At 39.2% G+C, this 144179-nt stretch overlaps 2 protein-coding genes across 3 annotated transcripts in view; one reads left to right on the top strand and one right to left on the bottom strand.

The window, feature by feature from the left end:
* The first annotated feature begins 13719 nt into the window (after positions 1-13719).
* LOC113143387 (roundabout homolog 2-like) lies at positions 13720-86404 on the top strand. 2 transcript variants are annotated; one of them, XM_026328976.1, is made up of 28 exons: positions 13720-14189; positions 17673-17999; positions 53972-54129; positions 54266-54386; positions 54536-54674; positions 57053-57189; positions 58530-58541; positions 59037-59161; positions 60206-60377; positions 63806-64011; positions 65949-66030; positions 66148-66313; positions 66652-66818; positions 66908-67029; positions 68588-68819; positions 73311-73435; positions 73543-73714; positions 74872-75048; positions 76004-76030; positions 76173-76212; positions 77799-77926; positions 78570-78842; positions 79524-79686; positions 80010-80267; positions 81028-81239; positions 83457-83618; positions 83713-83967; positions 84928-86404. In XM_026328976.1, coding segments are annotated over exons 1-28 (4215 nt in total). In that variant the 5' UTR covers positions 13720-14134; the 3' UTR covers positions 84930-86404. The 2 variants fall into 2 exon arrangements, with proteins under 2 accessions (XP_026184761.1, XP_026184762.1); XM_026328977.1 differs by lacking the exon at positions 58530-58541.
* Positions 86405-96048: 9644 nt separating this feature from the next.
* LOC113142849 (roundabout homolog 1-like) overlaps positions 96049-144179 on the bottom strand; it is a 49908-nt gene continuing 1777 nt past the window's right edge. The window contains exons 2-29 of the mRNA XM_026328170.1: positions 116051-116208; positions 112227-112347; positions 111335-111473; positions 111105-111232; positions 109084-109092; positions 108662-108786; positions 108389-108560; positions 105589-105794; positions 105418-105499; positions 105154-105322; positions 104882-105048; positions 104617-104738; positions 103400-103634; positions 103027-103148; positions 102687-102858; positions 102232-102429; positions 101460-101486; positions 100662-100701; positions 100326-100480; positions 99817-100170; positions 99617-99736; positions 99389-99524; positions 98531-98683; positions 97977-98422; positions 96878-97018; positions 96564-96785; positions 96310-96464; positions 96049-96208 (exon numbers count right to left, since the gene is read on the bottom strand). Coding sequence (XP_026183955.1) covers positions 96194-96208; positions 96310-96464; positions 96564-96785; positions 96878-97018; positions 97977-98422; positions 98531-98683; positions 99389-99524; positions 99617-99736; positions 99817-100170; positions 100326-100480; positions 100662-100701; positions 101460-101486; positions 102232-102429; positions 102687-102858; positions 103027-103148; positions 103400-103634; positions 104617-104738; positions 104882-105048; positions 105154-105322; positions 105418-105499; positions 105589-105794; positions 108389-108560; positions 108662-108786; positions 109084-109092; positions 111105-111232; positions 111335-111473; positions 112227-112347; positions 116051-116208 — 4289 coding nt within the window. The 3' untranslated portion in view covers positions 96049-96193. The remainder of the gene's footprint in view (positions 96209-96309; positions 96465-96563; positions 96786-96877; positions 97019-97976; positions 98423-98530; positions 98684-99388; positions 99525-99616; positions 99737-99816; positions 100171-100325; positions 100481-100661; positions 100702-101459; positions 101487-102231; positions 102430-102686; positions 102859-103026; positions 103149-103399; positions 103635-104616; positions 104739-104881; positions 105049-105153; positions 105323-105417; positions 105500-105588; positions 105795-108388; positions 108561-108661; positions 108787-109083; positions 109093-111104; positions 111233-111334; positions 111474-112226; positions 112348-116050; positions 116209-144179) is intronic.

Here is a 144179-nt window from a genome sequence, read left to right on the forward strand (position 1 = left end):
GAATCTATGCCCTGAAGATGTCAGGCTGTTCTAGGGTCAAAAGAGTGTCCAGTCTGGTGCAACATGAGGGTAATATAATGTAATTATGTACCTAGCACACTACCCAGTAAATGTTTTCAGCTGTTGACATCTCTAAGTGGGCTACCCATGGGCATTTTAAGGCCACCAACTTTTTCTTCTCATGGCTAAAGGTTGCTTCTTTTAACCATGTTCCAGTATTGTACCAAAATACATGGTATTTTAGTCAGTTATCAATTTTAAGATGATCATAAATAAGACTAGGGATGACAGATGAAGGTTATTTGACTTTTTGTTTTTGTCATCATGTCTTAATTTTATATTCACTGACTCCCTAACCCTACCTGATTTCACATTTGTCAAATTCAACTGCAAACAAACTTTTCTTAAGCTCTCTGTGTCAGCTTAAGTTAGGCTCTGTGGCTGTCATTCAGCGAGGAATGTGGTGAAGTTGTACAAGGTGTGTCAGCGAGATACAGCAGAGTCAAAAGCCTGGGGCACAGTGTGTATTAAGGTTAATTTGAACTGATTAGATTAAGCAGTGGGGCTGTTGCTGTGGGGAGCAAGTGCGTTGTGGTGTGTCCTGCCGTGAAGGGTGCGTTGTGAGCTTTATCTCGTGATTCTGAGTGAACTTGGAAGGGTGCTGCTTAATGCTTAGGGAGTGTAGGCAAAATAGGTTCAACCGTTTGATATCAGTTTTGCAGCAGCTTGTCACGCTTGATGGGAGAGTCAAATTGGTAGTGTCTGGAACAGGGGAAACACTCTGGAGGAGGTTAGTAAATGCTGTTTTCAATAATAGTACAACCCTCATCAGTATTGTCCTATTATTGTTGCACTTGATGTTAATTATATTGAGTTGTGCTTATTTTTCTCTGGTATATAGTGGTATATCCCAGCTGAGCTCAGGTCATTTCCCATTACCCCTCCTTTTCTTATTTGTAGTTTCCTGAGATGACACAGAGCTAAATGCTTTACCTACATCTAAATGTATATGTTTGTTTTTTTCTCCTATGGGATTTATGCTCATCAGAATGTTAAGAATGTGTTTCCCAAGTGAAGCCCTTTCAGTGTTCTTTGTTACATTCATAGCAAGTAGTAGCACCATAATGTGTCCAGAGTCCACAGACATGCTAGCTACTGTGAGACTGCACTTAGACACATGCTAACAGCTGTTGCTATTAGCACTAAGCACAACGAGTTGTTGCTGATTACCATTCTTAAAGCCATGTGACCGGAGTGAAACACCTGGGACAGACTCAGAGGGAAATTCTATGTACACTTGCCTAGGAGGCTAACAACTGGCAAAGACCATATTTCTCATATTGTAGTCATGACTCAGTGAACCAGCAAGTGAAATTTACATCCAGAGTATTAACCCCAAAAAAGTTTATTTCAATGCTGAAAAGACGAGAAGACGTGGAACAGTCTAACTCTGATGTGCACAGCTTATGATTGCTATACTTAGCTGTGATTTAGCTCATTATGAGATATAAATTGAACACCCTTACGTGCATACTGTAAGGTATCAGCACAGACAACAGGAATTGGAATAAAATAAATATAAGGAAATGGAGAATAAATTAAAACTGCACAGTGAAATCTGCAGGAAATTGAAGTGTCGGGGTAATGATATGTGAGCATCAGAAAAAAAAAAAGATGATAGATGGAAAAGTCTATCTGGTTTAGTCTGAGATACAGCACTTTAAGAAAAAAGATGAGCAGCTTGGTTAAGCTGACAGGACTTACTGTAAATCTGTGTGTGTTCTTGTTTAGATATGCAGAATCAGTGGCTATGAGGGAGTGGCAAAATGCAGGAAACGTGACTGACTGTAAGGATGGAAATAGCTGTCATTAACTCAAGGAGTAAAAATAAGGCACTTCTAGATAGGCTGCAATTATTAGAAACATGTCTAAAACTACCTGTAAACATCACATTTAGGGCACTGTGACTCATGACAACATAACTATCACTTCTCATGTTGGGATTGAAAATGTGAATTTTCTCCTCCAAAAATATGATGTACAATATGGGCTTTATTCCATTAAGGTTCTCAGTTGAAGGGCCCACTGTATAACAGAATGGGAATGCAATAGATACTATACAGTAGTTAAAAAAAGCAAGAATATAACATTAGAAATTTAAAATAATATAAACCCATTCTCAATCCAGCATCATTTCCAGTCACTATGATCTTTTTTTGGCACTTTGCTCATTTCCTGTGTTATTCAGAAACCTGAATTCAAATATACAGCATATCACCGACAGAAAATTAAATCTCATGAAGACAGGGCTGGATATAGATTGTACACTTGCATTAATGTTAACATTGTGTAAAACTACATCAGCCAGGAATGAAAATGTCTACATCTCCTTTCCAATTAAGCTCCCTTTACTACATATTAAGTGCTCAACTTAAGCTGCGGGTAGCTGAGGATGCATTTCAGCAGAGCTGGATTTCTTTTCATTCTGTCTGCTATACAGTATGGCTATGTGAAGAAACTACTAAGCCTCACAAGATTTTAGTTTGAGGTATTAAAAAAAAACTACTGCAGCCAAATTGAGACTCTCTTCATCTGTAAGCTGCTTTAAGCCTCACTAACAGCTTTGCTTTCCCTTATTAGTATTGGCTGCTGTGTACATTCAGCTGACTACCTCCTCTCTCTCTGTTTGCCACCCATCAATTTATCTTTGATGTAACCGTGTGCACCGATCACTTCAAGCAGACGCCTCCCCCCTGTCTTTGAGTTCCATGTGAAGACCAGAGCATGGTGATTATATACAAGTGGATCCTATTGATTGTTTGTCCAACATATCTGCTCTTCAAACACAGCTTTGCCACTCAAAGTTTACCTGTGAAGCCACTGACCCAAAATGTATTGTGCGAAAAAAATGAAAACTCTGTGAGCCCTCTGAAATAGTTGGTGGGTTTCATTCCATAGAATATTTTACCATTGGAGTATTTCTTGTTCCAGAAGACAACACCATATTTTATGTATGTGAAAGACACATCTTTTTGTGAATCTAAGAATAGCCTGATTTTCCAGCTGGATGTGCAGTGAGAAGCACCTCTCTTGGGAATGAATGCAAATGGGTTGAATATATTCCTTTGTATCTTTGCAGTCTTGAGAGTGCCATCTATTGTATATTATGTACTGGCTTTTCTCCTGTCTGTTTGACACCGAAAACAACAGCACTGAATGAACAAGTGTCTAGAGGCTGCTGGAGACACTGACAGTTCTGTCATTTTTACTTTTGTACATTGTTTGGAATAGAATGGATGATTTTTATGGAAATGGTAAGGTATGTCTGAAGTCTTGAATATTTAAACACTGCAAACAAAGTCTACAAACTATTTTGTCCAACTTAGTGAACGTCGGGGTGGTAGAAGCAGAAAATGTGTTGCTTTTAAGAAAAAGAACTCACACGCTGCATTCATAAAAGAGCTGTCATATTTCTCCAGTATGGTTTGTTTACCACAGCCCATAAGTAGGAGGCTGCAGTGCAGTGCAGACGGTTGTTAATTGCTAAATGGAAAAGAGACTATTAAAACAGCAGAGGCAGACAATGCCTGTGGCAAAGGTTGGATAAACATAGCCTGTGCTTTCACTGCAACTGAAAAATGCAAATAGTTCATAAATGTGCAGCCATCCTAAATGACTGTCATATTCAAAGCTAGCCTACGGTGGCGGGTTTGAGTTTTCATTATGGATCTCTGCCACTTTAGAAATCAAAATCCATATTAGTAGGAAAAGTGATTTGCTCAGAAAGCAAAGCTGTAAAAAAAGAATACAAGGACCAGTATGCCAGTGGTGACCACAAATATTTAAAATTATATTTAAAATTTGTGCTTCAGCAGATGTTCAGCATCCACAGCTGTGCCTCACTGTCTTTGATTACCTCCTATAATCTTCTGTGCATTGCACAATCATGTTTCCAGCCCTGTAGAGATGCAGTAGGCTGTAGAAACCCAAACACATTATAGCCTTAACTACATATTTCCACCACCGTCTGTACAATGTGGGTACAATTCTGTAAGATGGAACGGCAGAGTTCAGCAGTCAAATACTCCCTCAAAGGCTGCAACCTGCATAAACTATTTTCCTAACTCATACAGACATGCTTCAGAACATTGGAATCTAGCACAGCACGCCAACCGCTGGAAATTGGGAGCACTGCAGGGTGCACAGAGAGAAAGTCTGCATTCAAACATTTCCTTAAGTAAAAGTACATAAGTATTAGAGAAATATACTTGAAGTACAAAAAGTAAAGTAGTCAGTGGCACCTCCATCCATCCATTATGTGTACCCGCCTAATCCTATATGGGGTCACAGGGATCTGCTGGAGCCTATCCCAGCTCTCTTTGGGTGAAAGGCAGGGGTACACCCTGGACAGGTCACCAGTCCATCACAGGGCCAGATAGAGACAAACAACCTCACACACTCACACTCACTCCTATGGGCAATTTAGAGTCACCAATCAACCCGGAGAAAAACCATGCAGAACATGCAAACTCCACAGAAAAAGGCCCCTACCAGGTTTCAAACCAGGAACCCATGTGCTGTGAGGCAACAGTGCTAATCACCAAGCCATGGCACACCCCACATTAATATATTTTATATTATTGGATCATATTTATTGATGGATAATTGTATTCATCAGTTTAATGTTGCAGTTGGTAAGGGTGCAGCTAATGTTGCTAAAATAATATTTTACCTACTGCTGCAACTTTCATGATTATACTTTATTTTGATTTATATAGCTGATTGCCAAAAGTAACTTGCAACTAATATTATAAAATAAATGTAGTGAAGTCAAAGTATGATGTATCAGAAAATGGAAATACTCAAGTAAAGTGCAGATACCTCAAAATTAGTCTTAGTTACTTTCCACAAAATGTTGACGAAAAGCTACTGTAGATACAGAGTCATGTGCACTATTTTAACCTTGTTAGAAACTAACATTTTCAGTCACACAGTAAGAATATTAGTATAATATATTGCACACTAAAAATTCCATTGAGAGATTTAGTCTAAATAGCTAGACAGGCTTATCTACTAATCCAGAATCACCAGAGCTCATTAGCTCTCTGGCCTAAACAGATGGAATATATAAAAGGGGAAGCTACTCTTTGACAAATCTACTGTTTCTTTATGTTTATAGCCAATTAAAACAATAAAAGCACAGAAATTTGCAATACTTTCTCAACTTGCACCAAATATGAGACTTGTGCTGCCAGTATGTCTGAAAGTGTCAAGTAATGTAGGTTTGAAAAAAGCAAGTGAAGGTCATTTAGACTCATTCCGGAGATTGCTTTGTTTTTCAGGTGATGTGTTATCTGAATGTAACACAGCTATACAATATTGGGCCTAGTGACAGTAGTAGAAGTAGGCTTAATCCATCTACCTGCTCATATTATCATCGTCTTTCACAAACTTACACTACATCACTCATCCTACATGTCAATGGTCTTAAGGGGGAAGAGTGTATGGGCACTCTCATTTATTACAGGAATTCAGTCAGCCAATATTTAGCCTTGTGTACAGTATTAGAGATGACACGTAACATTAACACTATTTGACAGTGTTCTCTATCACCGTGGCCTGCCTCTGCCATTCACTGCTGGGACGTCACTACAGTTCAGTTTATTATCACTGACAAATTATAACATCCAAGTAAATTCAGGAGCAAAGACCAGAATTACAGATTCAGTTTGTCGTACCAGCAGAATCATGCCTAGGCTTTTTCTCTCCTGTTAACCATCTCATCCGGACAGCTTCACAACCTAATCACTCACTGGTCAATCACAGTTTATTACCTGATTTAGCCACAAATAATGAGCTTCTCCTTGGACACTGACCTCTTTATTGAAGATTTACCAAGAAATGTCGAATTCCCTCCGTCTGTCCACCACCTGCAAATTGTATCACAGCCTTCCTGATCATGCTCCTATATGCAGCTCACAAAGTAAAAAGCCCATGGCAGGTAGAGAACATTCAAAGACAACGTTTAATATGACGCCTTATCATCAGTTTAACCATCAATCAGAAGCGTTTAAAATGCTGTTTGCTAGCAGGTGTGATTTTGCTTTATAAACACCTTGCTTGGGAGAAAATAAATAAAAAATAAATAAAATAAATAACTGATATTTATTATAGTCATTCAGCAGGTGTAACTAATAAACAGTGTTTGAATGATCTCTGTAATACAGGAAACACGTATCACTGTCTGCATTCTTTCATCCACTCTAGTAACTGGAAATAAATGTCTGATGATGAATCTCATTGAGAAACACAAGAATATCTCAGGGAGAAGAAAGCTTCATGTTGTTCTTTTACGTTTCATTATAACAGCTATCCCTGCCCTTCTAACCACTCTGCATTTTGTGCAGTTTGCTAAGGTCATATTGATGTCAGGCACAAAGGACCAGCAGGCAGATTAACTTTTAAGTCCAGGAAAGTGTTTCAAGCTTTTCAGTATCTTCTAAAGGTTATGCAGTGTGGTGGGAGTCAAGATTCTTGTGTGGTAAGTACAATTGCACTTCTGTGAGAGTGTAAAATTACACTTCTGTAAAGCTTGCAGCTGTAGAATGATTTCAAGGCATTCAGAAGTTAACTCACACTGAGCACTCTTGCCTGTTTTGAATTTGAATTAAGACTGGAGATTCTATTAAGATGCACAGTAAATCCAACATTTTATCCGAAAAAAAAAACCAAAAAACTTTTAAACAAGCTTTCCCATTTAAAATAGTTCTAGCTTTTAAAATAATATGATGTATATAATATATAATGTGACTTCAGCATGTGCGTTGAGATTCTAGGTAAGGTCAGAGATAAAAGTCCTTATTTTTCTTGCATGGCCACAGAAATCTAAAGCTTTACAGAGTTAATGTCAAGGTGATATCGTCATCTTTGTCACATGTATCCACCATCCAAAACAACCTTGTGCATTAGTCATGGCAAGAACAGAACTCTTGTAAGTGACGCTGCCAATTACCTCCTATGGATGACTTTATTAACACACATGTGCCCTCTTTCAACACTTCTTTTCAATACTTCATAGAGTTGGAAATATTGAAGTGTGTGTCAACTGCAGATAAGCCCCATCTCATTTCTGTTCCTGTCATCGGTGAGGACAACACTGATCGTAATGTAACGCATGTCAGGGCTCAGTATATCTAATGCACCAAAATAATGTCTTTAAAATGCTTTTATGAACTCAAGATGTTGTAAAACAAAACATCTGGTGATGTAATTTCAGTTCAATATTGCAGGCCAAAGCCAGCCGTTACAAGAAGTAACTAAAACTTTGTCAGGGTGGAAAACAAAATATGGGCTGATTTTTTATTTTTTTATTTTTTTACAGAAGAGTGTGTGGGATTTCCCAGTATGTTGAATTATTCCTTTAAGGCAGTAATCACTTCAAATATGAACAACAAACAGACTAAGACATACCTTTTTAGTTAAAAAAAAGTATTTTCACTACATGACACACCTTAGCTTTTTTTTTTTTTTTTTTTTTTGATGGTGTGAAGGAGCAGCAACAATACTAAGGTCCTTGTGGGTCACTAAACTTCACACGCTGTCAAGCAGAGTGAGGCCATAAACCCGCGGTCACTTGTGCACAATCTTAGTTTTTCGGTCACTACCCAGAAACCTCATGGCCATCAGTCAGGGCCAGACAGAAGAGTGACCAAAAAAAAAAACACAGCTCCAACTGATGCACAAAATGCAGTCTGACTACTCCCACTCCCTGACACACCTGAACTCTGCTGCTTGGATCATATGACCCCATTAATGGAGCAGCCCACCATTCATCCAGGAGAGAAGCATGTCCTCAGAAATGGAGGTGCTGCCTGAGCCTGACAGTAGTCTAAAATTAATGTATTTTTTCCTCATAGAAATGCAAATTTATACAGCAAAAGTCCTCCAAAGTCTAATCAGATCATCTACTATAGAGGAGCGCATGTCAGGTTTCTAGGGGAAACCTGTGGTGTAAGTATTAGGTTTCTGGCATGTATTGTTCTTGAGTTATTATGTCCTCAAGACTCTGCCTACACAGACAGATGCCACAGTGATGCATGACGCCCCACACTTATTCTACTAAAATGAGACATAATGTGTTGAAATTATTTCTCAGATCATTACAACACATCAGATTTTGCTCTGCACTTGTCATGAACTGGGCTCAATGGGCTGTATTAGTTAACATGAGATATTAGTACAGCACTCTCAGTATTGAATGAAAAACACTTGAAATGGCTTACTTTACTTATAAGACTGTACAAATTATAAATGATACCACTTGCAGATAATATATTTTTGTCCAGCCTGGACAATAAAAATGGATAGTCTAATTAATTGCAATATATTTATTATTTCTGTGTGGGTTTTGTATGTTCTCCCTGTGTCTGTGTTGGGTTTTTCTGGGTCTTCTTGTTTCCTCCCACAGTCCAAACACATGCAGGTCAGGTTACTTCTTGACTCTAAATTGCCTGTAGGTGTGAACAATAGTGTGAATGTCTGTCTCTATGTGTCTGCCCTGTGATAGACTGGTGATCTGTCCAGCGTGTAACCTTTCCACAAGGCTGCCACCACCACCACCATACTCCCATCACTCTCTTGGTTCTCTACAGGATAGGTGGTATAGGTAATGATGGACAGATTTGAAGAAAATAATATCAAAACATTGTCATTTTAATGTTATTCCATAAACCTTGAGGATCATTTTCAGATTTAGGTTTGGTCTTTATAAAGTAACATTAAATTAACCAAATATCTGGGCTTAGATGAATTAAAATGAATCATATTTCATATTCTTCATCCAAAGGGAAGATAGGTCTTTAATTTATGTATAAAAACTCTGATTCTTTGATTTCAATGGACACTAACAGAAATCCCATATTCTGCTTGACATCTACTTAGAACACAAAAGAAATAATTTCTAAGAGAATCTGATGCAAAACAAAAGTAAAATTGTTATTAGACGAAATGCAATGGAAATATTTTAAATGTTAGATTCAAAGACTAATTATGAAGGTGTATGACGTTCGGCTCAAATTCATTACTATTCTTAGTAACTAAAATAAAATGAAATAATTACCATCATGTCTGTGGTATGTTGTCACATCTAATAAATTTATATCTATTAAAATAAATTATATCTGATCTAATTAAACTGCCCCGATGTTTGAAGCAGTATTCAAATGCAGATGCTCTTTTAATCCCAATTTTATTGCATTTTTCTCTCTCATTTTTTAAATCATAGAACCAGTACGATTTTAGAAACATCTAACAAGATTAAGAGGTGAGCGCCACATAACTCTCTCACCCATGACTCCCCGTTTGAGTCACCAAAAGAGGCCATTTCTTTGGAAATGCAATGTTTACACGCATGGGAGAAGTCTATTAAACTGCCATTTTGAAAATGTTAAGAGCATAGTGCTTCCTGTGGTTTCTCCCTCATATAGCTCTCAGCATTTCCTTTCTTGTTTTTCCACTTTTTTTCCCCTGTGCTCATCCAGAGGAAAAACAAATGGTGTAAATGTCCTTGCGCTTGATTAAACACAACCCTCTTCTTTTCCCTCCATGTCTATGTCACTAGAGCGATAACTCACTAGTGTCCAGCAGAGTACCTATTTTGGAAGCTGAATGGGGCCTTTTTCACCTTGAAAGCATTTACTGTAAATGGAGTTGGTAAGATTTTCTCTTCACTCTACTAAGGTGTGTCAAGAGTTCAGTGGTGTTTTGTGCAGCATGAGGGTATACAGCGGAAGCAATATGTCTAATGCAAGGGAATAAAGTGATACAGTAGTAATGCATTGACAGCACTCATCTCCAATACAGGTGACTATGTCTCTGGAGGAGAGACATCTTGTGAGGTCCAGCCCTGATTTTAAGTTCAGTACTTTGGACATTACCCCAGAATTGTCCCAAGAGGTTTGGTAGTGGAAAGAACCCATTCTGTAAAGGGAGTTATCAACACAGCTGTATTTTCTCCAGTCCTTCACAGTGGTAGAATATATAGCATGGTTGTTGTTTTGAAGTGCACATGCTTTTTGTTTTTGTGTCCATCCCCTATAGGGTTCAGATATTACTTCCTGCCTTCTCAAACTCAAAGGGGTATAGGGCAACATTTCAGGATGATGGGTAAAGCCCTCTGCCCTCAAGCAGGTGGTGGGGCATAGTATGACCTCTGCACATTGACCTGGCCTTTGTCAAACTGTAGGTACTTGTAAACAAATACTACCATGTCAAATTCACACCTACTGTGTACTTCATGGTAAACAATAGGTGTTGCTGACAGCCACAGAAACTCTTCCTCACAGTACAGGGCTGTATAAATTTTACATATCATATAAAGTTATTTGAAAGCCAGAGTGAGTTACTGACCTCCAATCCAAACTGATGAGCTGAAACCAGAAGTCTGAGTATTGACTCTCAAACTGGAAGTAAGGCACTATTAATCTTCTGTTTTATTGGTTTTAATGTTCATGTGTTGCTCTGTGGATGTTATAGCCACAACTGAACAAGCTTTTCAGTTTTTCCTCTGTCCTTTGTTGAAACAACATAATAGAGCAGTGGGGGAGCCATTATTATAATGTTAAATATTTTAATCAAAAATCAAAAGAAAGATTCTTTAAGAAGTATGTAATTATTTCATTAGATGTATTATATTGTATAACCTGGATAACTGGGCAGCAGACCCTTAATAAACACTTTTCTGGAGTCTGTTGTCTTATATCCATTGTATATTGATAAAACAGAGAGCTATCACTTGTTAACTGAAACCCCCAAAAAATAGTTTAATACGTTTTACAGCAAAAGGAAAGTTGCTGCATGTTTTATACCCTCCATTAGTAGCTTTGGAAATAAACCCAGCTGCAACAAAATACTTTGATGTAGTAATTTAAAACAATACCTGATATAGTAGGTGTCAAGATGTCCTTCTAAATTGCTGTAGTTGGGCATATTATTAAAAATACTCAGCTCACTGGTTTCAATTTCTAGGCAATGTATCAGGCATCCACTGGACTGAGCACCAAAAGCTGTGAGACAGAGGTTTGTCACTTGTATGCAGGTTTGTGCTTTGTGGTCAGGACACATGTCTACTCTCACTAAGGCTGAGCATGCCTGGTGTTGAACACACTGTCACACACACCATCTGTTACCCCTAACACTCCTGGCTTTGACAAACATGGTTATGAGTAGGTAATGGTGCAGACAAAACTTGTGACCTTGACAGTGTGTCCTGTGTATGATCAATGGCGAGAGAGGGAGAGAGAGAGGTAGATTGATGAGAGTCGGTAGCCCTTTTGGATTTGGTTTGTGTGAGGAAAAGCAGCAGAATCTCACGTTGCCTGGAAACATGTCTGTCTCAGTGTGTGATGAGAGATGGAGTCTTTCTCTGCCTGTCTTATCTTATTCAACTTCAAAGATAAACATCAAATCGCCTCACTCAATAAACGTATATTCCCTTTTTTGACCTTATGCTAGACGTCAAATGCCATTATGAAATTACTTATGTCACATGCCATTTTCTCCAGAATTTCTATATTGTAATGACATATTCTTCCATCCATACATATATAGATATTATAAAACGTACATGTTTTCAAAGACTGTTGAGTTATGGCTTCTTGCCTTAAATAAGGTGTCATTAAGTAAGAAAGGCTCATCTTTGAGTATAATTCAGTTCTGTATTGTTTAGCATTTATTCAAATTATTGTGTATTGCAAAAATACTAGTTACTGTAGTGATGTGTGTTTTTTGTTCAAGTTTTGCTGCAGCAAAAAGGCATATTATATTTAATTCACTTATTATAATATTTGACTTTTTAAGTAATATTTGGGGCTGGTGAATGGAAGTGTTTTCTAAGTGTTTTCTAAACTGAATTGGTGATTTAGCATTAAACATAACATGAAGGAAGTAGTGATCTCTGATCTGTCACGATACGAAGACGCTTTGGTTTGACTGATATAACCAAATCCCATGTTTATTATTATTGTGATGTACTACCATGTGTTGCCTCAGGAGTTCCAGTGGTTTCACATGGTTTTGCTATACTGTGTGTACTTACTGTTCACTGTGACAACATCACTGGATGATGCTCAGTGACGACCATGTTTTTTTCAGTGCCAATACTCACTGTATTAACTCTTGATTGCCTTTAAGCAGGAGTCAGTCCATTCATGCTGTAGCTTCTGTTTTTGTTTGTCTGTTGCTTACTTTCCCAATACTTTGTGGGAGAGATGTGAGATTAGCAGCAAATGCTAATGAATAGCTATATTACCCTCTCAAATCATTTGGGACAATTAGCACTAACTGTGTTCTTCCAGTTTTCTTCTCACGTCATTACAGTTCACCTTGAAGGATTTTGTGAGGTTATTATCGTGCTGAGAAGCCTCTTTATTATCTGCTTTTTGCACATCTGAAAGACAGGAACTGCAAAGAGTTAAGTTCACCCTCAGCATAAAATGTAGAAAAGAAACATCAAAACAGCTCAACAATCACAAGCATTACCAAATATAGTTATAACACCTCTACTGCATTATGTTTGTTAGGAGTGGAAATGCACATTTTGTCCCACAGTAGCATGTAACTATTGCTGCACTTCAGCTTTGTTATAGGTTTGAATACCCGCAACACTGTTGAGAGGAAGGAGGTCCTAACGACACCTCGTACTGAGCAACTGCTGCAATAAGAACAATCTGACAGGAAAGCTCTATTGAATCCATCATTCACTGATGGATGAGATCTATCCAGCTTAAATGATTGTGTTCACTTTACACCCTCTTTATACGAACTCGATTTAGCCATCGTCTACAATTATTATTCGATCTACTGCTGTGAACACAGTACCAAAAATGGTTTAATTTCACCCTCAGGATCAATAGCACTTGATACAGCCCATCTCATTCCCGTCTCGTGGTGAGGTGCTGCATTAATAATGCTATTGACAATATTGAGCAGTATTGACGACAAGGCAGAATAAGCACCTCAGGCAGTGGGCAGGAATGAAGTGCCATTTATTTATTTATTTTTTTATACTTCTGTAATAGCTTTTTCAACCATGAACATGGAAATAAAATGCCAGCTAGTAAAAAAAGAGAGGGTGTTGTTTAAATTACTTTACTTAACCCCTTGTGGTTTTGACAGGAAGGTGTACACCTAGCCACAGAATTGAAAGGACTATAGAAATATTACAGACATGATTCATCAACTTTGTGAGAGCAGATCTGCAAGATAGAAGAGGAATATTTGATTTCTGGACAAACAAAATGGCTCCAGTATCAAATCTAACGTATCTCTAGTTTACATGTGCAGTGCTGCATACAAGGGCATTATCTAGAGGATGCCTTTTTCATTGTGATGGCCCTGATGTACTCACATGTGTAGAGGTAAACCTGGAAGACTGTTCTCATAGGACACTGTCCTGATGCTGCCTGTTGATAAAGTGCTGGGAGCAGATCTCAACGACAACCTTCTTCCTTATGCAAACTGAAAGAAAAAGAAAATAGCTCCTTACTAACAAAATGAATGTCCAGCATGTCCAGAATGCACAGTGCTGCTGAGTTTCAGCCTTCAGATCTATTGTGCAGACTATATGTTATATTCGCCTGTTAGTTTGTCAGGGCTGTGGAGTGGAGAGGAGGGGCTGCGCTGCGTGCTGCACCGTGCTGCCATACTCACCTCTGACTCAATCCCATCTCCACCTTTCGTCTCTCAACTTGTCCCGCGCGAGGATGGACGCGTTTCCGTGCGGTCGGGCCCGGCGGTGAAGTGGCGGAAGAATGCGGTCGGACGGGGGGACCGTCAGTAGCTGGAGTGTCTTTGTGAGTCGGTGGTGTTTGCATTTGGTGACTGCAGAAATTCCAAACGTGTCGGCGAGTCGACAGACCGCCGCTCACTGATGCGCTCTTGGAGAGGAAGAATGGACATGTGAATGGGAATGATTCCCTTCAGCGGTTGAAATAATTGTTTTAGTTCACGAACTTAAAACAGTAAATTGCCACAAAGTCGCACAAGTAAAAAGAGGATTGGTTGTTTAATTGGTAGAGCTTTTTTTCGCCTGAGGAGGAATTCATGCGCCGATAGATTACGGGGCCAATATGCCAGAATGGCTCCTCTACAGTATTTATTTCTCTGTGGACTTCTGTACACCCAAACCAGCGGTAAGTTGATGAACACATAAATCACTAAATCTTAGGGCTGAAATTGTATCTTGTCGCACATTACGCTTCAGAAAATAAACACACTGGGCTGTGACCTGAAGCGTGCTCGAGCCAGGGTAATGCCACATGAAGTGCATGAAGAAGATACTGGCTTTGATATCTCACATTATTTACAGTGAATTTATGTCTCGTTCTTCTTGAATCTGAAATCACAAATGCACCATGTCCGTGCGCCACAGCATGTAGTGCTGTAAGATATTGTGACTGACCAGCTATTTAATGGCAGAGGCAGACGAAAGTTACTCATTTATTCATAACCGCTGCCCCTAATTGGAGACATTGTTTTTTTTTTTACTTGAATAAAACATTTGGCAGCTTTTAAATTTCTGCTATTTCCACTGGAGTTGTTGTTTGAACTGTGCAATGGCAAAAAAAGAAAGTCCAGGTGGACAAACTGAACTTTTTTCTGTTTCCTCAAAGGGGAAGAACTTTCAATTAATCATTTTTTAATCAGTTTGACTCCATAAATGTTTGTCCTGTGCTTGCATAGTCCTTCAAAAGAGGTGCTTCTATCTTGTGTCATAGTCTACGTGGCCTCTGCTCAGGTTGCTCAGTCAGACCATGGACCTATCTGTCCTGTAGCTGAACTGCCTGATGTGCCATTAGGAAGATGCTTACTCATATACTGTGGAAATTCACCTTTGGCTGTGTGTGTCCAAAGGTTACTTTAGACCCATTATGTATAAATGCAGCTGCGGTTAGAGACATATCTGAGATTCTTGACAGGAACTGTTCTTATCACAAAGTGTTTGGTACTACATTGTACTGCAACATAAATATGTGTCAGTGGAGTAAATGTGGTGCAGATGTCAGCAGCACAATAAAGGGGGTATAGATTTGGGTGGTTTCAGGACATTACACTTGCCATGTAGACAGTTTATTTGGTAAAGCACAATGACTCTGCTGTTCATCCAGTTTCTTTCTTCTTTTTTTTTTTTTTTTTTTTTTTGCTGATATAATGTCAGCGAGGTGTTGATTGATGCTGTTTTTAATGTTTTCCCAGTTTGGGCACAGGTCTGATTTCAGGGCTGCTTCATTAGTTTGTAGCAAATATTTGTAACAAACGAGTTACTTAGTGTACAGTTCAGCCATTTTGATCTAGTAGTTAAATACATTTAAGCAGCTGTGAAGGGAAGGCGGAAGTATTTCCACCTGAAGGCTTTTGACTGATGTGGCAAAGGTGCTGGTAGTCTGTGGTCTGTTAGAAAGGATAATGATGAGACATTGCAGGCTGTGTACAACACATTTAGCGCCCATCTTAACTATTAGTACCTATTGTGAATCTTACTGATTTTAATAGGGACTGACCTGACTGTGAGGCACTGACATCTAAAAACTGATTTTCAAGTGAGAGAAAAAGCTGAAAGACATTTGCCTTTTATCTGCCAATGAAATGAATCTTTTGGTTTAAGGCTTACATCGTATCCCTCTAAACTCTGTTGGAAGAGACGCCACCACAACGTGACTTTTATTCGAGTATCCTGCTCCAACATGTTCCTGACCAGATTCTTCTGCACCTAATCCTTTTCTAAAACATAGCCCTTGAGTTTCATCTTCAGCACCATGGATAGATCCCCATAAACAAAATAGACCTGGCTCTTTAAACCTTGAATGCTTAGAGTATTTCTACAAAAAGTAGCTTTTGCTCAGTTTATCGTTACCGAGCTGAATTATTATTATAACTTGAGGAGCTATTAACTCAAGACATTATAGTTGACTAAATGTCAGCATTTAAGTATTTAAATATATCCATGTATTCATTCATTATCTGCAGCACCTATTCATGTCCAGGGTCATGAAGTGCTGGAGCCTTCACTGAGCAGAAAACAGGCATAACCTCTGGAAGGGTTGCCAGTCCATCACAGGACTAACTGAGTGACTGGACCCCGTAGACTCTTCTTGTTGTTAGATGACAGTACCAACCACTGAGCCAGTGTGCTGCCCCTAACTTAAAATAATCTCATTTAAATTCAGTTGTCTGACAGCACAAATCACAAACTCTGCATTAGGCACAGTGTAGACTGGCTAATGGGACAACTAATTATAAGAACTCAGCATTCCATGTGCACTGTCCTATTTGTGCAATATTGTGGATTGGAACAAGTGTCATTTACCCAAGAGACATACGTATAAGGTTTTAAAAACATAATGTATCACCAGGGCTTGGTGTGTTGACATCAGCTAATGGAATGCATTTTGTCAACAAACCATCAATTTCACCCATATTTGTGGCTTTGTTTCAGTTGCTCTGTTTCAGCCAGTTGTTGCCCATACAATTTGTATTTGAAGCATCACAATCAGAGGCAAAAAACATGAGTCCACAAAACATAATTTTCATTTATCTTATGTATATCTTCACCCAATGACAGTCCACAGTCTATTTTAGTAACACAACGGCTTGTCCGCTTGCACACAATGGAAAAGATGACCTTTTAACTCACATAATGTGCCAGTACACCATGAAACAGATGGACATTGTGATGCTGACATGTCTGCAAACAAATACAGTGCCACTACATTTGGGTCATTTCTCTGTGGCATTTCTAGACAGAATCTAAGAAACAGCATTAAACTAAGTGAAGGTGTTCACATGGCCTAAGAAATTAAAAGACTGGGAAGACTAAGTATTGTCAACTGTGTTGTGGATCCACAAATTATATTGCAGTTTATCAGGAAAGTCAAGATTGGTCATTCTTATGGCATCTACTAAATAAAATGCTTGGATCCAAATGAAATATGTGTATTCTGATGTAGCTTTACATTGTACAGTACATCTTGCATTTAACACTATTGCATTACAAAGTGAAAACTACAGTGTAGCAGTTGCTGTTCTACACCCACTGAGACAACATGTTTGATGATGTCAGTGTTTGATGGAACGTGTTAATGAAAAAGCTAATGAGATATAATGACTCCTCAGCTCCTGCCTGTGAAAGTAAATATGGGAGCCAGAGACTCGTAGGAGCCAATAAGAACCTCACACTAATCAACTTTCCTTTCATGGACTGTAATGAAATTACACAGTTAATTTTATTCTACCAATCACATTTACAAATCTGTGCTCATATTTTCAAGTTTTGCTTATTTTCACAGACATGACTTGACATTTCTGTCATCTTATTTAATCAACAGGGCCGTGATAATCAACAGTCATTTATTGTTTTAATTTTGGTGATTTGTAGTGATAAGCGGGCATTGCTTTGCTGTTGTTGCACTTACTGTTTCAGTTTCTGGCAAAGTTTGGTTCTGCTTAGCCATACCTGCTAACGTTCTTCATTAACAAAATAGTTAACTGTGTTTACCTCAAACATACTGTTGTTGCAGCTGCACCAAAATTAAAAATGCATTATTTATGTGTATGCAAGTATCATAGCTCCTGTATTACTTTAAAGGGGTTTCTTTTATACTCTTGTTTCCCTCTAGGGTCTCGTCTTCGCCAGGAAGACTTCCCTCCCCGCATTGTGGAGCACCCCTCTGACCTCATTGTGTCCAAAGGGGAACCAGCCACTCTCAACTGTAAGGCAGAGGGCCGTCCAACGCCTACAGTGGAATGGTATAAAGATGGGGAGCGTGTTGAGACGGACCGTGACAACCCTCGCTCCCACCGTATGCTGCTGCCCAGTGGGTCCCTGTTCTTTCTACGTATCGTCCATGGACGACGGAGCAAGCCCGATGATGGCAGCTACGTGTGCGTAGCCAGAAACTATCTGGGAGAGGCCGTAAGCCGGAATGCATCTTTAGAAGTTGCATGTAAGTCTGAGTTTTCATCTCATTCCTTCTGAGTGCAAAGGTATTGCCCTGGTCAAAGGGATTTCAGCGTTGCATGGCAGAAGAATATAGAAATTGTCATGCAGTAGACTTGTGGTATAAGAAAATGTATTACTGTTGCATCTGAAAAAGGTGGTTTATGTTAAATTAAGCATAACATTTTGGGGCTTTTGTGGTGAGGAATCCATATATAAGATGTCATCTGTCATAATATGAGCAACATCACCTGTCCACTGAACCTACAAGTGCGTGTACGTTTAGCCGTGTGCATAGCATGTGTGCACATATGTGTGTGAATATGTTTTCAGACTGGAAGTGAGACCTGTTTGGATGACCTGTTTTGAGCATTGTATGGGCAGAGCTGTGAATTGCTCCAGGGAGGGTGATGTGGTGGTGATGGGGGGGGGGGTTTAACCTAGCTAACTCCTTTTCACTGTTTGGATTTGGAAAGATGCATCCTGCTCCCAGCCAGTTCTCTCCCTGTGTGGGAGAGAGGTGCTCTGGGCTATTCACATTTCCATTATGTGCTAAACTGAGCTGATTTCTTGCCATGAACAAGATTCACACATGCTCGGACGCGCACACAAATATACATGGATGCACACACAGACACCCACACTGTGTCTCCTGTTCTCTTTCTTAATCTCATACAGATGTAGAACACAACCAGGAAACACGGAATTCCGGGCAAGCAGAATATTGTGATTTGATTTTATATTTACAAAATATTTACCTGGCCAAGCATTTCTCTATACATACCCACTGATGAAATTTTTCTCCTCTCAGGGGTGATAAAATAGGTGAGTGTAGGAGATGCTGGCCCCAGTGATTTGAGCATGGTGCTTACTGTAGTTTGTAATAAGAATTGGAAGGAACTCTCAACAGAATCCTGGTCTTTATGGTGCTGTTGGAGCTTGTGCGGTTTTGTCACCCACTCTGGATTTGGCTTTTTGAGAAAATCATGTAATAGGAAGAAAAAAAAAGAGCCTTGATAAAAGCTCAGAATCTAATAGCAACTGAGTCAAGACATTATCTGAGATCTTTGTCTTTTTGTGCACCACATCCTCTGTCTGTCTTATTGCCTTTTCCACATTAGACCCTTGTATTTCTATTGTCTTATTTTACTGGTGTTGGTTCCTCTCATTTCTCTCAAATCAATAGTGAAGTACTGTCTTGGAAATACTAATGCTTAAGGAGATTCTGGGTGTGTGAGAGGCCATACATATCTGCCTTTAAACAGAAATGTGTACGTGTGCATGTGGTGTCATTGGATATAGCATTGGATTTTATACAGAAAGGGAGGCACTGCATTGTTTGTTAATCAGAAAATTACTATCTAGTGTTAAAGCAGCTATAACAGCGGTCCTGACTCGCTGTAATCAGAATTTACACGGTACTCTACATGAGGTTCACAATGCATATGTTGAGCAGTGCTGTTGTGTTTGAAGATAAAGAATAATTCTCTCTCATAAAGAAAACAGAGACCCAAAACTCGTTATAATGTCAAGAGACAAATGTTATAGCTGCTCCACTGATTCCGTTGACTGAATAGAAGCTGAGTTTATGAACACAATGACTGTGTCAGAGTGATTTTGTAGGGATTTTGTGGTTCTCCTTAAAATACAATAAAGCTCATTTGTATTTTGCAGCTCAAACAGCCATTCTGAATTCATTTTCTGAGTTAATTGTCACATCCATTGTCATTGTAGCTGCTGCAATTACTATTAACAAATCTTTTTTTTTCTTTTCTATTGTTGGAAGATATGTACTTATGTATCAGCAACATGTAGGTTAAAATATCCTATATTATCATAAAATCACAATATCAAAATTAAATGAAATATTCTGACATTTTTGCTCCAGAAATGCTGTTATATGAGCTTAGAGTGATGTATTGTAGCATATGGGCTCCTTCTTGATGTCTTAAGACATATTTACAAATTCATTTGTATTGTGCTATCTGTGTGCTATATAGTATGTTTTTATTTTTTGCAATATGTTGTATGTATGGAGGATCAGTCTTTGTAAAGCACAAGGCACCTCATACTTCAACATGTCTCTTATGCCTTGGCTGCTATATGACCATGCAGGACCTAAATACTCCCATTTCTAAGTGTACATTAAATTTCAAGTACCTATTTGTTCGACGACTGTGAAACCCTGTGGGATTTTTCAATTGCCTGATTGTCAGGTCTCTTTTACAGCTGGATGGTAACATAATGACTGTGTAGGCTTTGCAATTTCGTTCCTTCAAATTTAAATCCCCTTTGCAGTGTTTTAACATGTATTTTTGATGTTGACGCTACTTTCACGTTTTACCCACAAATGAATAGATTTCAGTGTTGCTATATTTTGTCTCCTCTTGCGCAGACCCTGTCAATAGGCTGCTTTCTTTGATAGTATGACCCAGGCAGTCTCTGGTCTTCTTTGTGTAATTCAGAATATCATGGCTATAGGGATACATAATCGCATGACTCCTTCAGGGGCTGCAGGATCCTGCCAGTATTGCTGCAGCCAAAGTTGTCATGCAATGCTGCGGGTGGAAGCAAATGGGTAGAAGAAAGTGCTGTGGGGATGTTCTGACAGTGAACCCAGCTGAAAATGGTTTGTTTCCTTAGGAGTCCACATACATCCTCAAATTTTCTGATGGGTTGTATCATTGTATCTCAACCAGTGGCTTAGAAACTGTAGCTGTAGAGGGTTGCTGCTCCATCCGGTACATTTGTGCTGTAAGAGCTCAGTTTTAGTGGTTCGCTGTGCATTTTATGAGCTTCAGTTTGACTGAAATTTGAAGGGGCATTATTCATTCCATGGGATGCAAAACACTTCAGCTGTTTAAGATGGTAGCAAAGCTTAAAATATGTAAATTATGCAGCTATGCCAGACAAATCTACAGCTGGCAGCCTTGCAAAAACAAATAATATACCTCATTTGTTTGTCATATAAATTAACCAAGCCTTTCTAACAAAAGACACTTATTTCTGCACAGTTCTTTTCCATTCAGGTTACACAGTAAAGCTCATGACAAAGAAACAATGGACACTAAACAGAATCACAGTGTGCCGTATATATAATTTAGCTTTTTTAAAATGAACTAACACGTTTGTATTTTAAGGCCTTTGCTTTTTAAATTTTCTTTCTTGCATTAACAGTTGTAACATCCATCCATCCATCCATTTTCTATACCTGCTTATTCCTTAACCAGGGTCACAGGGATCTGCTGGAGCCTATCCCAGCTCTCTTTGGGTGAAAGGCAGGGGTACACCCTGGACAGGTCACCAGTCCATCACAGGGCCAGATAGAGACAAACAACCTCACACACTCACACTCACTCCTATGGGCAATTTAGAGTCACCAATCAACCTGACATACATGTTTTTGGACTGTGGGAGGAAACCAGAGTACCTGGAGAAAACCCACACAAGCATAAGGAGAACATGCACACTCCACATAGAAAGGCCGGGTTGTTGTGAGGCAACAGTGCCAAACACTGAGCCACCATGCTGCCCTACAGTTGTAACAGTAACAGATATTTGTGTTTTTCTTATCATTTCAGTAGTTAGCCATTAAGAGGCTATTAATTTTATTTTGTTCAACAGTGTTGTCTCCAGGCAAGGAATCCAAATCAAATCCAGCAGATACTGGACAGACCAGTAGGGGTGCATGCACAATATCAACTGATACATCATCACTGGACACAAATCTGGAGTATTTTTCACTCCTGTTGAAATTTTATTTCCTGAATGGTGCATATTTGACACAAATGATAAGATCAGCCATTTCACTGGGAAAAGAGGCCACGTTGGTTTATTATTAGAATGTTTTCTAGTTTTACTTAATAAAGAACACTCAGTGTGTTTCTGGTACTGCTGCTACATGTCACTTGTTTCTCACATCCAAATATGTCATTTTAATAATCGAGAATCATCTGCTGTCAGTGTGCACAGTCCCACTCAGCCAGCCACTGAGCCAGCTTTTCACATCTTCAGTCTGTTTAGGCAGACGCTCCAGCTGAGCGCTACGTTAAAGCAACATCAACAAACAACTGTGTGACCTCCAGGCCACCAGTGGACTGGCACTAATCATCAGAGTGAGTGGCTGTTGATGGAATTAGAACAGCTCGAGCAAACTATTAAGAAGGGACAGGAAGACATAAACAGTGTTGAAAGGGGGTGTGGGTGGAGGGGTTTAGGATGCAAGGGCGTTCATTAGTAGAAAATCTCCACAACAAAATGAGTCCCCCTCTGTTTGAATGTGCTAAGTGCATTATAAGTATAGTAACTCAGCCAGACAATCATCAATTAAATCCTCTCATTCTCAGGCAGCCAACAAACTCAGCAGTCACTCTGCTAGATAAATCTAGAGTCTGGAGTGTGTTAGTGTTAGCACACTGTTGGAATTGTTTTCCTTTTTTTTTTTTTTTTTTTTTGAAATTTTACTAGAAGGAGTAGGATGACAAGATGGATGCTTGATTTTTGTGCCAGTTCATCCAGTAAATGTGAGATATCTAAAGTAAAACAACCGACCAGCCAGTGGTGGGTGCTACAGGAAAAATCAGGGGATCGTAAATCTCACTGGGATTCATCCTCTGTGAGTTATGTTTTTTTTTCCTCCTTGCTACCAGTCTTGCTAAATTGCCAAGGTTTTCATTTTGATTTCTCAGCAGTTTCCTAACAACTTTAATGACATTAAGCTACAATTTGCTATACAGTAGGATAGTTAGCACTGGTGCTGACCTGGCACCTTTCTACAGTATATGAAGTTTGCATGTTCCTCATGTGCCTGTGTGGGTTTTCTCCTTGTACTCCAGCTTTCAGTCCAAAGACATGCAGTTTAGGTTGATTGGTGACTCTAAATTTCCTGTAGCTGCGGATGTAAGTGTGAGTGTTTGTCTGTCTCTATATGTCAGCTCTGTGATTGGATGTCAGCCCAAGGTGTACCCCACCTCTCACCAAATGTCAGCTGGGATACCCCCCAGGCCCCTGTACAGGATAAGCGGCATAGATAATGTATGGATGGATGAATGAAATAGTTTTCTACCAGCAGCATTTATCACTTCTGCCTGTGATGACAGCTCCAGCTAAAAAAGATGCTACCACTAAACTTGATATGCAAGCTGTGATTGGCAACAAGAGATTGTTTCCTCTTGCTCATTTTCACACATTTTGCCAATCAAAACAAACAGCATAATTATGACCCATGTATGAGCATACAAGAGTCCCGTAGCACGCACAAATTTATGTGTAATTTGCGAGGCAGTCATTTGTGAAATATGACTCTGCCACCATTTGTGATCTCTGGGAAGCAGTGTTCACAAATTGCTTTTGTGGAATGGGGTCCTGGGATCCAAAATGGAGCCAGCTACTGGAATCCAACCCTAGACAGACGGTAGCGAAACACCCAAACCAACAGCTGATCACTTATTCTCACACCTATTAGCATCTTAGGGTCATCAATTAATTTCTTTAGAAATGTGTGATAAAAATTTAGCACTTGCTTTTAAACTATGTGCTGAAAGGGGTAGGAATACCATTGTTCCATCTGTCCCATGCTTATGTGGTACCAAATGACTGAGGCACAGCCAAGATACTGTATATATATTTTGTGTATTGCAATTAAAAGTGACTAATCACCTTATGTGAAATGCTAAGCAAACATGAATCTAGAGCTTTGTTATGAACATTATTCATTTTAGGCCATAAAGCTTGTCAGAAGTGATCTACATTTGACCTCTGTTTATACTGTGTCCCTTTGTCCTACTCTCTGCTTCCTGGCCTCTTGAGTGTCGGGCATTCCTTTGAGCCACACAGCACTGTAGTCTCTCCAGTAAACAACATGAAGACTCAAAGTCATGTTTTCTCCAGTCATGAAATACTGTTCTCACAGAAAATACATCATGCAGAAGGAATCATTTACTCCACTTCCATATTTGTGCTTTACAACTGGCATGCATCATGTGGCTAGTTGATTGGAAGGTGTATGTGTTTGTTCAAGCATCCAGATCCAGGTGTGGGTTCAAGATGAGATGTTTACCTTCATAATGGAAATGAGGATGTGGTCATCCATTAATATTATTTAGGAACATGTTACTGCAGATAGTAGGATTCTGAAAGTGTAGTACATCACTTAGGGTTCAGTAAGGGTGTGACTGGGAGACCTTCTCTTGTGTTTTGGAAAGTGGCATGTTGACTTTATTAATGCAATTCACTCTTACCCACCGACGACATCCAAAGTTAGTAGCTGCCAGCCCTGTGTGTTCCCAGGCAGATTGTCAATGTTTTCTGTGAGTAGATAGGTTGGCCACATTGCACCATCTGTTGCCAGTCCAACAGCCCTCATGTGTACTTATCCCCTGTTTGCCTCCTCTGTGTTGCTCTCATTAAGCCGATGCTGGGTACTGAGTTTTGTACCCAGCTGATCAGAACAGATCTTTCTCAGCTTCTTGAGTTGTCCAAACAAAGTCTGTGTTTTTGTCATCTTTATCACTGTCACTATTCCTTCATTATTAAAGTTCAATTTCATGTTGTGCCATTGACTACATTAAATTTGAATGAATTACTTCCTAATTTGGGCATTATGATGCACCAGGACTACAATAACGTGCTGTCTTCTGTGATGGTCTGCTCAGGGCATTGTGTTCTAAGTACATTGGGGAACTGCACTACATCATTTTATTATTTCACTAAAATCTAAATGGTACTTGTTAGGACACAAAAGCAAACACAGTAGTTCTTTATTAATGCAATTTTAAAGATATTGCAATACAAATACTGCAATGTATCATTTTCTTTCAAGCTTTATCATAATGCAAACAGTTGTACAGTCTGACCCACCGTAAATGAAACTGTACAGAGAAATATCTCATTTTTAATCGTCATTGACAGCTGATGAATATATGTACTATAAAATAGAAAAATGTATTTATTTATTGTCTAATGTTTTATTTGTTGAATGATGGTATTTAATGGGATTTGGAAAAAAAAAAGTGCAGTCCTTTAAGCACAAAACATTATTTCGATGTGAAAAACATGTCAATATACCTCCACTACAAGTGTAATTCTTTAAAAGCCTTAGGCAATGGTTACACTGGAAACAGCAATCCTCTTTTTCCATATCTTTGATCCCAATACCACTGAGGCATTTTTAGTTTTGGGGGCATGTAATCAGCTATCAATTACCTTTGTGCCACTGAGCTATTTACAGCAGATTTGTTAAGGCAATCAAAACTGAGACTAGAAATCTGAATTTTTCCCCTAAAATCCAAGTTCCCTACTGATCTTCATCTAAGTCTGATGTCTGTTGTGGGAGTTTTCGGTCAGATTTTTTCAGATACTACAGCTGCAGGGGGTCAGTAATAAGCACTAAGCCCTTTTTTTCTGATGTTGACAGTGCACTTGGGGAGGCCAGCCCTTTAGCTGTTATGATTGAACAGCCGAAAGCTGAAGCTGCAGTGGCCCAGAGTGTCTTTTTCCAACTCAGTTAGAGCCCTTTTACAAAACGCTTAAATGCACCAATTACTTTAAATCTATACAATCTTTTCATATATAATTGCACTCTTCGATTGAGAAAAAGGAAATTACAATTATAAGGCCAGCGGTTTTTAGTTTTTTCAGGTTTATATATTGTAGTTGCAGTTGTTTTTATTCTGTAGTAATGTATAGTTGACTTAGTGCTTGAGTCCTAATGGGCTGTTTTTTTTTGCATACTTTTTGTAATTGCTGTGCAGTGCAGTGGTTGATCATAATGGCATGTTTACCTGCATATAACAACCTTAATAGCTCTAACTGTTTCTGCATTGTTATTTGGTCTTTCTGTCACTATAAGGCATTGATACCATATAGCTTATTTTCTTCTGTTTAGGGTCTCATAACAATGTAAATCTAGAGGTGGCCAGGGCAAGGAAGTGTAACTAATTTATGCATATTTTTTGGCTGAAGACAGTGAGATAAGGGGCTAGCATCTGGCGCTAACTGGACCATGCTCACTCCTTAGAGGTGAGGTTCGGTAGTTAGGCTAGGGGCTAGCATCTGGTGTTAACTGGACCATGCAAACACCTTTGAAAGCTCTGGTGCACTTTCTTACAGTTGGTTGGAAGAAACATATGCCTGGTGTGAAGAAGCGTGCTAAGTGGATTTACTATGTTGAAGTTTGTTGTAGCTGTTTCAATTCAAGATAGGAATTTGATGTATTACATATGTAAAGTCAGTTAATGTTATTTTAGTAGATTTACCCCAAGATTTTAAGTAGCTCTGCATTTATTGAATGCTAACATCAGTTAAAATGGGTAGTGACACTTTGGCAATCCGCAACTTTAATTTGAATTTAAGAGATTAAAGTCAAATTGACATGCTGTTTCTTTAGAATTATAATAATAATAATATAGTTGTATAAACACCAATATAAGTCCCTATTGATTTTTTTAAAGTAAATTTGACCTTTAATGTTCAGTGTGGCAACTCTCCATTCCAGATTACTATTACATTACCATTACAGTACAGATTTAGCTGTTTTTTGATGTTAAGAAAATAATGGCAAATGTTGTTTTATGATGAGCAATTTTCATCATAGACATCAGACTGTTAATTTAATAGAAAATGTTTTGTTATTGCAAAAACTAAGATTAATTATTTAGTCATCAGTCAGTCTTTTTTTTTCATTTGCTTCCATGCAAATGGTTTAACCTTCCTGGATATGTTGTTTTATTAAATGCATATTCTAATGTAGACCTATTCTAGAATTGTTTCAAAAGAAATAGATATAACAAAAACTGCAATATCTCTGTCCTTGGAACATAAATTATTGCGATTTAGAATTACTCAAAAATGTATCACTGCGAATAGATTAGATAAACTTTGCCTTTCAAACTGGCAACAGTAAAGATACTGAAATGTCTGAAACAGTTACAGTAAGAAATGGCCACTACAGTAATCTGGCTCTTATGTTCTGGGTTCAGAGATGCAGTTTGCTCTGTTGTCTATAAGTATGGCACTGGTTGTGTTTTAAGAAGTTTTTGGCAAAACTCAGGTTAAAGTCTTACTGGGTCAAGCTGCTCCCGTGTACATGTCATAGCCTGTGACCTGTAATGAATAAACCAGATATTCCTGTCTGCCTGAGGTATCCTGTCCACAGATTGAAAATTCTCTGGCAAAATGGTGTGGAAGGGTGTACCTGTCAGCTACTTCAACCCCCTCTGACAGACATTACTTCTTATGCAGTGAGAAAAAAAGGTTTACTGCAAAAGTAGCCTTAACTTTTAATGCTTAGGTTACACTAGTCTAAGAGAGGACTGAGTCTAGATATATTTTTAAATTTAGCCAATGTTCATTATTCTTTTTGTCAGAAGCATATCTTATAGATTTATATTCAACCATTCTATACATGCAGCGACATTGATAATATGATTTTGTGTGTACATGTTTGGACTTGCCAAAGACCATACCACACAATCCATTTTCAGTATGACAGATCACAAAATGATTCATTACATGCCCCTGTCTGTCTTTGAAGGTAGTATATTGTGATGCCATACACAGTACATTATTGGCTATAATTTAATACTGTCGTGTTTCTACATTTGAATTTGAAATATGACTATACTTCTCTTTTTAGATGAGTTGGCGCTGGCTTAAGCTACTCCATTAGCAGACCTTGAATGAGGCCTTCACAGTATTACAGATACAGCTGTAACTTATTGCTGCTGTCATCTGTGGAAGCGGCAGCTCGGTGTAGCCTTGTGTTTCCACAAAGCCATGTTTTATAACCATTATACAAAATATCAATATAATGGTGTACAGAAGGGATGATGATCAGAAAAGTAAAATCACATTAGTAATATTTAAACTGATCCCCTAGCCTGCATTTGAGTTCATATCACATGTTCAGAATTTGTGTATGTGTGTGGTGGGGGCATGAATCCATGTGTGTGACTTTGTGGACATCTGTCTGTGTGTGGCACAGCTACTCTAAGGTGTGTGTCTCTTTGCAAAATTCCTATGCAGGGATTGATGTGCAATTTTTACATAAAGGCTTGTCTTGTTATGTGGGTAGAGGGCACCCTCCAGCATATTTTGTTATTGACCAGAAAAGAAAACACACAGGGACTTTGGTACACTCACAAGCAGTAGCATTAAAATGTATTCTCTTCATTCTTTTTTGTATATTATGCATGACTAGAAGCTGGTCATTGTGTTAAAATATCTGTCTTTTTATGGTGTAACGCCACTAATTTGAGTGAGCTCATCTGTTTTGTTCTGTTCTGTTCTGTTCAGTGGTCTTGAGTCTTGGTGTGGTGATGAGAGTGAGGAACATCACCAGGCAGCCACTGATGTTCTGTAGTTGGTTTATTATTCATGTGGCCTACCCAACATTCCACCCAATCTAGGCCAAAGCACTGTTATAGCTGCTAAGTGTCACATTCAAGACTTCCGTTCGCCCATTCATTCACCTCCATCAGTCTGACCAGGAGTTGTCAACAATTCCATCCATCGCATCCTCTGATTCACAAGTGGAGAGTGGGCAGCAGGAAGACAACATCCGACTTCCCCAGTGTACACTTCACTGCGTAAAAAGGAAAGGGAATATCCAGAAGCTTGATTAATTCATGAAATCCACACAACAAAGTATCTTTCTTTTATCCAGACCCTCAAGTCCATACACTCAAGCATCTGTTTCTTTATGCTTTTACCTGCATGGGTTATTTTATTTCATAAATAAATGCTATTTACAAGACAGAGTGCACACTGTTATGTGGCGATTCACTGCCTTTTATACTGGCAAAGTGCTGCATGTGTGTCAATTCATTCTCCACTGTTGTATGCTATGTAATTGCGACGAGGTAGCAAATAGGATTCCATCCCATCTGACATGTGTCTGTTTGTGGAAAGCACACAATAGTTACAGTAAGTGTCAGTGAGGGCAGAGGGGTGGACTGGATAGTAGTTAAAACCAGTGTAGCAGCGTGGCGTCTTATAATCAGACAGCTGCAAACCACCCTGCAGTGCACGCCTTAGTAATCAGAACCTCATTGTGCTTTACTTTCTGTCCTCCTCCAATTATCTGTTTTGCTTTTCCATTAACTTAGATAGTCCTTCATCTCTATAAGTACCTTGAAAACTCCCTTGCCACTTCCTAGATGCCGCCCTCATCTCCAAAACATAATGTCATTTAGTGTCCTTTATTTCCTCAACCTTATGACCTGGCGTTTTCCTTTAGCTTGGATATGTATTCAGTTTTTCAAGTTGTTCTTATGTACCTAGGGTCTCCCACCTCATCTCATTTACTGCACTGCCACTATGCTCTGATTACTGAATGCTGTGAGGACTCCTAAGTCCTTTACTTTAGCTGTGAAATTCCCTTATGTGTATTAAAAGTGATAGGAAACACATGTCATGGGCTACAGGGTCTGTGATGGCTTAGCTTCATACTTAGACACTTTGCACTAGTTCACAATGAAGGCTGGCGTGCCGTGTAATTGCATTTGTTGCAGAAGTGATTTTCTCCCTCAGACACTCTTTTGAGAAAGGCTCTTTTATTCACAAGTGTGTTTTAGTCACACAAGAGACTGATCTGACTGCTCTCTACAATGGGAAAGGGGTTACTGTATGCTGAATTGAGTGTATATGTGAAAACAGATATAAGTGTAAGGCGATTTTGCACAATAGTAGCATTTTGGAAGCCAGAATTTACACCATTTGCTTTTTCATCTTTTTGACCTTTTCCAAGACTTTATATCCCACGTAGAGTACTGGGCAGGGAGATGGCACAGGACTACACTAATACTGAGATTCAATTCATGTCATTAGTGCTATACCACAGCTATTTGGCAACTTGGTCCTAACACTGCACTGCTGTCAAGTTAGTCACTGCAAGCTATCATAAAAAAATGGACTTTACTTTTGTATGTTTTGGTATAAAGAAGGCAGGTTGCAGTAGATCAATTTGATAATTGAAGAGAAGAGAAGGCAAGAATGTAGAAAACTGTTCTAGAAAGGACTTGTGTGAAGGATGATGCTTTCATGGTTAGTGGGTTAGCTTGGTCTCATGCTCCAGTAGTTAATGTGCACTAATCCATTGCTGCAGATGTTGTCTGTATGGGGACTGGAACTGAGGAATGACCAACAGAGCTCAGGGAGGGATGGACAGTGTGTTCCAGAACAGATGTTTCCAGCCTTTGTGCGTTTGTCATTTGGGCTTTAATCTGGTCAGTGAAGGGCATTAGAGTATATAGAAGGCAAAGGGAAGAGCTGCTGCATGCATGGAGAGCCTCAGTAGTGTGCTGCCCTCAGAAGACCCCCCACACCCATTGTCTTCCTCAGTCCAAAATTCACTGTAACATTCAAATCCCTCCCAATCCCATGTACGCATGCAAACCAACCAAAGAGCACACACTTTGTAATTGGCTCAGAATTAGGGCACATGGTGTATTGTTGAACCTGTGGAGATTATACAGCACTGGGATATTATGCCTCCATTTTCTCTGATTGCCTCCGTGTTATTTCCCATTCTGTGCTGTGGTGAATATTGCACTCATTTCATCTTTTTTGCCTCTCCAATATTGCACTGCACTCGTTTCCTTCCCTATCAAGTCCCCACTGTTCTGTGCTCTCTGTCCTTCTCCCTCTACTCTTCTTTCCTTCTTTCCCCCCCCCCCCCCCCCAGCTCCTCCTCCTTAGGGCCTCTGGCTGTCTCCCCACAAGTAATGTTCTCCTGGCCAGATGATGCATGCATATCTCTTGTGTCTTCTTGATGCTAACTCTCGTCGACATTTGCACGGCATTGTGGGATTCTGCTCTCGGTCATATTTCATATAATGATGAAAATGATGATGGTGATGAGGCTTCAGGGAGGGTGCTTCTATTTTCTGCCCTTGTCTTTTCATCAATATCAATCAGTGCAGTGAGATAAGATGGAAGATAATGGGTGCTCACTAAAAGTGTAGAAGGAATAACAAGTTTTGGTTTGACTTCGGACGGGTTCGTTTTCACTTTCTGTGTCTGTGGAGTGACACCACTTCTGCAACACAAAGAGGCAAATCCCATCATTAGTGCTGCTGTTTTCAATCAGTTTGGAATTTTGAACTGCATCACTTTCACAGCTGCTAATCCCTGGTTGTTTTTTTTTTTGTTTTTTGCTCACCTTCTGGGCAACCATGTTTACATGAACGCCACGTTCCATTAAAGAGACAGGAAGTGAAAATCACCCTTAATAGAATAGCGTTTTCCTTGCGCTAATGAGAGGAAATGTGTTTCTAAGCATAAACAGAGTGAGAGGAAAGCATGGTGGATAAACACATTCAGGGGAAGAGGGAGGGGGTATGATTATTGGACTAACCCTGGAGAGAGAGGATGAGTGAGGGCCATGGCAGACGTTTGGCCCTCTAGCAGTGTCTCCTCTGTGTGTGCAGAGGAGACACTGTGTGTATTTGTGTGTGTCTATAGGGGAGTTAGAGTGAAGACGCGGGTGGTAGCATGCACATTTCAGGGACTTGCCGGTATGCAAAGCTGTGTCAGTGGCTATAGCATCTCTGGAAGAGAGATTTCTTCACAGTCTTCGCTACACCATAATTAATCTGCTTAAACCTGCTATGCCTGTCTCCAGCACACTTACACATCAAGAAAAGCCAGGCAGCTGTGAATCCAACCAGGATTTTCTCCATGGATGGCGGTGGAAAATCACTGTAGCTCCACAGATGACAGCTTTCTGTCATAGTATGCAGGCACAAATGCATATAAAGTACAGACAAAAAAACACCTTGTCGTTTCCCATGGTGGAGAGGCAGCCATCACAAGGGGTCATGAAACCCCTGTAACAATCAGTTGTTTGTATGTATTGCCTTCCTGCATCTACAATCTGTTGGATACCAGACACTTCCATAGCCAACACATCAAGCAATTTATTGGTCAGTAGTGTTCTTTTAGCCTTGCCCAAGGCTATGGCTGTGATCTGGATCTTACGTAAGTGTCAATGACAGGGTGACAGCCATTCTTTGTCTCTTTCACTCACTGTTAGAGCTGTTGTTGTAAATAAAACTCCTGGAATATCTATTGGAGTCTAACTTACTCACCTAACTTAATTTTAGGCTGCTAAGCAAAAAGCAGAGTTTTTTCCATAGTACGGTTTCTACAACTTGCTTGCCTTAATAGTTTGCAGATTCACACACTGGGTATCAAATCAGTGTTGCAGATAAGGTTTCAAGGTTTTGGTTGCACTTAAGCAGATTACAGTGTAACGATTGGTGAGTAAAAGAATCATCACTGGAGCAAAAATGAAATGTCCAATAGCTACTTGGCAGTATGCTATGGTATCTACAGCAGATGCACCAATATAACAGAGTGCATGTGCTCCTGGGCTTTAGGAAATTAAACCTAATTGTAATTCTATACAGAGTAAATAAAAATTTTTAGACCTGCAGTGAAATAATTTTGTCTGCTGATTTGCAAAATGACTTTTGTTCGGTATGATATAGATACTGTATCCAATCAATCGAGATAATGGACATAGTGTATGTTAATTGCAAAACTACGCTTTGCAGCAATATTTCATGGTAGATTTTACCTAGCCAATCAAGATAATGGACCTTGTATTGTGTTACTTATATAAATACGTTTTGCTCCATTGGGCTTCTTTATGATTCAATGTTATGATTTTGATATGATGTATAAAAGTGAATTACATATATGTGCTTCCAACTCAGTACATGACCATTGAATGAGTAAACTTTTTTTGAATGATATTAACCAAGGCTTGATTATGTAAGAATGAAAAAGAATGAAAAGTAACTCTTTGAATTTGAACTACATTTTTATGATCAATGCCTTGCTCTGCTAAAAAAAAACTAAAAAATGTTTTTTTTTTTTTTGGTTTGAAATATTTCTTTTGACTGCTGCTAGATTTGATGTGATGAAGCTCAAGCATGATTAATTGAATATCATAGTCAGACAATTAAGTGCTCAGCCTTTTTAGTTTTCAAATGAAGAATATAATTTACCACCCATATTTTTGCACTTCTATTATAGGGAAGGCACATTGATACAGTATTTTTGAGCTTTAAACATAAAATGGATGAATGGATGGGAAGATTAACAAACTGACTCTAGTCATGTAATTTGCAAGGCCAGAAATGACTGTCTGTTGGGATTTATAACTGATGTATTTAGTAATCTGGTTGTTCATTGGATGGTAAAATAACACAAGGAAGTGATATTGTAGAAGGACAATAAAATAGGCAGGATGATTTTTCAGAAAGGGCACTTTTCTCTTCTTTTCAGTTTATAGATTGTCACTTGTAATTGCAAAGTAAATTAAATTTAGAGTGTGAATATTCTCCCAATGACTAAATGAATGCTGCTCTCTTTTTTACGTTTAAATCAGGGCAACATTTCCACATATATATGTAATATTTACATTATATTGTGGACCATCTTTTACTAAGGTGGATAAATCTAGTATTTGCCAGTGTATCAGGTTGATTTGGAGGTGGGGCCCCAGGTGTTCCACATACAAATACCAAAATGACAGTATTATAAAAAAGTTACCTAGGAAACTTAATCCAGATGATGTGATTCAGATTTCAAGAAAACTTTTCTTATGTTCATTTTCTGCTCATTCTTAATATAACATTTATCTTCCATAGTAGATTGTGGGTTAAGACACAACTCAAAGTGCCATATAAAAATCCATTATTAATAACCTCTGTTACAGCCAGTCTTTAACCCGCTCTTCTGTACAAAGTAAAGATGATGCAAAGAAATGTTACCCTAAAATATGAAACATACCATAATTAAGTGACCAGTATTAAAACAGCTGCCTGAAGTGATACAGGCTGTTCTGATTTTACAGAAATATAAGTGGATGTGCGCCTGTAACACTATATACCTATTTTTCTCCTGGCTTGGTGAAATAACCTCAGATAACCAGCTACAGCACAGGCAGTGAGCCACACAGACTGTTGTTCATAATCAAATATGAATATTTTTCTTGTCTGTTTTTACATATTTAATGGAATTAATTAAAGTTTGTTGTTTTTAAGTATTTACAATATGTGATTTTTTTTTTTTTAGAAGATTGCCATCCGTATCCTTAAAACCTCAGGCAGCTCAGATTGCAGTGTCACTTACCCAAACTTGATCCAACTGAAACACATTTATACAGCACTGATATAGTTATTTCTACTTACTATATGATGACCATTTGTTCTTTTGTCATAAACCCTTTGTTTTGATTATTACTGTGTCATATATGTTGTAAATGTGCTTTGTTTGTATATTTTTTACTAGTGTTCTTTTAGTAGATATTGGCCAACACTGGACAAATACAGTACACCTCACATAATAAATTCAATCAGCAGTGAAATCAAGACAACACACCATATGTAGAACTGCAATCATGGCCATTGTTTAAATTATTGAGCTTGAAAAAAGCAGCTGACAAAGCAGTCTGAACTTGAGATCCACCTACATGATTTCTCTGAAGGTTTCCAGAGTAAGGCATGATCCTAATCAGAAGTTCTTTCATTTTCCATGGGACTGTAGATCTTCAAATGCTGGTGGAGAGTTAGGGCATGTATGCACTGCTTTGTGTAGTTCAACTATACATGCAAATGTTGGCACTCATACACATGTGCTGAGACATTGCAGACACTGTTATAGTGAACAGACAGGCAATCAATTAAATGATGTTTTAATTGGACTTAGGGCGAACGCTAAAGCACAGCAATTCCAAAAACCACCCTTCTCCTTCTGTGTTAGCTCAATTAATCCCTGATTGGAGCTAATTGCTTGTGTAAAGTCTATCTGAAATAACAGTGGATATGAAGTAGGCTGAGAATGCTTGGCTGTGTCTCCTTCACTCTTTAATGCAGTCTTCCTGCCAAATAAACCAAATATTTGATGACAGAGTGTCTAATTGCATCCTGTCTGTCTCCCTCACTCTTTCCCTGCCTTTGATTAACAAGTGTGTATGGTGTGGGGTTTAGATTTACATTCACACACACCATGGTTTATACATTAACGCTGCAGTACACATTCTCAGTCACTAATTCACCGTCATCCACCAGCCCAGTGTAGTCGCACTTGCCGTCCTCCAGCCATTAGAACACTCTGCTCTGGCTTCACTCAAGCTATTAGCAGCTGTTAAGCAGACTGAATAAACTGTGAGCTAATGATTAAAATGCATCTGCGAAATCTGAACTCTATAGCACCACATTTAGCAACACTTAATTAATCTTAATGGATTCTGAAATAAGCCGGCCAAACAAATATCTTATCCATAAATTACTTTTCTCTGTTCCATACCACACATCGCCACAAAGCACTCTCCAGGGAGGCTTTAACTCTTACACATTAATGCATATATGTGTGCATGCAAAAACACTTACAGTATACACTAACTGAAATACACATCCTCCTCCAGGAATATACTTTAGCTCCTTAAATCAAAGTATTTCTCCTTTCTCATCATCTTCATCCTGGTTTTAAATATGTTTTGTACACCATAATTCTCAGTCTGTCTTTTTGTGATGTGGGGCAACAGAAAGACGGCACCACTGCAAGCTCAGTTATTTGAAGGGATGCCTTTTAAATTTAGTGCTGAAGTTGAATGAGCAGTTTCAGGAAGTGATATTTGCAGGAGTATGTTTATTTATTTACGTATGTGCTTGCATGTGCATGTGTGTGCATGTGTGAGGCGCCTACCACAGTGTTCTTATCACCTCCTCACACACCTGCTTCCCTCGAAGACTGAGCCTTCCCTCTTCTCATGCCTCCTCATCAAAGCCAGATCCAGCCTCAGTTGTCGCTTCCCTTTCCCAGCATTTGCTCCCCTCCCCCTGTCTGTCTGTTTGGTCTGGCTCTCATTCAACAGCCACCACTCCCCTTGTATCGCTGTGTTGTCCATGCAGCCAGACCTTGCTGGTAGCATACCTGCCCTGGGAAGAAAATTCATGCAACTTGGCGGATGAATGTACAGGTGCTGTAACTCTTGGAAGCACTATTAAGGATTAGGAAGGATGAAAAACTGCTAGAGGCCTAAAGTTGGTGGCACAACACATTTGACTGTAAACCATGGGTGCAAATCAGATGTTTTTGCTAACAAGGTCAGTGTTAGTTGGTGTGCAATACCTAAAAATAAACACATTTCAGTTAAAATCCGTTTAGAAGGATATGCACTGACACAGGACTTACAGTAGAATTCGTCGATACCTAGTCACCTTATGATTGTACTTTGTCCTCTGTTAGTGGGTACAAGGTGAGTTTACTATGTGCAATAGTGGCAAGTCATTTTCTTCAGTGATTAATACACTGTTACGTTATTTTATTATTTCACTGATTTATAGTTTGGTTTATAAAATCTTCAAAAATAGTGAAAATGTCTATTCAAATTTTCCATATTCCAAGGTAACACATTTCTAATTTACTATCATAGATAATAATGAAAACAGTAAAATATTCAAAAACATGCAGGTTGAACAAAAAAATCGATTAATCAAATCAGAACCACTCCCATTTTAGTTTGAATAATCATTGCAATAGTGACTAAGATTAAGATGTTACATACTTCTAATAATTCCTCATCTTTCACATAAAGACAGACAGAACGTATCCACTGATTCATTAGGGCACTAACATTTTCTGCACCTTGAAAGCACCATACTGTATTTTGCTCTGTTTTTGGACACAGCTCTCAACTTGTATGCCTCGAAGCAACGCAAATTCATCTCACTTCTGTAACGTGTAACAATTTATAAACACATAAATCCTGAGTGTTTTTAACAGACCTTACAGACCTTCAATCAGCCAACCACTTAACTTCTTCTAATTGCCTTCTTGCCTGCCATTAATGTACATGCATCATGAACTTACTTTTCCCTCTCATTCCATCTTATGTTTCCCTTTACGTGCATCTTCATAGTGGTAGTTAAGGGTGCACATTTTAATTAACTTTACCAAAAGATGGACTGTCTTTGGATTCTAATTAACAGATGCTGAGGTTTATTGGAAAAGAAAAAAATGAGAATCTCTATTTCTTTGCCTCCCTTGAGGCTGAGATTTTAGGAGCAATTTTGTTATGTTTAGCATCTAATGCAAAGTTATCTTATCTGTGTATTTGCCACTATCCTGATTGCTTTGATAAAGGATTAGTTTTGCTGCATGCTTTTCTATCTCTTACATATTATTATTATTATTATAATACCATGGATGAGTATTTGTCCAGTTCTTCACCTTTGTAGTTTTTGATCACCAATGCATGTAATGTAAACAGTCCTACCTACAGTGTAAACAGTCCTACCTACAGAGTAGAGTTTTTATACCCACATCTGTATGTGTGTTACGCGTCCCTCCATGGCTGCCTGCTCTGCCCTCCCTAGAGAGCTACAGCATTAATAACTGTAAGTGGATAATGCCCTGGCTTGAATTCCGATCAAGGTTTAATAAGAGCATGATGCAGTCGGCCACTGGCGGCAGGAGGCACTTTGTGTGTGTGTTTTGTGTACATGTCTTAATGTACAGTACAGCATGAGTGCATTACTGCGGCTGTGTCCAAGCGTTTCAGTGGTTGTCTTCTGACCTTTTACCTGACATTCACACAAATGAGGGACCAAAATGTGCATCACATGTCTCTATCAGCTTTGGGGTCAAATGGTGGTCAGTAAAAATTAAGTCATATAATGAGTCTCCATTTGCACCTGTCCTTTTTGTGGTTACAGACTACTGCATTGGCTTTGTGTTTGCAGCTGTAGATGGACCATCTCTGTGACACTGTCAAACACATGTATAATCAATTGCTCTGCTGTTCTGCAAATATACAGTTTTATAAATAGAGTTCAACTGAGTTAACCGAAGTGTTGCATTGATTCTATATGGATTCTAATACAAATAGTAGTAGGCACTGCAACACAACACTTTACAGAAACGAGCAGAAGTTAAAATGCACTGCAACTTCTCATAGAAACACTGCAGAATTATTAATGTTTCTATGTATTATGTAATATTAAACTCCCAGTGAAAGCCAAAGGACAATACAGATGAAGCATTATTCATGAGAAGACGCGTGTTTTCGTTGACAGTCTGAGCCATTAAACATGCTAACTGCTCATTGCCATTAGCTCCAAATGTTCAGACAGCAAACCTGACTTTGGCATTTAATCCTCTTACTCAAAAAAGGACTAATGCACACGCACCATACAGTGCAACCAACAAACAAATCCATGGTACAGTATCTGTTGAATGGTACAGTATCGATAGGATTTCTATTTTTGTTACCCCCCCCATTTCTTATTCCTGACTCCCCTCCCACCATTCAACCAGATGGCCTCCCTCTAACAGAGCATTGACACCAGATGTGCAGTTCCAGTGTCAACTCAGGGACCAGCTGGGCTGAGTGTGCCAGTGGTTCTGTTAATGAAAATGGCTCTGCTGTGTGTGTAGGTGCGTGGGTGGGTGTGGGTGGATGGGTGTTTCAGTGTGTTTGTGTGTGTATGTATGTGTGTGTGTGTGTGCATATGTGTGTGTATGTGTGTGTGTGTGTGGTTTACTGTGGTTCAGTGGCATGTGACAGTTGGGAACTCTCGGTGGGTGAGGCTTTTGAGAGTGAGCCACAGCGAGTTGCACTGCAGCTCAACTGAGCCATGCAGCACTCAAAAGCACACCCACCAAGGTTGAAACTATACAGCTACCCATCCAGAATAAACACTCCTCTCTCTGCATTGTATCCCTCTCAAGATCTTGCTATCTCGCATTCTGAGCTGCTTCTGACAACCCCCATCTTCCCTCATGCATAGTTATATATTCTATCCTCTAATCTATTTAGCAGCAAGGAGATCACTGGGCTAATTACTAATTCATACATACTCCTCAAACAAAGAAGTAAGAGTACACTGTCACAGTGCCAAGGTAGAATTTATCCAGCTATAATTGCTTACAATAAAATATATATTTTTAATTTAAGGTTGCTCTCATTCTGATTGGTCTAAGATAGAAATGTGAACGCAAGGTAACACTCTAATGAAAATTTGATTTTGATAAAACCTCAAGCCCCAGCTAATGAAGTTGTTACTACATGTTGCTCTCTAATTTATGAATTTGCTCAGGAACAACTCATTATTACAGATCGTTCTGCTGATCAATTAAATGATAAGGAAGCAAAGAAAACCTGTTTACTTGGCAATAATTCTGACAGCGTTCATAGGCTGAAGGCAAATGAGCCCAGTGAAATATTTTCATGTTCTGAAAGTGCTCCTTTTTTTAAAAACATAACGCGAAAAATGATCGACATGGAAGCTTACACTTCTGTAGCAGCTCAGTTATCTGAACTGATTATGGTTTGCTCCAGTCTCCCACACACACAGATCAGGGTGGGTGGGGTGGGGGTACTTTAATACCTACACCAAATGGCTGACGATGTGGATGAGATTCCTCAAGCTCTTAAGCATGATCTGAAAGAAGGTTCATGCATTTACAGGATAAATCATAGCCTTTTGAAATTTTTGAAGGGAAGCTGGAGTCCGTTCACCTTTAGAGTGAAATATTTTTAGCATTTGTTGAGCCAGAAGTGGTGGAGCAGAGCGACACAGGAGTGAAGACTCCCATAGGATTCAGTCTATTAAACCAGTGGGGGCAGAGATGTGATTCTAGATACTGGAGACTTTTAAGCGCTACAGTAATCTATCAGGCTGCGCCCATGCATATCCTTGAATAGTTCTCACCTGACGTTTACCGATAAAATTTTTTTATTCTCTTTAAAAGTACTGGCACTTATCACACAATCAATTAAATTATATGAGGTTTATGTGTCACCAAGAGTTTAACTTCAACAACAGTCATCTAATGTTGCTTGTGTTTGCTACCTCCTAGCCTGACATTCATTCATTTTTTTGTGTTGAGGTGATCTAACCAAACCTGTTCCTGCAGAGAGCTGATAGAAGTGTAGATATAGGTATATAGATAAACCGAGATGTAAGAATAATTTGCTTAAATTAACCAGCATTGGTAGAACAGGGGAGAGTCACTAACCTCAAATGTTTAACAGTTGCATTCATTGATACCACCATTCACTGTGTAAACTAATGCTATTAGTTTGTGATGGTGGAAATGTCAGAAATTTGCTCAAATCACCTTTTGTCTTTAAGATAAGATGAAATGAGAAAATTAATGCAAACATTATTTTATATTATACCTTGTATGTTTAAACTGCTGTGTTTTAACACTTTGAAAGCATATTAATAAAGAGAAGTGGCATGAATGACTATGGACGTCAGCATTAAATTGCATGGCATTTCATTAAAGATCTGGTGCTATACCAAAATTCAGGGCATCACCAAAATTAATAGACATGATCCGCTCAGGGCAATGGATGCCAGTTCAAAATTTCGTGGCAATCCATGCAATATTTGTTGAGCTATTACAGTTTGGAATGTAGTGTTGAAACAAAAGACAGGCTGACACTGCCATCTCCAAAGCCATATGTGGTCCAATAATAATAATAAATGGTACTAGCAGGGAAAATCTTATCAGAAATACCAGGTTTGATGCCCTACTTTGAACTGTTCTTCTGTCTGCATTTTATTTGTTATAAGATGTCTAAAATTGCTTATTTTTTCTATCACAGAGGACACACTGGGTGAGGGGCAATGTTCCCTCAGAGCAGGTCGAAGTCTTTCACAGGGCTAGCACACTTATGGATTGACAAACACATTCACACTTAGAGGCAATTTAGAGTTTCCAATTCACCTAACCTGTGTGTCTTTGGGCTGAGGGAGGAAACCAGAGCACCCAGAGGAAACCTGCACAGATACAGGGAGAACATGCAAACTCAATTCAAGCCTTGGACCTTCTTGTGGTTCGGTGAAAATGTTTACCACTTAGTGTTTGTTCTGCCCTAATAGTATTTTTTTTTAGTAAAGTACACTTTTCACACATTGCCTACCCTGTAGATTCAATTCCACATCTAGATAGATAGAGAGATAGAAATTAGATAGATAGATAGATAGATAGATAGATAGATAGATAGATAGATAGATAGATAGATAGATAGATAGATAGATACATAGATACATAGATACATACATACATACATACATACATACATACATACATACATACATATTGTAATACCGAAATAATTTATTTACAAGTACACTTGGATTCCAAGAGCTTGGAAAAAAGCATCAGTGATGTGTGGGGCTTAGACTCCTTCAGTGTGTCAGTCTGAAGAATGAGTCTTCTGTTGCTATGTGGATTAGGCTGTCTGCTGAACACACTTTGAATGCAGCTGTGTTTACACACTGCTGCCAGCAACAGTGAAATTCTGAAATGCACACACATTTACTGTATACTGAGCATTATTCCTCCCACTGAAAATTATAATTATTACTGTTACAGGAACTATTTAATGTTAATATATTCATAATGTCCCATTTAAACCAAAGATTTGTGGTTTTAGCTTTACAGTAAATAGTGAACATATCGCATTCAGAGTGCAGTGTATTATAACTGTATGCTATGCTAAATTCAGGCACAAAATATGAAAACAGCAGCTAGGTAGACTCCACACATACTGTAAGCCAAGCAATAATTTGCCATGGGACTGGATGCTCCAGTGGGTGTGTTGTTCCACCGTGTCTCATCAATTACATTCCCTGAGAGAAAACACCCGGCTGTTTTCTGTTTCTTCGGATGCCGGGGTTAATAGTGCTTTTCTCGAATACTTCTGCCAGCCAGTAATTGGAGCAACTTAACAATCGTAAGTGCAGGCTTTGTAGTGTATAGTGCACAGGCAGAACAACATTATTAACTGGGAAAAAAAAGACAGCCTTTAGTCATTGACCCCCTTGTCAGTCCTTCATTTCTTCCTGTTTTTCACAGCATCATGCTTTACCCTCTAATTTTTTGTACTTCATCTTTAAAAGCACCATGAATTAAAAGATTAGATTTTTATCACATTCTGGTCCCTTTCAATGTGCTTTTCAAAGAATCTCAGTGCTTACATGGAAGATTTGAAAATTTAATAATTAGCAGTGGATGGAAAGCTTTTGAGTTTATTGTTCATTTGCTTTGGCATTTCTACAACTTCATGCTTTTTAAAAGTCAATTACAAAAATTATCAACACCATTTAGGCATTTTGGTGCCTGTACATACAAAGTAAGCCTGTTTAACACTGGGTTATTCAATGTGACTAATTTCAGAATTGCTGAATTATATTTAAATTTCAATACAATCCCTGTTCAATGGAGTGAAAGTAACTTAGTGCAAACACAGGGCACCTGGTAGTCTGCAGGAACATCCTCTGCCTAGTTTCATTGCCATGATTGTTTAGGATACGCTGAATGAACATTCTGTGAATTTCAGTAGTAAATAGAAAAATGGCTAGTTGTGGAAGCCAACTGTGTACTGTATATCTTGTTCCCACTGTTTTTATTTCTGTGTGCTGGGGGGTGTTGGTTGATTTTCCTTAGCCAGAAGGTTAAGACAGGATTGTCAGTTTCCTTACACCTTGTTCCTAGGGAATATGGTTTGGCATCCATGCCCATGCTTGCATCTGTCAGTCACGTATTGCATGTCTTACACTGCTGACTCTTCTGATATGTAACACAGATGTTGTCTCTTTCTCTCTCTTGTTCATCTGACCACAGACAGTTGGGTTTGGCACACTGTGTTGTATGCAGATCAGACAGTAAAGTCAGTGCTGTCTGGCTCCACTGTGTCAGCAGCAGAGAAGTGCAGCACTTCATACCGCAGACTCAGCCCTTGGCAGCAGTCATTTCTGCTATGATTTAAACGGTTATTACATTGCCTCTAGGAAAAAGGACCATCTCTGTGTTTTGCACTGTTTTTCATGAGGGGTAGCACTCTGTGGTGAGTGATAGCATGTCATTTAGTACTCTGATTGACAGGTTATGAAAGCATGATCAAACACAATTTGATTTTTTTTTTTTTTATGAAATCAGATAAAACATGGGAGAAGAAAATCAAATGGGTGTGATCCCTCTTTATATGGACAACATCTGAGCCCCCTGCATGTACTGATACATGCCATGTCGTGTGTCTTTGCTGTGTTTGGTTTCTGTTAAATTCTGTCTTAAAATGATTGTTTTGTATCTGCAATATAAACAGAGAGATAAAACAATACTTTATCCATGAAACAGGAATGGCTGCTTTTATTTGTTTCTTTTTCAGTTATATTTAGACACAGCTGTGCAAACCCTTGGATCTTCAAAGTTTCGTCCACATACTGAACAAGCTATTTTATGGAGATCCATTAAAAACAAAGCATGCTGAGTGTGTGTTCATTAAGTATTATTAATGAAAATGTTGTTTACAGATTTCAGGTTTTTTTTATTACAGATTTTTAAAAAAATAAAAGTTTCATGTCCTTAGGTCTGCTACATCAATACTAATGTTATTCTTTTTAATGAAATGATCTCTTCTGTCCACAAGGGTACATGGCAGTGCTGTTTGGATTTGCTACCCAGAACTCACAGATTCACAGCTTATCATGTCTGAAAGGGAGCGGCAGGCCAGTCTGCTGCCTTTAGCCCACTTGGCAGCCTGGTGGCTGTTGCTCATCTGTCCCCAAGCCAGTGTGAGCACATCACCGATCTGGACCAGGATTAAAGAACCTAATACTAACAGCTGTGCTGAGATTAGCCATGTCAGTATTTACAGTTATTTTGTCAACCAGCGCACTGCACACTCTGCTCAAATAATAAAGTGATATATTTGAATTATTTTTCTGTTTTTTTTTTTTTTTTTTTTTTTTTTTTTGCTTGGACATTGACTTTGGATTGAAAGCACTGTATACATTTTAGTCTTTAGGGAGAGATGCTGGGGAAGCAGTCTTATGGGGGGTGGACAGGGTAGGTTGTTGTGGAGGAGAAAGACGGTTAGGGCTAATACTGAGATATGTGAATAAACAGAATGTTCTGCAGAGTTATAAGCCAACTCCTTTGTTTGGCAAATGTACTATAAATGTGAGTGTGAGTGGAGAGAGGCAGACTGACAGGATGAAGAGAAAGATGATTAACTTGAAATGTGGATGTCTGCAGCATTAAGATGTTGATTGATTGAGCAGTTTTTTTTTCCTGTGTGTGAAAGAGAAAAAGAGCTGTTCTGTGTGATTGTGTTTGCACATGCAGTTCCATCTGTTTGTGTCCGTGTGTACCTTCAGCCGCAAGTCCATGAATATGCATTTGTGTGTTCACACAGGGAACAACGTGCTCTCTCAGTGGAGACTGATCACCCCATGATGGGCGATCACTGGAAGATTGAACTGATTTTCTATAGCTCTGTCTGTATGGAAATGTCATATATAAAACATTAATGCCATTTTCTGAAGTGCCACCACAGTCTTTCTTCTGAGAAATGGTGCATTTTAATCTGCTTTATTATGCTTTATGGGGTGGAGGCAGTAGAGAGAGACCCTGGGAAGATGTTGGAGTGTAGCAGGTCAGTGACAGCCACTCAAATGCTCCTTTCCAGTCCCCACATATAGTATATACAGGGTCTGTGCTGGATGGTTTTGGGATTACAGGGGGGTGTGCATGGATGTGATTAATAGAGATTTGGGGTGAATAATCTTCTAAGCTGCTCAGTGGAGCACAGATATTCGTGGCTGGGATGGCGATGGGAAAAGCTGGGGTGGCGATGGGACACTGAAGATATTCTTGGATCCCCATCACTAGGATGTTGTCAGTACAAGGGCAACTGAGCCCCCACAACCTCCCTTTTCCTGTGTTAATGAATTTAATTAGGTGATGATATTGGGGGAAAAAATGTCATTTTTTTAAATTCTTGAATAACATTGTCATCAGTTGCCATAAAAATCAAATGTTTGCTGTGTTTTATGCTACCCCTCCTGATACCAGTTTATGTTAATCGTGTATCCAATATAGCTAATAGGTGGGGGGCCTGTTAGGAGTTATGTTCAATATTCATAGTGTCACCTCCAAATCACCTGAACCTTGTAAACTACACTCATTTTGGTTTCAGTTAATTTTCCCATTTAGAGATCACATGTTAAATGAGTACAATCAAAGCAACAAGCCATGCCATATACTATCTGTTAATACGACATTACCATATTCATTATTTTTCTTTTGTGCTAAATGCCAGTAGTGAGAGTGCAGTGCCTTGCTTCATAGCTCCAACCATGTATTCAAATACATTCATACATATCTATATACTGTCCAAACATGCACATATTGTGGCCCATCTGTACGTACCCAAGCAAAGAAGGATATAACCAGGATGCTGTGGTAAACACAGCTCAGTACCCCCATCTCTGGTGGCCATCAGGAGACGTGTTTGATCATGCTGGATGGTGCAGATGCACAGATTATTGCAGGCGATTTCTGCTTTCTCTATCATCACTTTTCTCCATTACTGTGGCTCCCACAAGAAGCAAAGCAAGGCAATGGCGAAATATGATGCACTGTGGTTCATACACAGTGAAGATTCCCATACATCATCACTTCAGGAGATGGAGAGCAGAGCAAATGTGTTTGCTAGAATTATAGTTAACATGTAGAAAAATAGATGTAGCCTGGTCTGTAAGAGAACTCATTTAGCTTATTTTTCTTCACTTCAGCCTTGTGATGATGACAGAGATTAAACACAGCAGCATGAATTTTTTCAGTTCGAGAAGACGAGTACATGCAAGAAAGCTCTCTCTCCCTGGGTGATCGCCGCTTTAGTGAAACAAGGCGGATAAAAGGCTAGATTCTGATCCCTGACTCATTTCCAGCTCGTGTTGTACATCTCTGCAATATTGCTGCAAGGGTCTATGATATCTATGGTCTTTGAGGAAACAAATGTTGATTTTCTTTTTATATATATTTTACCTTTTTTCCATTATTTCCACTTCTAAATCTTAATATGCTTTTAATGAGAGCCAAAGCAATATCCACAGAGGTCTTACGTGCCTGCCTGCCCAAGCAAAGCGAGTTTGCAAAGGTTTCTTTAAATACTCAAGAAGATAATTAATGATGTGGAATTCAGCATCCTTAAATGAAACATCATGCGCTAAGGTTATGTGCAAATGTTAGCATAATGCCATGCACACAAATGCGGATCCAGATTTACAGGTGTTAGTAGATGAGACAGTCTGGGGAGCAGGCAGAAGCAAGATTTACATAGGTTAGTCTGAGATGAGAGGAATGTGTTCCTGTGAAGAAATGCATGGAGACAGGAGTAATTAATTATAGATGTGGAAATGTGGTCTGAGGGAATGCTGTTACAGTAACTAGAGGCATAGCGAGTGAGAGAAGAGGAAATGGTGATGTGGGGAAGAAACTTCCTCCTATACCATCCAGCACTTCAGTTTATGTTATTTGGAAAGAGAATGGAGGTTAATTAAACATGACAATGGTAGGGCATTTATTGTTAACCCTTCATAGTGGTTAACTGGCTTGTAAGTAAAAGGCCAAAGAATGCATAAAAATATGTTTTATTCTACCCCAAAGTGTAAATTTTTCACATTTAAATATCCCATAAAAAGTGAGGTTATGAGTGACGATAGGTGAAATGGGCCTTAAGGTCTTGGATGGTACAAATTTGAGCAAAAAAGGAAAAGGAAACAGCTTTTTGCCTCTGTTTGCTATAGTCACCCCCACTTTATACAAACTCAAATGCATCTAAAACTAAATTTTGTGCTGCCACAGGCATGCTCACATTTCACCATGCGTCTATTTCCAACCTTCTTATTGACACTAATTGGGCTTGACACTAATGATGCCAAAAAAGCGAAGCAAAGCAGTGCTAGTTTTTCAAGCTGCCTGCTCATAATTTTGGAGACTGCTGACTTTAGTTATCATGGACCTCATGTCCTCACGCTCCCTTTGAGATTAGTTTTTATGTCAGGCTTCAAAAATGGGAATAAACTTGGGTCATATTTGGTCTTTATATGATACCAATTGCTGAAAAATGTGTTAAAGGGGATTTTTACCCAGACTCACACAGACTTGTCACAAAGACAAATTAGAGTTGTAAATTTTGTCATGCAAGCAGTGAGTTACTGTAACAAGACTCAAATCAGTGCAAGGAATCAATTTACTGCTCATGACGAATCAATATTAGTTTTCATTTTATTATATATTGTCTTGATGTACATTATCTGCAGATCATACCATAAATAAATTGCGACACAAAATGTATTCTTTGTCCTTGGTACCATATTCTTTGTGCGACCGTGGGCCTCGACTCATGTTGTTGGTTAGGCAGAATTATAGCCAGTAATGTACATCTGTGCTGGGCTTGTAGCCTCAGGGGACATTGTGTAAACGCTCCTCATCTCCCTGCTGATCGTAGTCCTGACTGATTGCTGATGACTTTTGTAGGACACAGACATGTAAAGTTATTTATTTATTAAAAAAAAAAATCCCCAATGCAAATGTCCCTCTTCACTCACGGTTTTTCCTCCCTCCAGTTGTGTGTTGGCATATCTCTCTTGGTTTCTGTGTCTCTCTCTCTTGAACAGGGATGATATGTTGTGGTCATCAGCAAAGTTTGTGATATAAGAACAGGGCAGCTGTGTTTTTGTTTATTTATGCATGTGTGTGTTTGTGACTCAGTGTGCTTTTTATGCATTTGACAGATGTGGGACATCCTTGACTGCCGTTGAGAAAGTGATACAGCCCTACAGGCGATCGTGTTCAAAAAGAATCTTCAGCAAACTCCAGACCACGATTTAGCAGACCACTGTCATAAAAATAACTTACAGTAGCTGCTGTAATACATTTTTACAGATTACTAAATGTATAAAGCTTTATAATAGTATTATAGTTATCGTAGCATTACACTTTCTGACATTAGAGTGAGACACAGTAAATACATAGAAACGGTTGCTATTTAAGGTTTTAAATTAAAGAACATCTGATTGGTATGTAAACTTGCTTTTTGACAAGCTTTGTCTGCATGCAGCACATCACTTCTTCATTGCATCTGTGGTTCCCAAATGGAAATACAGCCATCTGTTACGTGCAACAACTCGCGAGGTGTTAGTGTCTTCATCTTTCCCCTCTTCTCATTTACAATTCTGTTTCTTTTTGCTTCTGCAGTGGTGCTATACAGTGCTAACATCACAACAGTTTTCTTTAGGGTGGAGTTGTAAGGTGTGAGGTCACCATCAGCCTGCTCGCATGGGCATACACATGTACACATGGAGGCGCGCACACACACACACACACACACGCACACACATGCAGAAGTAAACAATCAGCTCACTGCAAAATAAACAAAATGCTGCATGACTTAATTGCAGTGCAGTTTTGTCACACATCACCATCTGTCTGCCACACTTTATTTACCATTTAGTATTTTAACATGAATAAATGTCTTTTTCAATTAATTAGTTCTATGTACCAACTCAATTATTTTTAAATGAATAGGTCAAAAATCATTAAAAAAAATACAACTCAGCTTATTTGCATCAGGTTAAGCTTCTCTCTAGCACTCCTGTTTTATTTCACAGATGCATGCAGATGGTGGGAATGCTTTTAGTTCTGCAATGTATGGTATATTTTGGTAGTGGTGGTGATATTAATTACATTCCACTTAGATCTGAATGTAAATAAATTTTCTACATGAGAACATGCATCTAAACACCTCATGCTCTTTTTCTCTTCCGTTTCTGACTCACAGTCACTGAGTTGTCCTTTGACCAAAAGGACACTTTTTGTCCAAATTATGACTTGTTACTTTTTACACATAAAACAGATTTAATGTTATTGATGTGTTTGAGATTTGTATACCTTTTTTTTTTTTTTTGCTTAGCTTGTCGGCACCTATTATTATATTTTTCACATACCTGACATTTTTGAAAAGCCTTGATTCAGACCCTTTAACAATCCTTGACCATGCAACTATGCAACCATGCAACTACCTTTGTCACCCAAGGCTGCCTGACAACTAAATTGCTGGAGGGAGAAATAAGTGAGAGGTAACTTTTCCACTGAGCAAACATCTATCCATCCATCATATACCCCTTATCCTTCCAGGGTCATAGGGGGGCTAGAGCCAATTCAAACTGACACTGGGCAAGCGGCAGGATACAAATGGATCAACAGTGTATCATAGGGCCCTTACATTCAGAGAAACACTCACACTCAGATTCACACCTATGGGCAATTTAGAGTCACCAATTAGCCTAACTCCAACCTGCATGTGTTTGGACTGTGGGAGGAACCAGATTGCCTGGAGAAAACCCACACAGAGCTAGAGAACCTGCAGACTCCACACAGAAAGGCGGTTTTTGACCCTCTTGCTGTGACATGGCAGTACTTACAATTGCTCCACCATGCTGCCACTGACCAAACAACATAGTCCATATCTGGACATCTCACACTTACATGTCAGGGTGAGCAAGTCAGACTTATCTAAAGCAGACTTCGTCAGGTTCAGGGGAACAGACAGCTGTAGCTTGAGCAGAATAAGAAAGACATTATAGCATGTTAATGTGTTTCTAACAAATAATGTTAACATCCTGACATTAATCTGGTAACATTTGCATGTTTGGCATAGTGTTCATTTATTGGTCTGCTATGTTACCATGCTACCAAATTGAACAGCTGTTCATTACACCAAATTGTATTATGGCCAGCTGGTGGAACCAACTGACCAATAAGCTGACATACCATCACTCAGCCATGCCAGAGTGACTGAAACACAAAATAACACAAAGCATTGTTACTGTACTTTATCCTTTTTCCTTGGGCTATGTTTTGATGTTCAGCCACACTGGCTTGCATGTTTTAAGACAGGCACTGCAATAAATGCATGCAAGCTTAATGGATACACAAGACATTAACTATAGCAGAGAATATATTAAATGCACTGTTTGATAAATGCTCTGTCTGTGCATACCGCCGGCATGTTTTGAAACATCAGCTACTGTAGAGAAATAAACAAGCTGCTCGAGAACCGTCTGTAAAATATCTGAAATGTGTTTGTTACCAGTTGATGTTCTGCCTTTGAATCATTCGGGGAGCTTGTGAGCAACATGCCTCAAGATCTCAAGTGGGATCTTCAAGGATTTGATGTGGTGGTGAAATGGTGAAATGAAATTCAGTTTACAGATTGCTTCTGTAGTTGAAGAGGGTCTCAAGAAATCAGAAGGCTAAGATGGAATATATAAAAATGGGTCCATGTATAGTAAGTTATATATATTTATTCTGATACTACCACCTTGCTTTACCACCCTTTGTGCTGTAAAATAAAGCCCATTTACAAACCATTTTCCTGATTTGATAAATGAAACCCGTGAACAAATGAGTCCCCTGAATGGCTTGTTTGAATAATTGAGCAGTGCTCAATCAGACAACATTAGGTAGTGGTGGAGGCCCACCATCAGAAATAATTACCACCCAATAACAGACAACATATGGGATCTGCCTCCACAGGGGCTCCACGTTTGAGACCAATAGATTAGAACACCACCACCCCCAACCCACATCTTGCATTACCTCATAAACACATCTAAAAAAAAAAAAAAAAAAACCTGCAATATTGTGAACAGGGGTGGAAGGGGGCCACCACAAGAAATCAGTGTTGGGGGTGTAGGGACAGCCATCACTGCACCAGTGTAATGCACACTGTCAGGACTGAATAAATCACGGCCATGGTATTGACAGTGTTTGTGTATTTGGACAAAGACCTCAGCCCCTTAACCTTTCGAATTTACAGGAGCCTGTTCCCAGGAGATATTATTTAATACCTAATTCTCTTCCCATTTATTTAGACATGATTTATTATGTAGTGCCCAACATCAATTATAAAATAAAATGAAAATGCGACATTCTAGTAAATGGGATAGGATGCAAGTTGGAAATATCCTAGACATGTAGATAATGAATAAAATGTAAAGGATAAATGAAGAATTTTTGAAATGATGTTTTATTGAAAAGGGGTGAGATCTTGATAATACTTTATTCTTTTTTTTTTTAGCATAGACATTTGGTTATGACCACAGTTAATGTACATTTTACTTTTGTTCAGTTTAAATATCAGCACAATTTAATGACACACTATCCATTTTCAGCTTTACTTTTGTGTAATTAGGTTTCATGTCTTGTTTTCTATCCAGTACTCCTTTCATTTTCTGCGTGTGTCTGCACTTCTCGGTCTCATGAGATGAGCTTTTTTCTTATAGTAGTGACCCTAATGTGGCAACACATTAAAGGAACAGGAAGGTGTTTGTGTGACTCGATGAGTGGATTGTTTCCATCATGGAATGGGTCACTAAGCGTATAGTACGGCGTGACAGCCAACCGGGCATATGTCTGTGCCAAAGCAGTTTCTGCAACTGAGATTCATTTACTCCAGCACAGACTTGATGTGATTGACAGATGGGCCAAAGGGCCTTTGGCTCCTTCCTGATTTTCTTTTTCACTAGAGATGTCCTCTGGGACTTGAAATTCATAGAGCAGTATATCACCAGAACAGCTTATGGCTGTAATTAGGATGAAAAGCAAACTAAACATCAATCTTGGAAAACCAGTCACACTGACAAACTGTTTATTCACTGGTGTTACTGGGATAATTGAATTAAAAGAGAAAATGGCCTAGATATGAACTTAAAATCGATGTTATCTACATACAGGGAGTGTGAATTACAATTAGGCTCACTAGTTTTTTTAGTTCATTAATTAGTCATACATTACACAGAGACTCGGAAATGACACTTAGAGGAAAATCTTTATTCATAAGCTGGCGATTCTTTCACAAAAAAACCTTTTTTTTCTATTTTTTTCAGTCATGTTGTCACAGAAGACACTTTATTTTTTTTAAAAATTGGCTTTCAGAAAAACTTTTGACAAAAACAACATGTCAAAAAGTATTAACGTAAAGCAGCCACAACACATTGCAGGATCCTAATCACCATCTCTATTTTTAACCATAATTTCTCTGATGGCTCACAGTAAAGTCATCCCTGTATCTACTTAAAGCAGTAGCTTTTGAATTATTGAATTATAACAGTAGTGACACATTTAGGAAGTTCTGAAGCTATAACCTTTTAACTTAGCACCAGATAGCTCATGCCTCTGTTCAAAATGCACAAGTATGGATTTTACAGGCATTGCTTGACATTTCTTGATGTTCTCATTTCTCTGAACACAGAAAATCAAGCACAGACATCCCTGCCGAGGATAAATTAAAATGTTTTTCTAGCGGTTGAAGAATGCGGAAAAAAAAGATAAATGCAATGAGCTGAAGGTGTGCATGTCCAAGATAGAGCAAGCAATTGTAGTATATTTATTTATTTATTTATTTTAAAGTAGCTGTCATAGTTATGGGCTCTTTCTTTTAGTATTATTGTTGTTGTCCCTTTTCTAGCTACAATATTGATTCCTCTCTAAAAACATATAGAGCTTTCAGTATATTTTTCAAAAGAGACACTATAACCCTCTGACATGATTTCTGTGGCATTTGTTGTTGTTAATGAGACATTTTGAAACTGTTTTACCCTTGGTCCTAAAAGAGACCTTGCACTTTTCCCCTAGTCATCTCATAAACTTTCAGAAAGGAATGTTTGATTCAGTCAATATCCTTGGTCACCAGTGTTTTCTTTTCCAATTTATAAATGTAACCTCTATTCAGCAAACCAAGGTCTGACCTTGCGGCAGCTACAAAGCACAGCCCCATGTACAGACTGCTGTTTTCATCCAAGGTTTCAGAGAAAAAAATCTGTCTCAGATATATATATTGAAATTATATAATTCTATTGAATTATATTGAAATAATTATATATATATATATATATATATATATATATATATATATATATAATAATGCTTGCACATGGTTGCATTTCACGTTGACCAGTATCAAACTTGTATTTTGCCAATAAATATTTGACTTATTTTAGAGCCTGCAGTGCATCCTTTGATACTGTATGGTAGACCACAACAATTTGTGGGGGTTCAAGAAAAGCCAATGATGGCTTGGACTTAATCTTTGATTCAGATATTGCCTTTCTAATAAAACCATGTGCAACTTATCTTCATCATAGTGGAGACTGCATGCAAAGCTCTTCATTCTTATTTCTTGCGTGGACATGCAATATTATTTATAACCAAGAAGATCTGTTTTTATCATTAGCTAGACATCAAAACAGTTGCTCTGACTCTGAAACCCAGAGAGTAGTAGTAGTTGAAGGATCTCAAAGGATAGATTTTAATGATTTGTTCACCCTTTCTCTAGAAAAATCATCAGGATAGTAATTTACTAGTAATTATGGAGTCTATAATAAATTTTCCTCTAGTGGCCTCAATTGCCCACCTGTGCCAAATGTGTGGTACTACTGCCAGCATGTGTGTTTACATAAAACCATAAGCACTGTTGTTTTAATGTGTATTATATTCCACCGATGTGTTTTGGACTCAGCAAAGTGCCAGCAGGGTGTTTGTTCTATCGGTCACTTTCATATTGCAAGATGTAGCCTCAAGGAAGCTGCTAGTATTGGTTTATAGATTTTGTGTTGTTTGAAATTTTGATGATTCTTTTTTATTGCTCTAGACCTCTGTTGTTCTTGAATATCTATCTGTCTGTCTCTGTCTGTCTGTCTCTGTCTGTCTGTCTGTCTGTCTGTCTATCTGTCTGTCTATATATTTGCTCTTCTTCTAGGCGTCTTCCCCATGCATATTGTACTCTTAATCCTACGTGGCTTTACACACTTAAATTTATCTACTCAGATCAAAGAGCCCATACCTATACCCTCAGGGGGACAGCTGTATTATTAAAGAGAGAGAGAGAGCTTGCTGAGGGTCTGTGCAGCAGTCTACATGATTATCTGTGGATTATTTATTATCTCCAGACACTCACATTAAAAAAAAAAGGTGGCAGAGGTCAGTTAGACCAAGACAGCTCAGTCTTAGAGACACATACTGGGACAGCTGAACATAAATGAAACTTCCACCAAATTACCTCCTTTTTTACTTTGTTTTTTTTTGTTTTTTTATGTCTTGTAGTATTACGCGATGACTTCAGACAGAACCCACAGGATTCAGTGGTGGCGGTCGGAGAGACCGCCACACTGGAGTGTCAGCCTCCACGTGGGCATCCTGAACCCACCACCTTCTGGAGGAAAGATATGGCTCGCCTTGACCTCAAAGATGACAGGATCACTGTGAGTAACTCTCCAGGGAGCACTCCTCTTCCTTTTACCCGACCCTCATACTCTAAATCACCTACTCAGTTATTCACCTACTCACATTTACTGTACAATTGGACTGACTCATTTAAATTACATGCTTTTCTGTCAGGTTCGTGGAGGAAAGCTGACTATTTCAAATACCAAGAAGAGTGATGCTGGGATTTATGTGTGTGTGGCAGCCAACATGGTCGGGGAGAGAGAAAGTGAAAAAGCTCAGCTCTCAGTATTTGGTGAGAAGTCTGACACATACCCTTAGCCTGTCTTAAAAAGTAATAGAGCAGGACTTCTTTTCTCAGGTGTTTACTGCACATTAGCATGTGCTGCATTTGCCTCCGTGTCAAAAGTATATTTAGCAACCATGTGTGCTGCCCACATCCAGAAAGACCAGCATTTGTGCAGCGCCCAGTGAACCAGGTGGTCCTCGTTGACGAGAGCGTGGAGTTCAGGTGTCAGGTCCATGGTGACCCACCGCCTACACTGCGCTGGAAGAAAGAGGACGTGGATGTTCCCCGCAGCAGGTGAAGAATGTGTGTGTATGTGTGTAGTACATATGCATCCATGTTTGTGAGTGCATATTAATACAGCTAAAGTAATAATGGATAACTGCTGAAACAGAGTTAATGAGCCCCAGTAGAAGTAGCACGTAGCAAGAGCATTTGTAAAATATAAAACAATACACAACATGTACCCTGTAAAGATTAGAAACTGTAATTGTTATTTCTGAAGCCAGCTGATACAGATAGCACCATATGATGAGATATATTGTAAGTATGTGTATCAATACAAGTATATGTTAATTGCTTTTTAATCTCAATGGAGCACTTATTTTTAAGCTAATTATCAGCCTGTCATGTTGGTTTTTATAGTTACTAGTTACTGCTCAGCACTTTATACTTTTAATTACACTATTTCATTATGCAGTCTGGCCATCCATAAAAAAAAAAAAAAAAATTTAATTTCATTACTAGGGTTTGAAAAGTTCTGCTTTGAGATATAAGAAATCTGAAAACATCTCATACTGTCAGTTCTCCTGGCCTAATTTATGTAACCTCATAATCCCAGACCAGTTTGAATCCTCTCACTAGTAAAATAATTCATTTTTTGTGTGACACTGTAAATAATAATGATTTTTATTGCAAAATCTAGTAAAGCACTCTTCCTGAACATGCTGAGGTTATTTCATGCACATCATAAGAATTTACAGAAAAGAAATAATGTCTACACCAACATTTTTCATTTATTTGGTAGCTTATGTAAACAGCTTATAGACTGATGCATGTAAATCCAATAGAGGGTTTAAAATAGCCTGTGTACACCTGAATATACCCTGTCTCATTGTGGGAAACCTTGTTAAATAAGGATGTCCCATTAAATCCAGACTGCACAGAATTATTGGTAAATTATACAGGATTCCAGTTCATTTTTATGTACCGTAGTTTTATAGTGTGTGTGATTGGCTTATTCACAGGTCTGAACTGTTCTCCAACTTTGATTCTTTCATTCAGTGTCAGCTATATTGTAAAACTAATGATTGATTATGAATAATTTGTATATTAAAGAGCTGAAAAGAGCTTTGGGAAATATAAAGACTATGATGTGAAAAACTTTGAGTCAACCATGTTAAACTTATTATCCAGTTAGGCCACTAAAAGCAGAAAAACATTAAGGCTACTTATGCTACACATTGAACACCTGTTACGCACTGTTATTGCTAAACAGTAGCATCATGGTATTTTACTGGATAGCTAGATTGAGCGGTACACTACACTATGATAATTGTCTGTCTCTCTGTCTGCCTACCTGTGGTGTGCCCACTACCTTCGTACCCCTTGACTCTAGAAACATGTCCTACTTTCAGGCCTGCCTCGCCTCACTTCCTTCCTTCCACTTCTTTCATTCTTTTCCTAAACCCGTCAGTCTCCTGGGAAGTCAGTATCTGGGTCAGAGATGTGCTGTGAATGGAGTCCTTACCAGACTCTGGACAGACCCCACAAACCTCCATCGATATTCTGCCCACACCCTTCGCAACATCTATTTCAAATGTGACTTTTTCTCACCCCTTGTGCCATTTCTCTGCCTGACTTGTCTCCCATCTCTGAATCAGTATGGCTGGCTAGACAATTTCACAGGATTTCTCACACCAAAAGGGACCCCAGAGAGGGAGAGCCTGGCTCCTTGCTCCTCTACTCATTCTGTCTGTAACCCCTTTGGGGCGCTTATCTAAACTCTGGTAGCTGAGATGTTTCTCTCACTCTAACTGCACCACTGCTGCCTTACGCTATGCTGCACTGGTGGATTCAGACTGATGCATGGAACATCTCTATGAATTAGTCATTTCTTACTGCTCGGCTCATTCATCAAATTCAGTTTGTCAGACTGTGCCACTCCCTTACTCTCAGACTGTTTGTCTCTCCCTCTGTCTCTGTCTCTTTCACACACACAGACACACACACACGCGCACACACACACAGATATAGAATAGCATACTGCACATCCCACACCACAGTGGGTGGCTCGTCTTTATAAATATTGAAATAGTGGAACAGTCAGGGTTCCAGCTGAAAGCACCTTTCATTTTACCATGCCTTCATCTCAGCATAATTGTGCCCCTTTTTTCTGCTTCTGTAGCAGAGTTTGTGCAGCAGGGAGTCTTAATTGCCTTAGAACGTCTGTCTTTAGTCTATCAAAAATGACACAACCTTTACAGAGGCTTCCATCTTAAACATCACACAAGTTTATACAACTTTGATTCAGTTTTATTGTTTGATGGTTGTATTTACTTTATTAAAAAGTGCATTTTAATCTCCATTTGATTGAAGTTATTATTGATATTCCAGTTTAACAGTATAAAACCCGTTGAGATGTCACTTGACTTGATGTCACCGTTCTTCTCCAGGTACGACATCAGATATGAAAAAGAGGATTTTCTGCTGAGGATAAAGAAAGCATCAGTCAGTGATCAGGGAACCTTCACCTGCCTGGCAGAGAACCGTGTGGGTAAAGTGGAGGCCTCTGCGTATCTGACTATCAGAGGTGGGTAACTGTTCGTGGACGCACTAGTAGCAAAGCTCATAACCCATCCCTGATATTCTCTGTATCTCCCAAAGCAGGCCACAGGACAATCAACCCTTTATTGCCCATTTTACGAGCTTTATTGCCCCACTGCTCAAAGGCTAGTCCTGGCCTCAGATCTTTTTTCCACGTAGGAGACTGATGTACACTAGCTGATTGTTCCAGATCTCCAGCTAGACTCCAGATATGAACAATCTAACCAGCTTTAAGTGAACTATTATGACCTCTCCTCCGGGGCTCATTCTCCATCCAGTCCACTCACTCCATATTTACACCACGGGAGCTAGTTTTCTCACAGTAAAGTTCATGTTGTAAAAGTACTTCTGCTAAACTTTCTGCTCTTTATATTGTCATTGTCAGTGGAGTGTGATAAAACATTGTTTATACAATTTAAGATAAATAACACTGGGCTTGGAACCAACCAACATCTCTGTTTACACCTGAGTAAGTTTTGTATGGTACATCCTCATACATATTGTACATCATAGATCTCATAACATTAAGTTTTCATTCTCTTTTCATGTTATGCAGATTCTTATACTTCTTCATATTATTCATTCATACATTGCCTTATAAATTGAAAAGATTCAATCTTGTTTCGAGATATTCTCAGCAGTTTATATATTACAGTAATCCACATTTATACTTGTTCTGTGCTTGTGTTCTTAACACTGGGTGATACTCTAAGAAGAAACAGGGAAGGATAATAGGGAAAAATTAGGTACTGTTTTGTTTGTATTATGTGTGCAATAGCTACTTGTAATATATTTGAATTAATTTCACTAATTAAAGAGTTTACTGACTGGATGTTGAGAGGAGACAGTCACCCAGATATCAGAAATGTAAATTTTGTAATAATTAGTCATTTACCGTTCCTCTCTTCTCTATTTATTTGTGTAAATTTAATTATATTCTAAGCGTGCACTCATCAGAAGGCTTTTTCATTTACTTGAGAAACCTCAATATGTAAACAGATTTAATAACTGTGTGAATGTTTTATAAACTGAGACAAGTGATGTAGGTTTTATAGATGAATCTGTTCAACCAGTGGATTTTTGGCATCAGTTACCCTTCCCCCCCTAATTTTGCCAAGGTGCCATTTCCCCAGGCCCATGCCATCACTTGCTTTTTGGTGACTGAGCTCCATCCTACTCCTCTGAACTTTACGGATGGAAACCCAACTCCACCTCATTCATTTCTGATTTTCATTCTTTGCTTTTTCTGTCCCTCTGTTCTACTCCTCTGCCTTACTTCTCTCTCTGTTGTGTGTTAATCTCACCACACCATTGTTGTGTCACCAGCTCGCCCCGTTGGTAAGTAAGAGCTGATCCCAGTGTGCATGCATTGCACTTTTTCTGTTTTCGATCACACACATGTACAGTATGCATGTACTATTGTGGCATTCCACAAACACATTCATCAAATTATCTGCTCTGCTACTATCAGCCCCTGACTTCCCCTGGCAGTCTCTTGTAGAAACACTGTATTTACCAATCTCTTTTTCTACATAATTGGGGTTCAGATATGGTTGATATGCATTATTTTAAAAACTTGAATAAAGGACATCAAGGCACCCTGTGAATTAGATGATATCATACATCCTGATGTTCTGGCAGCTGGATGAATGGCTTGTGTGATTGGCATAGTCCAGAAGTACTTCTTAAACAAAAACCTATTGCATGAACCTTTTAGCTTGCAGCTAGACCTTCAGTCCAGACATTTTTAAACTAGTCCTCTGAGACACATTTAGAACTCTATGCAAATGTGTTGCTATTGTGTTATTGTTATTGTTTTACCTTTAACCTCAGAGGCGCCCCAGTTTGTGGTGCGACCCCGTGACCAGATTGTGGCTCAAGGACGAACAGCTATCTTTCCATGCGAGACCAGGGGCAAACCTCAGCCCACTGTCTTCTGGCAACGAGAAGGTAGCCAGGTAAGGAAACTGTCAAAATGTACTTTTTTATGTCTGTATGTAGGGATGTGTACATGACAGGGGAATTCATTCTTTCTCTGTCAGGCTCACATTGTTATAGAGTCATAAATTACAAAGTGTGTCAAATATAAAAAATGGCCAATGGATCAGATGAAAGAAGATCAAACCAGGGGACAGAACAAGGTGGTTTTGTTCCACATACAGATAATGAAGTGGTCCTTTATCGTCAATCTACACCAGTCTGACCAGCCAAATCACTTAGCAAGAAGTAATGTCATGTGCTGCATTAGCGTCATTAGGCATAATGAAAGCAGGCTAATGTCCTTTCCTGCCCATCAGCTTGTCTGCTTGGGGTGCATAACTGGACAATGCTGATGCCTCTATTTCATGAGCATGACTGTAGGTTATCACAGCAGGGTTTGCCATTTAGTGTTATTAGGAAAGAGACACCGACCCACTTTTCTAACTGAATTGTACATAATCATTGGAAAATGTAAGCATGTCATAACACATAAAAATACACTACATAAAATACAATAAACCCTGTACTCAGTGAGAACATTTTGAGACAGTTGGACCTTAATTTGACATAAGCTATTTTCTAGAGAAGTTTAAGAGTAGTATATATTACTATTGTTGAGGAGAGAATACAAATGTGTATGAATATTAAAACACTGTGTCTGTTTGAACAAGGGACAACATGTAATATGAGAAAACAAGGTTCTCAAAATTGACTCTTGGGGTACAACACAAATGAGTTTAGCAGAACTTTGTCAGGAAGTCTAATTTAAATTACTCTGGAGCCAAGAAAATCTGTATTGGTGCTTGATTTTTAACAAGATATGGGAAGGAAACGTACAATAACAGTCCCAACAATCATTAATAATCACTATTCATTTTCTACAGCTCAAAGCATCTAGATTATGAGCATTTGGTGAAATATGGTACTTGCTCAAATCGGACACAAATGTGTCACATTTACAAAGACCTCCATACTATTTTAATCCCACATTGCTTACGTTACTTTCTACTTTCACTCCCTAGGATCTTCTGTTTCCCAGCCAGCCAACACAGGGAGACAGCCGTGTTTCTGTGTCCATGAATGGAGAGTTGACCATTTCATCTGTGCAACGGTCTGATGCTGGATATTATATCTGCCAGGCTCTCACTGTTGCAGGCAGCATCATGGCCAAGGCCCAGCTTGAGGTAGCAGACGGTAAGGCTGTACGCTCAAACAGACAGAAAATGTTTCTCTATGCAGGGTGCTAAAAGATGAGAACTATTTTTTTAGTTATACAATTAACAAGTCCCAAATCATATTTACATATTGTATGCTTACACTTTGTCATTATGCCTACTTACGTACTTTACACATCAGGGAGGTACACGCACAGTATAAGTTAATACTGAAAACACTATTGCATAATGATAATCTAATTTTAGCAGAATGAAGCCATTGTTTTCATCCCTCTGGAGGGAGTTCTCAAAAAGTACATTATGGAGAATGCAGTGTGAAAGTGATATAATCTAGGGGCCTTAACAGTAGATTTTTTTTTCTCATGACATATTCAGATTTTAGGTTGAGGGGCCATCAAACACATTTTACTTACAGTAGCTTACTAAAGTCACATTCTTTTAGTATTGTTGGGGGTCAGCTAGCATTCACTACACATTTAAAAGCCTTGTCAATGGTATTCTGTATTTGGTGTTGGTGGTTTTTGTTGCGGAGCACACTGGGCTTTAAAAGCATTCAGAGAACATACAAGTTCTCAGCATTGTATGGACAAAATAAAAAAATTAAAAATTAAATATAGGTATATGTTTGAAAGCAGAGTCACCCACAGTCAACCTTTTGTATGATCACCTCAGTGTGGTTTGAATGGTAACATATAAAATATATAAACTGTGAAAAATAAAACTGCCTCCTTGATGAATAGACATTTTCCACTTTTTTGACAAAGCTTTAATGTCAGCATTAAATGCTGCACCGCTGCCAGCTGGGAGCTATTTATGCCCTTCTCTCTATTAGTTTCTTGGCTTTTTCACCCACATATTTTTAAATTAACATCTGTTGAAGTGTTTTTGGAGACTTCTGTTCAATAACCAAATGTTGGGTGTAGAGCACAAGGAATGGCACAAAAGCTTTTGATTGATGGCTGCAAACTTAGATGGGAAGGGAGTTGGCATGATGCCTAGCAGGGTTTTGGAAGCTTGTACAATTTTGTTTCTACCATTACTTAAGACTGAAAGATCAGTTCCCATGTGGTTGTCTGAAAGGATCCTCATCTGGATGAAAACATTTTGAAAGTTCAGATATGAACTAAATGGTGTGCATTGGCAGTGTGACAGATTTATTAATTAATCATCAGTTTGAAATAATGGCACTTGCTGCAACATAAAGATTAAACTAATTTGCCAGTACAGTCCTCTTGGCCAGTACACTAATGCACTGTAATGCACACACCTCTGTCTACTGCAAGGTAGCTTGCAAGTTGAGGAAGGTTGTCTGTGAGTATTGGAAAAAGACAATGTATATCACATTTATTTTATGACAGCTGAGAGAAAAAACTGAGATGCCACAGAATTTGTTTGACAGTTTTCTCTGTGCTTCTAAACTGCTACATAATTACAGTGGAGCTGCCCACAACGTTGACCCTCCAAGTATGTGCCAGCTCCACATATTTCAAAGCCTATAGGAGATGACTATTTAATACTAAAGAGGGTATGATGCCTGATCTAAGAGTACAAACCACCAGCTAGGGCACAGGGGTCAAACTCCAGTCCTCAAGGGCCACTGCCCTGCTTGTTTTCCAACTATCCCTGCTGTACTCACTGCTGATTACTTGGATCAGGTGTGTTCAGTCAATCAGATGCTGCAAGGGCAGGGATAGTGGGAAAACAAGCAGTACAGTGGCCCTCGAGGACTGGAGTTTGACACCCCTGACCCACTTATTTTGCTCAATGGTGTTGTGGTCTTTGTAGAAACTGATTATCTATCCATCCATTACCTATACCTGCTCATTCCTATGTAGGGTCACAGAGATCTGCTGGAGCCTATCCCAGCTCTCTTTTGGTGAAAGGCAGGGGTCCACCCTGGACAGGTCCCCAGTCCATCACAGGGCCACATAGAGACACACAACCTCACACACTCACACTCACTCCTATGGGCAATTTAGAGTCACCAATCAACCTGACATACATGTTTTTGGACTGTGGGAGGAAACCAGAGTACCTGGAGAAAACCCACACAAGCACAGGGAGAACATGAAAACTCCACACAGAAAGGTCCCTGATGGGTTTTGAACTGGGAACCTCCTTGCTGAGGCAACAGTGCCAACCACTAAGCCACCATGCTGCCCTGATTATCTATCTTTTAGTAATTAACATTCTCTCACATTCTTTATCAGCAAATGTATTATAAAATAATTCACAGTGCAGTCAGGGCTGAAGAATGATCAGGGAATCTTGAAAAGCAATTTTATTACCTGTGTCACTAAGACTGGAGTATGTGATTGCATTTTGTCCTGGATGCCATCTATGTCAGGAACAGCAATAAATGTTGTTGCTGGCTCCTGAATCACTTGGGATCAAGACAGCAATAGGTGTATTATTGTCCCTGAAAATACCATACTAGACTGACTATCTTTAGTCAGTGAAAAATGTGTTATATCAGTTCCTTATGAATAACTGATGAGAAAAGCATTTATTTCATGTTCAACATATATCAATCTTATCCAAGTAAATTCTTGTCAACACCACAGTGTAACAAGGCTTATATTGCCACATAAGTGCAAACAATTCAGCCTCCATAAAATGGCATATGTGGTTCTGCTTACTGTACACAGTGCCACAACTACTTGTACCTATTTTGCTGGAGTTGTTGTGTTCCTCATTGTGCTGAAGGGGCTGCGATGAACGATAAGGCAGGGGGAACCTGTTGTAAACACTTGTGCAAATGGAGACAGACCTGATAACAGTGGAGAGCAGCAGTGAGGAAATTGGAAGCGGGTGATAGTTACAAGGGCTAGAAAGATTCAACACTCCAGAAATTACTGTTTAGGAGTGCAGAGGCTGTTTTCTGGATGATATAACATGCTTTAAAAAGCTTTAAAAGCGATGCATTGTTGTCTTGCTTGGCATGCTAATTCAGAGTTTAGGTTTTGTGTACATGTGTTTGTGAGGTGGAAGGGGGAATGCCAAGAGGGAGGGGGTGCTGCCATGAGTCAGAGTAGTAACACAGAGGACAGGCATGAATGTGTTAAGAGGTGTTATAAAGAAGGTATGGTAATTAGCACCATGGGTTAAGCATCGTTAATCCTCACCTAGTAATTAAGGCTCAAAGGTGTGATGCAGTGCCAGGAGCACAGTGCCCTACTGTGGTAAAGGCTCACAAAACACTCACTTCTGCTCACAACAAATCCATCAGCTTGAGCCCACATATACTGGGCCTGCAATCACTAATGCAATTACTACAATCACAAATTAACACTTTGTGATAAGGTCATGTATTTTTTTTTTTCACAAATCAGGAAAAATCTCACCAGTTGAAATACAGGTAGTCGTTTCATGCCCTAATCATGGAACTGAAATTACAGTGCTAGGAATGCATTCAAACAATAACACTTGTTCCTTGATTTTCCTCAGCCCTGAAGGACCGCCCACCACCCATCATCCGGCAGGGGCCATCCAACCAAACGCAGGCAGTGGGAGGTGTGACCCTACTCAGGTGTCAGGCTTCTGGGGACCCAGAACCCACAGTCACCTGGAGGAAGAATGGGGCCAGTCTGCTTGGAAAGGACTCACGGTTTTCGCTACTTGACCATGGCAGCCTTCAGATCCAGAGTACCAGGGTGTGTAGTTGTAGATTACATGAGCACACAGGAATTGGCATGCATAAGGATAATAACAATTTATTACAATTTGGCTATCAGTTTCATAGTTTTGGGTTTGATTTGTAGCAGGTACAAAAATATTGTACTTACTAAAGTAAGATTTGGGAAGATGACACTATTGCAGTCAAAAGATTCAAAAACCTGTTTTAAAACGTCTGATCATCTGACACCTCATGTTCACTGCGCTGTCAGATACTGTTGTGTATCTATATTCTCAGATCCCAAGGATTAAGAGAATACAGTCATATTAACAGCAATGCCAGTCATGATCAATAGCTCAAAAATAAGACAAATGAATCATAAAATAACCCAAAATTATCCTTTAACTAAATGATCCTGGGTTAAATTACAAGATAACATTCTTCCCGGTGACAAGCATGATAATTGACCAATAGTCTCTTTCGCTTTGCTGGACCTGAAATGGTACAAGAGATTGCATCAGTTAAGTTTCACCTGCAGTGGTTCTTTAAGGACCTATAATCATGGATTGTTAATGAATCTTTTAAAGAATGTTGAGTCAGCACCAAATACATGAATCTCCTGTAGATGTTTACCTACAAATAACTAGTGTGTGCAGACATTTCACACCCTGCTATCCTGCAAGATGTACATGTGTACAATGCAATGGAGTATAAGGATGAACAATATAAGGATTCCCTGCATTATTCTAATTGCTTACCTTTCTCTGCACTGTCAGTAATAAGAGCTATAAGAAAGAATTGAATTCTACATACATAGACACACAAACACAAACTACACAACAGACCTGTCTTATGTTTGTTCTATCTTACCATGTGAAAGAGAAGTTCTCTCATCTGCCAGTTGATGTCAGCTGAATGTAATTCAAATGGACAAGTGCAGTCAGGTTGCTTTTAAAAGATGAATAGTGATATTGATTTTTATAAGTTGTTAAACGCTTCTATTTGGTCTCAGTCTCTGCGGCTCAAGGACAGGGACCAGTAAGCAGAGTCTAAAGGGGTAATATAATGGAGGAACTGCAATATACAGTGTCCTGTCATGGTGTCAAAGTGCTCTGCCTGTATAACTCTCTCTCATGAGATAGCACAGCTGTCAGTGACTCCTAAGGCTTTGCCAATATGAAATAGATTGTCATGTCTGATATTTCCTGTGTCAGCACCGATGATGTTGATGGCTCTAGGAATGGGGGTTGACTATTACTGGAGGATATCAATTAGGAAAATTAATGTAAGCTCTTACTGGGCTCTATTTTTTTCATTGGCCAGTGTTAAAGTTTCATCTCATCCACTCTCAGGCTTTTCTCGAGCCAAATGCAGGCCAGTGGAGGTTAATGCATTTTTACTGTACTACTAGCTGCAAACCTCCTTCAAATGCCCATACTGACGTAAGCGCTTGTATAAACCATCTGGGATCAGAGTTACAAAGGATATTGGATTCAGTCAAACACAGAGATAGACCACAGCCTGAAAGCTGTATTATTTGTAATCTGGATGAGCAGAAAAAGTCTTTGGGCAGTATAGTTGAGATTACACATGAGTTTATGTCATTAAGTGTGTATTAAAGTTTGTTTGACTAATAATAATAATAATGATAATAATACTAAGCTTTATTTATAAAGCACTTTTCTAAACTTGTGTTACAAAGTGCTTCACTAGAGCATCAGACACTAATCAAAGTAAAAGAACAATAAAAGATGAAAAAAGCACAGCAAAAGTTGAAAACATAAAATGCAGCATAAAGCAATGAAGGATGATCAAAAATAAAAGCAAATCAAACAAAAGAATCAATAACCAAAAAAATTAAAGAAAATCTGGGAAGGCTCTTGGATGAAACTATGTTTTAAGAAGAGGTTTAAAAGAGGTTACTGACTCTGCTGATAGAAGATTTCTCTCAATAATGACATCTGTCTTCCATAGCTGTCTGACTCAGGGCTGTACACCTGTGTTGCCACCAGCTCCAGTGGAGAAACATCGTGGAGTGCCTACTTAGATATCCGAGGTCTGATTTAATAGAAATATTAATAAAGGAATTTAACACAGTGCCACATAAAGCACAAAAATATCACAATATGCTTTGCTGTTGCAGATATTCATGTTGTCCTTCTTCCTTTGTCAGACTCTACTGACCTCATAGAATTCATGTCTCACAATGCAACGGCCCTCCCTGGGCCGCCCTCCAAGCCAGAGGTCACTGATGTTACCAAGAGCAGTATCTCGTTGTCATGGGAACCAGGGCCAGAGGCGGGCTCCCCAGTGTCCGCCTATGTCATAGAGGCCTTTGGGTATGTCTGTGACCTATGGCCTCGAGCTACGTTTAGTGACCCCGAACTTTCATGGCAGTAACAGATGTGGGTGTTTCTGTGGGTATTCTAGCAGGCCAGCACAGTTTCAAGCATAACAATCTTAGATGGTTTTACAATTAATTTGAATGAAAAAGGTTCTGGTATTTGAATTTAAAGCTTACAATTTATAAAAAATAATGAAAGCGCACTTCAAGCACATACATATATTGCAGTGCCAATTATCTTCCCAGTCAGGAGCCTACTAAGTTTGTCCTAGAAAAACAGTTTCTTTCATTAATAAGATTCTTCCCAACTGATTAGATTTATTATTTCTACAGTCAGTCAGTGAGTAACAGCTGGCAGACAGTGGCAGACCATGTGAAGACCACAGCATTCACGGTCAAGGATCTACGACCCAATACTGTCTACCTGTTCATCATCAGGGCAGTCAATGCTCAAGGGCTTGGAGACCCTAGCCCTATGTCAGAGCCTGTCCGCACACAAGGTACGGAAATAAAAACGTATTGTAATGGACTATAAGTGAAAAGTATGACTGCTCTACTTAAATGTTGCCTTTCTTTCTCTCTCTCCAAGACATTAGTCCCACAGCACAGGGAGTGGACCATCGTCGCGTGCAGAAGGAGTTGGGGGATGTGGTGGTCAGCATGCATAACCCTGTGGTCCTTAGCTCCACTTCAGTGCAGGTCACATGGACTGTAAGTAGTCATAAGATTTGAAAGATTTACAGTGTTTTATAGTTGCTGTGCTACTATTACATTCAGAGCAGCAACAGAACTCTTGTCTGAGCTTGTTTGAGAACTCAATACTTGGCACATTTTCTGTGGCTTATTTGGCACACACAGAGTAAACATTATGGGATGACTACATATTCATACTCAGACCAGTTGGTGCTTCATCAATTTGCTTGAGGTGATGCAGGAATTAAGACTAATGTTTCTATTCAGGACAAATACATCACCATTAGGTGATGCATGTGTCATTTCTAGAGGCAGAGTCAGCCCTTTATCTGAAAAATGTTGTTTCTATCTGTTGTCCCTACTGCCTGCTGCCGCAGGTTAATGACACACCTAGGATGGGCTTTCACTAGTCTACTATTTCGCCCTTGTCAGTACAACAACCATGCACTGTAGTCCTGCTATTACACTGACACAGTGGTGGGATAAAGGTGCATTTGTGGCTGGTTTTCTGAATGGGTCTTCAGTGTTCCCTTTTTGAAGGCTCCACAGATGTTATTTTATATGGCTGCATTTGTGGGAAGAGCACTCATTCAGCCCCAGTGTCAGGATGGCATTGGAAGTGATTTTCAAAAACTCTTTATCACCCTTTTCATGTCCACCGGGAAGGGTTGAAGATTTTAGTCAACCTTCATTGGACAAGCTGTTGTTCAGCAAAATGTCATATTTGTCTATTTGCTGAATTATAACTACAACTCTGACTCCAGATTTCAACCTCAAACCAAATTCTTGCTGATTGATTGTAAAATCACAAGTATTACAATGTGATTACACTGTTTAAGCCACTATGAGCAAAATTGACCTTACTATGTGAAAATGGAAAGATGTACGGTTTTAGAAAAAAAAAAACATGAAATGGGAGTACACAGATGAAGTATACTGAGGGTCTTGATTAATTATGTGGCCATCTTGTAAGACAATAACAGGAACCTGAACACAGAGGAGGAAAATCTATTTTGATTTATGGTCTCAGCCATAAATTCTTTTTCAAGTAACACAAAAGAGCAAAAATGTGAGGGGAGCTAGTTTCCCTGTTTATAGTGCTTTTAGACACACAAATCATTTTGTAAATCCAGAAAAAAAGAAAGGAGAAAAGAGATCCATCCTAATACGGAGTGGTCTGATGATAAACAGCTGCTTTATATCATTTATAAAATCCCTTTCTTGCTTCTCTCCTTGTTAACAAGCCATTACTATAGTTCTTTCTGTTACATTTTTTACTCCTCCCTTGAAATAGCTACTCAAGAAAAAAAATTGTTATCTAGTCTTTAAAAGTTCAGACACAGGAGGCTGCTCAGTCTTTCTAGATACAGTATACTACATTATATTCTCCTTATGTGGTTTCTTGTGTCTTTGCTACTAAATAAACTATGATTAACTAAGTGTACACTGTCACTAAGAGAGGGCACAAACTGAATACTGATCCACAGCCACAGTGTAGTTCGCACAGATGTATGACACCTCCCGACATTGTTAACATGTCCTCATCCCACAGCCTCTTCTATTCTTTTCCTCTCAGGTGGACAATCCATCCCAGTTTATTCAAGGCTACCGGGTTCTGTACCGACAAACATCAGGGCTTCCCTCCCCAGGGCCATGGCAGATACAGGACTTGAAGGTCGCCTCAGAGAGGGACATAACTCTCTCTGGACTGAAAAAAGGCATTGTCTATGAGATTAAAGTGCGGCCATACTTTAATGAGTTCCAGGGTGCAGACAGTGAATCCATGACAGCACGTACCATGGAAGAAGGTGAGCAACAAATTCACAAACAAAAATCTATTTGTCTGCCAACATTGTGTTGCAGGAAATGTAAGATTAAGTGACTTATGTATGAGCAGATGCTCTTGTGTAACTGATTCTGCCTGCCTTTTTTATTAGCTGCTGCTGGTAATAGCTTCATGGCTAAATAGTAATGAATGATGGTATTTCAAGTACACCCGCCCACACACACATGCTGCTGCAGTGCCATGTCCCCTGTGTGTGAAAACAGGTCTCCTAGACAGCACAGTGGGGGTCTGTGACAAGCCCAGGCCTCAGTGGGTTGGTGGGCAGAGGGGGAGGGCAGAAACTGTCTCCTTTGACATAAGCTCAACTCTCTCTCTGCTTCTCTGTGGACCCCTGCTGCCATGTCTCTGTCACACACCAACCAGACCTGTGTGATATGACTCCCCCTTCACTAAGAAACACACACACACACACACACACACGCACACACACACACACACACACACACACAGTCTCAATTTCCATTGAGTTTTATTGCTTTTCCTTCTCCTTCTATCATGCAGGTCAGTTTATCACTGTTTGATGCACAAATAACATCCGTAACATACTTGATCTGAAAACTAGACAAATTGCAGTATGATTTGTATAATCAAATGTAGCCTTAACCCGCTGTCGCTTACACACATTGCATACTGTAAAAGAAGCCCTGCTTCTTCTCAGTCATAACATACACCCTTCAAATACTTTAACATTCAGTGTGACTTATCCTTTCCAAGGATATTATTATTTATTATATCTGTTGCAAAATGTCTTTGTTAAATCTGGAGAAAAAAATAAAAGACTTCCTATGATTCAGTTTAATTCACTATTAAAGTAATCCAGTGATAGTTCTCTGAACATCAGTGGGTTCATTGCAAATAGGAAATCAAATAATAGCTAACTGGACATACCTTTAATGGTTCCAATTTGCCCAAATGTAAAATAATATAGAATAAAAAATGTGGCTCAAATCTACTAAAAGCCTGGCAGTCCAGAGTGAAAACACTCAAGCAAAAAAAAAAAAAAAGGAAAGCATCTACTGCAAACATCTAATCAAATGCCCATCCACTAGCTTTCTCCAGAGCTTTTAACCATTTGACATGATCTTTATCCACAGATAGATTTTTGCTTATTGGCATCGATGTGTTCACATGCCAGCTAAGTAGCTGTTGCTCTTATTCTGCAGATTATTTTTTATTATACTGGTTAATAATATGAACATTGCTACTTGTAAATATGTAATTAATTAATTGAAACACATGTAAATAGTCAACTTTACACACTGCAAATATACACTTTATAACCTAAGTCAAATGCATCTTCCCCTCTGACTCGCAACATGTGTAGCTTTATTGATGTAGAGTACGAGATAAGAGCGAGTCAGTGACCCTGCTACTATTATCACTGTATTTCCAAGGTGATAAATAAACTTGCTTACTTAATTCACAAAAGTCGTGTTGAATGGCTGGATAATTCCTCCAGTTAGACAGCATAGAACATGGCTTTGCACTGAGAGCAAGTCATGAAAATAACCAACCTCATGTCTGCTTGATGATGAGAGGATCACAGTACTGCATCTTCCTCCCAGTAAGAGGATAAGGAGGGGTCACAACTGGTGGAGAAAGAGAAACTTGCCTCGCTGGAGTCCAATTAAAATGGCCACACAGGCTCACTGGAGAAAACAGTGTCTTAATCTGCTAAGATTAATGAGACTTACAACCCATCGATGAGTTGTCCAATAGACCAAAGTGGCCAGAGATAGCAGCCTCTGTGACGTCAAGCCCATCACTATCATCCATAGGTTGCTCAGGCTTTCCACCACTAATGGCAATTTGAAAGAAATGCCATTGTGTGTTTAAATCACCAGCACTTACAGCTGTTAAGTTGAGGGTGTATTGGTGAGGGTAATGCAGTGAGGATAAAAAAATAAAGCCATCCTGTGTGGAATCCTACAATACTGAGACAGGTATGTTTACATAGAAGTGTTTGCTAATTCATCAATTAATTAGCCTAATTGATGCACCCATTTGGATAACAGGTTATGTTTACCACTTTATGTCCTGTATATCAGGACATTATGCAGTGTATGTGGCTTCAGTTTAATTGCACAGCTGTGGGTAAAACCTGAATTGTGCCTTCACACACTGGAAGCATTAATTGCCTTAAACTACTCTCTAGTGACAAGTTCATCAGTCTTATGTACAGCATTAGTCACATTATTAGGAACATACTCTGAAGTTTTCTGGAGTTGTGACCATTTATTGTAATATTACCTCATGTCTTTACTGGTAATGTAGCCATTATTCATCCTCAGGGATTGTTGTTCATACATACGGAAATTGCAGAATTACACTTAATGCTTCCTGTCTTCTCCTAATGTAAGCCTTTGACCGATTGGGCAAGCTCCATCAGTTTGCTGAAACAGCATGACTGAAGTGACATTTAAAAAACAGGACCTTACTTGCTTACCTGCATGTATCCCATAAAACATGCCAGTGCAAAACATCTGTCAGTCTTACTCCCAGTCTACTTCCCTCATATTTTATTATTAATTCTATCAACTTTCACATACACTATGTAGCAGTTGCTGATATTCTGTCCTGCTGGCTTGTAGGAATTGTATAAATATGAAATAACTTAAAATCAGTATAATCACTGATTAGTATGAGATTTTAATTGTTAGTGTTGACATGATGTCTCTTCATCTGTTTTTTGTTTGTTTGTTTGTTTGTGTATTTTTAGGAAGCTATTTCAAAAACTAATAGGCAGTTTTTGGCTGAAGCCCAAGGTCCAGATGTGCAATTTCCACTACTGAACATTTTTTTTTTTTCATTTCAAGCCGCAGTGATTATTCTGCATTCATGTGCTAGTTCAACTGTCCAACATTTGGCTGCTGCAGCTTGTCTTTTGAACAGCTTTGTGTCTATGAATTATTTATTTATTTATCCGTGCTAATCAAATCAGTCGATAAACAGACTCTTACTGGATGAAGTCTTGCACTATCAGAGCTTTTTGTTTGTTTGTTTGTTTGTTCTTTCCCTTAATAGGTTAATTAATGATTTCATTCTCTCTACGTACCCTAGGATGTTTTGTTGAGTTTTATATCAGGCTGTTGTGTCATCAAAGTGATTTTGCTTTCTGGACACTGGAATCATCACTATATTTTGACAGCATGTCTGAGAGAGTTGGTTTAACAGTAATTGCTTCAGAAAGTCAATACAGTCTAAATGGCTGAATATAGATACCTTCAAACTGTGTTAAGTCAGTGTGTTGAATGTAATAAAAATAAACTGTATCTCATATGGCTGACTTAATTCCTTTGTACTGCCAGGTTGTCACATATTTTTCAGATATTGCTGTATCTGTTTAGAGCTTCTCTCTGAAGCGCAAGTGAAGTCAGTCACGGAGGTTTATTCCATCTTTCCAGCTCAAAGCATCTCTTCCTACTGTATATGAAATAACTGAGCCAGATGCTAAGGGCTATCCTTTTGTCAGAGGACAGGCATTATTATGATACTTCTGATATGACCTGGCTTCATTAGATCATATCATCCCAAACATGCACTATTTACATGACTTTCTGTTGCCACTGTGAGACATATTCTCTGCATTTTAAACCAACCAAGTCAATCTAGAGCAGTCATGGTTTATCCAGGGTTTAAGTCACAGTATGTGGGATTGTCCTATTTGCTGCAGGTAGCATTATTGCCTACCTGCTTTAGCCTCTCTGATTGTTTTGACATTCAATGTTTTGCTTGCATGGATCCACTGCAGATGCCATTATTTTTTTTGCAGCTCCTTAATTGGGTTGACAATAGTTATTTCACCCACTCACTCAGAACATAATGGTAGTTTTAATGGGAATCATGAGGAACAATGTGATGATTTGGTCAGTTGCACAGATCTCGTGTTTGCCTCCTGCTGCCTGAGGTCTCTTTAAATATATGTCCATGCAGGATGTCAGACCAGTTTGGTACATTTTAAACATGAAGAAATATAGAAGACAGAACAGATTTTGGCAGAGGAAAATCCACTTACATCTAAACTTGCTTGGAATTGTCATCATTTGTGCAATTATTAAACAACAATTTATGTATAACTTTGGATGGCAGTAATAAAATGGAGTCCTAAATTGAGTATAATAATAAAGAATTGTGTATTTGTTCTGCCCCAGTGAATCCCAGTTATGGAAAAAAAAACAAAAAAACTTACCATTAAGATATGAAATTGAGATGAAGTGCTCTGGTAGCCATCTGCCACACTGGCTTAGAAAATACCTAGTTGTATGGCTTTCTGTATGAATATGAATTGAGGTAGTGTGTGAGACAAATCCTTCTTTGACATGATAAATAAAAAAAATGGGAGATGCTCCATTCTTTGTTGTAACACAATATAAATCATTTTATTCCTTTTTCTTATGCATTTCCTTTGTGTCTTTGTGCCCCCCTCCCACCCACCCACCTTTGAACCAATCAGCACCCAGTGCACCTCCACAGCAAGTCACAGTGTTGACAGTAGGCAGCCATAACAGCACGTCCATCAGCGTGTCATGGGACCCTCCTCCCTCTGATCAACAGAATGGCATCATCCAGGAGTACAAGGTTGGATCAAAGTCTGCACCTGATGCACTGTACCAAGCTGAATATTTTGTACTCTACTACTGTACCACCTTAAAGTTAATTCTGTCTGGCATGTCTGTCTTTGTCAGATCTGGTGTTTGGCCAATGAAACGCGGTTTCATGTCAATAAGTCTGTGGATGCAACCATCCGTTCAGTGGTTGTCGGGGGCCTGCAGACAGGAGTGCAGTACCGCGTGGAGGTGGCTGCAGGCACCAGTGCAGGGGTGGGGGTTAAGAGTAAACCCCAGCTCATCATTTTGGGTAATTCACTCACACACCCCAAATGTGGAGTAAAATGAAATAACCTCACGATCGGGGACCTGGGTCTCCATGACAGATGGGGGGTCTGGAAAAATGATTTATCAGTTTATCACAGTTGAAAAAAAAAAGATTGCGCTTTACAGCGCAGACATCTGCCGAGAAATCAATAGTGGTTCATTAAGTCTAGTGTCTGGTAGCACAGTGCCAAGTATTGTTAGCCATATCAATAATCCTCTTCAATATGTGGGTAGCTGGCATGAACAAAGTACAGTGTTTTTGTAGGAGCTTATCAGCGTATCACATCTTATCAAATAGCTAAAGGATGCCAGAAGTACATAATCCCAGAATCAATATGGGAGCCCAGGCCAGATGTTCTTCATCTGTGACTTTTGACTGATATATAATAACACCCTTAACGCCCAGAGAAAGGGAAACAGAGGCATGTGGACTGAAACTTAATGATGGGGGGAGTTTCCTGCTGGAGACTGTGAATCTAATTTCACAGCACAGTAGCCGCAACAGAAAATCAAACTCTGCCAGAGCTGTTCTGTCAATCTCGTGTCTTGCAGCTCAAGTTGATAAGTGCACCACTGAATTGATTAACTCTGCCTACATATTGGATGCACTGATGCTGTTTTTTCTTTATTTCTTTTTATCATAGTTGCCCTGTGTGTTGTTTTTCTATTTATTCGTGGTGTTCCTGTGGTCCATGTTGTCTGACGTTTGATATACAGTATTTTGCTGTTTTGGGTTTATTTATTTATTTTAATTTTTGTATGTTTTGACCTGAAATTTGACCCTTTTGTTTCTCTGTAAGTGAGTTGCCTGCTAAAAAAACACATAAACCCAAGCAAATAGTAATGGTAATCTCTTCACATATTTTGGACTGTTTTTTTTTTTTTTGCTTTTGCATGTTGGAAGTTGAAGACCACAGTGGTTGATTGATTTTATAGGCTCCAGCAGATCCCTGTGACCCTAGTTAGAAATAAGCGGGCATAGATAATGGATGATATTATTTAATTACTTTATACCAAGTTTATTGGAATCAAAATACAATCATTTGTTCAATCACGTGTACAGTAGTTCATGTGGACATTTAACAACTCATCTGTTACTTTTCTATGTGTGGGTGTGTATTTTGTATGCAATGCCCCCAGGTGCAGAACTGAGAGATGTAATGACGGGATCAGAGGGAAACAATAGCATCTCAGATGTTGTGAAGCAACCGGCCTTCATTGCTGGTCTGGGAGGGGCCTGCTGGATCGTCCTCATGGGCTTCAGTGCCTGGCTGTACTGGAGGAGAAAAAAGAGGAAGGGACTCAGCAACTATGCTGGTAAAAAAAATATATATATATATTTACATGGTTCTGCATCAACACAGAATCTCAAAGCACAGTGGGTTTCTCTCTCTCTCCAGTAAATGCTGATGTCATCACAGATGTGACTCCATTCGAGCTGGCTAAAATGCAGAACAAAGGAGATATATTCGGTACAGGTGGAAATAGGCCCTATTTACTTTAATTTAGTGTGCACTGATATGCATCAACAGTGCTGAGTTTCATCAGCACTGCGCCTCAACACTCTAATACATTCATGTGTGATAAGTAATTTAACATGCCCTTCCATTATCAGACCATAGCTGGTGTTGTTTGCACAGTAGCTCAAGGTGTGTCTAGGTTTAGGTATGAATTTTTATTTTTTTTTCTCCTACTTTGAGTCAAGCATATAGCTGTGTGCCATTATCATAATCTGTACTGCAGCTTTTTAGTGACTCTGGATTGTTGTGATGTCCTAATTCAATAGGGATTTGCATGATTGAGTGCTGCTTCTCTGATCCCTTTTCTCAAAATAAATTGAGGAGTTTAATTCCAAAACATCACATTTCCATTAAAATAAATGTAACTGTTAATATAAAATATCCTCTCTCTTTTTTTAAGCCAGCCTACACAGTCTAGAGTGTGTTTTGGAAGAAATACATTTACAAAAGCAAGAGGATGCCCCAGGCCAAAAAGGGGTCAAATGAGTCACCCTCACTTGAACTTTACCCTTTAGAGCAATCAGTATAATTTGTGAAATCACTAGAATGCAGTGATTGGATGCATTAACGCTGCCAGTTTCATCCAAATCTGACAAGTACCAGTATGACACTAGCAGTAGATGGCCAAACCAAGCTAAAATCGAACATCCTTGATCCATATTTCACAAATGACTTCATGAATGTGTCTAATAATTGAGGAAGGTTTGCTTGCCCTTTGACATGAACACTTTCCCTGTCTTTTTGAATTGCAGTTCAGTCCTTTACGTTTACTCGTGCAGGTATGTCTTTACATTTGTGCATTACATTTTAAAATACCACAGTAATTTAGCTGCCTGTATTTGAAATGATTGATTGTGCTTATGTACATTTTTAGACAATATAGTGGTTTAATTATTTTGCCCTACTTCTTTTCTTTTTAAGTTACTTTCCAAAGAGACAGAGGCCTGATTCGAAATGGAAGGTAAGCGTTTAAATTACCTTATAATAACCAAGAAACCCTACAGCTAGAGCCTTCCCACTGTTTTAGTGCCACAGCGCAGTGCCTACTCTGCATTCTCAATGACAAACCCTATTGTAGTACCTTAGTTCTTTCATGATGATTGGAATTTACATATATGTTCCAATATTCACCCTCAAATCAGTGTATGATTTGCACTGATGTACACTTGATGAAATCATTAATCACTCCTTTGAAGTGAGTGCTTCCAATTAACACAGGTGGAGCACTATTTTATTCACTGGCTCTCTCTCAGTTTATTTGAGGTTGCTGGCAGAGTAAGAGGTTGTGGGAGGAGGGGAGAGGTGATGAATGTGCTGTTTAAAAAGGTTGGCATACAGTGCACTATGATGGGTCGTATGTGGGGATGAGAACAAAAAAAAAAAGGTTGTTGGATCATGAAACTCCACACAGTGGAGGTACATGAGCCATTAAAATGTCCTGCCTGCTCAAAATGCTCAAACTGTAAACTACCTTTGTATGCACTGAATAGCAGAGTGTAGAGAAACAGCAAATAGAATTAAATGAATTTGGTTTGTAGAAAGTGAAAGAATGAAGGTTCTCTTGTTTTTTTTTTTATTCCTCCCCCTTCCCTCTTTGTTTTTTTCTCACACCTAAGCAAGCAGCAGATAAGCCCAGAGCCAGAACAAATGTTTGAAATAATGAACTAAAAATAAACAGTTTCTTGCCTCTTGCATGTGAGTGTGTTTCTCCACACTAAATATGCAAATATGTGTAATTGTGTTGGTGATGGCATGTATTTGTAAGTAAATATATGTTAATGTATTTATGTGATCGTGTATTTTAAAAGGGAAATTATTGACATAATTGTTTGAACACCTTTGAGCCATCACCAAGTCAGCTGTGAACAGTTCTCTTGGCAATTCAGGTTCAGCGGCACATTCACTGTGTAGCCCCACATTAGGTAAACATATGCAGACCAGATGCATGAGGCATGTGAATTTTGCCATTTTTAGAGCAGCTGTTATGATGTGCGGTTGTAAATTGTCTTTTCTTTCTTTTTGAATTGCAGCCCACAACTTTCCTACCTTGAAGTCAAAGCCTACATTCATGACTGTTGTATTTCACTGAGACAAAATGACATGTTAGCTTTCCCAAACCACCTAATGGGCTTTTGCTGTCTCGGTTGCCATGGAGATGGTGCACCAGTGTAGCTAATCCGCCAGAGGCTGTCTATGATTCTCAATTTAAAATGTAAATTTTTGTTGTGCTAAGGCTCTAAGGTGGATTTAATGTGTATTTAGGTCTGCCTTGTTTCTTCAGGGAGGGCTAGGAGTGCTGGAGCTAAGGGGATGCAGAAGTCTGATTTATAGACTTGCCATTTTATGTCTCTGTCTTGTTTATTGTTGCCTGTGCACCAGGCTGCTCCACAGGCGAGAATATGCTGAATGAGTTTTCACATCAATTTGTTGTTGATGCAGCAGGAAGAAAATGAGCAATACTGTTACTATGCAAGCTGGATATTTAACAGTGTCTTTGTGTAACACACACCTCCTTCTTTATTTTCTCTCACCACAAACATCTCACAGCCGTCCGGGGCTGTTGAAAGCAGGTGACCCAGGTCTGCCTTGGCTAGCTGACTCCTGGCCCTCCACTAGCCTCCCAGCTAATGGGGGTCTAGGGAGCCCAAAGGGTGGCAGCAACTTTGGGCGAGGAGGTAAGAAACATAAATAGGCTGGGGTGATGCAGAGTACAGTTTTAGCAATGCCTGGTTGGACAGTTTTGATGTTCATCCTTTGGGAAGCACAGTGACAGGACATCATGCATAAGCACACATACAAACAAACACGCACAACCAAATTAAAAGAGCATTTGAGGCCTGTGCTTTGCTAATTTGATTTGACAAGCCTGATATTTGGCTTAGAATTGTGGTGTTTGTGTATGCTGAGTTCCTGACATGCTCTGCCATTGTGCATTTTCTAAGGTTGTAGAGGATTGATAGTCCAGGTTTGTGTGTTTGCATTACGTATTTGTGTGTTTGCATGTTCTCTGAGCTCATTAGAACCCCCGGTGAGCAGGAGGCTGTGTGTGCAGGACAGTAGAACTGAAGGTTAACTCTCTTTGAGTATCACTCTTGTGAACACTCTCTCCTGTAGTGTGTTGCATGTTAATTATGGTTGTAGGTAATCACTTTCATTTATATCAAATCCATTTGAGACTTGTATTTAACTAAAACAGAGTGCCACAGCAGCAGGGAGTGTTAATGACCTTAAAGATCGTTAACTTCATGTCAAAGTATCTCTCCATGATCCCCCTTTCTCTTTCCCTCCTCGCTCTGTCGCCCTCCTCCTTTGTCTCAGATGTTTTACCGTCTGCAGCGGTGGAGAAGACAGGCACCATGCTGTCTGATGGTGCCATCTACAGCAGTATTGACTTCATGGGGAAGGCAGCCTACAGCAGCCCAGGGCGAGGCACTCAGCCCACCCCTTACGCCACCACTCAGATACTCCAGTCCAACAGTTTCCACGAGCTGGCTGTGGACAGGCCAGATCCCCGCTGGAAGGCTTCTCTCCGAGCCCAGCAGGAAATAGCAAACCTGGGCTACTCGCTAACTGACAGACGGCCTGGCAGTGGTAGGGGCCATAATGAAATGTGCAAAGATTAAGCTTGGTGTGGTTTTTTTTCCCTTCATATTGGAATGATGTTGGTGCTCTTGTGTATTTATATTGGACCTCTGAGGGCTGCAGCAGTGCAATTGAATGCCCAGTAAAAGCAAGTTGGCAAACTAAATCAGGGAATGAGCAAAACAGAAAGGAGGAAATTTATTTACATATTCACTGAAAATGGACCCTTAGGATAATGTTGTTAATTACTCTTCTGTCTTCATCACAATTCTACCCTGGGAGCTTATCTAGCCCAGAAATGTCACACAGTCATGATGCATGATGCATTTCTTTGGGTTAACTTGATTAGTGATGGCAGAAAAATCCCTCACTTCATATATATAAAGTCATGGAGGCATTTTTGTCTGTACATTTGTGCTCAGCTAAATGTCAGGTTTTAGAAAAATAAAGTAGAGGAAGTGGAAGGAAGCTGCATAGACACATCTTAAAGTATTTTGCTACAGATTTTGAAGCCTTTTTAAGAAATACCAAAAAGATGAATAATGAACCGTAAGGACGAGAACGATGTGAACAATGTTCAGATAGCTTTCAAGACTACAGTGTACATTCACTGTAGAATAATGTTTGTGGGCTGGCATATTGTGCAGAGAAGACTAAACTAAACTTCCTTCCCTCTTCATCTACCCTCAGGTGCAAAGGTTGGAAAGAAAAAGAAGGTGAAGGGTGGAACAAAGACCTCTAAATCAAATGGGACATGTTGGGCAAACATGCCCCTGCCTCCACCACCCATGCACCCACTCCCTGGCACTGAGGTTGACCTTGACCGTTACCCTCAGGAAAACCATGGAGGAGGGTAAGATACATTCATATCTCATCAATCTCTGCCCTGGAACACACAAACCTACAAAAAAACATCGACACATGCAAACACAGTATCTTCTACCTGTAGAAAAAAGCAGGCCATTAACATTTTGAACAACTAGAAAAACTACAGTAAAATTAGTGCATGGTATGATTGTTTAGATTTATGTTAAGATAAGTTCTTCATGGTGAGAATATTTTTATGTTTTAAAATCCTGACATATTTCTGTTCTTTTCAACAATAAATATGCTATTAGTAATTCAGCTAAGCACATGTGTTTATTAATACCAAAAACCATTTTGTCCACATGCCAGATATGACAGCAACAACTGGGCACCATCCATGTCTCTCCAGACCTACCGCCACCAGAATCTGGACAATGAGATCGAGGAAGAGAGGGGTCCGACTCCTCCTCTGAGAGGAAGATCTTCCTCTCCGGCAGCAGCTCCCTTCAACCAGCCCTCGTCTTCCTCTCTCAGCTCTGCCCACCATGAGGAAATGCAATCTATTTTGCAGGCCCACTTGGACGAGCTGACCAGAGCTTACCAATATGAGGTGGCCAAGCAGGCCTGGTAAGGATACTAGCTCCAAGTAGCTACACCTTGAAGGCACCTGCCTTCTCTAATTATGTATTTCTTGGCTAAAACAAGATCAGTGCAACTGTCAGATCATTTGAAGGCCTTGTCGGTCAAAAATGTTTCTCACAGACGAAGAGGTACCTGTAATTTTATTCATTTTATTCTGTTGAGAGTTTGGTTTTGCATATCAATGGCCAATGTTTGAGCATCTTATAATGCTGGTATTTACACATGTCACCTCGAACCTGCAGTCCATGTTTTTTGCAAGCAATAAAAAGAGCGCTCCATTGATTACACCTTTGATGGAGCTTTGGAAAACTTGACAAGTCAGTGGTGACATGTGTTAGAGGGTAATGACTGGGTTTAGTCTAACATGCTGTTCTGACATCAGTAAATAGAGTTGGTAATTATGCATGCATCTCCTCTATGGCGGGATGTGAGCCATCATGGAGGACAGCTGTGGAGGAGATAACAGGCATGTTGGTGACAGCCCGGCCTATCCAGATATCCTTTATCCAGTCCAATTACAACTCCATTGTGTTAGCACAACACACACCACCACTGAGAAAGTAATCAGCGAAATCACTGCAGGCATTTATAGTCTCTGCACACCGCAGTGCTGCCTTTCTGAATATGCACTGATTCTGCATTTTGAGGCTTGTTTTGCATTCCTGTTGCTCATTATCTGACCTCCATTTTTTTTATTTAATGTATTCTGTTCATTAATATACAGTATTTTCCCACAATTAATTAGGCACATGAAGAGCAGTCCTAACATGTCCAACACGACTACCGCCCCCCCCATGGACTTCATGTCCAGTACACTAGGCTCTGATTTGGGTGCCACTCTCCTTTCTGAAGAAGAGGAGGATGAGGAGGAGGATGAAAGATATGCTGTGGTGTCAAAGAATCTGGGTGGCTTCGAATACACTCCTGGTCACAGCATGGACAACCTTGAGGGCTCAGGTATGTTTGACGAGCAGTAAAAGAAATTGTAGTCAGGCAATTGTTTTTTAAATAGGAGCTAGACTGCAGGGGGCAGAGATAGTAAGAAGTCAGGCCTACAACTAACTGGCCTCATTGTATTATTTCTACCACTTAAAATGTGCTGAAACACAAAATGTGACCATGATCGAGCAAGTACCCTAAACCGTACAAGACAACTTCAACAATACATCACATTGAGTAGGAAGGCATGAAAATATTTGAATTGATGGAAAAAAATATATATTTTGAGTATAATATCATTATAATAGTTTTTTAAAAAGCAATCATTTGATTTATTCTTATTCAAATGACACTACATTTAAGATTACAGCTATTTGTAAAAGTCTTTGTTGCAGATGCAGAATATGCACATTTGGAAATATTTGTTGCTCCCTGTGCACCTTACATTGACTGTTTTATGCATACACTGAATACGCATTTCTAACGATACAGTTGCTTCTTCTTGCTGTAGCCACTCAGCCTGGTAGCCCATTGTGCCTAGGGATTGCCTTCATATTGAACGATTTTGCAGCACACAGTTTAACTCCCATAACATTTTTCAGTGTGTTCTTCAGGTAAGAGTGGTAATGTTTTTAAAATTTTAACCACAACCTTTCACTAATCAATAGCATTGACACTGAATATTCAGAAAAATGCCATATTTCAATATAATTGGGATTTTGGGAATCGTCCAATATTGTTCTGAGTTCCAATAGGGTTTGGGCCACTGAGGCAGAAAACACTGTGCCATCTGTTGACTGAACTATCACTTATAGACACACTGCACAGCACAAAGACCAAAGATTACAATAGCCAATTTAATCACACACACATAAGAGCACACACCCACGCACTAGTCCTTTTAGGATATTACGCTGTAGAAAGAGGTGGGGGGAGGGGAGGGATGCTATCCCTCTTGTTAGCGAAATTACCAAAATGCATCCCCCTGTTAAGTGATTCGAACGTACAGTCACACTGGTGTGATTTGCGGTTCAGCACGTATATTTACTCATGACGTTAATACACAGTAATAAAACTGTAGCAATTGTAGTAGGGACAGAATGAAGACAACTGGGTAACATGGAATTGTAGTATTAGAAATGGTACAGTTATGATTAAGGAGTCCTGCAACAATTTCTTTTAGGTGGTGGACATTTTACAAGTGTGCATGTTGGTGGTGTGGGGGTGGGGCTGGGGTGGGGGGGGTGGTGGGTCCATTGGGCCTTCTCCCTTGTTAAAAATTAACAAATCACCTACTGACTGTAGAGCAGAAACATGTTTATGTACCATCAGGGACATTGATTGACAATCAGAATTAATATAGATATCATAGTTAACATAAAGTAAAACTTTCAAATTCATATTTTTCAAATACTGGCTGTGCTTTTTTAGTCTCAGAGAGCTATTCAGGCAGTCTGTTAAAACTTTCTCGAAGCCATTCTTGCATAGACGTTAAACATCTTTTAACTTCAAAAGGCTCTACTGAAAAGTCACATCTAACATTTAAGATTTGATGTATTTATAAAAAAAGGTTCTGTCTGAATCTTGAAAGTTTCTCCCACAGAGACAGAACTGTACCATTTTTAGACTCCATTGTTTGATAGGTTAAGAGATGAATTGTGCATTGAGAATATATTTTTTTAATAGGACAGGGCATAATACAGGTCAGTGTGACTAAAAATATTCGCAAACATTAGCAATGCAGACATTGTATTGTCTCATGTTCAGCTGTCACATATTTCAAGTTGATGTAGTAGAAATGCATTCAGGCAGAGATAATATCTGAAAATCAGTGAATCAAAACATGAACAAAGCCAGAGTGGTGGCAGTATTTCCATAGGGGGAGCGGTGATGTAGTTGGGGCTTCTTGCTTTAAGTGGCAGGTTTGGTTAGACATCTTTCATGTATACTTCATTCTAAATATTAAGGAGTTGTTAAATATGCAGTGTGATGAAAACGGTGTGTGAATCATCTTTACACCTTCTATCGAGACATCACATGTTGACATAAAACAGCAAAATATTTAGTAATTAATGTGGCGACTACAGGTGACATATCTGACCGATTGTTTGGCACATTCACATCACACTTTAGTGTCCAGGTCAATCCACTATCTGTAAGTCAAATACTAGTCCAGGCATGCTTAGCCAAAATGTTATCTTCATGAACTCTCTCTCTCTCTGCCATTCACTGTAGGTAAAACCTCCCAGCAGTGTCACTCAGAAAGCTCTGGCTCAGCGGACCATGGTGCACAGGGCACACATAGCTTTGGCCACAAGAGGGCACCACTGACTGGCCTCAAACCTCAGACAGATCAGGTTGGGACTCTGCCCAGACAGAGAGACACCAATCCAGATAGTAAGTTCTATTATTTATCAGAGGATCATCCAACAAGAAGAGTCCATATCATGGTAACTTATTTGTATGCCAAATATCCTCATTCACTCAACAGCCCACACACCATCCATGAAGTCTCTGCACAGCAGCGGCTCCCACATGCACAGCTCATGGGCAGCTGCAGCCACAGACCCCTCTGAGGAGTGCATGGTGACTGTGTCGACACTGGAGCAGCAGCATATGGCTTCCTGGAGCGGCACAACAGCATCCAACAGGGCCACCCTCAGTAGGGCTTCCCATAAGAGACCTGGCACAGATCCCTCCCACAACGGGCATCCTCCTACAAACAGCACAGAGAAGAGGGAACACTGTGAGTGTTTATCCTCATGAGGACAAATACCGGATATAACCTGATGCAACAAAGCATCAGTGGAAAACAATAATATGCCAGTTTTATCAAAGCTCTATGTGCATTTTTATCAATCCATTCCATTATTGTATTTTGATAAACTCTGGCAAAGATTAACACAAAAGCTATAGTATATTTATAAACCTTATAATAAAGCTCAATAAGGAAAATCAAAATTCTCTGTTTGAAAGAAGCATATGGAGTGGAACCTCACTTGTAATTAGGAGCTGTCACTTCTTTTGTAAAGAAAGTTCACACAATTCAGATTTGCTTCTTCTAGTCAGTTGCTGACAGCACCACAATGTAGTTATTAGTGCACATTTCTCAACAGAGATTAAAGCACTGACAGGACATGAAAATGAAAGGACAAAACTGTAGACATGTAAAAATAAAAAAAAGCTCCCTCATTGCTTTTAAGGAGCTGCAGAAGTTGAAATGTGTGTAAATTGATGCTGTGTCTGACAACTTTGTTGATTACAAAGTTCTCTGAACAACATTAAAGGAAGTATTGGTACTCTATGAGTCCAGCTAAGTCTGTGTAGTGATTTAGGGAAATGCCGAACTTCCAAAAGCTACACAGCTTTACAAATAAACATGAATCATTTCAAAAGTTTGTCTCCTTTGAGTCCGACCAAAAGTAAACAAGCTGCTGCCTGGAATAACTGCCTGAGGTTACCAAACTACTCTGCCAGCTACCCTGAAATACACCAACATTTTCCTGTAGTGCCCAAATACCAATCACAGCTCAAGAAACAAGGACTGCAGAGTAGCTACAATATGTAGTATAGCTGTGATACTTGGTACAAATCTTGTAATCCCACCAAGCTGGAAAACAAAGATGCACATATTAAGAATGAAGTCTTCACTGTCACCTAGATTTTACATTGTTGTTCTTGCTGTGTCTACCCGCCTCTGTTTCAGAGTCTTTGTGAAGCATCGGTTGCTGCAGTTGCTGCCTGTCCCAGGACACCTTGTTTGTAAGCGCTGTGAGATTTTCTCTCTGCGTGCCCCACAGAATGATGTTTGGAAGATGGAGAGAAGACAGAAGACAAAGAAACAGGGTGTGAGATAAAATGCTGAGCTGTAAATGTCATGTACAGACACAGACACCAGTCTCACTGTTATTTTAATCCTTCCCCCACCCCCACTCCGCCTTTTAAAAGAGTAAACAGTATGTTACATGTCCTCTTCTATTTTCTGTCACATGGTGTACAGCAGTTCACACAGTGGAGGTAAAGAAGAAAAATCACAACAAAATGACTAATTGAAATGAATATGGACTTGCATAATTTGTAAATATATTTTTTAATGTTTTTCTTTTGCTTTGCTATGCAAGCCAAACCTATCGTTGTCTCTTTTGTGATTTATTACTGTGAATCATTTTTCATTAATGCTCAAACTCCTAGCTTATTTTGATGAAGCTACTGTATCGTTGTACTTTGCACAGAGCGTTTTGGTGAAAACAAGCACAAACCCATTGTCAGCTGAGCTGAGGAGGAGATTCATAATGGCAAAGAGGGATGTCTATGCTAAACAGAACCTAAACAGAAGATATATGCTTGGCTGTGCTGTATTTGTTTTGAGAAATACTCATATATTGAGAGTTACAAGGGAGGAACACAGATAAATACTTGGAAATGATATGCCAAAATAACTGTGTTTAATACTTCTGTCTGGAAATCCTTTTATGCATTATACTAACAGTGTCTCTCACAAAATGTTTACCAGAATATTTATGGTAAAAAAAAAAAAAAAAGAAGCAAAACATCAGTTGTGATATCCAAAGCAAAGACATGGGAAAGTAGGTATGTGTCACTTCTCTGCCATTCCCAAAAACCATGTTGATAAATAATATATATATTTCTTTCTTTTCCAATTGCACATGATGATGTGTGCAATATTCAGAGGACAATATGACAGGAAAGGGAGATGGGAAGATGAAAGTGACTGAGTGGAAGCCACAGTCCATGCATTACCTTAGTGGAGCAGAGAAAAATGCGTTGTCCTGATGTCACCAGAGGACAAATAAGATTTAATGACAGCTATGTGTGATGTTAAACATCAACAAAATGATTCTAGGTTTGTTGCTATGTGCTAAACTGTTAAATGCTAATGGATTTACACTATATTACAAAGATGTATAGACTTGAAAGACAAATTTAAAGATCTTTGGAAATGTTTAAATGCAGCCAATTAGTATTTTCTGCCAGTGAGATTCACAATGCGATGTTTTACACGTCTTTGGATGGTTTTGTTCTGATCATTGTTCTGGTAATGGCTCTCCCTTTGAAGAATCTTTACCTGCCAGATTGGTTTGCCCTCAGGAATACATAGCCACATATAGTAGGGCCGTTTTTCAATCCTTTGATGCAAAATAAATTGTGTATGTGAAAATTAACCAGATCTCTCCTCACGGTGTCTTTGAGTCAAATGTACTGTTTGCATTTACCCACCAAACATCCATTTGGAAATTTGAAATTCTTTTTCTACACTTTAAGCCAGTTAAAATGATCTCATACATGCTGTGAACACATTCATTAGATTGATGGTTTAGGTTAGGTTAAAATAGGTTAAAATATTTATGGCTATGAAACCTTTCAAATTTAAATAAGTTATATGACTGACCAATGTCTGCATCAGTTGTGTTTAATAGATGTTATCATGTCGTCACGCTGTAAAGGGTATGCTTTGAATTTCACATTGCACATTACTTAAATGTATGGTGGTGTTTTTAAAAACATATTTTGTCTTAATCATAGCTTGACTTTTCTCTGGCATGGATTGTTTTGCAGCATTTCCGATTAACCTTCATTCCATCACTGTTATCTCTGTTATGATACCACTATGCCACATGGAGATAATTCTGCTATTACTAGCACAAATCTGGACAGTTCTGGGGGGGATAGCTTTAGGGGACGTTGCAGTACATCAGGTGCTATGCACTGTGTGGGACAGCCTGCCAATATTTGTATCTCGAGGAGGACAGATGAGGATTAGTACTGTCTGCAGATGTTGTGCAGGTCAGGGCCACAATGTGCAATCTGGCATTTAAGGTTTAAATCCAACTGGTTGGTTTTCCAGAATTGCTGTAAGGACAGAAAATTAGAGTTGTGTAGTCAGTTCTGTACTCACTTTGACACAATGTGTCTGCACTGTTCTGTACACACACACACACACACACACGCACACACACACACACAATCCCACCACCAAGTCTACATGCTCCTCCTAATTTACCCAGTTTGTAGTGCACGAGAATTAATGGAAGAACAGGAAAACACAGCCAAGCCCACAGGAGCCCAATTACAGGGCTCCACCTGCATTCACAGAACTACAGCTCTGTCTTATAAAGATGACACTTAATATACTAGTCTAACAATGGTGTGGTTATTTTATGGGGTGCTGTGGTTTGGGTTAGATGAAAAATCTGTTTACTCTAAGAAATGCTTTGCTGAAATACAATTTCAGCCCCCAAGAGAACAATTTGGTCTCAAACTGCTTCACTGCTTTGGACTTGGCTTTGAGCAGCTGAAAAATATTTGTAATGCAGCTCTTTTTCTACAGAAAGCACTAGTAGTAACGTCAACAAAGCCAGCCAGGTTCATTTTTTGCTTACAATGAAAACACATTAACACTACAGATCACCATTATATGATACTGTGGTAATAAAGTGGCTCCTTCCCTACATCATTTGTGAGTAATCAGCTGCTTAAAAAAATGAAGCTGTTCCTATTTAAGAGAGCTTTGGGTGGTTTCTAGGTTTGAAAATAATTTTGTGTATTTTTAACCTTTCATGTTGAAAAGTCTGGGCTGAGCCAGATCAGGACTGGGAGAGCTGCTCTGACCCTAACCTTTTACTTTTGTGTAAATGAGGCGAGAAAAAACAACAAATTCACATGTTTTCTTGTATTCCATAATTATAATCAACAAATGGTAGAATAAGTGCTGAATTATTTCCAGCATGTCTATGACAAATATTGCATTAACATAATCACCATAATTTAACTAAACTCAGTGTTTTGTCATTGTGCCAGTGCATTTGTCCACCTAAAATACCCAGATTAGACTAACTGGAACAAACTGTAGTGTGCCCTGCGAGAGGAGCGCTCTGATTGTGGGTGCAAAATAATAAAATAAAATAATCTTTTGTGTTCAAATCAACCCCTTATCTAGGAGAACATTAATTAAAATGAATAATAATGACAGGCTGGAGTTTACAAAAACACAATCACCTTCGCCCAAATCAGACAGTTGTACAGATTATTAAGAAATTTCCATACAGGATATTCGTATCAGTAGAGCTTCCACCTAAGCGCAGAGCCAGTTTTATACATGTTAAAAATAATATGTTTACAAAGGAACTGTAGACAGTGCGATTATACAGCTTATAAAGCTCCACTTTGTGTTTTGAAGCACACCCAATATTGTGATTTGCAAAGCAGGTTGTTATATTTCACAGTCTGCGGCACAGGCAGAGGACCTAACTGCATTCATTGTACTGTATTTTGTTTAGCCTTTTAATAATGTACATAACAGCCAGACTTTCCACTCAGCGTGCTGTAGGCTATATGAACTGCTGTAATATCTTTCTCTGCATATATTAATTATTGCTGCTTTATCTTTCCTTTAGATCTCAATACGGTGCGAGCGGCATCATTTTATGAAATTTTTCCAACATGTGGGGGACAGCCTTTTCAGTATGATTCTGTGTAACCCTGTCTTGAAAGGTTGATTTGTGACTCATGACATTTGGTTAATTGCAACATTTGAACAGTGTGGTGGTTTACTTGCAGACCACCTGAGACTGCATCTCCCACTCTGTGGCTCAGCTACCCTGAGGGTAAGCTAAAGGCCAGTGGTCTCCTGGCCTTTAGCTCCCTCATGGACCAATTTGTTTTCGTCTTATCCCTATGTTGCTATGCTGTTGTTATATTGCTACCTTGCACTGTGCCACTGACATAAAGAACAGGCCTCTCCTAGAGGTTTCTGATATACTGCATCAAGTACATCTGCATGATGATACTGATGTATGTCAAGGCAGGTTTGGCTGTTTTAGTCTCAGAACCAAGACCCAGCTCTAGTTGCTGGAAGCAAGGTAAGGCAAAACAGCTTTATTTAAATAGCATTTAAATTGTACTTTACAGAGGCAAAGAAATGCATTAACATTAGAAACAATATACATTAAAGCCAGAGTTTGAAAGTAGTTTGAAAGTAGTTTTCAAAAGTCTTTGTTGAGTCAGGCCAAGAGCCCTCAAGCAAGTCAGAAAATGATTCCAAGTAACAGTTACTGCATTACACATTCAGCTGTTAAGTTAGAGAAATGTCTCAAGTTTAATTTAAACTTAATGTTAATTAAGACTACAACACCCCCGGCAATTTTTTTACTTACAGTCCCACAGCACTCAAAAAATGTGTTGTGCTTATTCATATTTTACTTGGATGTTTAATCTTTACTGTGCAGAATGATGAACAGTGTGTGCAGAGTTTGACAAGTAGTGCAGAAGCCAATCATACTCTAAAATATTCAACTGGTGTGATATGAAATCTCCATTGCACATAGGAGTACAAGGCAACTGAAAAATATTTGCATATTGATTGATTCTGGGTTTTTCAAAGAGCCACCTGAACGTTCTGAGGCAAAAACATTATGTCTTAACACATATAGGGTATCCTTAGATGAGGTGGAAATACTTAATGACACAGAACAGACAAACCACACACTGAAGATTATGGCAATGGCTAAATACAGACAATAAATGTCTGTATTTAGCTGACACAAATGGCAACCAGAACATTATCCTAATTGTCCAGTCCTCAAAATGCATAGAACGTTTAACACACACTTTGTTTATGATCTTAATAAACTGGAGTCGTTTTAGTTTTTACAAATCACCGTTGACGTGTGTGTGCTCTGAAGGTCGTCTCCTCTCTCCTGATGCCAAATAAAGCCATGGCTTCATCTTCTTTGCCTTGAGTGCAGCTTTCCAACTTAGCATTCCCTTCTCATCTGCCATAGTAAGTCCTTTCTTGGCATCATAGGACACAGCCGTCCCTGATTTGCAGACAACTTTTATAGCGACAGACAGTAATATATCTCCATAAACAAATCTGAATTTGTCATTGCTGCAGTGAATTCCACCTCACCACCAGATTCATTATCTCTGACACCTCCTAATTCCTCACCAACTGCTTGCTTTAAGAGAAAGTAATCTTCCTCAAATACAAATGCAATAAATTTGAAGCCATTAATTTACACCCATTACTTGCCACTCCTCTCCGCTCTCAACTTCACACTCAACATCAGTGTCACCTCAATCCCTAGTCCTCAACCTTGGCACCCTCCTTGTCCCCAAGGACATCAATAACGCAGGAAAACACTGCCTCTCAGAGCTGAGAAATGCCACCTATCTCTGACACCACCTGTTTATTTCACTGCAGTGAAGCTAATCAATGTCTTCATCACCTTCAGACTTCTCTCCTGCAACAGCACCTTCTGCACATCCTCAATAAACCTCATTATCTTGAAAATCCTGCTGCCTGAATGATTTCATGTCCCTGTTTAGAGGAGCCATAACTTGCCAGTTCTTCAGAATCTCCAATGACTTCCACAACAAATTTAGAATAATATTTTGGTTATTTCGACATATGGTATGTGATAATTGGAGAAAACTGAACACCTTGTCTACACATGTAGTTCAGCAGGTAGGTCAGTGGAGATATTTGGATTCACAACACAATGTTAAACCATACCTTCTCCAGTTCCTTTATTCCTTCTGTCCCCTTATGGAGTTTTTCGGGGTTGACAGCCATCACTATCACTTTTTCTGTCAGCCTCTCTGCAATTCTGCCACATTTGCCCTAGCTGTCATGGCTGGCTCTTTGTCAACAGATTGCAGAGAATCTGCTGGATAGACACGGCAAAATTGAAAATGAAACTTGGCAGCTCACACACATGCACACACAGTATCTTAGAAACCAAGGCAAACACTTGTGAATAACCTACTGTAGGCAGCTGTCCTTGAAAAGGGAAAAAAGGAGGATGAAGGCAGCCATTCTTGGTGTTCAGAAACAGTTTTCCAGAGAACAAAATGACACATAGCTTCATCTTACGCAGAATTATATTAGACTGGAATCACATTATTGAAATAATTCATGAAGAGGTTGGTTGCATAAAAGTCTCAGTAAACATGATGTAAAAATCATTAAATATTGCATATTCGAGTTTCTATCCAATCCTCATTCATTTGTTCTACACACGGGACTTAATGACAAATTTGATGAATTGGTAATAAATAAAGTATTGATTTCTTTTTTTTATTCAGCAGTCGTGGCTCAGTGATGTTGATCACAGTGGACATTACTTACCTTACCACAGCTTTGAAACACTTGAAATTATTAACCCACTATCAGACCAATCACATCACTCAAGCTTGAAGTGATAACTGGATGAAAAATGTAGATCGCACTGCCCCTTAGCTGTTGACAGTTATACAACTACAAAGAAGGTCAGTCTCTTTTGACACACACAAGATGGCTGCATTTAAAGTAGCTTCTCTTGCCTCTTGCTTATACTGCATTGTAAATGCAGAATAATGTATGACAGGTAAGAAAAGACAGAAACACTGCACATGTGTCACATTAGTACTAGAGGTGGAGGATTAATTGTTTGGCTAATTAATCAGGCCAATATTTGCATTTTTAAAGTAATTGGCACTGGCGAAGGTTGAGCCAATTAATGACAGGAGTATCTGCAGGCAGCCCAGTGTTCGTTTTGGAACATGTGTCACACTGTTTTTTTTTTTTTGTTTTTTTTGTCAATCAAGTTACCTTTCTATCAGACCACAGGGGATGTTACCAGGTGGAGGCTAACTAACTTCTGGAAAATTGAAATGAAGTGTTGTAGGAGGAATGAACAAGGCTTAAATTCTTATTTTTCAAAGCCCTATATATTTGACTGGTTAGATATGAAATGTTACTTTTAGACAAAACATGCAAATAACTGGAACTGTAAAGTTATTGATAGTTGTAGGGATGGGCCCAACACATCAGTGAGAAAAACAATGGTATCATATATCAGTCATCAGCTGCCCTGATTTCTAAAAAACAACATTGGCATCAGCCTCCAATTATTAGATTGTTCTTTCAAATGTTTAGAACATCCTTTGGACATTTGTTACATTACAATTGTGTGTAGTAAACATCAAGACAAATTGGTAAATGGTCCTTTTGGTACTTATACACCATGCACTCTACTTGATAAAAAGGTTACTGTGCCCATTTGTTTTAGCTACACAGCAACTGACTTGATTTCTTCTTAAGTCACCGGAAAGACTGATGTTTTGCACAAGGACAATTAAGACTTATGTCCTGCACAGTTATTCATTGCAGTTGTCACAAAGTGAGTGAGTACAGCTGAAAAAAACTGTAGCTAGAAGTTACATTGTGACAGAGATTACATGGCTTTTACCATGTAAATAATATGATGAGCTACAGCAGATCCCTGTGACCCTAAATAGGAATAAGCGGGTATAGATAATGGATGGATGGATGAACTAATGCTGGTGACTCTGGATAAAAAAGTGTTGAGTAGCGCTGGTCATATTTCTTTATATTGTTCCTTCCCTTATTCCTTCCACTATTTTCCATGTTCTGGTCATTCTGTTAATGTACACATATGGTATGCATAAGGACAAACCTGGCATCTCACTGAGAAGTACTATCCTACTTGCAAGGTGAAGAGGGCTATCTATCTTTGATCCTCTGGCTCTTAACAGTATGTGATCTGAAAGCCAAAGCTGGAAAAGAGCCAAGCAAGGCGTTTAATTGTTTCTTGGTTGACTGGAGCTGGGCTCATTTTACACAAAACTATCATACAGATGGAGCATGTACACACGTTGGCCTTTTATCTAATCGACACACGGATGCACAAACACACACAATCCAGTCAAAACACCCTCACTTTCACACACAAACACACATGGACCTACATATGTTCTTAATTTATACATTTTCTTATTAAGTTGCATGACCGGCTGCTTAATGCACAGTGCAGATTGGATAATTAATAAAAAACATTCGCTCACAAATGCTATGCATATATCAAAACAGCTGAGAAACACTGCCCTTTGTGCATATACAAATACTTTGCATACTCCCCAACTGTTTAAAACATTGCTAAATATTTATTATACAACATAACCCAAAAGATAAACAGCCACATTGTACCAGAGCTGCAGAGGTTATAAACAATCACAGCCACAGCTAACCTGGTAACCAATGGGTGCTATCAATGTGTAAACAATCATTATAAAATAACTCCATTGAACATGAAGCTAAATTCAGGCAAGCGAGGTACAATAAGCAGTATAACCACATCAGAAACAGTACACATAGCAGCATGGCACATTGGACAGTAAAGCTGCAGAGAGAGAAGGTAATCTGCTTTTCACTCACCCTGTTTCATATAGGCTACCCCATGGCCTAAATGAAATCGCCTAAATATTTCTTTCTACCCCATGACCTCTAGGGGGCCCTGTAGAAACAACCTAACCTCTATAAAAAATGATGACTCGCCTCGAAATTACAGGCTAACTTAGTTGAGTATGACATGTAAAGTCCAAAAACATGTACAGTATGTCAGGTTGATTGGTGACTCTAAATTGCCCATAGGAGTGAGTGTGAGTGTGTGAGGTTGTGTGTCTCTATGTGGCCCTGTGATGGACTGGTGACCTGTCCAGGATGTACCCCTGCCTTTCACCCATAGAGAGCTGGGATAGGAGTCACCTGTGACGCTGGTTAGGAACAAGCGGGTATAGATAATGGATGGATGTAATATAGTATATTTAGCATTTGTTATTTAAGAAATACCTACCAAATTCTAGTTTATAAGTGTGACAATAAGGACTAAGTAAAAAGTCCCCAAACCATTTTATAAGTGAATCTGAGTCAATCATGAGTGTCTTCATGGGTAGCTCACAGCCATATCATGTCAGAGAAAACCACACCGAGGTAAACAATCTAAAATTCAGGACTACAAAGGTCACAGAAGCTACTCAACTCACGTATCATTTCTGAATTCTACCTTCAATATAATCACATAATCACCTGTGGATGATGCACCACGCAGCATACAAGTCTATGGATAGTCACCCTGACACTGACACACACAGATACACACTGACAACTGTGGAAGACTTTCTTTCAACAGCACACAGGTGCTCTCCTGAGGAAGGTTCACAAGTGAGGTTAATTAAACAGCACAACATCACATCCTCACAGCTTTCCTGTCTTCCCTTTCCAACTCACCTCCCAGCCACAGAACTGGACTCGTTTACCTGTGGGAGGAAGTGAAAGGCATGCAACAAAAACCTGATTACAGTTGAAGATCAGGAGCTTAGATGCAAAAAATGAGTGAGAAAATATCTTTGAAGATGCTTTATTTATAAATAATGGAACAGGAATCGCAATTGTTTTTTTTCCAACCAAAGCTTCTCAAGAATGGCTGGTATCATAAATTTGCTTTTAAATATATCAACTTTCATGGACTAAGCCACTGCAAGTTACATAAAAGAATTTTTTTTCTTTAACACAAGGAGTGTCATTTTTCACATTTCTTATTTGTCCAGGATACATTTCATTTAGGTTCCATTTAGCATTAACATAACGGACAGAATATTATACACACAAGTGGTTGAAGGTAAAAAAGTTTATGATGTTACTTCCACAGATTTCTGTTCAGTATGTTTTTTTTTTTACTTTTCAAGGTCTTAAACTTCAAAATAAAAGCGTCCCATTACTGTCAGAATTTTGCGTCATATGGCATGAACAGAAAAAATCATTCTCATATTTGTTCTTTTTTTTCTCACTTTTAACTTTGAAAGTCATTAGCAATGTTTCATGGTAAGTAGTGCCATTTTTTTTCTTTTTTGTCAAGGCAAATTATTTGTGGATGAAAATCAGTGATTAATTTGAAAGAAGACTTACAGATACAGAAATTAGATAAATGATTATCTGTTGTTGCTTAAGGAACATCTATTTTTTTTTTATTCAAACAGAGAAGTTAAAGTGACATGTTTGTTCCATATACAACTTCAAGAATAGGGCTGGACAATATGACCAAAATCTATAGCACAATCGACATTTAGCTTTTTAGTGATAAATAAACAATCCACCCTCTTGTTCTAATATGTATTCAGCTTAATGTTTTTGAAATTTATCCAGTGAAAATTAGTATATCAATTAATTTCAGGTATGACATTCATAATCTATCATTCAAAAAAAAATTTGGTGCATTGCCAAGTCCTACTCCAGAAGTCAGGACCAAAGTGAGAAGGGAACACCAGTTTAGATGAAATGGACTCAGCGGAGTGAAACCATAAATGGAACCAGTCCATAACCAGAATTTTCATTATCCCAGTGGGAGAACAAAACAATCATGATGTTAAGTAAATCCTTCTACAGGTGAATCTGCATGCAATTCTCACACAACATATAGTTCAAATCTGAAGGAAAGCAGTTGAAATGAACACAACTGAATAGACAATAAACAATCATTTTCTCAGCCTGAATTGAACTGATGAAATGACTAACAAGACTCCAAAGACTGATTTCCTCCAGACGGATGTTCATATAATAATGATTTAGAATACAATTAAGTGATTGTGCTTTTATAACCAAAGTAGAACAAATGATACAAAGACAAGATGTACATCACTTATAAAACATTAACACTGTTATATAAAATTTAAATTTGAAGCACTTCTGTGGCAGTAAACAATTTCAACAATTTACAAGATGGCTGGTAATGACTAAATATCAATTACAGTAAATTAACAAGAAACTCACAAGCAAAGATCATACGGACTGCTTCAAGCAGTCATAAGGAACAATATTTTTGTAGACACAACCGCCATCAAATGTGCATTCATCTTACTTTACCAGAGAAACCAGTGGCTCAAGCTCCTGGAATCTGGTCATCCAAAAAGCAAACAGTCCATCAAACTGAAGTCCAGAGATTTAAACATGAGAGTACTTTTTTTTTTCTTTTTTCCAACACCTAATGAGAAATTTGCAGTAAAAAATAATAGCATGAATTGTGCAGTGTTTTTAGTGTTTTTGTCTATCCTGTGAAGGTCAGAGTCCTTTTTCGAGCAATAGTAGGTTATTCCATTTGTGCTTGTATTGCTTCTTAGCTTTGCAGGAACTGTGAAAACAAAAATGTGCCATGATACTTTCCTTAGTCATTACTTAGTAATTAGTCAGTAAATAGATAGCAATAGAAGTTCTGATTGCTAATTTTTTTACCTCATCCACCTGTCCTGTAGGTGCCACCTGTCCCTCCTGTTTGGTCCTCGAGTCTCCACATGACATAAAGCTGGATGAATTAGGCTCGTCAGGCTCCTGCTGAGCCTGACCTGAGGGGAAAGAGGGACGACTGTACAGAAGGATGTCCCCAAACTCTGAAGGAGAGACAAAAAGGAAAGCATTTCAGTTCGCTAGATGCTTAATAATTCACTAAACATTTCCACAGCTCGCAGAGAGGCCAATCCACCCAGTACCTGAGTGCTGTCGGCTTTTACTGCTTCCTTTTCCTCCTAGTGGAGGCTTGTATTTGTCCTGACTCTCCCTCTGCTCAAATGCACCCTCCCTGACCCTGTGAGTTCCAGTGCTGCCTCGTCGACCCCGGGCTTCGCCAGAGCCCATGCGAGGCAACGTGGCCCCCCTCACTTTATAGTCACCATGGGACGTTTGGCTGGTGAAATTCAGAGGCATGCAAGAATCTGGGGACACAACAGAGCACAGCAGAGACAAATGTAATCCTTATGAAGAGATACAGGGTAGGAATTCACTAATCTGATGTTATAAGCTTTACCATCATTGTAGACATCTTTGGGTTGGTAACTTTGCTGAACAGACTGGTTCTGTTTATGCCTCCTGGGCCTTTTATGTGTTATTGCAGGACTCATGTTGCTATCTGTGGACATGGGGCTGCTGGGTCGCTGGTGACGCCGGCCTAAAATCATCACAGAGACTTAATGCAAATGTTAAAAGTGTAGATTACATGAAACTTCACATAGAATCATCAATTTACAGGTGATACGACGTGAAAGACTTCCATAGGCCATTTTCATTGTCCTGTGTCATTTTTCATACAGAAAATCAATATTAATTTACTGGGCAAATTTAAAAAAACTAAAAACATATTCTGTCTCCATCATCTTCTTTCTGTAGCGATATGGTCCAACATGAGCACATATTCTGAAGCTGGAACAGTTTTGATGATCTCACTATCATTTTATCTGTCCTTTTCCACCAGTTGAGCCCCAGGGGTCTGTCAAAAGGTGTGAAAAAGGCGATTCACATACTTTTGTGCATCAATCAGGATTTAGTGATATTCAAATCTACATGTTATGAATATACCCAGGTTGTTTATTTAATTAAAACATGCTCAGTCTTGTTGATGACAACATGGTGATTTTTTTTTTTTTTTTTTGCTAAATTAATTGCTGCTTATTTAGTCATGAATACTAGAATAGAAGTATTACAAAGATTTAGTCTCTATTATTCTCTATAATGTTATGGACTACCTCTATCATATCTAAAAATAGTGGTTGACAGTAAAAAATTAGCACATCGCCATATATTCATCATTCCCTCAGTCAACAAATAAAGTTTTTAAAGTGGTTGGATACTGTGTATTTGTAAGTTTAATATTATTTGCATTAATCATGTTTGCCTTTTTTCAAAATAGACTACTACTACTAGAGCCATGGGAAATGTCATTTAAGATAGAGAAAAGGAATATGGGATGTCATGGCCAGATTCAATCTGTGTTGCTATTTTTTATTTTATCTGAACACATATTCTGAGTTCTCAGTTGATTTGTGCACAGAAAAATCAAGAAGAGCCACAAATATGTTAAAATATGTGTTATCCAAAATAAAATGTTTCTTCCGCAAAAGCTTTCTCACCTGACTCCTCTGGGTATCTGCACATGCGCAGGCCTACAATATCTCGTGATGAGGCTACTGCTTGGTTGAAATCGCCATCTGTAAAGAAGGATCCTTCTGAGGTGCTGACAACACTGGACCTGCCCGATGAGATGTTGTCCTCAGATGCTGAGCCCCAGCTGTTAACCATGGAGCCTGTGACTGATCTGTCTAGATCCCCAGTGCTTGAGGATGGGGTCTGTTCCAGCCCATGGAAGGGCAGCCTGTGTTGAAGAGGCTGGTGCAGCTGGTGTTTCTGCTTCTGCTGGTTGTGGTGTTGGCTGTAGTGACTTTCAGCAAGTTCTGGGCCTGTCTCCTCCTCTGCCTCCTCTTCATCGTCTTCCTGTTCATCAGTATCCATGCAGAGGGGTATGGAGCTGTAGGTGTGTGTCGGGGAGTGAGGGCAAAGGTGGCTGGTGTTGTGCTGGCTGGAAAGCACATTCAAAATAATCTGTGCAGTCTTGTCACAACAAGAAAGTCTTTTGCATCTATTATGAACAACTGAATGCAGTGTCAGGGAGGTGGAATATGGTTACCTCAGGTGTTCAGATCCATTGTGCAGGCCATTGCTCAGGTCTCCCTGTGGTGATATGGTGGACGGATGACCATAGGACACTTCAGTGGAGGATGAGGCTGTCCCTCTAACTGGTGGAGTGGGACAGTCGTCTATTTTTTTCTCTGGATCAAAACTGAAAAGGGCAAGTGACATAAGGTAATGGCAAAATAAATTAGGGGTTCTAGCAGTCCTGACACATTTGTCACAGCCTATTAGAAATTAATGCAAAGCCCTTGTTCCTCCACTGAAACACAAATAATAGAAAAATCTAAAAAGGCGAGCAATAAGCTTTCTGAACCATCTGGGTTTTATTGCTTCACATGCTGAGCTTCTCTTCAATGCATGCTTGTTTCTGCTGTGTTCACTGTTCATACTACTAAGAAACTTAAAGCTAACTGTCTGACAGTCACAAATATCGAAATTCTACAATTAGTCTGGTTAAAAGTGTTGGCTGTGAAGACCATCACAGGTTTGCAGGTGTTCACAGCACACCTTAAATTAGGCATGTGTGCTTCTGAGAAGGTCATCATATTATTGTTTTATTTCAGTCATTTAAACCTGTCTGACTACAGCTTGGTAATGAACAACATAACATTCAGAAGCTTTAGTGATGCATTCAGCAAAACTGCTGAAATGTTAATCTTATGGTTTGTCAGTGAAGGACTAACAAAATAAAAAAGTACTATATGTGCAGACTGGTGAATATGTGCCTCCTACAGTATGCACTTTCTTTGATTTAGACCCCACTTCAGCACTAACAATTTCCGAAGTTATAAATGTCTCTTTGTATCTGTGCAGGCTGTAAACATGCATCTGTATGCTTCTTTTTTCTCTATACCTCCTTTCCATGGGTAAGCTGTACTCATCACAGTCCCAGGCAATAGCATGAGGAGGAGATGGTGTTTCACCCCAGCTTACTGCATTATGTTTTGGCATCTTTGGGGCCCGCATTCCTTTCTTTTGATTCTGACTCCCTGAAAAATGAGAAAAAAAGACCAAGGTAAAGAGAGACTTAAGACTTGCCTCATTACAATTCACAACCATGCAGAGTAGCTGTTGGCCTTACCTGCGGTGCTGTTGCTGCCTCTATCTGAGCTGTGGTGTGAGCCTCCTGTGCTGTGATCACGGGTCTGATTGTAGGGGATGGTTTTGTGATGGATCAAACCTTCATTTCCTTGCAGATGATCTGAAAATGAAATGTAAAGTAAATCTTCAACATTTTTCTCTTTACATATTGTGAAGCAAATCAAATTTAACCATTTTTACCTGTATTTAGCATGTTTTGCTCAATTATGTTGTACTGCATCTGTGCCGCCATCTCCTTTGGTATTGGAGGTGGGTTGGGAGGCTGTTTCCAGCATGGCATATCTAGAGGCTCTGCCGTGGCTGCCTTGTTCTTAATGCTGGCCTGAATGAGCTGTGTGGTGGCATATGGGATGGGCTCATACGTGCCTGCTGAATCTCCTCCTGGACTAGTATAGCACAAGTTGGAGTTGTTGAATGTTTTAATCTCACTGAGCTTGTTGGAGAGATTCACATCACTGTAAATTGCAGTCTCAGAACCAAGCTGTCCCCCTTGTTTGTTTTCTGGATGGTTTCCATAGTTGGCTATGCAGTCAGCTGAGGAGGATATAAAACAAAGCGGCACAGGAACATATAAAATCACAAACCTTTGACATTGCTGAAACATGTCTGATTTTTTTCAGACATACAATATGAATCTCACATTTTCCTACAGTACCTGAACTATCACGTGAACCAAGTCTTACACTAACCTGGGCGGCTGTATGTTGTCATGTTACTGTCACTGGTGCCATTGCCGTTATTGCAGCAGTTGATGCTACAGTCCTTGTGATTGGCACAGGCATTTGGCCAGTTGTCTGGCAGCCACAGCTGGTTTAGAGGTTCACCCATACTAAGGAGGCCAGGTCTGCAACAAAGAGGATCACAGCACAGTCAGTCAAAACCTGCTGTCTTCATAAATCACCGATGAGTGAGCATACAGTTCATCATTAAGAGTAAGAAGACACCTCCCCCTAGTGTTTCCACAATGTAAGTGCATTTCTTCTTTTGGTCTTTATATAACATAAAGGGACAAAAATATCACTCACCTGCCAGCATTGCACACAGATTCTCCTCTTTGATATGCAACTGCAAAGAGGAACACAAAAACATTAAATCTTGATGAGCTGTCAAAAAGAGAAAGTGCCAGGAGTGGAAAGAGCAGTGAGAGGCACGTTGAGAGTCTAAGCAAAGCACAAAATCTAAAGTCAAAAGAATACACTTCAAATCATATTCCCATCCATAGGGCACAAAGTTTGAATGTCTGGTTTCATTTATATGAAGATAACACAAATAACTGCCTGTTCCTGTACCCATCTCAGTATTTCTGCACCACGATTTCAGAAACACTGTTTAAGATAGTTTCATATCTGCCACCAGCAAAACATGAAACATTGCTCTCCACATTTTCTTTATTTAATCAAATGAACCTAGCCTAGTGAGTAGTTGGCCTTGTCACACTATCAGGATATACACTAGGCCTTTAGGCAAAAGCACATTGTTGCTCTATCATGAGCAGTAAAATAAACACTTCACAAATGCAGGACTAATACAGTGATGAATGGTATCTGCCACTCATTTTATTGAGCGGTTTTGTTTGTTGAGGTATACAAGTATAGTTTAAAATCCTTTTCATTCAGTATACTGTCTTACCATTACGCAGTCTTTCTGTTATGCTTCCGTACCTTCTCATTTTCATATATGTAAATGACTGAAAAACTGAACTGCACACATCAGTTCTTAACAAGCCTTCATAGTAAGAGGATATAATTTGATCGTGGGATGTTTGTAGGAATACAATAAAAAACGATTTGCCACAAACGTCAAATCAGTCATATTGTACTTACCTGTAGGTGTAAAGGTGAATGATGGGACTGTAGGAAAAGACAAAGGAAAGGAAAGAAGTTAAAATCAGTTCAGTATACTTTACTATTACGTTTGCTATGTGCTTCACTCTGTGACGTTTTGTTGTGTCTATGTGTGTTGCCTATGCTGTGGGATGGACATCGCTTCCAAATGTGTACAAACATTTAAATAACCACATGCCCTATGGCTTACTGCTGCCTCTGTCTTTGACACTTACATCCAGGTGAAGGTTAATGGGGGTGACAGGCAACTCAAAGGAGTGGGGAAAATAACAGTGCTCTTGTAGCAGACATCGTAATGGCAGGTTGACAGGCCTGTGCCTCTGAGAACTGCGCTGTGTTGAGGAAATGACACTCTACAAATAAGTGATTAAAGGTCAGCCTTTGAATGTCTGCAGAGTCGCGAATGCAAATTTGGTTCTGAAGTCTTTCTGTCAAAGGAAGATTAGACCAGAGTATTTTTCAACCTTTGATGTGATCTGCTTATCAGCCTCAGAAAATATGCCATAATATCACTGAGATTCTAACTGTTGTTTAGTGTGCTGGCAACAGGTCACGGCTGGATCACTTTTACAATCATAACAACCTTCAAACATTCTTACAAAAGTAAATTGTTTTGTTTCGAGCCTGCTTTGCAGATGCATTTTTGGTTTCGGTTATAAATGGGCATTTTACACACACACACTTAGTACATTTATCCAATAAACATACATCGATGCATATATTACTCTAGATGTAAGTGAGAAACACACACCCTTTCGGATGCCAGTGTATGTGCTGCTGAGACCACTTCTCTTTTTACGGTGACGGTAGAGCCACACACTGAAAATCATAAGGACCAACCAGCAGGTGGCACCAATGCCAGCAATAAACGCTGGTTGCTTCACCACATCTGAGATCTGAGACAATGTGTCTCTTTCCTCACTGATATCCATCATCTGGCCTGCAGAGTCTGACCAGAAAAAAGCACAAAGAGAGAAATCAGACATTATATGTGCATGAAACCAACAGCAATCATGTGAACAAAGCACATCTAAAGATATCAGTGTGGTCAAAAAATGTTGATGAGTCCAATTGATAGTGCTTAATTCAATATTTTCTAAGCAGTGCACAAAAGAAAAGACTATGACTGTAGAAGTTTTCACCTTTTGAAGTCCAGTTTGTGACAGCCTGCTAATGAAACACTCCTTTTTTTAAGAGAGCTCTTACCTAATTGAAAGAAAGTGACATCGCTCTTGACACCAGGTCCAGCAGCATTGCTAGCCGCAACTTCTACACTGTAGCGAATTCCTGGTGCCAGACTGGAAATGAGCACAGAAAAGGTGGAGCCGTCGACCGACTGGTTTACATGGTAGCGACTCTCATTACCCAGACACCAAATCTGTCAAAAGAAGGTGAGGAGGAGACAGGATGACAGCGACTGCCTGAGGGACACATCCAACAACACAAGAGGCACCGTCAGCCTCACAAAGATGCAATTTACATTTTAACTGGAGTACACACGACTCAGAGTAGAGCACTGGAGAGGGCAGGAGTCTTCTTTTCTTACCTTGTACTCCTGAATGACTCCAGTTTCTTCCAGTTCTGGAGGTGGTTTCCAAGCAACAAGGATGGCAGTCCCATTGGCATCACTTTTTGTCACTGTAACACCCTGGGGTGCTCTACTAGGGGCTGAGGCAATGAAACAAACAGTTAACCTTGGAAGCATAAATACAATCTCATCTGGTGCTGTATGCACCCCAGAAAAGGTCAGCATCTCAGACAGTTTTGCATAATAAATAAAACGTCACCTGGATTTGTTGTTGTTCAGATATATATATATATTGACAGTTATTAATAATGCACCAATGTCATTCAGTTGCTCTTAGTTATATATAGATATGTTTCAAAATACTGAAGAAGAAAAGTTCTTAGAGAGTCACCTTCTTCCAAAGTCCTGACCACCTTCACCTCACTGTCAGCTCCCTGGAACTCATCAAAGAAGGGACGCACTTTGAATTCATAGATGGATCCTCTCCTCAGCTGACCAATGACCACACTGTCCTCGCGTGGGTTTCGTACATCCAGGACACTCCACTGCCCCTCTGGCTGGCCATGGTCAGCCGACGCCCTGTAAAGCACCTTGTAGCCTTGGATGTATGGGGACTGCTGCTCAACCTAGTGGAAATGCAGAAATAAAATAAATGTCATATGATGGTGAAGCTTTTTTGATAATGAGCTACTAAAAATCCAGGTTTGCATCAAACAGATGTGGGGACATAGTGTGGTTTTTTTATTGGTGTAAGGTGACTCATGATAATGAATGAGAGTTAAAATAACACACTGGACTTATAGCAACTTAAAGCTTCATCTTATGAACATTTTGCAGGTGGGATCTGTTAAAACTCAGTTAAATACCTTTGCCATTAACATTCCCCACATCTATGAATTCTCACTTTAAACCACCAATATGAGATCATTTATAGTTTGTATATATATATATATATATATATATATATGTATATATGGAGAAGTGGTATATACTTTTTAATTAAACCACACAATTATGACTAAGATTTCTGCACCGACAGCAAAACATCTACCACACACCCAGAAAAATGCTATAAATATTTTTTTGTCTGTATGTGTTTTTTTATGGTTGAAATAAAAATTGACAAAAACAAAGATAAATCCACTGCTCTGTGCAGTGGATTTATTCTGTACTAATAAATGTTTAGAGAGAAAAAAATATGATTTTAGCATAAAAGAAATACTGTATTCACTTTACTCTCAATTTTGACAGTTTGATGCTCCTCATAAACCATTTAGTGCTTCATGTTTCACTGTATGTCTGTTGAAAGTGTTTTTGCTCATTCAACTATCCTTTTCATGCTTGTGATTCTAAATGAAAACATGTCAGAGAGTAGGCGTCTGCTCTGTAATAATGCCTGATAGAAATTCTCAGAACAGTGTTTATTTTTTTAAATGTCTGAACCTGCTATTTACCGGCTTTTAAATCATTTTTAATGTGCAGCATATGTTTACATTTACTTGCACATTTGACCTGTTTCCATATTCATTCTAACTCTGACAACTTTGCATGCTGTATATACAGAAATGTTGACTGCGAGAGATGATCAACTTGATTTATTCCCCTTACCATCCACTGCACCCTGACCGCAGAAGATGAAAGGACAGTTGGTGTGTGCAGGTGGATGACCACATCTCCCAGCTCCCTCTGGATGTGACGGTGATCCACTCCCTGCATGGTGGAAGTGCTATCTATTGGTAGGAAAGGAGTGAAAAGTCAAAAATGAACTTAAATGAACCTCAGCTGACGTGAACATGCAGCTTCACTGCAGTTTGACTGGCATTTATTCAATGTGATGTAAGGCTTAAGATAGGAAAGAAACCCCCACACCAACCCTGTGTTCTGACAGACTCTGAGATTGGACTGGGGTCACTGAGGCCATAAGCGTTCACTGCTCTGACCATAAAGAGGTAAACAGCTCCAGGTTTCAAGTTCCTCAGAACATAGGTCTGTGTCTTCACATGCTCGGCCAGGGTCAACCATCGGCTTCCTAATGTATAACTGCAGGGAGAGGTGAGGCCATGAAAACATAGTAAAAACAAAAGTTCCATCAAGCTTGGTAGATGTAATATACACAGTTACACAGGGATACTTCATATGTCTAACCTGAATGCCTCGATTAGGTAAGATGTAGGTGTCGCACCAGCACTGGGGTTGGACTTCCACGACAGTGTGACAGATGTACGACTCACATCAGTCACCTCAGGTTTAGATGGAGCACTGGGAATCAGGTTAGGGTCTACAGGATGATTGGACTGGACAACAATGCCAAACTCTGCCACACAACAACAAATTCATAAACATTTTAAAACACATGACTTTCCATTGAGTACTAACATTTCAAACTACGTTGCATTATGATTAACTTACCTTCCACTTGCAAATACGCTGTCCAGGAAGCCTCTCCATTGGGGCTAGAAGCTACACATGTGTAGAAGCCTGTATCTCCCAGCTGAAAAGAGAATGTGCAGGGGCAGACATTAGTGGGTTGGTTTGGGTTATTGTTGTTGGTGATAACTGCTATCTTACTTTATCCTTTACCTTAGTATAGCGAATCTCGAGTGATCCCATATTTGTAAGTGACATGCGGGAGTCCACTGGAGACACCAGCACACCATCCTTCTTCCAGTGGACTGTGGGAGGTGGAGAGCCAGCAGATTGGCAACCCAGGACCACTGTGCTATCCACAGCAACAGTCTGATTGAGTGGGCCTTGTCTAATCACAGGAGGAGGGTGATCTGACCCTGCTATTAAAAACAAATGAGGGGCAGTGAAACACTTGCCCTAGAGCCCTGTTGCATATAGTATTTTTTTCTTTTGACTGCTCATGGTCAGGGGTCACCACAGCGGATCAATTGATCCACATGATTTGTTTGGTACAATTTTAACGCCAGATGCCCTTCCTGATCCAACCCACCCTTACTGACAATTAAGAATCACCAATCGACCTACCTATATGTTTTTGGACCTGGGGAAAGAGGGAATCCACGCTAACATGGGGAAAACATGCAAACTCCACAAAGAAAGGCCTGTGCAGGATTTTGAACCAGGGACCTTCTTGCTGTGAGGCAACAGTGCTAACCACCAAGCCACCTTACTGTCCATATAGCACTACTTATTACAGATATTTTCAGCCGGCAATATACAGCACATTGGAAACAAGTTACTAAGGTCACCTTAAAATACCAGCATGCATTAAACAGTGGGGATGTTTTTGAATTAGGTGATCACAGACCAGAGGTTCCTGAATGATGAATGATGCCCTATAGTTCACCAAGCACATAAAACATCTTGAGGGGAAACTCCATGGCAAATACATTTTGGAAGAAGCTCCAGACCTGTAGCAGTTTTCTTTATTTTTTAATCAAATGTTATTGTCATGTTTCGTGAAATAAAAGCACCTGTTTGAGATTAAATATGTGATCACTATATGAGTATGGGTAAAGTTTATGCAGTGAACACAGTTGGCAAAGGTTACAGAAAGAGCTCAGTCTCCAGTCCTGTGCTCATCTGTCTTGTACTGAATGCCTAGTATTACAAACTGACGTCTGTTGGGGATGACATCATTTCCTATTGGTATAAATGGTATGTTCATTTTTTAGTGGGGTTAATACTGTATTGATAGTTAAACCAGTTACAGTGTCTGGTAGTTGAGTGATTTGGGGCATATACCACATAACCACAACATCTGCAGTTCAATTCACGTCAGGGAATTTTGTTGTCCTCCCCCTTTCTCTCCATGAACAGTCTTGTCTATAGCTCTAATGTCACTATTGAATACAGGCTTAAATGTCAGAAAGTACTTTGTCCACAGAATATTACAGAATTAAAAATTGGGAATTGATGTTCACAAAAGATCAAAGTTGTGAAGAGAGAGATAGGGTAAAAAAAAAAGGGTAAGAAAGATGACAGTGGAGAAAAAGAAAATGAACTGCTGCCAAAAAAAAAAACGAATAACAGATAAGATGTGAAAGATATTGAGAGGAAAATTGGCAAAGCGAGAGAACAATAGATTTAGTTGGCTGTGCAGGCAGTCAGGGAAAAAGAAATCAACTTTTCCCCTTCAGCGGAGAGCAACTAATCGTTCATTCGGCAATAGGTGCTGCTGGAGCCAACTTCAATCACAACAGCAAAGCCCACTAATAACAATCCCACTTAGATAACAGAGCGTGCTCTCTCACGCGCGTACATTTTAAAACCCTGTGGATGGGGTTCTAGATAAATAAATAAATATACCCCAAAAGGTGATGAAACATGCCTTGAAAACTGCTGGGGGGTTAATGTGGACCAGTTATTTCCATACACCACTGCACCACTCCAAATGGGGATAAGAGGAGTGAGGTGGGATGGAAAAAATTTGGGGAAGGGAAGAGTAGAGAGAAACAGGTATAGATAAGAGTGCAGTGCTGGTGACCAGTGAAAAATTACATAAAGCATAACCCCATCTCTTTTTTTATTTCCATTACCTGTAACAGGTTTTTTCCCTGAGTGGATGCTTCCCATTTCCATACTAAGGTAGCTGCAGAGCATATTACCAATATGAGCAGCAGATTATCCATTTTGACTAATAAAGCTCTAGCGAACAACTCAGTGTACAGATATAATAACTGTCTGTTTAAGCCTAAAGCAATTATTTTCATTAATTTAATACATGCACAAAGTACAAAGTTACCCCGGCACACGTATTCATGATCACACAGGTCATTTAACTGTGAGCCTGTAGACTTTTCTGGTGGTTTGTAATTACTGGTATGGGCCTCCAAGCACATTTAAATTGCTTTTTTCAAACAATTAATGTAGTCTTTTCATCCCCTAGGATTTGGATAACAGTCCCTCACACCTTTATTTGTATAAAGGTTCCTATAAACCATACTATATATCAATAGTGCAGTCTTAATTGATAAATATCTACAATAGAATATCTCACACTGTGTTGCAATAATGTAAACTAGAATAAAAATTGCTAATAATTATTATTTCTCCAAATATGCTTCAGTTAGATTATATACTATAGAAGTTAAGAAATTATATCTTTAGAGGTAACAGAGGTAACCCTAGACACTTTGTACACACAATCAACATAGAAACAGAGGAAACCCAAAATGAGAACATGTGCTGAAATCCCTCCCCTCGATATTTAGTAACCAAGGCAAACTACCACACTCATAAGGGAGGTAATGCTCACAAGTTTGCAGCCCAGATCAATTTGTAGTCTAATATACCAGCTCAACAAAGGAAATCTGAAGCAGACTTTAAAGCCAAAAGACAAAACAGTGAAGCTAGACATGCGTTGAATAAAAGTCCCACCATCTGCCCTCCCACATTCCCTCCCTTTACTCACAGTCTGTAACCTCCAGCAGTGCTTTGGTAATGACACTGCCAGCAATGTTGAGAGCCTGGCAGCTGTAGAAGCCACCATCAGCACGCTGAACATCGGTAATGGTCAAACTACCCATCTGGGAGACAGACAGGCGGCTGTAAGGCTGCGGTGGCTGGTAAGAGAACAGGAGACTCTGGATGGGAGAAAGAGATCACAGAGTTAGAAACTCATTCATCCAGTGCATTTGCAGGGAGTAGTCATTTAGTATGATGACAGACTGAGGGTCAGTCTCACCTCACTGCCCTCCCTCTGCCAGAAGATAGCAGGCTGTGGGTTGCCGGTGGCTTCGCACTGGAAGGTGACTGTCCTGCCCACTGCCACCACCTGGTTCCTGGGGCGTATGGCAAATGCTGGGGGCACTGCAGAGAAAGAGAGGCCCTAATTACCTGGCAGCCTGACACATTTTTATCATTCCCAGTTTTAGAACATTTTACTGTACTGAAAAATCTCAATGAAGAAAGACCGCAAAAGCAGTCATGGTTTACCTTCTTAAGGAAAAAAACAGCATGGTTTAAATTAATCTACCCACACATAACATGAATTACATACTGTACTGGTGGATGGAATTACAGTGCAGATAGGACAATGACAGGTGCTCATGAATTCCTGTTGCTGTCTGATAGTGGATGGTGGATGAAGGAGGGATGACAACTTACCAGTGTTGACTACAAGGGAAAAACACAAAAAAGAGCAGTGTAATCAGTAATCAGGGTGCATACATGGATGTGCAATTGTGATGTGATGCACACAACAGTAAGGGCACATGCTCGAATGGGAAAAGAATGAGCATAACGGAATTGGTAAGAAAAACCACAAAACAGAAAAAACTGTTTCTAAAAATAAATTATGAAACACTTTTAATTATTATTCGGTTATTTATTTTTTCTATTTTCTGATATTATTTCATTATTATTATCCTTTTATTTGTATTTTCATTTCCGCTAAAATGGTGTTTATGCCAACAATAATTTTATATCATTATTACATACATACACATTTAGAGAGGACGAGGAGTGGGAAAAGAAAGAAAAAAAATGTTATTTCAGAGTGAGATAGTAGACATTAATTAAGGATAAGTATTTTATAAATGCTCATATGTAAGGAGATTTTTGGAGAAACATAATCACTGGTTCAGATCCCCAAATATCTAATGGTCGAAAAAGAAAAAAAAAGTCAAATGGCACTTCATGCTGTTTAGATCCAATTAGACCTTCCGGATTTGCTGACTGTGAGAGTCAAAGTTCCCATATTCAAGACATCGTGAGTGTTGACGAAAGTGCATTGTGTCTGGATAGAAAAGAGGGGGGGGCTGCTGGTACTATGCAGGGTTCGACTCTCCTGTGCAAACAAAGACATATTTTCAGATGGGAACAACTGTAGATTTATGGTGACATAAATGGCTTGCTAATCGGCTGGTTTTGGGACGGCTTTCCTTATTGCTCTGCGCTTATTGCTTAACATTTCTGGGTTCAAAGACTTTTTAAAAAAGCATGTGGTTTTGCATGGCACAGAAAAACTGAGTTTAACACCATGTTGGGATGATGTGTCGTTTTTAGGCAGTTTCATTTAATTGATTTAATTTATCAAAAAGTTTCTCTCAAGTTGATGTCTCAAAGATTACACATCATTTTAATGAATGCAACGCTGAAGAGTCATTTCATTTTTTTGGACTCTGTGCAAACCTTAAAATGGATAAACTCTTGGCCTGCTGCATCTGTTTCAAATGACAACTGTTTAATATCAACCAAATGTTCTAAGTCAGTAAAAAATGATTCTGTGGTTACGACTACAGCTATGATTGAGCCAGCTGAGGTTAAGACAGCGTATTTTTTTAATTCAATAATGAAACTCATATTCACTTTCATAGCTCCCCGTTTCCTCCTATAATACAAGTTTGACTCATCTGCGGATTATTCCTGCCCTTCTCCATACACTGCCCAAATTAGCTATGGTTCCCCATGACGCTCGTTTTCTCAGGTTTTTTGGAGTGAGAGGAAGACAATGTAATTGGAACCATGTCATTTCTCAGCATGCAACCAGCCCTACCCTATCTTTAATTAAGTCCTACTGTCCTCGCAGTCTGTGTCACCCACTCTGTCACCGCTGTGTGTACATGTTTACTGCATATGGGTGTCTTACTGCTCGTTTCCTGTGACTGATTTAAGAACTAAAGGGTGTCATTGTGGTACAACAGCTCAGACCAAATGAATCAATTGTCTGTGGTCACAAAAACATTTGCTTTGCATGCGATTTACAGTTTATATGGGACATAACTATGAAATATACATATGAAATATTCTATGCTACTTATTATATAGAACTGGTGATTGTTGCAGACATTATATGACCTCCAGCCAGGAATTGGAAAAAAAAACACACACACAAAACCCCAGGGATAATTCTGTCTGCCTGTACTGTCTTGAGAGAAACAGCAGCCTAAGGCTCAATAATGAAAACTAGGTCTGGATAAAAGGCGAGGTAAAAGTCACTGCCTGCTAATCTGTGACACTATAAGACAGAATCAGTTCTCCTGTTAGGCTTGGAACAGCTTTTTTGCCAACCCATGAAACGGAAATCTGAGGCCTTGAAAAAAAATATGTGGCCTGAATATTGCAAAGAAGAGAGGGGTGGTGTTACGGTTGGATGACATTTAGTGCGAGGGTCGGGTTGTACTGACCGTGCACAGTGAGCGTGGCAGACGCTTCAGACTTCCCAACCATGTTCTCTACCACACATGTATAGGAACCCTCATCTGAAGAGGTCACCTGGCGAACAACCAAGGTATGGTCTTCTAGGATTTCAAATCTGTAGGCAGGATGGACACATGCAATCAAAAGATGAAAGAAAAAGTTGAAACACAGTGTTTCCATGGTAAATTACTGTATATAGACGGCCTTTGTCAGTTACCTGCCCTTAGGCAAGTCAGAATCATCTTTCCTCCAGCGGACAGTAGGAACAGGGTCTCCTTGAACCACACAGTGGAACTCCACGCTTTCGTCTGCCAGCACAACCACACTGCTGGGCCGCTTTACAAATGTTGGGCGCTCTGGAGGACAGCACAATATAAAGCAGCATAAGCGTCACTAAAATAATGTTGTGATCTGTGGTTGACTTCAACATAGTGCTTGAAGAATGTTTCCTACCAAATCAAAACTTAATCACAAAGGCCTATAGGAAACCTATGAACATATGCAAAGTCAACTACATATTGCAATTATCACAGAGTTTGGGAACATTTGATATTCGAGTGATAATCATTTCTCAGTTGCCAAAATCATTAATTTAATCATTTCAGAACCCGCACAACAACACATTTTGATATGTTTCTGCATTCAGAAACTATTCATTTAAATTATTCTCACAGCCTTGAATGGCTTTATGAAGCATTACACTGTATACTCCCAATATTAACCAAGGTCATTGAACTGTGTGATACTGATAAGAGCGCTGTTCTGATGGGAAATGGTTGGAGAATAAAAGGGGGGATGGAGAGTAGAGGTGGGTGTTCAGGGTGGAGGTTGTTGGCAGTAGCAGGGGAGCTGTTGCACTGAAAGGTTTGAGGGGCTCTAGTGTCAGATGTCACAGCGGTAGATGTTCAGCACATGTTCGGATACCTCTCAAAAGCTGGCAGATTGGATGGTAATCCTACATAATCAATGCAATTAATGTGTCATTATACCCCAGTGACGAAGAGTATACAGCAGATTGCCAATCTAAATCACCGTGAAATAAGAGGACACTTAGACTAAGTGAAGCACTGCAACATTGGGAAATGCAATCACAAAGCAGCAAATTTTACCAAGCACAGTAAGTTCAGCGATCTCGCTCTCCCTCTCCCCCACCATGTTAGTTCCCACACAGATGTATTTCCCTGCATCACTCTTCCTGGTGTTGGTGATCATCAGCTTGCCACTGCGGATCTAAAAGAAAGCACAAAACACATTTGCACAGCTGTATTTGCACAAGACCTTAATATCCTTACGTGTACTGGGAGTTTCAGAGTGAGTGCGCCACATGAGCGAGTGTGTAATAACCCTGCCAAAATGTAGAAATTTTGTGATAAAATGTGCTACAGCGAAGATGTTTACTTAATGAGCCTATCAGCCCCAAAGGGTCACAGAGCCCTAATGGAGAATTGCCTACAAACAACAAGAAGGTGCAGAAAAAAATGGATGCAAAACAGCCACAAAACCACTAAAAAACAAACACAGTGACTAAAAATAAACAATCCCAATCGCTGAAAAAAATGCAAACATATAAAAAATAATAAACTGACACAACTCAAGTAAAATATACTGAGCAAAAATGAGACATGCAAAATGAGTCAAAATGGGCACAAAATAGCTAAAAATGATGCAAAACTACAAAGAGACACATAACAACCACAAGAAGACAAAACTGACTACAAATCACGTGGTTGCTCCTACAAATGTAGAAGAAATAGGGACCTTTTACATGTCTGTGCTCTATTTCTCATGATCCACTAATGTGTGATTCCATGCACTTATAACCACATCTTTGGCATATCTTCTATTTGAAAATTCACTGTAGATTGTATAGGGTAACAAGTATGCCTGTGCATGTCTGCACTGCTTTTCAAGCTGCACAGAAGGTCACCCATTATATTACATAATGAGGGACACAAAAATAATTACATAATTCATATCCAGCACTACATTAGCACAGAACCCTGCGAACAAAGACACTCCCTCTTTGTAGAGACATTCTTCAGATGTTCAGTCAGCGTTCTTTGACTTTCCCAAACTTTTTAACTTCTCTTTACTGATTTCTTGACATACACACACAGGCACACTCACACAACAAAGCAGTGGAAGCTATACTGTATGCACGCCATGCTGTTTTCAGTCTTTTTATATTCTATCCACCATACGCCCTTGCAGACCATGGTAGATGCCTTTATGGTGCTTTGAATGTGAGCTACTGTGCTTATATTCTGCAGCAACCCAATGTTAGAGGTGATACCACAGCAGATGGGAAAACTATAACAGGGAAACATACAAATAGAAAGTCCTCAAAACAAGCATGAGGCCATTCCCTGCATCCAGGCATCTAAAACATTTTCCCAGGCATCACCTTCAATGAAACCTTTAGTCTTGTTATTATGATTTAAGACTGCTTTTCTCCTACACACACTAACCATTAGAACTGATCTATGTCTGCCAGAGAAGCACCTCAGCCTGTAATAGTCAGAGGGTAAGGCTACCTACTATTCTGTGTCCATAAAACAGGCAGGGGATTCTGCATCAAACTGTACAGCACCTCACTTGGTGGTCGCTCTCTACTCTCCTACTCACAGATGAAATACATCATGAAATTGCTGCTGCAGGGATAAAATCAACAGCTTTTCATTTATTAGTCAGCCTCCCACAGGCTAACCTTCTACCATAAACTACTTATACTGTCCTCTAAATAAAAAACAACTAAGAGTGGTCCAGCCATGGCTGGCCTTCCAAATAACTGGAAAATGATGTACTTTTAATTAGAAGCTTTAACTTGTGCCTTAAGATTGTATGTACTTTTCATACCCAATGCCAACCACTGGTACTTGGAGGAATTTGGGAACAGGTTTGGCGATATTCAGTGAGATTAACTTCGGATGTTTAAACTAAAATTCTGAAACAATTTCAAATATGTACTAATTAAAATAAAAAACATGCATTTTTATTTTTGATATTGTTTTATGTGGCACAGAAATGACAAGAAGAAAATTTACTTTACATGTTACAGCAGCAGCAAAGTAGGGCAACCTATGACATAAAGACAGAGTAAAGGATTTTTTAAATTGTTTTAAATCTCAGTGAATAGATCTAATATTGACTACAAATCTTTCTAAATACTGAAGATTTCCAATTCAGATTTTCATCAAATACATTTTAAATTAAATTCAGGTGACTGAGATTATTAACTTGAACCCTGGATAAAAAGATTTGTGTCTTATGGGAATCCATAAGCACATGATATGCTGAGTCTATACAATAATTGTCCCTTGAGAAACCACTATTACAACTGTGGCAGTGTATTGGTTCCAGTAAAGTATAAGGGCTGGGCAGGAAAGATGAAATAATAATACTGACTAATTCTGCACTTTTACTGTGCAACTCTGTTCTGTTTGCTGCAAATACTGCTGCACTTCAGCAAACCAAGGGCTTTTTTTATTTCCTGGACTGACTTCCTCTTGTTTCTAGCAGCAAGCCCATCACTAAGAAATCCAAGTGTGGTTTGTGTATCCTCCATCTTGTACACTGAAACCTCAACCTTCATTACTGTTCTTTTTCAGTACATTCTCTTTCTTCTTGACATAGCCTGAAGACATGCACTAAAGACAGTTAGTTAGTATGCATTTTCTGTGTTAATGCATTTAAGATTTTTATTTAAATCCATAAATCATATCTTTACATTCTAAAAATAGTTCTTAAGAATCAACTCACAACTTTATCTCTATATCTATTAATAAATGATGATCCAGGCCACAAGGGAAACACATAAAAAGATGGAAAGTAGCCATGGATCACTAGTGGTGAACTCTTTTGGTCTTTGTACAGTAAGTGATGTCTTTGAATGAACTCTCATGGCAAAGACATATTTCCATATAGAAAAGATGATTAGGGAGGACAAAGACAGGCATGCAGGAAGTACAAAGCAAAAAGCAGCCTTTGTATTTCCCTCAGAAGAACACCCCCCCCACCCCAATCCACTCCTCTCCTCAAATCACAGTTAGCTGCTCTGTCCTGTCCATCACGGTACCCCAGAGAGACTCCACCTATCACTTCTTACTAACATCAGCTTTAGATCTTCTCTTGCGTATCTACAGTAGTCTGCACAGACATTCAAATAATCAAATCAAGATACACATGTACAAAATTATCTGAGTTACATACTTTAGGGTTAGGGCCTGCTCTTGTTCCCCCAGTCCATCAGACTCAAATCCATAAAACAAAAAATAGCTTCCATGCCACACAACAACTAATTATATTAGATCAATACCATGCTATGGGTAATAGTACTTAGTAGTGCTTGATTGCTGCTGCGGTTCTTGTACTGTGCATTTTGCAATCAGTTTAATAAAACAGCATTATAGCCACTGTTTTTTTTTTCAATGCACAATTTCATGGTAAGCCTTTTTCTTGGCAAATAATGCTTTTTCCTTTTATCTCCTGGCATTTCTATTCTGTATGAACAAGAGGAAAGATGATGCTTTTATTCAGCACTCATGCAACCACAAGAAAATTATTGTGTGATCTTGGCTTAAAAGCTTGATCTTACATACTTCGTAATGATTGAGGTGAGAGGCAAGCGATACTTCAGAGTTCTAAAAAGGGCAACTAAATACCAACGGCTTACTGTACATCGAACAACTACTGATTATGTGTGTGCCTCACATGTTTTACATGAGGATGCATCAATCAGTAACAGTAAAAACTATCAACCGAATATCTCCTGGTTTTGGATTATTCGGGGGGGGGACCTTGAGCCCTGGGAACTTGTAATGAGCATTTGACAACATATTCTGATGTTTTAGTAACAAAAGAATGAATAAAAAATACAACAAATGAGTCAATAACAAAAATGTGTAATGTTGAGGTTCAAAATCGTATCTCTTACTGTGATTCGCTCATCTCTGTCATCTAAAGTGGCACCGTCTTTCCTCCAGGAGATTGTGGGTTCAGGGTGCCCACGGGGTGGCTGGCACTCCAGCACTGCGGGTTCACCCACTGCAACCATAACGTCTACCGGGTTCTGTCTGAAGTCATCACGCAAAACTGGAAAACACACACAGAAAAACACAACAGTCAGCAAAGTAACCATGATTTGACAATTGTAAATCATAATATTTGTTTATATTGGTGCCTTCAAATGGAGCTGTATTTATTGTGACAGTGGGAAAAGTCAGTTTCCATCATTGACTGATGTGGTATTCACAGCTTTCCCAAGCTGGGATTTTATAGCTCAGAGTAGAGATGTTGTGTCATACTGCATGAAGCTGTTTTGCAAACGTGAGAAATTTCTTTGGATGGCAGTGAAATGTACAAAACACAAAACTCTCACCTCTTTTCTAAAGGGAACAAGGCCACAGTCAGTTTGATTAGTAGTCTGTTAGCAATAGTGTTTTTAAGGCATCAGCCACTTGAACAGCAGGCTATTGTGCACTTGACGTAGAAAATATAAACTTACGAATTTCATTTGCATGCACCATAATAAATGGTTGATTGCCAGCTCTGTCCATCACACAAATGCATGCAAATAAAAACTATTAAGAATGTATTTATTTATCTACCCATCTACCATTCAGTCTTTCTAAAAATCGATTTATTCATACAGAATTGTAATACAACCCAGAAAAATCTTCCAGGATGTCTCCCTCATTTCAACAGGGGATAAGAACTATAGAGATCAGTCTCTGAGAAGGTGAGTTGTCTTAATAGCTGATAGTAAGACGAGAAGATACACAGCTACAGAGCACTGCAGAAAGGTGAGGTCAAGAGAGCCCTAATATCAGACAATAGAAATCTACCACAGCCATTTATCAACTTTCCACAAAGAGTAGCCTGCGCACAGAAAAGAGCTTACAGCCAGATGAGAAAAGAGGAGAAGCCAAAGTCCAAGAAGATCAACAGAAGTGTGTGATTTCTGGTTGCCACAGGCAGCTTTCCTGACTCCACTATGGACTGAATATTAAGGTCTTAACTGCACAGCTGAAAAGCTCCAAACTGTATGAGCAGAAGCAGATTTGTAATGAGCAGCAAGGAATTCAAAGACATTGATTCAAATGAAAAAGCTAATTTGCAAAATGACAACAAAGGATGAACACGAATACCAAGGACTCAGGATCGGTAAAAGAGAAAGAGATCACAAAAGAAAGCAACCTTTAGTTCGATATAACGATTCCTGCTCCTGATGAGGTGAACAACATGTGCAGATGTAGACGCCTGTGCATGACTGACTGCTGTTAAGCATTCCCAGTCTTAAATTACAAGCTTGGGGGTGGGAGCAGGGGGGCTAGAACCTGAACAAGCCAAGGGACCTGATCCAACTCAGGGCTAACAGAACAGCAGAACTGACTAGAGCTGGGTTGGGGTGAAAAGACAGGAAACAATGAGGAAAAGGCATAATCACTCCCAGATGGTGGCAACCCATTCACCTCTGGCTATAAATGTGTACATAACACCAGGCAAGCAGGCCTGAGATGTCTGAGGAGCACCGTGGATGTGGGGAGAACAAACTGGGATGACCTGCTAATTAAAGGCATTTTGGGCCCTTCATCTCTTTGAGCACACTCTGCCCCTCTGCCCTTCTGAGCAGACTTGCAACTGGCTGACTGCAGTTGACTGAGTGCTGATGGGAAACAGCTGTCTGACAAACCCCTCACCCCCACCTCCCCCAACACCGTCAACACCACCATGTCACATGATAAAAGGCATTCCTCATGGGACAAAAAAACATGGTTGAGGTTACTTTAGACAGGAAGAAAGTGAGACCTTCACAATTGCCTTTATGGTGTGTGTGCGTGTGTGTGTGTGTGTGTATGTGTGCATATGTGTGTATGTGTGCATATGTGTGTATGTTAACTGATTGACTGATACTATCTTACTGTATAATTCCAATACCAATCAGATTACACATCTGTTTTTACTATCTTGCGAGGTCTAAATGTCTCCACAGTGTTTGAAAGCCCAGACTATTTCCTCAAGCCCCTTCGGCAAAGATTTCTCTTGGTGAAAGTGTCAGTGTAAGTGTAAGGCAAGAAGAAATAAATACTAAAAGCAGAGGAAGCTCATGGAATTTTTTATTCTTTGTTTTGAAGAAATTCTCTTGATTTTATGGGTAGTTGAATAAGGAAAGGTTATGTGTTGCTGGGCGAGCACAAAATAATCTGGAACATGTGTTTGTAAAAACTCTTTGTATCCTCAGAGGGGAGAATGTATATGCATATTTACTTATATAAAAGGAAATCATGTATGCCCATGTAGAAGCTATTTAAGTACAAATGGAAGTACTCTGATTCTAAACACCTGAACAATATGCTAAACTGTTTCCTTGTCTTCAGTTTCTTAACAGCTATTAGTTTGTCCTGTTTCTTTGTCATCTATTAGGTTCACACCATTCATACAACTTCTGCTTATCTGTATAGCCTATTCCTAGGAGTGATGTTGCAGACACTGCCCTCTAGCCTTAATCCCCAAAATTTGTAGCATTTGAAAAACCAGATTTCAAAAACAGAAGAATAATTAATAATTAATATTTCTCCTGTATCTTCCTGTGGAATTTAAAAGGTTTTCTTCTCTTTTCCTTCACCCTGGCATGTGTTTTAAGACTTTGCATGCTATCCTGTGTCCCTTGCTATTCTGAAATCATACACTTGTGGGACATGTGAATTCCACAGGTTTTCAGTAAGTGAAAACCATTCATAATGTATATTGTAAAATCTGGCTTCCAACACTGAACCCACCTCTACAGCTCCAGAAGACAACCCAGTTTGGGTTTGCACCTCTTACTGTCTTCTTTTCTCCCTACATCTAATCCCTTCAGATGAGAATCTCATAGCCCACTTCAAAGCATCAGCTCTTGGCCTCACTGCCCTGGATCTGACAGTGTCTGACTTGTTGTTAGTCCTCTGGAGCCTGAGGCGGAGCTTGAAAGGCCTACTGCATCCGAGCGCCAATAATCCTCTCTGCAGAGTCCAACTGGACCATAAAGGAACACAATCTAACCCCACAGAGTCAGGTGGGATGTAGCACACACCTTACTACACTAACCTTATCACACCACATCCCAGCATGAGACCTCCAAAGGCACCTTTTTGTCACCACAGTCTAAACTAACTCTACCTTGTTACTTCATTTGGCATTGATAGTGCTTTTATATACTGCAGATCCACCTGTACAACTATTTTAGTGCAGCAGTCATTTTCATGTACCATGGTCAACATTAGTGTAAGGCACTGATGGTTTAACATCAGCCATAGCCAATATTAGCCAAAAATGGGACAACAGCTGTGCAATTCATATTAATGTGGAGGAATGTAATTAGCAATCAAATTATCCAACCACGTGTTTAGAGACCACTGGCAGGTTTCAGGTTTTTAGCAAGAAGAGAACACTTTGGCATTTCCACATCATTACTTTGACTGTTTTATATTTCCATATATAATTTATCACAACCTTCATATGACATAAAAGGAAAACAAAAATGTAAGAAGGGAAGAGAAACATGCAATGACATTTAATCAGCAGCCTGATAAACATAATTAGCTGCCTATTGTATAATAAATACAGATTTCGTTGTGTGAAAATTAAATGGAAGGACACTTCACCTTGACTTTTCAATTGTAGATTCAGATTCAGGAGAACAATTCAATTTTACTTATAGAGCGACAATTCACAATAAAATACAAATCTCAAGGCAGCCCTTAACAGTAGATTAGTCCTCAATTGTCAAAATGTGCTCTTGATATCAGGTGTAAAAGAATAATTTGGCAATTTGTGAATTAAGTTTGGTCAAGATACCACTTTCATGTCTTTTTTCTATGTGTAAAGCTACAGCCAGCAGCCACTTTGCTTAGCATGCAGTATCATAAAGACTGAAAACAGGTAGCCTAGCTACCTACCAGTATCTCTAAAGCAAACAAATTTTGTTTGTTTAAGTTGAACAAAAACTAACATAGAAAACACAAGTTGTGATTTAGTGGGATTATGTGCTGGACTATTTCTTGATGTCTTGGAGTATTGATGACAAAAATGTTTCCCAAAATACCTGTTCTATGTCTTTATCCAAAATACAAATCCACTAAAATAAAAAACATATCAAAAATAAAATAAAAATGTCTGTCACATATTACCAAAGACTTAAAATGATGAAGTGTTTTGACTAAAACAGCCTAGAAAGCAATGAATTATCAGTGAATTCTCAGTGTGTCACAAACTGAATGTCATTTAACACTATACGATTGATATTCAAAAGCCCTCACTGAAGACCATAATTGTTGTAATCCATTGGAACTCTATACATTATTAATACGTACACTCATGATTTAAACAGTGTGTCATGCATGCTGGCCTCCGCCACATGGTCCAGTAGTAAAAGAGGAAAAATTAAGCGTTCAATGAAATGTTCTTCAGAAAATCAAGTTTAAAAAAAGGCAGAGCATCAACCCTGTCTCTAAAAGTGGCCGCACATACACACATATCGTTCGTACAGCGCCACTAGTTTTTCTTAGATTTCATCCGACCGTGCAGTGATATATAAATACTGAAATGGAAAAGAGACAGAGGGAGAAGCTGGAATTATGGTTCCTTCTCTGTTCTGTGGCACTTGGATTGAGTCTTCACTAAAACACATTATTCTGTGAGTAAGTAGTAATAAGTAAAAATAAATGCTGGCATCTCTTACACTGTCCTGAACGCTTAATGTTTCCAAGTGCATAAAACCATTCTTTTTGGTTCAAATACAAACCAGCTTTTATTGACTAAAATATCCTGGAACACTGACTTGAAAATATATAAATATAATAAATATCCAAAGCTAACTTTAGAAATACAGTTCCCGTCAACCGCAGCAGATATGAAATCCTCGACTTTTCTCCTGACCTTTCCCTACCCCCATCCTTTCTGCTTCTATCCACTTCCCCCCTTCTCCTCCACCTCCTCCTCTTTTTCTCCTCCTTGCTCTGACAGAGCTGAAGTCTGGAGAGACAGAAAGCTGCAGGAGAAACAGCTGCACCACAGAAAAACCAATATGTGCAGCTCAGGTATAGTAGTTGGTCAGATAGATCAAAAAAAGAGACATACAGACATGTAACCACACACATACATTCACACTGGAGGTCCAGGAGGGCCCTGTACCCCTTTGCAAGCAAATACCAAAGCCAATAACATAACATGAACTGCAACCAAGCAAATCCAATAAAAATGATGGGCCTGCACATACAAATTAGGATACATGCATTAGCTCAGTCTCATAACTATGCCACACGACACCACACACTGCTTATAGAGGAAACAAAAAAATCCTTGCCTGTCCTCCCCAGGCTCCCCTATTTGAATTTCATTTTTCTGCAAAGAAATCATTACTCGAAAAAGTCCCCGGGCAAACAGATTTTTTTTTTTTTTTTTTTTTGCATGCAAAGCCATAAATCTGTCTTATGTTTAGTGGGCCAATTAACTCAACGTAGGGCTCACTTACGAGGCTAAAGCTACTGGTTAAAATTATTTGTTTGGCCAAATTTAAGTCGTCAACCTTTCCTTTTCTCTTGCTCTCTTCCTCTCTCAGACTCAATGACTACATATTTCTTCTCCTCTTGTATGTTCTGTACAAACGGAACATGCAAATTTACTACTGCTTCATACTATGTTACAGCAACAGAAAAATCAGAACAATATGACAGAATTTATTAAATGTGTGCATTAGGCATACATACAATACAACTTGTTAAGTAATACTGTATACTAGCATGGGCTTTATGAGTACCATGATGCTGTTCGAGTGTGTGTGTAAAGATAGAGGCACTGGCTCATCAGTTTTCGGATGCTGTGACACTCTAATCTTGTTGACGTACGTGCAGAACACATCACTAGTGAGGGACACACATTAAAACCAGCTAAAGGGATTGGGTAACCTCCATTTTAATCTCTTCCACTCATCCTATCCCTGGGTAAAAAGGAAGACGGGAGAAAGAGAAATAGAAAAAGCATTGCTGTGAATAAAGAGTGGGCAGATACAGAGGGACAGACAGACATGAAGCAGATTAGAAGAATTAGTGAAGTAGCAGAAGCCGGGTGAAACAGAGGTTGAACAGCTCTGATAGGGTTTGAAGAACTATCAATCAGAAATAAGTTCAAAAGATTGACTCTTTGCTTCTGTTGCTGCCACAGAAGTGATGATTTCTTTTTAAAAATTGCATTTTGTAAAACAATATTTATTTTTGTCCACTGTCTGAGCAGTAGTAAATTGTAGCATAAAGACTTTAGCACTGTGTGAGCTCTCAGGACGATGATCACAGAACTAAGTAACTAGATTTAATGCAGGTGTTGTAAGTTCAGAAGAGCAAGCAATGAGAAAGAGAAAGCAGAGAGAGATCAAAAAGAAGAAAACCATTTCATCTTTGATACTTTCTCTGTGAATCCTTACTACATATAATTTCATCCCTGTAATAGTATTCACTAGAGCACATGCTGGTACAATACGAAACAAAGCCAACATCAAATATTGAATCGTTTGAGAAACAAATGAAAAAAACTGTGCAGACATTAAATTTTGTTTGGTTTTCAGATTTAAGAACTGGTGCTGCTGACATCTTTATGATTTTATAAGAAATACAGGCTGACAAGTTCTTATACTTGTAAAAGTAAATGGACACACACACACACACACACACACACACGAACACGTATACTTGCCCTTCTGTTTATGGGATACATAGTGTTTTTACTGAAAACATTCCCACACATAACTTATGCTCATTTACTTTGGAGTAAGGCAACATAAAACAAGACCCGTCTGGCCTTTAAGCTGTCATTCTGAAAAATAATACAATTACAGTGTTCACACCTGCTCTATGTTTCCTGTTGTAGAGTAAGTAGGAAAACTACCACACTTTATCCAAAGTGCACTGCTATACTGAAAGTGTGGTATAGCATATTTAATTAACAGCATCGTAAATGAGTAAATTCCATACTGCAGCAGACTGACACACCAAAGTGCATGATGATTAAATTATCTATGGTACAGTAAACATGGATCTGATCAGATTACACTTAGATTTGATAAGGCGTGTCCGTATTTTAGTAATTAAACTTGGACAAAAATGGTATCTGCAAAAGATCATAAATCTCTGGATAGCAGAGATAATCTTTCTTTAAAAATAAATAACTAATTAACCAATTTACATTGCTTTCTGCCTTTTGGCTACAGGCACAACCTCACTGATTTGCAAAGTGCCACATAGCTTCGAGTGTACTACTGGATTTGTATAACCCAGTCATTGCTTCAATAATTAAAGTACTACATAATTAATTGGGTTCCAGTATAAAAAAAAAACTACATCTATTTCTTCACAATTACAGTATACAACACTGACAGGCTTCTAGGTTACAAGCTAATTGCTATCTTTAGTTTTAACTGACCTGAATGTTATTGGAATGTGGGAGTAAAACCACAACACTTGGGTGCAACAAGTTCAATTTTGTGCCCTCTAAATAGGGTTACTTTGCAACAACAATGATTTCTCTAAATATTATGTTGCTCTAAAACCATATCTGTTTTTCTTTCAGACTCCAATGCACATTATTATTAATGTATATTTTCTCATTCATTTTGCCAAGACTTCAATATTTCATTAAATCAAGTTTCTATTAAGCAAATTAAATTAACAGAAAATACATCAGACTCCAGATGGAAGCTTGTTCCATTTAATCACTACAAATGAAGAGTCTCCTTCCTCAGGGTACAATATGCATGTGGAAGGACACAGTCCTCTGAAAGCTGTTAGCAAAATAAAGTTTACTGAATGTATCACGTTGCTGTTTTCTGTGCAGTCCTACAATATAGTTGATCCTTCAGCATATAAGAATGAAATGTTTATATTTGTGCATGATGTCTGCTCTTGCCAAAGATTACTTGTAGGTATAGCTGACACTTTCTAAACCATGTACTCTTTAACCCTTATAAATTCAGCAACTCATTGGGCATGTCTTTTACTTTAAGCACCTGCCATAAGCTGCATTAAAAAGCGTGACTGTGAAATGAAAACACTCTTGCGTCGCACAGACATGCACACTGTCCTATAATTAATCCAAACAAACTAGAATTCCTTCTGGTGTGAGTGATAATAGGAGGCAGAAGTGCAAACAACTGACGATTCTGGGTGCATGACACTAATGAGTGGCATGCAGTTGGAGGCAGAGAGGTGTATGTCAGTGTGCTGACAGAATTTTGAAATAGAGCAGGAGCAATACTGCAGAATGACCTACAACTGAGCTCTGTACTAACAACACCTGCCCAGTGGGACCTGACCCGTTGCGAGGAGATAGCTTACAATCTGGTCCCATGGTGCACAAGCACATTCCAGGTGTGAAGCAATTCACTAACTCAGTTGAGACAATCAAGATATATTTGGTTTCAAAGAAGATAAAACCTGAAATAACCTAAAATAAGATAAAATAAAACAGGCTGTTTGTACTGACTGCTATAGCAGAGATGTGAATCACTGACATACAGCAGGAAGTGTATGTCAATGAGATTGACAAATGGTACAAAACCAAATCAAGTCCTCTTTTCCTGAATAATGGAGAGAGCTGGCCTTTTCTCTCCAGGGCAAGAGTCCCTTGCATAAAAGCACAGAAAAGCCACACACACACACACCACCCTTTAACCCTCTCATTAGTGTAATCCTGTATGAGAAGAGTAAATTGTCATGAATAAATCCACTTAGAAGCCAGTGAATGAAAGACGTTCACTTTGAGACGGATACATTAACATTTCAATAAGCATACCATGCTGCAAAACGTTGGCAGTGTTTTACGGAGTAATTGGGAACATTAACGAATAGATAAAATATGGTTAGTGGTGGGAAGCATGTATGTAAGTGTGTGTGTGTGTGTGTGTGCGCGCGCGTGTGTGTGTGAGTGTGTGATTGTGTCAATTAATTTTTTCTACAGACAAAAAAAATAAAAAAAACATGTGTCTTTTTCCAATGATAAGGCCAAAGAATCCCCCTGAAAAAGAGAGATTGGTAGAAAGACTTTGTAGGCTTTGTTTGACAAAACAAAAGAATTGGAAAGCAGACAGCAGTAAGACCTTGAGACAAATGTATTCCAGTATTGGGCCATAGAAACCTTTGTTTGAGCAGCATGACCCTAGTGATGGTGTTTGGAAAATCTCCTTGGGCTAGGCTGAGTTCTAAATAAGCACCTTCTGTGAACTGTACACAAAAAGCAAAGAGGGGCAAACTTCAGGTTATGTGCAATTACACAGTGTAGACAGGGCATAAATCTGATGCCTAGTGAGCTGCTCTTTGTTTAAACCAGTATCTAGCCTAATTCCTACCTGGCCTTTGTTTGTGAAAGAAGACAAACTGAGTAGAGATAGAAATAATAAAGAGCAAAACCCAAGAGAGATGCTCCAATGGAGGAGTGCAACCAGGTCACAAAGAGAGGCGATGGAGTGGAGGAGGACGAGGAAGAGTTGGTAGTGGGGAGGGCAATGTGTTGTAACAAAGAGAAAAGTGAGCAAGACAAAGACATACAAGCATGGGTAGGAGCAGAGATACAGACACAAAGAAACAAAGAGCTACAACGAACACAGCACTGAGTGAGTCGCTGCAATGTAGCGTTTCTGCTTTATGTTGAGGCAGGTGCCAAAATAGACAAAGTTATGTCCTAACAGACACACATATATGCGCGCAAATGACGCACAGCGCACACACTCACTGTTACAGCTATGTTCCATATCCTAATGTACCCTGAGGTGCCCTAGTGCTTCCCGTGTCATCAATCTGAGAGACAACTTGGGGCCCAGGAGAGAAAGACGCTATATGAGCAGGTATGTTAACGCTCTCCGCTACACCAGACAAAAAAAGGATAAGATAAATCAGAGAGAGATACCAGATAAAACCATAGGCTGCTTTCACACAAATATTTGAGGCTACGGCACTATATTCTGAGGAATAATATGCTGATTGACAGGCATACATTCTGTACAGATACACACCATAACACAACAATGCTTTTATTCAGCCGGGGAAAATTACATTATTTTGATAGGGAAAGTTGCTGACAGTGCAGGTACAGATAGCAGAATCACATGACTACAAGGCATGTATAGAGGCTGCATTTGACACACAGCCATACATTATTTCCTCTCAGCTAATGCGTGTTCGCAAAGATGCAGCAAAAGGCATAAAATGTTGAATGACGGCCGGTTTAGAGTCATTTAGTGCATCACATTGGGTGTTTGATAGCGATAATGATGTGTGCTGGCAGAATGTTGTAGATGTGTTGAGCACAGCACCACGTTACTCTGAGCGGAAACAACCATAGTTTTCAAGCAGTCTGCTGTATTTTGCTTTATTTTCTCCTTTTTCCTCCTAAATCATCCATTATTCACCAGGAGGGCTTCTAGAAAAATATTTTTAGTTTTGTGCCAATATATACTATACAGAGCCCTTATCACCATCGACTTTGGAGCGGTTTCAAAACTGAAATGAAAAAGATAAATAAATTCCCAAATGTAACATGTCTGCTGTTCTAGAAAACAGTAGGCTTTGGCACTTTTTACATCTTCAAGTTATGGAGAGGCTACAGATGGGTAATTTAGAGAAGGAAAGGGGAGAGAAATCAGTGACACGCTTGTTTGGTTTGGACTGAACTGCACCAGGGAGGAATGAATGGGGAGAGAAATGAATGAGAGGTGAAAGATGAAACTTTAATGATGCCCCTGGGGAAATTGGGTCATTGCAGCAGCAGAGGGAAGGGTTAGATAAGAACACCAGCAAATGCAACAAATGCATTTGTAAATAATAATAAGTAATAATAAGTAATTAACACAGGGTAAACAGGGATACCCAAATATTCAAGAAATTTATATATAAAATATGAAATTATAATATAAAAAAGTCAAATGAATTAAAACGTCAGATGGGAAAAACACATTAAAATAACCATTATAACATGTTAAAATGATCAAAAAATGCACGTGGAACAAACGTTGCAGAAGAAGAGGAGAACAGAGTGAAGACAGATTGAGCAGAGGAGGGAGAGAGACCAGGAGAATTGTGCTGAAGCAGTCCCTACTCCCGTTAATTGGTAGGAAACAAGAGGTCTCTGAATAAACACCCGCCACAAGAGAGAGCCTGGCTCATTTTTTTTTCTACTCACGCAATCCTTCTTCTCTCCTGAGTAGTTTAACTGAAGCTAACTCCGAGTCACACTCCCCTCAAAGCTCTTCCTCCTCCTCTCTGCACTTCCCTTTCACTCGTCAGCAGCCCCAGCTGTCTATCCTTCATCCTCTCCTGTGTATCTGTCTGTTGCTGGGACGACAAACTAAACACCACCTCAAGATTTCCAGATATAACAACAAACTGCTCTATGAGTAGCTATGATCCCCTAACTCTGCACCTACTACTCTCCATCTCTGTCACTGTTTTTTCCTCTAACTTTAGTGCTGGCCTGCAGTCCCACCCTTATGTCTGCTTGTTGGTCTTCTCCCTAATTATCTCACAGAGTACGAGGTAGCCCGGACCATCCCCCACACCTCTGCAGACCCGCTATTGAGAGACCCTGATGAATAATTTCACGTTTCTCTAGCCTTCCCTTTCGCTTGTCCTCAAATTGATTATTGTACAGAAAGCACAGCTAAAGGAACAGCCCACTGGGTAATTTGTCTTTCTGACGAGCAGAGTCTGTGGATAGATATGGGGGAGGGAAAAGCAGGGGCCTAAAAATCATATGCAAGGGAAGAGAGAAAAACGTGATTATATGAAGAAGAAAAAAAATGCTATTGGGTGCTTTTCCTGTCTTGTCCCTGATAGCTGATTCTGTTTGATGCTGTGGACAGGGGCATTAATGGTGAGAGTGGACGTTTGGATGTGAAAATGTTCTTTGAATACTGAGTGAGAAAAGTGAGAGATGTACATCCTTGAGATGCATCTGTAATTATATGAAGCACATTGGAAAATAACGCTAAAACAGCACCCTGTCATCCTCTTTCCCCAGCCACTCTCTGTTACTCTGTCAATCCCTATCACAAACACTGCTGCAGCCCTGTGGCTACAAACCTTCATCTGTCAACGTTTGTGTCCATGCAGATATAACTGACTGATGTGTGGTTGGACGATGCCAGCCTCCAGGTGTTTTCAATCTCCTTGACAATGAGACTCCCATTGGCTAGCATGCAAAACTCCAGTGATGACAGGGATGGAGGGTATCATTTGGGCACTTCAGGAAAGAGATCACTAAGCATGTGTACAGACACTCTGCCTTATCATTACTATGGTACTGCATGAGTAAGCTCTGTTGAAATACACGCACCTCTCTTGAGTCAGTCCTCTGCAACATTAGGTGACTCACCTAACTGGACGGGAACAAATTAAGATGCCAAGATGAGGTCAACAGTGTTTGTCATTGTGGTTAAGGCAAGTGCATGCATGAATATGTTTTAGTGACAGTACAAACACAGGTATACACGCAAAAGGTTTCACCCTGCAGCTTTGATTCTCCACCAGTGCAAAGTAAGCTGAATTAGCCAACTCTCTTTCTACCCCTGCATGTACAGTACTGTACACCCTCATCAATTTTCATTCTCTCTTGTGTTTTCCTGTCTACCAACTTCAATCTCTGCTTACTCCCATCGTCTTTGTTTCCCCTAAGCTATCTCCCCATCTCTCAAGGCTTTGCTCCTCCCCATCTTCTTTTCTTCTCTCCTGCTTCAAACCTAGTCTAAAGTCTTTCAGCAATGCTACATCTCCCTCACTGATTTTTTTTAGGCCCCCTTCTTTTTTCTTTCCCAGTCCGGTTGTGCATTTTCCACCCCTCCACCCCGACTCCTCAAACTCTTCTAATGGATCCCATGTCAGCAGAATACCAGACTAAACCACACAACTGCACTGTGGCTTTGTGTCTGTCTCTGCCTCGAAGTCTCTCTATTCTATGTATGAAAAACATGAGAGAAAAATGAACAGAAAAACTGCTGGCTAAAAATTACAGTGAAAGGACTCCAGTGAGATGCTGCTTACTTACCATAAAGCTGTGTCTTAGAACACCTAGCCCTACACGTGTATATTCCTTTGTACGCTGAACAGCATGTTTGTCATGTAAAGTGACTACCTTCGAGATTCTACTTTTCCTTATTCTTTTATTTAATTACATTTTGGCTCATATTTGATAACAAGGGATCTGCACTTTTTTTTTTTAGAACCTTGTTGGGTTTTTTTTTTTATTGCTGAAGCTTCAGTTTCCTTTGTCCCAATAGCCATAGAAGCTATCACTAAACATGATAATTACCCACTTTTTTATGTTGCAATGAAAGTGCTGTTGCTTCTGGTACACTCAGCACTTACTGTGCATGAGCACATTTTTCCCTATTTTTTGCCACAACTTGTATCCCTGAGGAAATTATAGGGGAAATGTGCTTAACAAACAATTCTGTCTCATAGAAATTACAATTCTATACTACTAATTTGCAACAACTTTTTTTTTTAGTAGAGACATTTTACTGGCTGAATCTCATTAACTGACAACATTAACAATTAATCATTGATAATTAAGGTAATTTGTATTTAATATATTTGCAAAATGTTCAAAAACATCTTTCGGTTGTCCTACAATATCCACTCTTGTAATACGATATCTGTTTGTGGTGAATAAAGCATGATAAACTTTTTGGTCAACTCAGTAAACTTGGTTGGCGGTAAGATCATAGGGTTAAATATTGGAAAAGTCAACAGTGCCTTGAAGCACTTGGAGAGGAAAAGGACATATTTACTTTATTAAGACTTTAACCAGAGTGTTTTTGTTGACTAAACCTAACCACACATAGGACTCATGATGCATACCCAGGTCTCCAGTGTTGCATATTATTACGTCAAATGAGTCGTGTGATTTTTAAGTTAGAGCCAATGTCAGTGTGATACAATAATTTCACACATTCTGAGTTAGAAAACACACTGCATTTACAAAAATAAAGGATGCACTGAGATGGGTGGCTTGTCTGCCTTGATCTGTCTTAGTAACATATTATAGTATTATTTGACATGATTTAAAAAATCCTTCTGCTAAGTAGTACGCACTGATAAAAGACAGTAAATATGAGCTATGATTCTCTGTTTAAAACAGCAATGTGATTTCACTTATCCCTAAAAGCTTCATGTTGCTCCTCGTTAGAGCAACACACTCTTTTTTTTTTTTTTCAAAAGGTGTGAGCACAAACAGCAGGAAATCAAACAGAGGTAGCCTATATCTCTTTGCCTTGTTCTCCCCTTTAGTGGACAATTGAACCAGTGGTAATGTCTGTAGGAGGCTAGAATAGGCTCATGGGGACAAGTGTGATAGATGACCCGATAAGAGAGAGACAGGGACAAACTGTCACATCTCTGCTAGACTCTGTACTCCACAGGTACACAGCACCCTAGGAAAGTCCAGGCAGTGACAAATGAACCCAATTTCCATTTATTTATTTATCTGTTGTGTGGACCACAGAACACATGCTGGTCTGCACCCCATAAATCTTTATCCCGTTAACACAAACAGCAATAAACCAACATATTAGCCCTCCCAAGCAGCAAAGACTAATCAAGCATACTGTCACACAGTGCACAAAGAACAAAAACACATGCACTGTGAAATCTCTGGGAAAGACACATCAAGGGATCTATTATAACATCACTACAGACAAGGGGCCCCATTCATGCACACATAACTAATGTAAAACTACTAAACTATTTTGGAAAGCACAATGCAAGAAATGCACTCAGAATAAATGTGGAGGCAAAACCACCTCACATATAAGATAATAATAAGCTTCTGTCGAGAGATGGCATTGGCAAGGAACAAAAAAAATACATGGGGAGTGATGGAGTCAGGGTGAGGGGAGGCACACTTTTATACTATTTAGAAACGAGACTAGAATTAATATTTATTTCTCGGCAGGCACTTCCTCTTACTCTTGCACATAAACTCATTTTACAGCCTCAGTGCCACCCATTTCTCTGTCACTGACATAAACACACCCACATAAACTCTTCCTGCTGGTTTTCTCATATTACCTGACAGAACACCAACAGATTTTCTTCTCACTGCCAAGCAGCCAGTGGTGTGAATGGTTGAGCCGCTGAATTTAATTAGTGTTGCGCCCATATGGATTAGCAGACAGACACACACGCACGCACAGAAAGTATGTCACAATTCCACCTCATCAGCTCCTAACACTGCCCTTGGTGGCGCGCATGCACAGATGCACACATGAGTACACACACTGGAGAGAAAGGAGGGGTGCAGGGATGGAGCAGCTTTGTAATCAGATGATTTCTTTGCCGTAAATTTAATTGGTTTTAACAGCAGTGAAAAGAAAATGTTAAGGCTTGCTTTCTACAACCTGTGTAGACCTGCTCAGCTGGGCAGGATGTAGTTGGGAGCAAAGTGCATATAATGCAAAATTTATTTTAAAAAACTGAATTGACTCTCATTCAGTTCCAATGAATCCTACACATTTTTTGTAAAATGTGACTAGTGATAAAGCTTTTTCCTGAAGCATAGAAGCCTTTTTGGTCCGTCACTGTACACTGTAATGTGATTCTGTCCCATCATCTCATTTTTTGTCAGTCTATGCTAAGGCACAGCAACGAATGCTTATGTGCCACTCTCATGTGGCAGCTCGTGAATCAAAAACATGAGATTGTAGAAATAAAAACAGCTGGAGTAAATCGTACTATACCCTAACACCTAAAAGCTCGCCTTTGCTACTTGTCATGAGCTGTTGACCATTCATCTTCACCTAACAGCAGCTTGCTAATTAAGGAAGATTAAAAGCATATCTCCAATATGATAGTTCAAAATAATCTTCCTATAGCCACATATTCACTTCTATTATTATTCAATAAATGAAGGGAGTGTGTAGGTGGAAGAGAAGGCAGGACTCTGGTCTGGCCAATGAAGCATTGGCATTTGCTGAAATGATTTCCTTCTCTAAGGTGTCTGTTTGTCATCCTAAGTCCAGCCCGCAAGTGAAATCATGCATAATGTCTAGAATTACTTTTACTGATTGACCTGATACCTGGCAGGACTATGGAGTTTCCTCATTTCTGACCAAAAACACTCTCAAAGCATGAACCTAATGGAGTCATCAATGATGCATTACAGGCTAAGAAAAGAGCTATAATAGGGTTTGGTTATTCTTTACTCTTTCCAAGGCTACTTGAGCTGAAATGTGGTATTTAGTTTCAGCTGTATAAATAGCAGATAATACATAGCAATATATGCTACGTAATGTGATGGTGGTTAAGGCATTTTGCACAGCTAAGCTCTGTATGAATAATAGTGTAATCTGCTGCAATTATGGATAGATAGCTTATAATTAGCTCTCCGTAAACCCTCCAGATGTCTCCCTCTTTGTAGACTCAGCACTGTCTGAATCCAAATAGGAATAAATGAGAAAGAGGGGAGTTAGGGATAGGATAACCTTTTCTAGGAAGACAACCTTTTGTGGAAATGTGGACTCAAATGAAATGTAGTCTTTCACTGTTTGTGGAGAAAGAGAGCTTCTGTTGTATCTGTACAGGCTCCACAGCATAGTCCAAAAGAGACATGTAGAGGAGGGAATTACTATTTCCGTTTTAGTCTGTGGCGTTACCATCTATTCCTCCCACTCATAAAACTACTGAGTTCCACATAACACCATTCTGTCTAGCCACGGTTGACTTCCATTTTCTTAATTCCAGTTTACTGTCTCATATGGCAGCATGTGTCCAAATTAATTGGTTTGTTGTTGGATGCAATGTTTGTTCCGCTCTGTTTGATATACATATGTGACTGCTTGGGGGTTTGAATGAAAAGCAGGAGGTCAACATACCTTTTATGGTAGTCTAACAGCAATTTACAAGGTAAGTAACGGGGAGATTTGCCGGGACTGAAACCCTTGATTAGACCCAGCAGGTGGCTCTGCTGAAGGTAGTCCATGTTTAATAGAAGCGTAGAAACCAAAATGGGCTGTTGAAGTCCTGGTGTTTGTGAGCTTGTCGTTCTCTTCAGAAACCAAATGGGAGCAACACGGTGGGCTATTAAACATGGCAAACTGTGTATGTACAGTATACAACATACAGTACATACCCTGCTGTGTGTTCATGGGAGTGTGAAGCTTCCAGCACTTCTCTCTCCTAGAAGCAATTTAGGTGTTGAGTCATCTAGCTGTGCTGTTGCTCCTCACTACACACATACAATTTTAATAGTAGACATGCAGCAAAAGGATGTTTTTTTTTTACTTCCTCTTTCAAAAACAAATGTAAATCAACTATCTGTTATGTACAGTGGAAAGAAAATGGTTTACTATTAAACACTTAACAAGTAAAATGATTAAAAACTGTAAAAAAAAAAAAAGTTTAATATTTATGGCACAGAATGTTATACTACCTGATTTACTTGGACTTAGATATACATCCCTCCACAGATACCTCAAAAGATACCACAGTGGCCAAAATGAAAAAATAACATAGACCTGGTCCAACACAAGTACAGCACTACACATTCTGCATATCTCCTGGAGAAATGCAATTCAATTAGCCTAAACTAGCAGCACTGATGACCAGTGGAGTCAGAGGGCTAATCAAACAGATAGAATTTCACTCATATCTGCAAATAAGGAGGGGATACTCTCATCCTTTGCCCTTTCTCCTATTTCTTCTTTTCCATCTCTCCCCATTACCCAAAACTCCCTCCATCCCCCCTAGCAATGGGGGCATAGGGCAACAGTATCCGCTCTATTACAGAACCTCTAGAGAGATCTGCTTTCTCACCACCAGCAGAGCCAGAGATGGTGAAACAAACACACACATACACACACACACACACAGTGGATACCTCAGTTCTGAGATAATCAATGCCAACAGAGCAGCAGCAAAGAGAGAGGGTGGAGAGAGGCAGATCCAAGGCCAAGGTCTACTCAAACAAGCAATCCCCAGAAAGAAAATACACTAAGAAGAGAAGAGGCAATATGATTGCCCTAACACAAAATATTTATAATTCCTTTGTCTGTGTACAGTATATTCCACATCAATTCTTCAGACTTTACTGTTTATGTATTGTATATTAGCTTATTAAAATGATAACTCATGCAGGAAAAGGGACCCCGTACATTTGAGATAAACAAAAACCAAGAAGCAAGGAAAAAAAATAGCATCACAAAACTGTGAATAGATGCCTGAAAAGAATGCATGAAAACCTCTCATTAAATCAAATATGATGTCTAAGCCTGTGTCCCTGATGTGCTATGCTGCTCATATTTTTTTTTTTTCGTATTCATGTTGAAAAAAAATGCATACCAACAAAAACACCACATGGCTTCAACACAATGTATTTATAAATGCACTTTGAGTGAGTGAGACAGAATAGGTGACACTGAGAATATAAGACATCAGACTGACAGCGCTCTTGCATCACACTTGCTGTCTCTACACACACCCGTCAACAGGAAAAACTGACAAATTGCATAGGTGTCCGATGGCTATTAGTGTAAAAACTTCCTCATCTGTCAGTGAGGAGAACCAGTTAGTGCACCAGCTGTCAATTAAACAGCCACACATCTTGAGAAGTCTCTCAATCTCAAAGTATAGAGTGGACAAAAAAATGATGTGTGTGTGTCTGTTTGTGCTGAATGGATGTGTGTGCTGTATTGCCTGTTGACATTTTTGTGCAAGACCTTTAGCTAGTCATTTCTCATGGCAGATATGATATACACATTTGGCAGAAGGCTATGAGAAAAGGGCTTGTATCAACACAGAACAAAACAGACATCAGGTGAATGTTGTATTCAGGCATCTTCATTTGTTTTTCATTGTCTCCATGAGCCATAATTTAGCCAGTAGAAGCAAAATATTTAACAGCTTGATGAAACAAATACACATTGAAAAACATGTACATTTGAAATTTGTTGAAGATATTGCACGTTTCCAGAAGCCCGAAGAGCCAATTTAGATACGAGAGATTTGCAGCAATCCCAGTACCTGATCAATCCAATTATCAGTCCAGCTACATATGTTCCTGACTCAATTCTCTCACTCTTAATGAATTCAGTGAGTCTATAATTAGCCAGCTCTGCTTAGTGGCCGCTGGGATAACATATAGGAATGGAGCCTGGAGAAATACTTCCTTCTCACTGATCTGTTAATCTTTCATGAAAAGATACCAAATTTGACAGGAGACAGGTCCAGGTGGCTTCCAGTCAATAAACCAATCAGATGAAAATTAGACTCTAACCCTGAAATCTACTAACACATGGTGAGATCTGACAGAATATAAATCACAATGAAATACTAAAACTATCTAACTAAAATGATCAAACCTATCAATATCAATTCTATATCCCTTTTCTTACATCATCAACTAGGCAGATAAATAATAAGAGATGCTGGCTGCAATGACATTAAGGTAGTGAAGCAATCAATTTCTAAATTATAAAAGAAAGAACTATTGTTTTAATGTGTTGTCTTTCTCTGTTTTATTATTTTTTTTCTTGTTGTGAATTGTCTTACTTGAATATTTAAATATACTGGTGCGGGTATGCTTAAAGGCAAACCACATTAACACTCTGGCGCTGAGGCAATTTGTGCATTAGGGTAGGAAAGCACACCTGTCATTCAGCTGCTACTATACAATATGAGCCTCTAGAAAATGTAGGTGCCATCACGCACATACTTCATAAAGCTGCTTTACTAATGCTAATTTTGCACAGATACCGATCATTTGTGTCATTATTTCATTATTACAATGGACCATATCTTGTATAGCAGTATGGTAGCATTTCTTTACATCCTCTTTGTAGATTTATTTGTGCACACACACACACACATATATTTCATTGTGGTGACAGCCCAGTTACTGGTCAAACCAGCTGTTCACTCCCATGACCTCAGAGACCTGTTACAGACTTGTCATGAATACAAGCCCCTGAAACAAGATGTTAGTATCATTTCATCAGTAGAGTGTGGCAGTGCTGAAAGTCATGCATCACACTCATTGTTCTAACAGAAGCAAATTCAGTCAGTGGGAAGAAACCAATCAATTATTATGCACAGAAAGGAAAATATCAGATAAGTCCCCCGAAATTTTTAACTATAAATACATATTATAATGACATAATCTGATAGATGAGCTGTAAACTTTGTGTGTGTGTGTGTGTGTGTGTGTGTAGAGACACAGATAGGAAAAGTGAAACATGGTAACATCCCATATTCCAAGAATAAACAGCTTCTTTAGTATTATGCACATATTTCAATGTGACATGAAAACCTAACATGTGTTACTGCATTATTCTTCTAGGAACACAAGATATTAAAACAAAAAATTAATTTCAGTGGCATAATAGCATATTTTTCATGGTTGATTTTGATAAATTGCCAGTAGATTGCTGTTATGAAAATGAGTTGAACCCTGACGTGCTTTGCATAACTCACATTAAAGATATGGGCTGGGAGGAGACACTGATTTATATCCTGAATGTACCATGAAAAATATAAAAACTTTAGTATAGGCACATTGTCTGGTATTAACGCACGTGTGTGGAGAGGCATTTATGTGTGCAAATTTGTGTAAATGAATAAGTCCAACTGCTATAGGCTATATCACTATGAAGGTCCTTTTAATTATCTTCAGTCCCTCTTCAGTGTCTCATGGTTTTCTTCTACCTCTCAGCTATAACTTCTTCAGTTCCCAGTGCCTCGTCTCAGTCTGTCTGTATTTGTGCCTCTTTGTTGTATCTTTGCAATAGCCTTGGGATGTCTGGGAGAAACAGTAAAGGGAGTTTTCCACAGAGAAAAACAGATTGAGAGGTTGAGCAAACAGAGAGGAAGGCTTTTATTGGCAGAGGGAGTTTTGCATAATGAAATATCCCATCTTTTTTTTTTTTTATCGCATGGTATTTGAAGAATTAAGAGAATGAGTGAAATAGAAAGTTTACCTGTAAACATCTACACTAATGGCAGCTTGTATAGTAGTTGCTCATGCTCGACAGTAGTAGATTGCTCATGTTTGGTAGTAGATTAAAGAAGGCGCTCATTCATCTCAGTCTCTGTCTCGCACAATAAAACTGAGACCTTGAAAATTGGCCTGGCTGACAAAGAAAAAAGGAATTTAGTTTGTGGGCGTGAAAGGAAGCTGCCAGCTAAGCAAACAAGGAGATTGTGAATATGAATTATTACTGCATCCACACATAGCAACACAATTAATTGGGAAAATATTGAAAGTGCCTATTTGAATCTTTCAATGTCAACATCGCAAAAGGCTGTTGATGTTCAAAAGACAAAAGGTAGAAAAAGCACGGTCCTAAAAAGTGGCAGTATTGTGGTCCAAGTCACATTACAATGTTTGTAAGGGACCCCAAAAATTCATTTATTTTTAAATTAATACACATTGTACAATATTAACATTGGAAGCAAAAATAGCAGCAATTTTAAGTACTGGGCAGCATCAATCAGAAAACTCACACTCACTCTTCTATCTGTCTCTACCTACAATCCACCTGACACAGACAGACACATACGTATATATATATATATATATATATATATATATACCATTGGTACATAGTGTGTATGACAATGTTATAATAGGGAACACATCACTGGTCATCAAAGCTTTGGTAAGCAGCCCAACAACAGAAGCACCATCAGAAACATGTCTGCTCATTCCAAAGTACTCCCACAGGAGAGAGATGAAGCGATACTTCAGAAGGAGGAGGAGGAGGAAAATGGCAGGAAAATAGGGGATGCAGAACTGACAGCCAGGCAGGCGCAGGAATGGTTGTAGTGCCTTGGAACTGTTCATCTCATTATTCAGCTTTCCACTGAGAAGACACCCCTCTCTCTCACTCTTTGTCCCCCTGTTATGCTGCATGTTATAAATCACCACATCTGTAGCTTATTAGAGAAGATAGCAGAATCTTTAGTTGTGGTGGGTAAGTAGTAGGAACAGTGCTGCCCAAACAGCCTCTCTGCTGCTGCACTAGCAACTGCTCCCATCTCAGATTCCAAATGTCTGTCACTGCTTCTTTGTGGTGCAATTTCTTTGTATTGTCACACAATATTCTGAAGGGTAGAATGTATCTCAGACTTTACTGCGATGTTTCTTAAAATGATAGGAATCATATTTTTTCATTATTTATGTATCTGTGCTTCAATAGTTTACAATCTGATATTTAATCCAAATTAGGATTTAACCATATCTTTTTTTCATAAGAGCATCTCAGTCCATTAATATGCAGATCATAATTAGCTTTTATTTCTCGGGCAAACTAAATCATTTCATTTGGTTGGGTTAATACCTGTTTAGCTAATATTAACTCTAAAGCTAGAAAATACATAATTTGAAGACTGTTACACAGTACATACGCACTTCCAGGTCATGGCAGCCTGCAGCAGGTTGGTTATTTAAAAGCCCAACTGAAAGTAATTTAGTCATTCCTTTGTAGTCATAAATAATGACAGTATTAGTTGAAATAATAATAAAAGAAAGAAAAAAAGGTCTAGGGCAATATCAGATATAGTGTTCCTCTCATTTGCTAGAGGGGCACATCCATGTTTGATTGACAGCAGATAGAAAGCTTAGCCCTGCCAGGGGAACAAGAGAGAAAGAAAACAAACATGTGCTGTGGCCTAGATGACATATGCAGACTGTGTTTTTAGCAGGTATTATGAGGTGCAAGGTGCAGGATAGGAAAGCTAATATGGGTTGTAATCTGTGGCCCTTGTGCTGTGTAGCAGGCTGCTGTCATGCTCAGTGTGACCATGTGCTGTGACTTTCCAGGGATGTGCAAGTGTGGTTTAAAATGAACTGATTTGTTGCATGTAAACAAGTTGTCTCTGTATGCACACTGAGCTAATGCAAATGCTTTAAAGCAAAGAGAGGGGCTGTCATGAAAACAAAAAAATATGTATATTTAAAAAACATTTACACTTCTTGGTGTAAGCCTGATGCCCTAGGGCGTACAATGAACAGTGGACTGTAAAATAGTAAGTGGAAATAGTAAAAGCTAACTTTAATTTTTATATCTTAAATCACCATCTGCATACAACTTTAGTATCTTGATTTTGACACTAGCAATGATACTTTACATTTAGATTGGAAGATGCTTTGCTTCTGCCTACACCAACAAGAGATTTGTCATAAATGATAACCGAGTAAGGCAAGTGCAATAACTTTATATACAAAACGTCACTGGTGTTAAAAAAGATCTGTTTTTCTGTTTTTCATTGCTTAAAGACTGCTTACACAATAAACTATGAGTTAAATTTATGTGCAAAGCAATTTGGCTGTTAGGCATTCACTCAGAATATTTTATTATGTTTGGCAGTGACAAAGGAAAATGCCCATCTATATTGGATCACATAAAAATTTTGATTAGCTTGATGATAGTCCAAAAAGTTGGCATTTGAATTATAAACACTAACAAACAATCATCCAATCACAATTATGCAGTGCACATCTGGGTGAGCGTTCATTTTTCATTTTCACACCCTGAAGGGACTGTCAGAGTTTTTAGTATTTTTTTTTTTTAAGGGAATAACACTTAACTTTTACTGCACAAAAGCAGATACTCAGGCAGAAAGCTTTGGCTAATGAAAATATCATAAGATTGAAATGAAAAAGCAACACAACCTTTAACCCCTGGGGAAGATAGCATTAACCCTGAGCGCAGACATGGCTGGCGGCTGCTGGTGACTGTGGTATTAAAGAGTGACAGACAGAGGATGGATAAGGCTAATATCTCAGCAAATGCACAAGCATCCCTCTTCTCTCTGTGACAGCGGGATTATTCAACCATGTTGCAAGCCCTTAATGCTTCCACAGTGACAAATTTGCAAGTAAAATATAGGGTTTCCTAGACATATTGTACTTTATGTCAGTACTAGTCTCTTGCAAGTTGTGAGTTGATGATATGTTTTCACTGTTAATTAATTTCAGTTGTTAGAAACACTTCTGCAGCTAAGTATGTGTGGTGGTTACTTGGCCCCTGTGAGCAAATGTCTCCTGTCACGTTACAAATCAGCAAATGAGTGAATAAAATGCATATGACACCAGAGTAACCTGACACAGCAAGCACGGTGTTCTAAATGGATAAAATCTAGCTGCATTACTGCTCCAAGGCTGCAGGGAAATGCAACCGGCACCATGGTTCACTGCTGAATGGGAAAGGGGGGGCTGATTTAATGTCAAGGGAAATGGATCGAGTCAGTGTCTCCCCGGCAACAATCAAGAGTTGAATACATTAACAAAATGATACTGAAATGATGAGGGGGGCGGAAGCAGAAGAAATGGAGAAACAGAAAGCATATGCTTAATGACACTCACATATGGGAACACAGGAGAAGACTGTACACAGAAATGTGTCTTTAACAGAAATATTTGTTGATTTGAGTGTTCAAGGCTGCGTTCTACTTCTGTGGCTTGTCCGTCTCTCCTCATCAGCAAATTATTCTCCCAAGATAAGAAGAAAAAGAGAAAAGTTTTTAAAAAAAATCATGTGTATGTAATGTGGAGGAAGTTACTGCTAGTTTATTATAACCCATAAAGATAGAGTTTTTTTTTTTTTCTTGACAAGGTTATGATACATCTCTCTTACAAAATGCAGACTCCTTATATCAGAGAAAGTATGGGAAAGGTGGTTATAATGAAGGTTTTAATTTAATAATCTGTCGAGATGTGGAGGTCAGGCCTCTCTTCCCTGTGTATGTAGCACAATCTTGACACAATGTACACACAGACACACAAAAGGAACAACTTAACATTGTGATAACATTACCACACACCCAGGAGCCATATGGTCTTTGTCAAGAAACTCTTGAGTACTTCCCTTCCCTTCTCCCTTCACTGTGCCGCTACAAGCCAAACAAACTCTTTCCCTACATCCTGACACTCTGGCACAAATCTAGCTCTTGGAAATGTTGAGCCTAGGAGAATATAGCGGCTAAAATTGTTTAGATAATACTTGCAGTGCACTCATCCTAGTCTCCAGACTATAAACACCAACCAGCTGTCCCCAGAGTGTGATACTCCTTCACTCACTATCTAACCATAAGCCAAGTGGAAGTGCACAAGGGAGAGTGGAAAACAGGATGAGGAACAAGAGCTAGGACAGTATTCACAGACTGTCACAGGCAATTGAAAATCAACACTGATATCTGACTTTGTGGCTGTGGATGAAAGGCATTTACAATGTGTCAGTGTTTGTCTGTCAAACAATATCACTTCTCATCCATATGGAGGAAAAATGACAACTTTCCTGAGACATACCACTGTACTGCCACTTAGGATCTTTTATTGCGTTTATCCAGAGTGACTATAGATGGGATGCTGTCAGCGACAATGACAGCCGTTTGAAGTGAGGAGCCATTAGTTAATGGGTAGGGGCAGGCAAAGGGGGAACCTGACCTCTGAGAATCCACCTCTCTCTTAACTGATTGTATGTCCTCTGCACCCACTGGTTTCCAGTGTAAGACTACAATCAAAGAGGAGCAGACAGGGAGACAGTCCAGGGGTGTCACCTCAAGCTGTCAATCTCACAGTTTAACTGAGCTGCGCATATCCCATGATCCACTTCAGAGAGCGGGGTGTTACCATGAACGTGTCTGTCATGTTAATGCATTCATGTAATTACTACAAGCCATCACACTGGCTTGTACAATTCAAGATATAGTGCAAAAAGAAAACAAAAATACATTTAGGACGATTAGAAAAGACTATATAATCAAGAATAATGTTTTATATAATGTATCTTTTACGATTTTTTTAAACATGTATCATACACATGATAAGAAATTTACAGTACAGTATCCAGTCACTTATAAAAGTAGGGAGATTAGGAAAAATGAATCAGCAGAGGATTTTCTTAGTTAAATGAGTAATTGTTTAACATACACTTTTAGAAAAGGGTAAAAAAAAAATGCCTCAGCTAAAGCTTATTGGTATGAGTCACCCTGATCCTACAGTGAAAACTGAGATATGATTGCAAGTTTCTGGAAAACCCCTTAAGTACACCCTAAATTAATTTACAGTTGTGTTTGAAATCACGATGGTTCCAGTTTAAAAGTAGGACCAAAACTGATTCCATGCAATTCTATGAAAATAATCTTCCTTGTCTCACCATCTGTATCATCTGCATCCAGCATAAAGCTGTGTTTTGCGATCACGTAGGATGGACAAGAACATATTGCTATGACATGGAAGTAAGAATTAACCAGTTACATATGAACAGATGAAGCAGAGAAGATGATTCTGCCTTTCTCGTCATACTTGTAGATGAGAGGTGGTTTGGCTGCATGTTGTTTTTCCCTGTGGCTCATTACTTCCTCAGTGCAGTGTCGTGGCCTAACCTTCATCCCTGCTACCAGCCTCACTTTCTTCTCGTAAATGGCAGTGTCCAATTAGTTCAAGAATAACATTTATAGCTCTCCCTTACTAAGTCTAAAAACAGGTCTACTATTCAATAACCTTTAGAGTACACAGGCTATGACTTTGCCTTCACCTCAATAAAGCGCTCCATGATTGAATCAAGTGGCTGAGGTCAATAGGACATATGTTCATTTCCCATGGTCCTCTTAGGTCCCTGTGGGCAGTGTCTTCTGTGACATTTATTGGATAGGAACTAAGTTGTGTGTCTTTTTTCTTTATCTCATTTCATCTCTTTCACTTTCAGAATGGGCTTCACTAGTTTGTGTGTGTGTGTGCGTGCGTGTGTGTGCACATGTATGTGCTTACACAATATTTCAACCCTGTGGTCACGCTTCAGGCACCAGCACATACTACATCTGTCACTGTCTCTACCACGTCACCTCAATTTTCTGCAAACAAGTATCACTTCTGTGCCTCAAAGGACAGACACTTCCTCCTCTCTCTCTCCTCTGTTCCCATCTGCCTCTGTCACTCCTTTCCTGCTCCCATCACTTTACATCTGTCAACCTCCAACGCTGTCTTTTGTCAGCCGTCTCGCCACTTTTCATCATCTCTCTCTTACTTCACTTAAATCACAGCAGCAGTAGAAAAAGTTATAGCAAATGAATTTATAATTGAGTTGACGCTTTTATAAGGAATTAACTTTTCACTGTGGCTTTCACATTCACTTTGTTGATAAGACATCAAATGATTAATACTCTTTCTTGTGGATGTGCTGCAGTGTATTTCACTTCCTGAGTAGCCACAAATTCATCAGATAACACGACAAGATATTAATGACAGCTAATCGTGGAAATTCACTATGGCAATTTTTTAGCTCAATGACATTACATTTTGGAATGAGCATAGTTGTTCCTTCATCCTGAAGAAAGAAAGAATACCCAGAATACCCAATATCATAGCAAGTTGAGACATTTCACAAACCTAAAACTATAAAGACATCATGCTGGCACTGGCTAAAATCATTAGCCATGAATGTCTGTGCAAAATCTTTAATTATTATTTCTATTCTGGACACAAGTGGTGGCACAACTGACTGGTCAACAGACAGACTATCAATGGCATTTGTGCTTGCATGGCTTAAGACGAAACAAATATGCATGTCTAATACTGACAATGAAGGTTGAGTCGTGTCACTAATCTCTGATTCTTCATTACTTCCATCCATGACTCTGCTCCATTATTTAAGCCTTGCCACAAAATATTATTGCCTGAGAGATTTTTGAGTGACAAACATAAAAAGTGAAATATGATGGTTACATTATGATACAATAATTCTGCAGGATCTGTCTGTCAAAACAAATATTTCAAAGACAGTAACTTTCTGTTCTGTGTATGAGAGAAAAGAGAGACCAGAGTATGTCTGGTTGAAACCCAGTCACCCTCTTAAATATAGTTCCCTTGAGTCACAGCAACCTTTCTGCAATTAAAACACTATACAAAATTAACAACCAACACATGAACAAGACTAGGTAAATTATTTGACAGGTCTATCGACAGAGTAAATAACAGAGTCAGAGTCAACACTCTCCAGCTTCTCAATCGTCTCCTAAACTCTTTAACTAAGCAGCATTTGCCAAAGTGGATTC

This window comes from Mastacembelus armatus, chromosome 14 (assembly GCF_900324485.2).
Source record: "Mastacembelus armatus chromosome 14, fMasArm1.2, whole genome shotgun sequence".
Lineage (NCBI taxonomy): Eukaryota > Metazoa > Chordata > Actinopteri > Synbranchiformes > Mastacembelidae > Mastacembelus > Mastacembelus armatus.

What these genes read in the sequence shown, in the direction of transcription:
- LOC113143387 (XM_026328976.1), top strand. Translation starts at nt 14,135, where the DNA reads ATGGCTCCTCTACAGTATTTATTTCTCTGTGGACTTCTGTACACCCAA. An exon ending in CAGTGCAGGTCACATGGACT is followed by an intron (nt 67,030 to 68,587) that starts GTAAGTAGTCAT and finishes TTTTCCTCTCAG; the next exon opens with GTGGACAATCCATCCCAGTT. An exon ending in AGCACGTACCATGGAAGAAG is followed by an intron (nt 68,820 to 73,310) that starts GTGAGCAACAAA and finishes TGAACCAATCAG; the next exon opens with CACCCAGTGCACCTCCACAG.